The 144,179-nt window shown below is 38.0% G+C and overlaps 3 protein-coding genes across 4 annotated transcripts; all 3 read left to right on the top strand.

The window, feature by feature from the left end:
- The first annotated feature begins 44,560 nt into the window (after positions 1-44,560).
- DNMT3L (DNA methyltransferase 3 like) lies at positions 44,561-98,916 on the top strand. Its single transcript, XM_043993467.1, has 14 exons — positions 44,561-44,633; positions 54,097-54,234; positions 54,978-55,067; positions 55,580-55,624; positions 57,221-57,300; positions 57,416-57,528; positions 60,138-60,312; positions 73,647-73,734; positions 75,272-75,360; positions 88,764-88,839; positions 91,557-91,664; positions 92,135-92,274; positions 94,482-94,567; positions 98,757-98,916. The coding sequence occupies exons 1-14, from the start codon at positions 44,561-44,563 to the stop codon at positions 98,914-98,916; spliced, it is 1,461 nt and encodes a 486-aa protein (XP_043849402.1).
- Positions 98,917-110,537: 11,621 nt separating this feature from the next.
- On the top strand, positions 110,538-138,916 carry LOC122750795 (ICOS ligand-like). 2 transcript variants are annotated; one of them, XM_043997613.1, is made up of 7 exons: positions 110,538-110,713; positions 120,100-120,137; positions 124,716-125,063; positions 127,153-127,431; positions 128,796-128,972; positions 133,742-133,777; positions 135,718-138,916. In XM_043997613.1, exons 1-7 carry the CDS (start codon positions 110,700-110,702, stop codon positions 135,726-135,728), a joined length of 903 nt encoding a protein of 300 aa, XP_043853548.1. In that variant the 5' UTR covers positions 110,538-110,699; the 3' UTR covers positions 135,729-138,916. The 2 variants fall into 2 exon arrangements, with proteins under 2 accessions (XP_043853548.1, XP_043853547.1); XM_043997612.1 differs by having other exon boundaries at positions 128,778-128,972.
- LOC122746061 (coiled-coil domain-containing protein 34-like) lies at positions 131,145-133,179 on the top strand. Its single transcript, XM_043991536.1, has one exon. It carries the CDS (start codon positions 131,145-131,147, stop codon positions 132,315-132,317), a length of 1,173 nt encoding a protein of 390 aa, XP_043847471.1. The 3' UTR covers positions 132,318-133,179.
- Positions 138,917-144,179: the final 5,263 nt, after the last annotated feature.

Genomic DNA, 144,179 nt, shown 5'->3' with positions numbered 1-144,179 from the left:
CTGTAAATCCTCGTTTAGTAGCTTTAATAGACCTAAAATGACCACATGACCTTATCACCCCACAATTAAGCTGAAATTTTGGCTTCTAGAAAAAAAAGTTGGAATCTTTTGTAAAATATGACCAAAACATAAAGAAAAATAATAAATATAATAACTATTACTCTGATATCTGTGGTGATTTTAAAGTGATTGAACTTTTTAGCAACATTATGACATAAAAATATCCAATATTTATTTCTGAATAGGACAACAAAGTCTGAGGATAAAAAATACTGTCCTCCCAAGAAAGAACTGATTTTGTGAAAGCAAAAGAAAAGAGTAATCAGCTACCGCTTAGTTTGGGAAGAAAATATATATCTTATATCCCTTGTACATTAAACATTAATTCATTTTTAATTGTTAGAATTAAAAATAATTTGGTTTAAAATAAAATAAGGGGATAAAAAAAATCTACTATGCTTCAGTTGAAGTAAAAAATGCAGAGGTAATAAACATGGTCTCACACAAAACAAAGGCAAAAATAGACCTAATTAAAAAGAATAAACAGGGAAACTACATTTGCTAAAAAGATACCATAGATAATGAAGTAATATAAATACTGAAAATATACACATCAAAAGGTAGAGCATCCAAATTATTAAAGGAAAAGTTAAATGTTATAAGAGGAAGTAGACAGTAAAACTATACTAGTGGAGAACTTTAATTTACCCGTCAGAACTAGAAATATCTAACTATAAAATAAATAAAATAGAATTAAGGAAATGAATTGAATTTTAGAAAACTTAAATATAATAGATCTATGGAGAAAACCAAAGGGAAATAGGAAGGATTATACCTTTTTATGATCTCTATATTTCCCCTTCACAAAAATTGACCATGTTTTAGGACATTAAAAACCTCATAAACAAATGCAAAAAAGCAGAAATATTAAATGCACCCTTTTGGAACCATAATGTGATAAAAATTACATTCAGTAAAGGGCTTTGGAATCATAGATTAAACATTAATTGGAAACTAAGTCTAATCCTAAAGAATGAGTGTGTCAAATAACAAATCATAAAAACAAATAATAATTTCATTAAAGATAGTGACAACAATAAGACAACATACCAGAATTTGTAGTTTTCAGTCAAAGCAGTACTTGGAGGAAAAATTATATCTCTAAATGATTAAGTCAGTCAAAGATAGAAAGAGTAGCTCAATGAATTCAATATGCAACTAAAAAAGACTAGAAAAAGAACAAAATTTTGAAAATTAAGCACCAAAATAGAAATTCTGAAAGCCAAAGAAAATATAAAATTGGAAGGTAAAAATTGAACTAATGAATAAAACTAGTGTCTGGTTTTATGGGCGAAAACACAACAAAATAGATAAATTATTAGCTAATTTGATTTTTAAAAAATAAATAAATTTGGTACTGGCTAAGGAATAGAGTGGTATACCAATGGAATAAATTAGGTACACAATACACAGTAGTAAATGACCATAATTATCTAGTATTTGATAAACCGAAAGATCCAAGCTTTTCTGGGAAAAGTGAAGAGAAATTTGGCAGAAAAGTAGGCAGGGACCAACTTATCATACCATGTACAAATATAAACTAAAAATGGGTACATAAGTAAGACATAAAAGGTGGTGTCATAAGCATATTGGAGGAGCATGGAAAAATTTACCTATCAAATCTATGGATAATTCAAGAGTTTATCTCCAAACAAATGATACAAAGGATCACAAGAAGATAAATAGATCATTTTGATTTCGCAAAATAAAAAAGGGTAGGGTAGAGACTACAGGAAGGGAGAAAATTTGGAACTAAAAATAAAAAATAAATAATTTGCTGTGAACTCCCTCTTCTACCCTCTTCCTCTTCTCCTATCACTGAGATGCCTTCTGCCACTCATTTCTCCTGTTTCACATGATGAAATGGCCTTACTACTTACTAAAGCTAACTCCTCTATTTGTTCAAGTGATCCCATTCCATCCTATCTCTTCCAACAAATTACCCCCTCTGTCATCCCACTCTCTCACTTTTTAATATCTCTCTGTCTATTGGTTCATTTCTTATTGGCTACAAACATGCCCATGTCTCCCCTATCCTGAAAAAAAACCCTCACTTGATCCTTTTATCCCCACCATCATCCTGTATCTCTTTTGCCCTTCATAACTAAATTTTCTGAAAAAGCCATCTCTAATAGGTGCCTCCACTTTCCTCTCACTCTCTTCTTAACCCCTTACAATCTGGCTTCCAATCTTATCATTGCACTGAAACTGCTCTCTCCATAGTTACTAATGATTTCTTAGTTTCCAAACCCAAAGGTCTTGTATCAATATTTATTCTCCTTGATAACTCTGCAAACTTTGACACTATTGACCATTATTTCCTCCTTGATAAAGTCTTCTCTCTGGGTTTTTAGGAAACCACTCTCTCCTGGTTTTCTTCCTATCTGTCTGATTTCTCCTTTTTCTCCTTTGCTGGATCCTCTTCTAAATCATACTCTCTAAATTAGGTGTCCCTCAGGGTTCTGCCCTGGAGCCCCCCTTTTCTTCTCCCTTTGTGTTCTTTCACTTGGTGATCTTATCAGACCCCTTGGATTTAATTACCATCTTTTTGCTAACAATTCTTTAATCTACTTATCCTGCCCCAACTTCTTCCCTGACCTCCAATCTTACATCTCCACCAGTCTTTTGGATATCTTGAACAACATGAAATTCAACTTATTTTCTTCCCCCCTAAATAACACCCCCAGCCCACCTTCCCTATTATTCCTGGGAGCAACATGCTTCTCCTAGTCCCTTGAGCTTGCAACCCAGGAGTCATCCTGGATTTCTCCTTGTCACTCACCTTCCATATCCAATCTGTTCCCAAGGTCTTCTAATTTCACCATGACAACATTTCTCATATATACCCCCTTTTTCCTCTGACTCTGCCCTCATTCTAGTAAAGGCCCTCATTATGTCATGCCTAGAATAGGTGTGTTGATTAGAATAGACTACTGCTGTGTCTGCTTGCCTCAATTCTCTCCTCACTCCAATCTATCTTCCACTCACCTACTAAAGTGACGTTCCTAAAGCATATCACCACCACCCATATACATAAATGCACACACACACACACACACACACACACACACACACACACACACACACACACACACACACACACACAATCTCAATAAATTCCAGTGGATTCCTATTGCCTTCAGAAGCAAATACAAAATGCTCTGTTTGGCAATTAAAGCCCCTCATAACCTAGCTCCCTCCTACCTTTCCAGTCTTCTTATACATCTTACATGACACTATTTGAACCAGTGGCACTGGCCATGAACAAAACACTCCATCTCTTGGCTCCAGACATTCTCTCTGGCTGTCTCACATACCTGGAATGCTCTTCCTCCTCTGCTCTGACTATTGACCTCCCTGTCTTCCTTCAAGTCCCACTTAAATCCCACTTTCTAACATTTGGAAATGATGAAACAAATTATAGTATATTAATATAATTGAATATCATTGTTCTAGAGGCAATAATGAAATGGGCAGGTTTAGAGCAAACTAAGAACTCTATGAATTGATGCAAAGTGAAATAAGGAGAATAAGAAGTCTAGTTTATACAATAACAATATAAAGAAAAAGAACTTTGAAATATTTTAGACATTTCATCAATGAAAGATTAAACCAAGATTACAAAGAACCAAAGATTAGGTACTCTAACCACATCCTGGCAAAGAGGTAATAGATTTAAAATGAAACATGCATTTTTTTGACATGTCCAATGAAGAAATTTATTTATTTTTACTATGTATACTATGCGTATTTGTTGTGAGGTTCTTTTATTTATTTATCTTGTTGCTGGCAGGGTGGAAGAAAATGAATGCTTTTTATTTACCAAAAAAAAAAGTAAATAGGCTTTTTGACTGGGAAACAAGATTAAATCTCATTTCCACAAAGAAGAGAATGATTTCACCCAAGAAGTTCATTTTTTTCTTAGAAATCTCTGAGGGTATAGGCACTGAGAATCAAAGGATGTGGTTTCTGTCCAGTTTTCTCCAAATGCCTTTAGCTCAGAAGTCTCTCAGTCAATCCGAAGTGATATCTCTCTATCAGTATGCAGCCAAGAGTCCCAGACCCATCTATCCTTCCAGGAATTGCCTATAGCCAGGGTATTACATTCTTTAAGCAATTATAAGCATGAAAAAAATGGAAAATAACAGAAGAAATTCACATGGTAGGAGGAAAAATGTATTTTCCTTATGTTCTTTAGAGATTCCACCACCATTGTTCCTCTCCCTTCACCATCTCAATAGTGTGTTCTTTCTTTTTGTTTTCATATTTTTTAAGACTCAATCTTGCCATCTTTATCGGGATGAAAGTATAGGTGTTACTACCATGGTCCTATTCTCACTATTAATCTTTTTTTATTTGTTTGTTTTGTTTTTTATTTTTGTTTTTTTGTTTTGTTTTGCAGGGCAATGAGGGTTAAGTGACTTTCTCAGGGTCACACAGCTAGTGTCAAGTGTCTGAGGCCAGATTTGAACTCAGGTTCTTCTGAATCCAGGGCCAGTGCTTTATCCACTGTGCCACCTAGCTGCCTCCTCTCACTATTACTCTTTTGTTTTTTGGGGTTTTGGGGGGAATGGTTGTTCTTGTTTTTGTTTTTTGTGGGGCAACAGGGGTTAAGTGACTTGCCCAGGGTCACACAGCTAGTACGTGTCAAGTTTCTGAGGCTGGATTTGAACTCAGGTCCTCCTGAATCCAGGGCCGGGGCTTTATCCACTGTGCCACTAGCTGCCCCCCTCTCACTATTACTCTTGATGAGACCATTGTCCTCCTCTGTTTCAGACCTAAACCAGTTCATCCCTCCTTTGGCTATCTGATGCCTCTTCCCAAAGGCTCACTATACTGATGCCAAATTTAATGCCAACACAGATCAGCATAGCCCACCTGTTCAGAACACCCAAGCCCAAGAGATCTTCCAGCCTTTAGACTCCCCTGAATTTGAGATTATAAAGCTGTGTTATCATCTCTAGCAATAGTATATATTTTTAAAATTTTTGTTTATTTTAAATTTATGGAATAAATTAAACATTTATGTAACAATATAATTTTTTAAAATGATAGCACATGAAACTGTGAATAGTGTACCCATTTAAAGTAAAATATATTACCTTCTCTTCTGAAAATCTTAAACAAACTCTAAACAAAGTGGGGAAAGCCATAGTAGCTAGAGATCATTACACCAAAATTCAAGGCTGTTCTTCAGGAGCTAAAAGGGAGCAACATTTGGGCAGCTAGGTGGCGCAGTGGATAGAGCACCAACCCTGGAGTCAGGAGGACCTGAGTTCAAATTCGGATTCAGAAACTTAACACTTACTAGCTGTGTGACCTTGGGCAAGTCACTTAACCCCAATTGCCTCACTAAAAAAATAAAATAAAATAAGGGGAGCAACATTTAATAAGAAGCTCTAATCATTTCAATGCAGGTCATTTTCCATTAGTTTTCACAAGACTCCCTCAGAAAATGTTTAACAAAGTCAGGTATGCCAACTAGAAGAAAAGAGGAGTAAATCTTCACCCTCTTCTCAAATTCTTCATAGAAGCACATTTTCCTAGGTCCCAAGATATTCACCTTTCCCAAAGAGAACACTTTTAGAAACCAAGATAAACTCTTCAGGCTCCTGGAGTACTTATTGTTTAGTCAATCATTTCTTGTGTGTACTAGACAGCATTCTGGTGTCTTCTTTGAGTCCCTACAGATTCCAGAGCTGCCTGCCTAACTTGCAATAAGAGAATAACTCTGGCCCAGAGACAATTGAATTCATTGTCTCATGGAGTTTCCTTCTGAGGTGCATGATTATGAATCAGCTCCTGCTTAGCACAAGGTATGTAGTAATCATTATTCATATTAGAACACCAAACACTGGGGAAATAATGATCAACTCCGAAGCCATAAACATGATTACAATTTACTGTGCCATCGTAAAGTCATAATGATATGTAATAACACCTTGTATTTATATTACTCCTTTCTCCCAAAGAGCACACAGTGCTTTATGGATATATTACTGTGCTCAGTTTTACCCCTCCTTCCCATTCCAGTGTGTAATTGAGCTTTCTCATCTCTGTAGGCTTAAAAGCTACAGGAAACTCCATCCTCTCCCTTTCTCTCCTCTTCCCATACCCAAACTTCCTGCAGAAACTGAAGTACTCCTCCTCCTCCTCCTCCTCCTTCTCTTCCTTCTTCACCTTCTCCTTTTCCTTCTTCTTCCCCTTCTCCTTCTCTTCTTCCTCTTCCTTCTTTTCCTATTCCTTCTCTTCCTCCTCCTCCTATTATTCACCATCCTCATCATCTTGTCTGCTATTGAAGTTATCCCAAAGATGTTTTCAATGAGCCTATAGAATAGGCAATGTTTTTATCCAGTTCTTTCATTCTATCTATCAGCTTAATAGCCTGCAAAACATGAAACATCCAACAATAATCCCAAGACTATTTCTATGTGATCTCCCTTGGATAAGATGAGAAGAATGAAATAACAACAGCGGCAATTTAAATTAATATAGCTCTTTTAGGGTTTGAAAAGTACTATATGCATAAATGATCTGATCTGGTCTTCACAAACTCTGTGTGAGGTAGACACTGAGGTAGATGCTATTTTAAAAATATTATCTGTGAGAAAATGGGTAGTTGTCTCCTCTTGATGAGGTTATAACAGTCAATCATACTCCTCCTGACCTGTTTGTAGAACAAAGGTCTCAGATCCCCTCCTCCCCCTCTGGCTAACAAAATCACATGGCTCAAGGAGCCCTGGTCTCAATAAGGTCCACTCCAGAGTTGTGTCCATACAAGGAAGAATAAGGGCCACTCCTGAGTTATGCCCATATAAGGAAGAGGGATGGGAATACTGCGTTCTGATTACCTAGTTTTTGCACATATATTGTAACCCTTGAGTAATTGGACTAGTGATGAAAAAGGGAAGGGTCCATTCGCGTATTGGAATAGGGTATAAAACAGGGCCTCCAAGCCCCCTTTCTTTGCACCCACTAGCTGCACACTAGGGTGCCTCCTCATGAGAAGGAAATAAAAGAGCCCTTGTCTCACATCATTGCAGAGTTCTTGAGAATTTTTGAGAAGAGAATTTTTTTTCCCTCACATTATCTTTTACTGATATATTTTGCTTTTACATCACTTACATTTCCTCCTGCATAATTCTCATTTTATCCCACAGAGTGATTCTTTATAATAAAGAATTTATTTTAAAGAGAAATATTTTTAAAAGCTCCACTAAACTGACATCTCAAAAAAGTCTGATGTTATAGGTAGTATTCCATATCAATGATTGCCCACTTCAAAAAAAGTAGAGGGAAGTGTCTTCTCATGAATCTTCTTTGAGGCTGTTTGGTCATTAAAATTTTGCAGCCTTAAGGTTTGACTACTTCTTATCATTATTTCTATTTCCATTGCCATTGTTATTGTGTATTGTGTGTTCCTGACTTCACTTTGCATCAGGATATAATTCTTGCCATGCTTCATTGTATCCATCCTATTCATTATTTCTTATATCACAATGATATTCCACTATATCCACATACCCTAATTTCTTTAGCTATTACCCAATCAATGGATAGCCCCATTGTTTCCAGTTCTTTGCTACCACAAAATAATGCTGCTGTAAATATTTTGGTGTATGTAGGGTTTTCTTTTTTGTCACTGATGTCCTTGGAGTATATACTTAGCAGTGAAATGTCTGGGGGCAAATAGTATTAACATTTTAGTCACTTTATTCCCCTAATTCCAATGTGCTTTCCAGAATGATTTACCAATTCACAGCTCCACCAACAATGCATTAGTGTGTCCATCTTTCCACAACCTCTCCAGCACTGATTATTCCTATGTTTTGTCATCTTTGATAATTTTCTAGGTGTGAATTGAAATTTGGGATTATTTGCATTTCTCTTATTATTGGTGAGTTGGAGCTTTCTTTCATATAGCTGTTAATTGTTTGAAGTTATTGTTTTGAAAATTATTTGTTCATATCCCTTGACCACTTGTCTATTGGGGAAAAGTTTGAGGTCTTTATATATTCCTATTAATTGTTTATATATATTGGATATCAAACCCTTTTAGGGAATGTTTGATATGAAGATTTTTTTCCCTAATTGATCATTTCCCCTCTTATCTCACTGACATTAATTTTGTTTTTGCAAAAGCCTTTTAACTTCATGTTATCAAAATAATCTGTTATCTTTTATAATTACTTCTATCTCTTTTAGTTAGTAATTCACACCCTTCTACCTGTGTCTTTGAAAAGGTATAAGATCTACTTCTCTTTTACTTTTAAATTGTATAATCTTAAATGTTTAAGTCATGTATCTATTTGGAATGTATTGTGGAAAAAAGTATTGAGACATTTGTCTAAACCTAATTTCTGTCACACTCTTTTTCAGTTTCCTCAGAAGTTCATGTCAAATAAGGAATTATTTCCTAGTTAATTTATATTTTGGGGTTTATTGAACACTGGGGTTATTGAGTTCTGTTATTTCTGATTTTTCCTCATTTAGTCTGTTCCATTGGTGGTAAGTCCTATTATTACCCGCCATTTTATAAAGGAGATAATTCAGCCTCAGAGAAGCTGAATGACTTGCCCAGGGTCTTATAGTTAGTATAAATATCATGGACTGTTATAAAGAACTAGAAGGAACCTTAGAGATTTCTAGTTTAAGTTCATTTTGTAGAGGAGAAAAAAGGCCCAAGGGTTAACCAAGTTAACTAGTTCAAGGTCCCCCTGTCCTATATCCTTCAGTCATGTGTCCTTTTGTTGTAACATCTCTTTCCTTTCCAAACCCCAATCCTTGATTGTTTTCTCACCTGCCTTCTCTTTTCCTACATTCATCACCAAAAAGTCAAGTGATACATAATAAAAAAAAAAAAACTTGTGATGGGATTCACCAGAAATTTGTATTGTATGTAATAGAGGTTTGGCTCATGCACAGAGCACTTTACATAGCATCTCTCCATGTGGAAGAGAGTAGAGAGTTAGTTGTTTCCTGGAGAGTCCCAAAGACATGGAACAGAGACTGGCAAGCATTCCTGTATATGGCATAACTGGTTCCAATTGATTAATCACACCTTGGGGAGAAGGTTCTTTGATTTGCTGCTAGGGCACCAAAAACCCTGTCAACTTCAGCCTCTTCCTCTTGACTCCATTGGGTGACTATCATTCACTGATTCTGGTGAGAGATGATTCTATGAGGGGATAACTTTCTCCCTCTTTGAGGTCATATTACCTAATGCAAGGGCCTCAGTCCTTAGACTCTGAATTTGTTCTTTTCTGCCTAAGTGAAGGCAGTAGGAGCTCCACAGATTTGTGAGTTTGCAAGGTCTAGAGGGCTCCAGAACTCCACATAAATGATGATCTCAGTTAGACCCTCATTGTCACATGCCAATCATTTTGCTCTCCCTTAATCAGCACTCTATCTCACTCCCCTAAGTGTCTGTTCCAAACCTTTTCTTCTCTACAGAGAACAAGGGACAGAAAGCTGGGCCTGGAGTCAGGAAGATCTGAATTCAAATCTCCACCTTGGATCCTTACTAATTATATGTTCCTGGGCAAGTCACTTAACTTCTTTCTTCCTCAGTTTCTTTAATTGTAAATTAGGGGGCAGCTAGGTGGCTCAGTGGATAAAGCACCAGCCCTGGATTGAGGAGGACCTAAGTTCAAATCTGGCCTCAGACACTCGATACTTACTAGCTGTGTGACCCTGGGCAAGTCACTTAACTCCCATTGCCCCGCAAAAACAAAAACAAAACAAAAACAAACAAAGAAACAAAAATCAAAAAACTGTAAATTGAGGATAATAGTAGCCCCCTTTGTCCCAGGGAATTATTTTTCAAAATCTTCTTCTGAGAGGGAATTGTTACATAAGAAGCTTCAGCAGAGGAAGAAAACAACATTTATTAAGTGCCTACTATATTCCAGGAACTATACCATATGCTTTACAGGTGCTATCTCATTTGATCTTCATAAACAGCCCTGAGGTAGATGTTATTTTTACCCAAATTTTACAGTTGAGGAAATTGAAAAAAATAGAGGTAAGTGACTTGCCCAGGGTCATGTAAACATTAAAAGCAATGCTTATATATTGAATTAGACTCAATTGAATTTTCTAAAGTCACACAGGTAACACATAGGTGTTAAAGTAGGATTCAAACTCAGGCCTATCTGGTTCCAAATCTAGTGTTATTTCTACTCAACTAAGCTGCACAATTGTGGTGTGCTCATTCAAGAAAAGGAAAAGGAAAAGTATTTTTAATAAAATTCAATAATTACAACTAACATTTATTGAGTGCCTACTATATACAAAAAACAGTTCTAGGTACCAAAGGAGAGATAAATACAACATAGTTCCTGTTCTCAGAGATTATTATAGTTTATTTCAAGTTTATATATATATATATATATATATATATATATGGCTGGGTAATTTAACACTCCTTGGGAAATGTTTTTAATTGATAAATTCTCATTTTAACAACATCTCATAACATGTATCACTAAGCCCTATTCCTAATGTGACTTTCTCCTTTTAAATCCCAAACCATGGAGGAATAAATAGGTGACCTAATGAAAAAGCAGTAGATTAGTTGTGGCCTTGGTAATATTTGTAAAAATCTAGAGGGAAGTACATCTTATTGAATAACACAATGAAAAACTACTAAGGTCAAAGACAATCTTGTTTTACTTATTCCAATTAACCTTTCTGACAGGTCAACAGAGAAAAGAAAAGAAAATCCTTCTTCCAATGTATTCCTAACTATACTTGGTTTGGATCAAAAGTTGGCACATTGCTTTTTTATTGGGGGGTGAAGGGGATGTAGGCCTGTGATTTAATATGTGTAAGGATCTCCTGATAAGGACTCTCCGTCCACCAATGAGCATCTAAAATTGCCCTGAAAATTATACTCTTAAAGATTTGCCTCAGGCACTCAAAGGTTGAATGACTTGTCCAGGATCACACAGGGGGATCATAACAGGGGTGGGGATTTGTGTATTTTTTCAATCTCAGAAATATTGTTTTCCTTCCCTTATGTTTAGAAGGTAGAAGGGAGACACACACATGCAGTTTTAACTTTGTACACTAAGGAAAACTGACCTCAGACCCTCCCCAGTGTGACCTGAGTAACGCTGCCCGTGACAGTTTCATTATAAATACCCAGGAATCATGAGGTTGTCACTTTCCCACTGTCACAGGTAATTAAATTCCAGAAACAAACTATGGGAACTCATTTACTTCATCAACCCAGACTGGTACTGAACTTCTTTCTGTGCCTGCCTGCATCCCTTTAAATTCGGGGCGGGGGAGAACAAACAACATTTTTCCCTTATTCACCCCCAATCACATGCACAAGACTGCATATAGGCAAAGCACCTTTTCTACGTCTCGAATATTCATAGTGCATCCAAAATACCATCCTGATCTTTCTCGAGGATTTTGATCAACTTGAGATCTCTTAAACATTGGGGTTTATCATTAGGATCATAGCATCTATTGAGAAGCTTATGGGGAATTAAAAATAATCTGATCCAACTTCTAATCTTACAGATGTGGAAACCAAAGTCTAGAGAAGTTGCGACTTGCCCAAGTCCAAATAGGTAATAAAATTACTAATTACTCATGTAATCAAATGAATCTGTGATCTCATCTTCTCCCCTTCCCCCAATATCCACTCTTTTTTTTTTACCTCTCTGCTGCATTTGAAATAGTTAAACACCCTCAACTCCCTGGTACTCTTTCCAAGTTTTTGTGACACTGTTCTGTGCTGATTTTCCTCCTTCTTATATAACGGACTACTCCTTCTTAGTTTTCTTTGATGATTTATCACCCAGACCACAGTCCCTAACTGAGCATTCCCCCCCAAGTCTCTGATATAGATAGATATACTATATTACATTAGTATAGTTTACCATAAGTGTGCATGTATATCTATCTATCTATCTATCTAGCATCTATCTATTTATCTGATACTTATCTACCCTGATCTATATATCCAACCCTGATCTCTCTCCTAATTACAAATTGCCTCTTGGATGTTTCAAACTGGAAGTTTTGGAAATATCTCAAATTCAACATGTCCAAAATAGAACTCAATATCTTTCCCTCAAAACCCACCCCCTCTTCCAAACTTCCCTATTTCTCTAGAAGGAACCACCATCCTTCCAGTCTCCTGGTTTTGTAACTTGGGTATTATCCATGACTCCTAACTCTGTTACCCCACATATCCAATCAATTCCCAAATCTTGTCATTTCTATCTCCATAACATCTCTTGCATCTAACCCCTTCTCTACTCATATGGCTATCACCTTTATTAAAGTTTTCATTACCTATTATAAATGCCCAAAATAACTACAAAGGACATATGAAGGAATATGCTATCTACATCTGGAGAAAGACTGATAAACGTATTATAAAGAATAGTTTTACATACATACATTATATATATATATACACACATACACACATATATCTTGTCTAATGGTAGTCATCTCTAGGGTGGGGGAGGGGAGAAAAAAGGAGAAAAAGAAAGTTACATGACAACTTTATTATATATTTAAAGGGAATATCAAGTTGTACATAATGGACTTGCAGTTTCATGCACAATCATCTTTTTTCTATTCTACTATATTATGGAAATGCTTGTTTTATTTATTAAATTCAGAATAAAATAATTTTTAAAAAAAGTTTCCATCACCTCTTGCTTAGATTATTGCAACATCTCCCTGACTCAAATTTCATACCACTCCAATCTGTCCTCCACACTGCGGCCATAGTGGTTTTCCTTAAAAATAGATCTATGTCATTCCCTTAATCAAAAAAATCTAGTGACTATTGTCTCTAGAATCAAAATCAAACTCCTCTATTTAGCTTTTGAAATCCTTTACAACTTTGGCCCAACCAACCTATCTTACCAGCTTTATTGGATATTACCCCACCCCTCCTTCCTCCAGCACTCTGTGATCAAAAACAGTAGTTATCAAAGTGTAGTCTGTCCATCCCTAGAGGTCTCCAAGACCCTTTCAGGTGGTCCACCAGGCCCAAACTATTTTTATAATAATACTAATGTGTTTTTATTTCTAATCCAGTAAATATCAATAGAAATGGCTAATATAAACACAAGCTCTATAATTTTTAAGAGTGTAAAGAGTGTAAATTGAGACTGAAGTTTGAGAACCACTGATGTAGATAAACTAGTCTTCTTTCTGTTCTTCACACACCCCACTCCATCTTTTGTCTCTGTGCCTTTGGCTCTTCTGCCCACCAGGTATGCATTCCTTCATCACTTCTATTTCCCAGATTCCCTCTTTTCCTTCAAGAAACAACACCTTCTAGACGATGCCTTGTTTGATTTCCTTAACTGATAATGCCCCTTCTCTCTCAAGCTACCTTGATTTGAACTATCTTTTAATTGTTTGCCTTTACTTTCTTTATATTTATTCTGTATGTATTTATCTGTTGTTTTTTTAACCTACATTTGGAGTATAAGCTTCTTGAGAGTAGGGTTCATTTAATTCACTTTATTTGTATCCCTAGTACATAACACAGTGCCTGGCACATAGTAGGTGATTAATAACTGTCTATTGATTAAATTATTGATTTCATCAATGTGAGTATCACCTCCAGTGACTACAGATCATTAATATATACTGACTCCCAATGGTCTCTTGTCTATGTCTTTATATAAGTTCAACACAGGGTGACCATTCATCAAGTGTTAGGACTTTCTTCATTACAAGTAGAGCATGCTGGCTATTCTCACTACCTGATCAACCCATCTTTTTTTTTCCAATTATACATATCTCTGATGATACTTTTTACTCAGGTCCTTCTTCTGGGTGATACTCACTTTTGATTCCTCTCCATTGTGTTCATGATAGCCATATATACTACCACATGGATTGAATATCAGAATTAAAATCTGGCACTTTGTTTGGAGGAGAAATTTGTGGTCATTAAAGGATTTGCAATTTCTTGAAAGCAACCCCACCTTCTCTCCTCTTCTTCCTCTTCCTAATAATCAGTTCTTGAGCCAATTAATTATCTAATTGCTATTAAAGTTTGAGATTGCCAATAAATGCCTCTAAGATTTGTTTTAGGCTTCACTGGGAGAAAAGAAGTCAAAACTCTCCAAGTGAATTCTATGGCTTTACTTTTGGAAATGGCAGTAATGCCATATAAGTAGATTATGAGGATGCTTAAATCAAGAACTTCCAGCTAGATTTGAATCATTTTGCTGTTGGAGTACTCTTAGAAACAAGCATATTGTCAGTTTTTCCAAAAGAATGATTGCTTAGGAACTAAATGGTTTCCACAATGTCTCAATTTTAGAAATGATACCTTCTGTCAAAGACCTTTTCTAAGAGTTCTTACAATTGTCCTAAACAAATCAAGATTCTAGGGATTTCAAAAACAGGAAGCATAGGTGGTTTCCTTTAAATGTGTATCTACTAACCCATTCCACCATCCCTTACCTTCTCATAAAAATCAAGTTGGAGGTCCTTACAGCAATACAAACATTGACGGCTGCTGCCACTCTCTCTTCTCTTAGGAGACTTGATACCAACACTACATTTCTGAGGTACTTCAATTCATTTGCCAGACTTCAATAAATGTTACCCTAAATAAGACATTTACTGGTCAGTTGATGCCCATCTGTTTCTGTGAGGTTTGTTTGCTTTTTGTGGGGCAATGAGGGTTAAGTGACTTGCCCAGGGTCACACAGCTAGTAAGTGTCAAGTGTCTGAAGCCAAATTTGAACTCAGGTCCTCCTGAATCCAGGGTTGGTGCTTTATAGATTATGCCACCTAGCTGCCCCTTGTTTTGTTTTTAATGTCTAACTGAATTCCCAAAGAGTATTTAGGAAATATGATCTAATAATGGAGATAATTCCATTCCTTTGGCTGAACTGAGTGAGGGACAGCACAGAGGTATGCCACAGATCAAACAAACCTAATCTGGTAAAATGGTCATTTCTGCATTTCCTTCACATAATGCTACCAATTAAAGTAGGAGTTTCTGGAAAGAAAGCCACAAATTCTAACTCCCTCCACGTCAAAATAAAAGACTCATTGCCTGAAGACATCTATAGCAACCATCTGCCACTGAAGAGACCCTTCTGATAGAGAGACCTTGAACTCCTCCATACTATTCAAAAGGAGGCATCAAATGAAACAAATTCTTACCCCAGTGGTTTTGTCATAAATAACAATTTCTTGGCAACTGACAGCTGGAATGTCAAGGTGAAATGATTAAAAACAGTATGGGGGGTGGCTTGGGAGAATGAAGTGGCAATGGGAGAAAGGTGGAAACTGGGGGGAGAGTACAAAAATCAGAACAGGAAATAAGTGTTACCTATGCAGAAATGATTTCACTCATGACTTTTTTTAATTTAATAGCTAGGCACAGAAGAAATAGTTTAGAATCAGAAACCAATCTATTTTCTACCAGATCATAAATTCCAGGAAATGCCAAGTATTTCGGTTGTAATTGCTCATATGCCTGCATTCATTAACACAGCCCTAGTCATATTACAGAAAACACAGATTAATTGAATGAGCACCAGACGATGTGTCAGGAGATGGGGTTCAAGTTCCAGCTCTGGGCAATTCACTTAAGCTCTTAGTATTCTAATACTTCAAGGTAATGGAGAGATTATTGGTTTTGGTCTCAAGACTACCACTGGCTTAGTTACATGACCTTGGTCAAGTGGATTAATCTCTCTTAGTTTTAGGGTCTCCATCTGTAAAATAGTGATAAAAACTCTTATACTATTTACCTCAAACCTCTGGTGGGAAAATCAAATGAGAAAAAGTATATAAAGACCCTTGTAAATCATGAAGTACCATATAAATGCCATTCATAATAATAATAATAATAATAGTTCATATTCATATAGCATTTTAAGGTTTGCAAAGTACTTTACAAATATTATCTCATATTCTCCTCACAATAACTCTGGGGGTAGGTTTTATGGTTTTATAGATGAAGAAAATAAAGCCAAGAGCAGTTAAGTGACTTGCCTGGGGTCATACCACTAGTAAGTATCTGAGGAGTTCTTCAAACCCAGTTCTTCCTGATGCCAAGACCAATACTCTATCCACTCCACCACTCCTTACTTTCTTTGATACTTTAAGAAGCCATCATTTCATCAATATGAGTCTTCTCTTCATAATGTAGGTTGCCATCCCTAACTGCCTTCATAAATCATTTCTATGGTCTTCTGTGACTAGAAAAATATGTTCACTTTGTGATGAGCCTCTAGGCACCTACTTAGTTTTGTCCTAGTTTTTGGACAACATGGGAAACTAGCTGGTACAGTGGATAGAGTGCTGGGCCTGGAGTTAGGAACACTCATCTTCTTGAGTTCAAATCTGGCCTCAAACACTTACTATCTGTGTGACCCTGGACAAGTCAGTCATTCCTGTTTGCCTCAGTTTCCTCATCTTTAAAATAACGACCAATCACTCCAGTATCTTTGCCAAGAAAATCCCAAATGAGGTCATGAAGAGCGGGACACCACTGAAATGACCTAATAACAATTGAATAACATATTCAGCATCTCACAATGTCCATAGTTAGAGCTCGTCCAGGCCTTGCTACTTAATCATCATTTTGAGCCCCACTTTCCTTATCAAGAGGGGAAATGATATAGTATAGTGGAAAAAGTCCTGGATTTAAAGTCAGAGGACCTAGTTTTGAATGCTGGCCCTGCCACTTACTATCTGGGTGACCATGGGCTATTTGGCTTCTCTGAACCTCAGTTTCCTTTTCTGTAGAAGGAGGGGTTTGGGCTCCATAAATTCTAAAGTTCCTTCCAGCTCTAAATAGATGAGGCTGTGATTCTTGGAATAGATGATCTGAAAGGTCCTTATGTTGCTAAATACCATGAAAATTTGGCAAGAACTGCCTGAGGCTGTGTTCAGCCATCATTGCCTGAGAACTGAGGGTCTCTTCCATGAACCAATGAGATATCTGAATAGCACTTTAGTGTAGAATTATTACCATAATCTGTATAACAAATTAACAGAAAAAATAAGTAGAGAGAAATAGATATGTAGACATATATGTAGGTAAAAACATAAATAGATATGAGAGAGAGAGAGAGAGAGAGAGAGAGAGAGATATGGTTCTACCATCCAAGGTTATTCTGAAGATAAATGAGAGTGTCCATAGAGAATTCTGGGTCACCTGGAAGAAAATCTTATTTTTACCATTGGTATTCTTCTCCCTGAAGTAACGCATGCAAGAGTTAGGTGCCAATCTGCAGTAGAGACTTCGTCTACATTTTGGCCATGAAGCTGATTATCCTCCTCCCAGGTGCTGACAGGGGCTTAAATTACTAACATAAACTCATGTTCTTTCTCAGGAGGTCCCATTTTTAATTTCCAATCCACTGATGCTATCAGACACTTCTAGCAAAGGAGTTAGGAATTAACTGCCTCTTTATCCAAAATAAGCTAAACAAAGCTAAACAAGGCAGGGAATCAATATACTTGGCCTGAAGCACAAGACAGAAGTGAAGCTTCTCATAAACTAGTAAATGGATGGGAATATTTAGAATGAAAACCTGGTCACCTATGGAGGTACCAGCAAAGAGGTCTCTGATGCTCATAACTCTCCTGGGACTATGGAGGAGGTCACTAGAGCAGCAACAACAGAATTCTGACCCTACCAAAATCCACTTTGTCGCCCATCCCTTTCACACCCTCAAAACCCATCATTTCTAATTCTCGTTGGTTTCCAGGAAAATAAATCTACACTGAGCCAAGAGAGTCAAAGTTAGCTTAGCCAGAAATGTTTATCCCTTTTTGACTAATTCTTTGTTTTGTTTTTTTTTTAACGAACCAGGAAAAAAACCAAAAGGCTTTCATTTAACTAAGGAGAAATGACACGTAGGAAAGTAAAATTAGGTTTATCCAGCATTGTTACCCCATGAAACATAGAGGTATTGTTGTATGACTCAAAAGGAGGCAGAATAGGTACCTCTAACCTCTTCTCCTAACCTTCTCCAATTAATTCCCACCAGAAGGTTGGGGCCAGAGGTCATCCTGCTCTCCTCAAAGAGAGGAATTACTGGGTTAGAATTGTCATCAATCTACTCCCTTAAATACTGTTAATGTATGGGGATATAGTTCTCAGTTTCAGGTTAACTTCTGATACCTGTTTCATTAATGGGGGAAAGTAAGACTCCAGCTTTATATCTAAGACTTGACTCTTTTCCCACTAAATACTAATTCCACAATCAACACACATAGCAATTATCAAAGAAACACATTTCTCCAATTAGATGGAAAAAGAAAATTCAGAGAAAGTATGCACTGGAGAATATATATCAGGCAATACAGAATTAAGTAACTCTTCTATTGGGAATGGAATCTCTCAGCTAGACCTAGAAAAAGTCCTAGATCTCATCCAAGGGGGATTCCCCCAAGTTTCTAGTATAACAAATGGGGATAGGGACATGATGGAGACTGCTAAAGCCTCTCACATCAGTTCTTTCCCCCAAGAGTCTTTACTTTAGCAACCTGAAGTGGAGTGAAGATCTTCCATCTCTCAAAGCTGGAAGCCAGAAGAATCTGAAGTCCAAAAAAACTCAGAAACCAGAAGAAAACTGAACAGCTCCCCTCTCTCCCACTCTTGTCACTCTAATGGGTGTAAGACATTGTTCTCTACAAATGAGGAGACAGGCTTTGGGACCCAGGCTACATAAGAAATGGTAGTGCTGTGCTCTCCACAACATGGCACAATATCTTTATGATTTTATCATGTAACAAATGTCTTTCTGTTTAAATTAGTACAAATATTGCAGATGGGGGCAGCAACCTGGTGAAGTGGATCAAGCAATGGTACTGGATTCAGGAGGACCTGAGTTCAAATCTGGCCTCAGGCACTTGATACTTACTAGCTGTGTGACACTGGGCAAGTCACTTGACCCCCATTGCCCCACAAAAAAAAAAAGAAGAAAAGAAAAGAAAAGAGGAAAAAACCCCAAATATTTCAGATGGCAGATGATGAAACATAACCTTTCTTCTCAGTATAAAAATGGGAGTCTACAGGTACCAAAGAGTACATTGACATAATGATTCAGTCAGTTGGTTTTGGTTCACTTATTTTTTGACAAGGATGGGTTTATAGGGCAAGGGAGGAAGTCCAAGAATGTCTATGGAATAAAAACCAAACCACATCAAAAAAAAAAAAAAAAGCAAAAGGCTTCCATATGAGATGAATGGGGTCTAGTTGTAGCAGAGTACAATGGGATTCTAACCATAGGATTTTGTGGGAGATACACTATGGTGCTTTGGGGAATTTTTCTGGATTTGAAATAACAGACCCAGGATTCAGATCTCAAATCTGCCATTTACTTGTGTGACCTTGAACAATGAAATAGCATATACTTATTAAGCACCTAGATTCAGTGCTTGGAATACAAATATTAAAAGTGTGTCCATGTTTTCAAGAAGCTTACTATGTACCTTTCTATGATGCAACTTGCTTAATTTTTTCATCTGTAAAATGAGGGTATTGGATTAAGTAGCTTCTAAAGTCCTTTCTAGCTCGAAATAAATGCTCTTGGAAAATATGTACTCCTTTTGAATTCAACCAAACAGTTTTTTTTTCAGATCCAAAAGACTGACCTCAAAAATTTCTGAGATTCCCTATTTGAGAAGAAAAATAATTAAGTTTTTCCCTAGACACCTAATTAGCATGTTGTTGGTATTTTAAAGGGATTTTTCTCCCCTCTCTATGAAGCTCTAAAGTCTAAAGGAAGACCTCTGAGATAATCACCAGCCTTTTCCTCATCTGACTTCTAGCTCAGGCTGAAATGAGATATTTTGAAGTGTCTGCTGCCCCATGTGGTCGCAGTAACCTATTGCATCCATTTTCCCAGTGAAGTCAGTAATGAATAGAAAGAATGGCAGAGTCCATCATAGAAAGATTAGAACAGAATTCAGCAAATTAACCTATAAGTACAGTTACAGTAGTCTGAGGGGCTAATATTAAAGCTTAATCATTACACAGAGAAGTTGGCAATGCTGCTAATTAGCCATTTTACATTTCATATGAGTTTGACATCACCCCATTGACTATTGGTATAAAGGGCCTCTTTCTCTCTCCCTCCCTCCCTCCCTCTCTTTCTCTCTCTCTCTCTCTCTCTCTCTCTCTCTCTCTCTCTCTCTCTCTCTCTCTCTCTCTCTCTCTCTCTCTCTCTCTCTCTCTCTCTCTCTCTCTCTCCTTTGCATGAAAACAGAAGACAACACAGAGCCATACACTTTCATGACCTTTAGACTTTCCAGAACTCACAAGGTCTTCACCTGGTCACATCTATTAGGAGGTTCATGGCTCAGCAATCTACTCAGAGAAGAACTCACCCCGCCCCAGTCAAAAAAAGGTAGCCCACACATAGATTCAAGCTTATCTTTTCAGAGCATGAGCTCATGACTGAAAGGAGGTGAAGTGAAGGAATAGGGATGGCTGACCCTCTGCCATAGAGCTCTTGAGAAACAGCTTAAAGAAGTCCTCCAAACTTCAAAGCAAAGAAGGAAGAGTGAGAAATGGAGGGGTGGGTTGTTCACTTTTAATATCCACTGGTATAGCAGCCAATGAGGGAATTCTTTGTGTCTCATCTCTCATTGAAAACTATGAGTTACCATTTAGAGAAGTAAACTCACCACAGATTTACATGTGGTCACCAGGAGGGAACACCCCTACACATACTAGGTATGTACTTTTATGTTCCTGTCACACATGTTGTTATGTGTTTTTCATGTGTGTGTGTGTGTGTGTGGTCTTTCTATTCCCCCACACCAATTAGATTATATTCTGTAAAGATAGAATCAATCTATTTTTCCTTTATTTTTCCCTACTCTGGTTACTACAGAACTTTTTGAGGGATGAAAGGAAAAGGAGAACTTTGGTATCTTCAAAAGCAGATTGCAGGATTTGGCCTTACTGACTCCTTGAAATAAATGTAGGCTGCCCAGAAGTGTGGCCCTGAATTAAGATAAACATCTCAGAATCCTTTCCTGTCAACCTATCACTGCCTCTTCATTATAATATTGAGGCTCTCTTTACAGTACTTACCCAGTTCTACATCTCTAGTATGTGCTTATATTTTGTATTCTCCTTCCTTTAAGTAGCAAGCTTTTTGTGCTATGTCAGTGACTTTACTATATACAAGATCATGAAAAAAATAATAAAAAAGCTTTACAGATTCTTAGGAGGGATCAAAGATACAAGGCTGGACTCTAAGCAGCCTAATCCCCCAAAATAATTACTGAAACCAAATTTGGAAATGCCTTGATCAAAGAAACAGCAGAAATGGAAGATTAATTCTCTCAGAAAAAAAAAATATGAAGCCATGTTTAGACATATGATAATAGATTACTAGCTCATAGCTCAGTACCATTCCTAACTTGTTACAGATTCAAGGACGTCCTTAGCTAAGGGGAACCATGAGGAGGAAGGCAGTAAGAGGTAACCTAGCTGCGCTCAATGAGTTGAGTCTCCAGTCCCAGAAGAATCACATCCCAGGATTCTGGAAGAACTAAAGGATATGATTTCTGTGACTTTGTCAATGATTTTTGAAAGACTGTGAAGAAACAAAGAGGTTCCAGAGGACTACAGAAAGGCAAATGACTTGATTTTCAAAAAAAAGAAAAGAGTATGGGTAAAGTATGGGCCAGGGAGCTTGACTCCAATTTCTGGCAAAATTCTGGACTATGTTTTTAAATCATTTTAAAAGCTAGTTAGCTACATCCCAAAAAAAGAGAAAAAGACCTATTTGTATAAAAATATTTATAGCAATTCTTTTTGTGGTGGTTAAGAATTGGAAATCAAAGGAATGCCCATCAATTGGGGAATGGCTAAATAAGCTGTGGTATATGATGGTAATGGAATATTAGTGTGCCATAAGATATGACAAGGAGGATGATTTTAGAAAGGCCCGGAAAGAGTTATATGAACTCATGTATAGAGAAGTGAGCAGAACCAGGAGAACATTGTGCACAGTGACAGGAACATTGTTTGAAGAAGAACTGTGAATAACAACTATTTTAAGCAATACAATCATCCAATATAATCCCAAAGGACTAATGATGCAGCATACTATCCAACTCCAAAAAACAGACTGATATTGACTGAACATATACTGAAGCATGCTATTTTTCACTTTCTTTCATTCAAATTTTATTATACCAAAATGATAATGTAGTAATGTTTTACATACTTGTACATGTATAACCTATATCTGATCGCTTACCAGCTCAGAGAGGGGGGAGGGAGGGAGGGAAGGAGGGATAGAATTTGGAACTCAAAACTTTAAATAAAATGTTTATTATTTTTTTTTAAAAAGACAGTCAACTAGGCACAGTGGTAAATGCCTATAATCCTAGCTACTGGGGACACTAAGGCTGGAGGGTTTCTTGAGCTTGGGAGTTCTGAACTTCAATCAGAAGAATTTAGGCTTCAATCAGGAGTCTGCACTAAGTTGGCATTAATAGAGAAAACCCCTGGAAAGGGAGGGGGCAGCAGTTTGGCCTAAGGGGGGCCCAGGACAGAAACAGCAGGAAAAGATCCTAAAGCAATCAGCAGTGGGATCGGGTCATAAGTAGCACTGTATTTCCAGGCCTCATGGAGAAAGGGAGACTTGGTCTTTTTTTTTTTAATGGTTGCTGAAAGAGACACTTGAGTACAGTTACAACAGGGCTTCACTGAGAACGGGCTCTGTGACCTGTCCATACTGTTTTTAAAAGTAAAATTACTTAACACATAGATCAAAAGATTATTTTGTACTATAGTTATTTCCTTCCCAATAACCCACTTCCCACAGTACCCTACCTTAGAAAGAAGATTCCCCTGCATGATCCACCCAGATATGATCTGTAGTGATACTTTCCAAGGTCATTCTTGTACTTCAGATCTGACACTGCCAATCTCTTCCAAAGCCGGGGACAATCCCGGCTCCAGACACAGCCATAGAGTATATAATCCACAGTCATGCCAGAGCAGCCAGCATTGACCTGTCTGACACAGCAGGGCTTCCTGGTTCTCCTCTTTACTCTCTGAATTAAAGTCATCTCCTCCCGTTAAAAATGCACCATTTTTCCCAGTTTGTAGAGGTAAATCAGTTGGTAGGAAATGGAGGAAGGAAGGAAGGAAAGAAGGAAGGAAGGAAGGAAGGAAAGAAGGAAGAAAGGAAAGAAGGAAGGAAGGAAGGAAGGAAGGAAGGAAGGAAGGAAGGAAGGAAGGAAGGAAGGAAGGAAGGAAGGAAAGAAGGAAGGAAGGAAAGAAGGAAGGAAGGGAGGAAGGAAGGAAGGAAGGAAGGAAGGAAGGAAGGAAGGAAGGAAGGAAGGAAGGAAGGAAGGAAGGAAGGAAGGAAGGAAGGAAGGAAGGAAGGAAGGAAAGAAGGAAGGAAGGAAGGAAGGAAGGAAGGAAGGAAGGAAGGAAGGAAGGAAGGAAGGAAGGAAGGAAAGACCTATAATTTCATCAGAGGTTGGGAAAAGTGAACGTAATAGTCTTCCATGCTGCTAAATCTTGCCATATATTCTGAATTCCTCAATTTCTTTCAGAAGCAACAACATACATTACATTCATATTTCACAAATTACTTACCTGTTTCCTAATCAATGGATACAACCTTCGTTTCTAGTTTTTTTGCTATTACAAATGTCATGATGATTTCCCCACCCTCCCCCAGTACTGTGAATTCAGTGATTAAACTCCCTCTGCAAATGCAAATTTGCAACTGTTGTACAATTTGTACTAGTTGTAGAGTTGCTTGGAGACAATCCACATTCTCCTTGACATCTCTGCAATCTTTGACACTGTTGATCATTCTCTCCTCTTTAATGCTCTCTTCTCTCTGGGTTTTGGGAATACCAGTCTCTTCTGTTTCTATTTCTACCTATCTGACCACTCCTCTCTTCTCTCTGGGTTTTGGGATACCAGTCTTTTCTGTTTCTATTTCTACCTATCTGACCACTCCTCTCTTCTCTCTGGGTTTTGGGATACTAGTCTTTTCTGTTTCTTCTCCTACCAATCTGACCACTCCTTCTCTATCTCTGTTAGATCCTCTTCTAGATCATATACTCTAAACAGAGATGTACCTCAGGGTTCTCAAATCTACCTATCCTTCCCCAACCTATCTGTTGATGTACAATCTTGCATCTCCAACTTCCTTTCAGACATCTCAAACTAGATGTAATGTAGACATCTTAAATTCCCTATGTCCAAAACATAATTCATTCTCCTTCCCCCTGCCTACCTTCTCTATAACTGGAGAGGACAACAGCATCCCCCTCACCCCTCATGCTCACAACCTAATAGTCATCCTGGATTCCTCACCATTTCTCATTCTCTAAGTTCAAGCTGTTGGCAAGGCCTGCCAATTTCACCTTTACAACACATCTCCTCTGATACCAGCACCTTTCTAGTACAAACCCTCATCACCTCATAACTAGAATATTGTAATAGCCTGTTAGTGGGTCTATCTGCCTCAAGTCTCTTCCCCACTCCAACCCACACCCCATTCAGACATTAAAGTGATTTTTCTCCAGTGCAAGTCTGATCACATCACCCCTCTACTCAGTAAACTCTAGTGGCTTTCTATCATGCCCAGGAACAAATATAAAATGCTTTGTTTGGCATTCAAATCCCTTCATAACCTAGCCTCCTACTTTTCCTTATTTCACCTTACTCCCTATACATGTACTCTTTGATCCAATCACATTGGCCCCCTGACTGTCTTACAAAACATTTTTGGCTCTGGGCATTCTCTCTGACTATTCCCCATGCCTAAAATGCTCTCTCTCCTCTGCCTAGACTTGTGACCTCTCTGGTTTCCTTTAAGTCCCAATTAAAATCCTACTTTCTGTAAGAAACCTTCTCCAATCCCTCTTAATTTCAGTGCCTTTTCTCTGTTAATTATTTCATGTCTATCTTGTATATATCTTGCTGTGTATATATTTGTCTTTCCCACTAGACTGTAAGCTCCTCTAAGGTAGGGACTTCTTTTGACTCTTTTTGTATCTCCAGCATTTATGATAGACCAACTGGGAACATGAAGAGGTTAAATGACTTGCCCATGATCATATAATACATGTGTTGAAGATGGAACTTGAATTCAGTTTATCCTTATTCTCAGTCTACCCCTCTATTCACTATATTATGTTCCCTCTTATTGCTATAATATTTTAGTGTATTTGTTGTTGTTCCATGGTTCCAGTCATGTCTGATTCTTTGTGATCCCATGGATCATATCATGACAACATTTCCATGAAATTTTCTTGGTAAAGATACTAGACTAGTTTGCCACTTCCTTCTCCAGTGGATTAAAGCAAGCAGAGATGAAGTGACTTGCCCATGGTTATATAGCTAGTCTCTGAGACCAGATTTGAACTCAGATCTTCCTAACTTCAGACCCGGTGCTCTATCTACTGAACCACCTACCTGCCTTCTAATTTTGATGCACTTGGGGTATTTATTTCTGTCACTGACCTCCTAGGGCAAAGATCCAGTTATATAATCAATGGGTCAAAGGATACAAACATTGCAGTAACCTTGCTAACATAATTCCAAATTGTCTTCCAGAAAGTTAGACTGATTCACTTCTCCACCAAAAATAGATAGTGTGTTTCGACTTGTCATATTCTTCTGGGAAGTCTATGATCCTTAAATTGTCACTATGTATCCTTTGAGAGGACTGTGTTTTACTTAACAGAAATTATGTGTTCTTTTAACATTCTTACCTATTACTTCTCTTCTTCCAGATTGCCCTTTGTTTCTGTATTATTTGCATTCCCAACCAGTCATTCTCTCTTTAATTCTAGGAAAGACTCATCACCATAGATTCAAGTTGTTGGTTTTTTATTCTGCCAATATTTTGCTGAGCAAGCTCATAAATCATTCTTTCAAGATTCTAATTTCTTTCTTGAATAATTTGGGAACATCCTACTAAGCTTTTATACTTTCTTGTTTCTGCTTCATCAAATGTTGATTCATTTCCCTTTGTCTTATAATATTTATTCTGAGAAATTTGGACTGATTTAGTTGTCCTGGGAACTATCTTTCCTGCCATTTTAATATTTTCTCAGTTGGTTATCTGCTTGTACTCAAAATTTTTCACTGTTTTCTTCTTCCTGAGAACTTTAGTATTTTTAGTCTTTTTTTCTGATTCCTTCCTCTTTGATGCAAGTCCCCCCACAAAGGTTGAACCTCAGAACTGTGATAGACCTCTCATTTGAGGAATCAAGCAGTCCTTGATCCAAATGATTTCCTGGGGTAGGGGAGTGAAGTAAAGAACTGGCCCAGATGAATACCAGTCCCCTTTGCTCTAGGCCTGGTACACAAATACATTCTTCTTTTTCAATAATGTGTCCTTAGTAAAAATAGATGAATTTGCTATGGTTCTGTTGGGTAAAAAATCTTAAACATTCATGTGAAAATCTTCTTATTTTCCATGTAATGACTACAGTACATTGAAAAGAGGTGAATCACAAGCTATATGTACTGAACCCTGAGGATTATAGCAAAATCCCATTGTTAAAAAATATACCAAGACACTAAAGCCATTGCTTGATTCCAATAAATTACATAGAGATCTTGAAAGATGTATGACATTGTTCTTAAAGGTAGCATTTTGACATCAAGGGTATGACTCAAATGTCCTAATGTTGCATTGGTCTCAATATAAATTAATGAAAGTTCAGCATCTTGCATTCCTCTAAAGCTAGTCAAGGGATATACAGGCAGAAAGTGCTTCCTTAAAATGGAAACCACTCCACAGAAAAATAGAAAATCTGCTGCCAATCAGGGCATTTTTTTTAACTTCCTAGAGCCTCATTATTATCATCAATGCATCAAATCCAATAAGGTTCCATTAGGGTTTATTTGCCCAAGAGAGAGTTCTTCACTTTCAGGAAATGTTCTACAAAAGGAAATCCTCCCTGCCAATTAAAGGAAAGAGAAAAGTATTAATTGGATCCAAAACACTCAAAGCTGGAACAGTCTAGACCTTTTGTAATATATTGAATTCAACTAAAGAAAACAAGTCTTGATGAAATACACTCTTGCCCATTAAATGGCTTATCTCATAACAAATAGTTTCCCTTTATATCCAGGATAGATGTTCCTCAATTAATCAGGACAAATTGAAAAGGCACTCCAACAAAACAGGAAATGCCCCACATCATCCTTCCTTATAGCACTAGACTTATCCATGGAGTTAATATTCCTTATTTTCAAATGAAATGAAACACTGAGGATCCCAGATTCAGGCTGGTGGTCTGCCGCTAATTCCTCTGTTCTTTAGTTCTCTGATTTCAGTCCACGTGCTGCTGCCCAGGGAGATGATTTTCTTTTTCCTATACCTCTACCTTCTCTGACTAGTTGTTGAGGGTAAGGCAGAGTTAATTCTACCTTTATTCTTACAAAATGGTGTGGATAAGGAAGGGGGAAGGATGTATTGGCAAAGTCGCTGCAACTACAACCCCATAGCACAAAACAATGAGTCTCATTGTGCCATCTTTTCTACTATTAATTCATGAAGTTGTCACCTTATTAGACTTCTTGGTCTCTGGGCCTTCAGAGACAACTGCAATTACCTTAACTCATACATAATTCTTACATGAGGGAGTTTTAAGAATTCACGAGGATTGGAGAAAATGTCTAGCCCTTTATCTTGCTGGTCTCATGACCATGGTCTCTTTCTGTCTCTGTCTCTGTCTGTGTGTTTCTATGTCTTTCTGTCTCTGTCTCTCTGTTTCTTGCTGTCTGTCTCTGTCTCTCTTTATCTCTCTGTCTCTCTCTGTGTCTCTCTGTGTCTCTCTCTCAATTCTCTCTCCCTCTCTTTCCTTTTAATAGTCACAGGATGGAGTGATATATTTTATTAGTTGTGCTTTTCCTGGAACTTGCAGTTGGGGTTTTTTAACCTTTTTTGTGCTTCTGATGCTTGAAGTATGTGCAAATTGAGTAACCGTCTCACATATTGTTTTGTGGGAATGCTTCAAATACCTCTGTTTTATAGAATGTCCTTTTTTCCATTGATGATTAGGTTCAGGTCTGCAGGGTATCTCACCTTAAGTAGTATCTTGAGTGCTCTTTGCAATATGTTATTCAATTTCCTCCTTTAGTTTCTTTCAGGTAGATAATAGCTTTGTATTAGATGAATTTCCTTTCATTTATATGTGAAGGTCTTATTCTTGGTTGCTTATAGAATTTGTTGTTTGTCACTGGAACTGTTCAATTTAAACACTGTGTGTCTTGGTGTTTGTAGCACAGGATTTTTTTTTTGTAGCCTATCTGTGGATTCTTTTGACTGCCTTATGCTTTGTTTTCTGGGTTCACAAGCTCTGAGTTGTTTTCCTGTATTGATTCTTGCATTATAGCTTTCAAGTTTTTTGACTTGTCATGTCCTTCTTGTAGTTCTGTAATACTTAAGTTGTTTTCTTATATTGATCTTCAAGATCCATTGTGTTTTTTGCTTTATAGACATCATGTCAGCAGTGTGCTAGCAAATGTTTAACAAATGGCTCTCTTAAAAAGTATATGCCACACATTTTAAATTTTAATTTATATGATTATCATTTTCTCCATTACTTCCTTAAATCTAGACAATCAACAAAGCAATATAGTAAGCCCTAGTAGTTTTTGCTGGTTTCTGAGATGTAAAGGAGGAAGGAGGGCCTGTGCAGAGAGCTCTGTCTCTTTTTGGTTCCTGACTTCACCATGGTGGAAGAGAGAGAGAGAGAGAGAGAGAGAGAGAGAGAGAGAGAGAGAGAGAGAGAGAGAGAGACTCCAGAGGACTTCACAGGAAAACTGAGGAAAGATAGGATTGCCAGGCTGTAGGAATTCTGTTCTCAATCTTTCTCTTTCTATCTTTCAATAAACCCTTAAAAACCTAAACTCGTTTTATCAGTGATTTTAGTCAGTTGCCCCCAAAACTGGGGGAACAGATTAGGACCCACATTTAGAATTTTAAATTACACAGGAATTAACTTTTCATTTGCTTCAGTATCACCTCCAAATGACTTCTGAGGAACAGAATTAGCACCCAGGTGGAAGCCAGTATCCTTTCCTTCAGAACTGTTGCAGCTCCATATATAGGCTGGTACAATGTTCCAGTTTCTTCTGCTAAGTGCTTCCACAATAGTTGATTTTTTTTAAATTTTTTTTCTTTAATTTTTTTAACAGGGGAATGGGGTTAAGTGACTTGCCCAGGGTCACACGGCTAGTAAGTGCCACACGGCTAGTAAGTGCACAATAGTTGAAGCACACTCCCATCTTCCTATAATTCCACCTCCTCTGCAAGTGGGTAGGCAGCATTCAAGTTTGCTGTGGATGTTCTAGGAGAGACTGCAGTTACAACAGGAACATTTCTGAGTAGATCTCAGAACAGAAGCTCCAGGTAGTGTGCCCTTTCACAGTGTGGGTTATAGTGGGGGTGAAGGAGAAGAGAAGGATTCTGAGTTAGTACATTAGGGATTAGCCACTCATTGCTGTTACTTTATAAGACTGTTACTTTGTTAGGCTTCTTGGTGTTTTGGCCCATAGTTATAATTCTTTTACCTAGCATCTATCTACTCATAGGGTTTTTGTGAGGATGAAATGATAGGATATTTGTACAAAAGCACTTATCACAATGCCTGGTATATATTAGGTACTATATAAATGTTTATTCTTTGTTTACCTCTGGTACACAATTCATTTGGGGGGGGGGCAGGTTGAGAGCTAGTGAACAATGAAAAAAAGTGGAGATATTTGACCACCCGATTGGTCAAATGACCTGGAAGTAAGATTTTTTTCTTATTTTTGTTACCCTTTCTTATTTTGAACAACAAAAAGAACAATATTTATCTAGGAACTGTGCTAAGTGCTAAGTGTTCCTCACAACTCTACTAAGTAGGCAATATTATTACCCACATTTTACAATTTTACAATTGGGGAAACTGAGGCAAGATGTTAAATGATTTTCCCAATGTCATATAGCTAGTAAGTATCTGAGGACAGAATTGAACTCACATCTGTGCCACCTAACCATAAAGGTGCAGTCAGAGTTTTGGCATTGGGGTGATGGCCTCATATAGTCAATTCAGATGTATCAAGGCATGAGGGAAAATAATGCCCAAAAAAACCCTTTGTTCCTTTCACAATTTTTTTTCAGGACTGGTCCGAAGCAAGGGAAGCATAGGATATAAGCTGCTATTTGAGGAGGAAAAATACTTTCCCCTTTTCTTATACCTCCTTCTCACCTTAAACCTTATAATTTTTCAAACAAAGAATAAAGAAAGTAGGAAAAAGAGAAGTGCTATAGTCATAGCCTGACTAAAGCTTGTCTGGGAGTTCGGTTTGGGGACTGGAATGAAATGAGACATTGGTTGGTCACTTATTAACAAAAGGAAATTCACTCAGCCATGGCACATAAAAGATATTTCGTAAAGACACAGAGGACTTTGGCATAGTTTTCTTGCTTCTACCTACCTCACAGGAGTCTTATCCCCAGCATCAGATCAATGTGTGATTTCAGCTCTCAAATCTACCTTCACAAGTGACAACTCAACTATGACTTTATAGGGACTTGCATGAGGAACATGGAGGCTTTGAAGCTGGTAAAGGTCAAAGACAGGGGTGTTATAGAGCCATCTGTAATGGATTATGAGAGCTCATTGTTGAATTGCAAGCCTTTACACCTTGGAAATGAGCAAACACTACAAATCAGGGCTTGATTTATTGGTTTTATTTTTATTTACTAGACTTAAGAAAGTGATGGGGAATATCTTAATTATGCAGATTAAACCTAAAAATGTGGTGCACATAAATTTGAGGCTGGGATGGGGCGAAGGGAAAGCCAGTTGTTAAACATTTTCTGGCCTAACTTGAACACTGTTCTTTCTTATTTCTTTATATATTACACTGCCTCTACCACAGCATTGTTATGAAAACCAAATGATGCTTATTGTCAACTATAAAGTACTATATAAATATGAGCTATGATTACTTTACTTAAGGGTCTGGCAGAAAGAATACTTTTCTTCTTCTAGCCCAGATTCAGGGTCTAATGGATCCTAAAGAATTGCAGAGATGCTAGACACCAGTGACAAGACAAAAATGGGAAGATCTAATTAGATCATTGTTTTTCATCTTGAATCATTGTGTCTTCTGAGCTTCTCACTGATAAATAAATTAAGCCTCCTGAGCACACCCTTTTCCTCCCCACATTTCCCCCACAATCCACACATACAACATACATGGCGGGTTTTGATAGGCTAATAGAGGGGAGATAGAAGAAGTTATCTAGAGATCAGTGACAAAAAGAAAAAAATACTTCTATTGAAAAAAATGGGGCTTCCTTCTGTGAAATGGCTTCTGTTTGCTTCTGTTTGAGTCAGAGTATGCCAGAAATATGCTGACAGAGGCAATGGACCATATTACATCATCCTATCACCAAAATAAGGCAGGGAACCCACTTGAAATAAATCAAACCTTGCTGAGAAGGTCCCAGAAACAAAACAATAGCAGACTAGCAAATATGTGATTTGTTCAAAGAGTCAACCATAGAGTTAGGAAAAAGAGCTACTAAATGGAATACAAAGGACTATGGATTTTATGTGAATCACACTCCTCCTTCCCCTCAACTTTTCCCCAGCATATTCTCTCTGAGATTACTTTCTATCTAGGAAGATACATGATAGATAGATAGATAGATAGATAGATAGATAGATAGATAGATAGATAGATAGATAGATAGATAGATAGATAGAGATGGGAAGAAAGAAGAAAATGTCTAATGCAAGGGCCATTCAGATTGATGCAGAGGGAAAAATTAAATATGATGTAATTTCTTGACAAGGATACTCAAAGCACAAGGTCATTTATAACAAGTACACTGATGTGATTCCCAAAGAAGTTATGAATGCAGATGACCCAGACCTACAAAGACCTGATGAAGAAGTCATTAAAGATATCACAGAAAAAGACATGGTAGCCATAGAGAAATCTTTATCTCAGAAGGTTGCAGCAGGTATGCTAGTTCAAGCTGCAGATAAACCAGCTCTAGTTCAGTCTGCGCAGTACATACCCTTTCAGCAAGGAATAGCTTTCAATTCTGAAGCCAATCAAAAAGTTATTCAGATAGTGGGAATGCAAAAAGATACAATGGGGAAAAAAAGATACAATGGAGTCTCCAAGATTCAAAATTAATAAGAAATAATAAGATATGTATCTATCTACCTATCTATCATCTATGTACATAATTGCTAGCATGTGGTCTCCTACATTAGAATGTGAACTCCTGAAAGGGCCAAACTGTTTTTGTATATTTTTGTATTCCCAGAGCTTATTATCCTACTTGGCATCTTAAATGCCTAATAAATGTTTGTTAATTGACTAACTAGTTTTTTGGCATAATTGCCCTCTAAATATTTGGACAAAGAACATTACCTCCCCACCCACATCTCAAATATTTTCTTCTCCACGCTAAAAAACAAAGTTCCTTGTATGGAAAGACCAATGGGCTCTTTACCATCCCTGTTGCTCTTCTCTGAATGCCCTTCAACTTCTCCATGTCCTTCTTATACTGTGGCAACCAGAATTAAACAAAGTAATCCACCTGCATACAGAATACAGACTATCAATTCATTACTTCTGAAAACTGTGTTCTCTTAAATGAAGCCTAACATCACAATTTTTGTTGTCGTTGTTTGGCTAATGCAGCACACTGCTGGCTCTCACTCAGCTTGCAGTCCACTAATGCCCCCAGATCATTTTCAGATGAATTTCTATTTATGCCTTCCCTATCCTGTATTTGTGAAATTCATTTTGTGAACCTAAGAGCAAGACTTTTATTCATATTTAACTCCGTGTTATGAGTTTTGTCCAATGCTCTTATTTGCCAAGAATAATAATAACATTATTACAGTGCCTACTATGAGACAGGCTAAGTAAGCGCTTCACAAATATTATTTCATCTGATCCCCACAACAACACTGCAAGGTAAGTACTTATTATTATCAGTTGTAGAAACTGAGGCAAACAGAGATTAAGTGATTTGCATTGGGTCACACAGCTAGAAAGTGTCTGAGGCCATATTGGAACTCAGATCTTCTTGACTCCAGGCCCAGTGTTTTATCCATTGTGGTACCTAGCTGCCTTGGGTATCATAATCCCTTTGAAGCTTTTCTTTATCTAATGTGTTAGCTACAACTATTAGTTTTATGTCACCTGAAAGTCCTCTGACAAGAGATATGCAAGGTGTACTGGAAACCTACAGTGCTCTGAGAAGGAATGGTCAAATATCAAAAAGTTCCAGAGAGTGTAAAACCTGCAGCTCTGACCAGGGATGTTGTGGGGGACGGAGCGTGGACTGCAACCTGGCAACACTTTGATCAAGGAAATATCAGGGGCAATACAAGGTCCTCAAGTCACTTTTTGTCACTCCAAGAGTCCCAAAAATCAAAAGCACAACTAAACAGGGAGGAACCAACTCACCTAAAAGTGGAGGAGGGGAAGTATCCTTCCCCTATTACAAAATTCCAAACCAGGAATTGAACTTGGATATATAAATAAATGGAAGAAAATCCTTAACATAATGAAGAATTATTATTGATTGAGCCACCTAAGAGGTAAATGCAGAATAATATTTCTAGTCCCTCATAGAAAACTAATAATATAAAAGTCACATGGACTTTGCTAAGATTTTTTAATATGTCATTGGTAGAAAGTACTCAGAAAAATGCCTTAAGCCTTTCCAAATCATCACAGAGCTTTCCTCAATGGGACAGTGGACAGTTGTATGAAAAGCACCTCTATTGATATGTTGTACACAGATTTTTTTTAATTTGGAAGAAGTTGATCAGACACCACTAATCAATTAATTTTCCCCTAGTCCAGTAGATGAAATCACAAAAGGTAAGATACAGGTAAAAGGGAAAAAAAACAAGGTGTTAGGGTCTTAAATTACAAAGAACTATCTATACCTTGTTAGTCCTTTACTTGAAAAAGTCAAGTGTGATGTTGGCCCTTTGAAAAACAAGGAAAACTCTTTATGAAATGAATTGAAGTAGGAGATAGCTATGAGCAATGTGTTCTATGTCGGTAGAGAAGAGACCCAAATATGGAAGAAGAAACCAACTCTCATTGATTTAAGTCATAAAAGTCTGGAGCTAGAGTCCATGTTATATATAGTTTAAGGCCAGCCAATTGGTAGCCTGGTTAGCTCAATGACCAGTCAAAAGTCCACCACTTCACAGCACAATTAGAAGATCTGAACCAGTTACAGAATGTCTGCATATGCTCTGAATCGGGGAGCAAGGTTTTCTATGATACATCATCATTCATTTTCAAAAGCAAACTCCCCAGCCACTTGAAAACGTGGGCTGTCATCAGGAAGAGCATTCGGTATTTGCCCAGAGGATAGGACTCCATTGCTCAGGGCTGTGTTACCCATAGAATTAGGATAACTTGTCATACTTTATTGATCTTCCACTCAATTTTAATTCTTATTGATAGTTCTTATTATATGGCTATGATGGAAAAGGGGGGAGAGTTTATGCCTCATTAAAACCTTATAGTTTAAATCAATGAATGAGTAAATTGAAGTCCTGGGATATAAGAGGAATTTAGGAAACATCATTCCCTAAGTTGGGCAAGCATAAATAGGATGTTGCTTTTGAACTTGGGAGGAAATTATAAAAAGTCGATTGTGGCTTTAAGAAACATGAAAAAGAATGGCATCTTCATAATAATATGTGAGTTCTCTTTACAGCAACTGAGAGATTGGAATAGATTCAGATTCAGAAAAACTGGTTCCACGATTCAGTGTTAGATGTGGGTGTATATGTATGTACTCTTGTATATGTCTCTATTTCAAATATGTGTGTACCATATGTATCAGGAATTAATTTGGAAGGAAAGTATTCTGTCTTTAGGTTTAGAGTGAAAAGATTTTATAAGGGCTGACCATAGTTTGAATTAAATATTCATTAGTCCTCTAAATTTAACAGTTAAGAAGTAGAGTTTTGAATTATAAGCTCACAGATACCTGATGAGAACAAGATTATACTGCTGACTTTTTAAAACTCAAAAGGTGGGGGCAGCTAGGTGGCACAGTGGATAAAGCACCGGCCCTGGATTCAGGAGTACCTGAGTTCAAATCTGGCTTCAGACACTTGACACTTACTAGCTGTGTGACCCTAGGCAAGTCACTTAACCCCCATTGCCCTGCAAAACAAACAAACAAACAAACAAATAAATAAAAACTCAAAAGGTAGCAATCCCTTCACCTAAAGAGAAAGAACAAATATCAAAGCAAGCAAAAAACTGAGATCTATATTCACAGGACTGTATATTAGCGTTGTGGGGGGATCTAAGATCTCTCCCCTTTAAGCATTGTCTCTTCTTTCACCACAAAGCCAAAGGCAGGATTAAGTCAGCCAAAGAGAATGGCTAAACCAAAAGGGAGAACACCAAGCCTTTGTAAGTGCCCCCAAATTCCTGTTCCACTGCAGCAACCAATCCAAGTGGCTGCTTTCCATTGATGATTAGCAGCCCAGAGACAGTTATTGCATGTCTACATACTCCAGAGTCTCTCCAAGCACTTCTATGGATAATTAAACCATGCAAATGCAATACAGGTTTCCTGAAACCCCTGAAATCACCCTATTCAAAAGCCTAGCTCTGAAGTAGCCAAGTCTTGCAGGTGAAGAAAGAAATATCCAGTATCCTAAAAAGTAGTTTTCCCAGACCAGGATTAGGTAGGATTATGCTGGCTCACAGGAAACATTTGTATGATTTAGGAGAGAGTTGAAACAAATGAAACTGGAAATTGGAACCACAGCAGAGAAAAATCATTGCATGGCAATACTGTGGTGACTGGATCTGCAGACTGACTGAGCAGAGAGGATGGAATCAGCAGCTCAGCCTCCACTTTATGGGAAAAGGAATACAGACTGCTTTTTGCTGGAAGGCCATCCAATTTCTTTTCAAGAACTGCAAGGAAATTCTGGAAATGCCACTCCAAGCCTGTTTGTTTCCAAGTGTGCAATTATGATCTGTCTCCCCCATTTCCCTAAATTATGACTTTATCCTACTTGTTGCTTTCTCTTCACATAAGATCCAGGGTTAATCATGAAAGTTATATAGTGTAACATATTTGTATATTGGTTGAATACAATGGACTTAAAGGGAGATGCTGGTGTCTAGTGAAATTTAAGAAATAATTTTTAAAAATCAGTAAATTCAATAGTGTTCTAATGATCAGATTTCAGTTCCAATCTGGAGGTTTGACAATATCTTTTTAAAATGAGTAATTCTATAAAATTCCCAATAGGCAACATTTAAACTGTATTGAAGATTTTCTTTAGTCCCCTGGTAAAAAAAGCCTGTTGAACCTATTGTGGTAACACAAAGTGTGACTGAAAGAGAGAAAGAAGGGGTCAGATGAGGAAAGGGTAAGAAACCTCTACTAAGATCTCCATATATCGGAGGGGGGGGCAAGGGAGAGAAAGAGAAAAATTGATGAGCAGAAGGAAGGAATCTTCAAAGTCAAATTCCATGGGTGAAGATAGTAATGGTCTGTCATGATTCAGATGTGCCCTTTTCCAAAAGGTAAGAGGGAATAAGGAACAAGTAATGGTTGGTCAACTTTGCCTTCCACAATGACACCTGCTCATTATATACAGAAGAGAAGAGAATATTCAGACTAGGTAAGGGGCAGAGGAATGTATGGGGACTGTCTACATGCATTTATAGGAGAATAGTACCCACAAAGTTGCCAACTCACCCACTTTAGCAGTTCAAACACTGAGGGTTGAGTTATCAAATGAAGGTGTAACTCATGTTTCAGCACTCAAGACTCTGGGCTTATAGGATAGATCTTGGGCCTAATCTTGGGTCCTTAAGTCACATATTTCCTTGCCTCATACCCCTCCAACACACACATAGAATTGCTTCTCATAAATCTCAGAATAAAGTACAAATGTGTTCACATGTTCACATCTCTAAAGACATGAGTAAAAGAGTTTCCTGTTCCCATATGGACACTTAAAGTATCCATGTATATTTGACTAAGGAACAGTCTTTTTTAACCTCACAGAAATTTCAGAAAACACCTAAAGGACTTAAAGTAGATCAAAAGGAATGGATACAATTTTCTCCTTTTTCTGGTGAGTTCCACCTTTCCCAAGTCCCTATATAGTCACCAAGACTATAGTGTGTGTTCATATAGTTTAGACTCCTCTCAAAAGATAAATTAACTTGGAATTTCTAGCAGATAAAAAACCAGAACATTCTAGTGATTCCTACTTTCATTCTAGAGTTATATACAAGCTTTCAATCTTATGAAACTATCCTCAGGATTTAGGTTGAAGAAAAATGAGCTTATATTGCAAAAGAGTCAACCCTCTTAAAGTCCCATAAGACTTGTCATAACCAAGTGGCTTATTGTGACAGTTTTTGCTCCCTCATGTTGTGACCTAGACAGCTAAGACTCCTCTAACTGTGTGGCTTCATGCATAATTTCAACAAAAAGCTAGAAATGTACAGGCCATTTACTTCTGTTGCTCTAAATCTGTATTCTAGAATTGTCTCCCCTCTGGGAGAAAGATACTGCCTGGAAGTTCCCCTTCTTCTTTCTATAACATTGGATTCTGAACCCTGAAGTCCAGAAATTCCTCTCTTGGTCATGGTGGTTTGAGACCACATGCAACTCCCTTGGTGGGGTGACAGACCTTCCCCACTCCAGACCCAGCTCAGCACTTAGCTCTGCTATTCTCTGGGCTATCACCCAAAAAGGAGAGAAGAGCAAAAAACATCCATCTCTGCAACTTAACCCCTTTTATAAGCCCACCACTAAGGGAGAACTGTAACTCATAAGTGTCTGAGCCAGTCAATTCATCTCCTAATTTATGAGATGCAGTACAAGTTCCAGAGTCTCAGTGCCCTGTGAATTTATCAAGTTTTAGTTTTTATCAAGAATTTATCAAGGGGGCTCCCCTAACAAACATGTAGATCATAAGTTACTCCCTTTCCCCTGCTACCACAACTACAAATGGGAGGAGGGAGGTGTCAGAGAACTAAAAACACACATAGGATCATAGATTTAGAGCTGAAATAGACATTGGAATCAATCTAGCCCAATCATCCAACCCCTCACCCATTTTCCAGATAAAGAAATTGAGGCCCATATGGATTCAATGATTTTCCCATGGCCACAAAGTGACAAAGACTAAAGTCCTACAACTCCAAAGCCATTGTTCTTTCCATTGTACCATGCTGTTCTTCCTTTCTCCCCACCCCAGCATTCAAAGGCATCAATAGGGACATGGGATGTCCACTATAAAACTAAAGCAGAATTGTGCTTTGTGACATCCCAATGTGAAGGAAATGTTTTCCAACTCTGATTTGCAAAGATGTCTCACTTAAACCTAATTAAACTCAAAATCTAATAATACTCCATTCAACATACCCTATACCCATCTGTTTCTGAAAGTTTTTTTTTTCTATATTCAGGATCATTCTTTTAAATGAAAATATGAGGCCCATCAGCAATGGCTGACCTAAAATCTATAGTACAGATTATATTTCTGTCTTTCTAATGTTACTATTTGCAAAAAGAAACAGGTTGTCTTGTTTACTGTACACTGATTAAGCTTGGTTTTCCCTCTTAATTAAGCATCCTTAGTGTACTAGTTGCTGCAAAGATGACATGTGATAACACTACTCTCCATCTGCATCTTTACCCTCTAGGAATTTTCTTCCTAATGAAAGGAACTCTCAATAATAATTGCTTTAGCTACACTGGTTTTGATTTTTCTTCTCTCAAATTTTGTGCTATTACCAGGAATTGCTTTCCAAAAAGCAATTGCCAGGTTCTCTCTCTCCTTTTCATCATATTCTTGAATGTGGAGCTGCTCTTGCTGCTATCACCGTATCTGGCTCTCTACCAGTGCCTATAATTTATAAAGCTTTGGCTTGGGAAACATACAACTGATATTATTAAAAAATACCCTGAAGGGTTTGAGGGAAAAAATGTAATCTTTCAATGATCTATGTTGTTAACTGAGTGGAATAAGCCAATGAAAGAAAATGTCAAAATTTTAATGGGTACAACCTGCGATCTCTAAAATTCAACTAAATACAAAGCTAAAATGCAGCACATAACTTTTCATGAATGTGATTGCCCAGGAAACCATAGGATATTTTACACAATGATAGTTTATCAAGTAACCTTCACATGAACTTCTCATAGTTCTTTATCCAACAACATACCCGTCCATGTGCCTGAGTACCAAAGAATTTTTATATTATACTCTGTAATCCAGCCAGGCAATTTCACCTGGAACTTTATGAGGTCCACAATTAAAATAGAGAGTTATTGTACAGTCATTCTGAGTTTTTCAAAACAAGTATTAACTTTGGCAGGTTTCCATCACAAACTTTAGTAGATTTTATGATGATTCACACACAACTCATGAACTCCCCCTCACACCCCATTCCTTTCACCTCCACTCCTGCCTCATCATTCATACAAGCAAAAGTCTCCTTCTTGGAATGTATTTTACAAATATGTACAGCCAGGCTAGAATTTTGCTTAAACCGAATCAGGGTCTGCTCATTCATTTGTGGTGTCTTTTTCCCATTTTATTGACAACTTTTGTTTGTACATCACTTTTATTTCCAGATATATGTCTCTCTTCCCATGCAAAGAACTATCCCCTTGCACCAAAGCATAAAGAAAAGAAAAGCATTTTAGCAAAACTAACCTGCAAATCAACTGAACTTGACAGTATATGCAATATTCCCTACTCATAGTCCCTTTCCTGTACAAACAAGGGAGAAATGCATGTCACATGCATCATTGCCGTGTAATATAAATATAGTTCTACTCAGGTGTGTCATAGACAGATATCTTCTGATCTAGGTCCTGGTCTATTCTATTGGCAATTTCTCCTCCCACTCCATCTGTGCCTGCTGCTTTTATGGGAGTCAGGAAGACTCCATGGCTGAATGCTTGCTCCTTTCCTTGCCTATCTCAAAAAGGAGCATTAGGCTATATATCTCTACCACATGTCAAATATTGGTAGTATAGTGGTATAATACTTTGGGGCTCAGGATCAAGGAGAAAATGAGTAACTTAACTTATTACCAACTTAATTCCTTCCTACCTGTCAGCCAGTCAATAAGCATTTGTTAAGTGTCTAGTATGTATGAAATACAAAAAGAGGCAAGAAAAATAGTCTATGCCCACAATCTAATAGGGGAGAGAAGAAGTAAACAAATATGAACAAATAAGCTATACACAGGACAAATAGGAAATAATGGAGGAAAGGCACAAAAAACTAAGGGCAGTTATGAAAGGTTTCCTGGAGAAGGTGGGATTTTAGTTGAGACTTGAAGAAAGCCAGTTACATAAAAGACATCTTGAAGAGTAAACCTCTTTATAAAAGTAAACAGTAAACAGAAATTGGAGACATACAAATTAGGATAGACAATGGAATACAAGAGTAAATTAGTTCTTTGGCAGGGAGATCTTAGCTCAATCGAATAAAAATTTCACCGGGGTGACTATAATCAGTCTCTAGCATTACAAGCACTGGAAGTCAGGCATATGATGGGGAATCTGGTTTCCCCATGTGTGTGTGATGCCAAGATAAGCTCCAGTCTTCTTGCTTTTCTCAAATGCCTCTCTCAAAGTTTTCAATCTGAAGAAATTCCTTCTCCATTCCAGCAGATATTCAGTATTGTGGCCCACCATTCATTCAACCATTCAGCAATCACATCTCCCTCTTTGTATATACTATAAAGTTCATTGGACCATCTCTCTGGGAAAATGCTCCAGGATTGGGTGGAAAAGAGTTATAAGTACATTTCATCATCCCCTTCTTTGGTGATAAGATTGATCATCATGATTTTTTGAATTATGAATTCTGATATGAAACAAGGATTTGATTTTATTGTTATTTTCACTTATATTGTTAGAGTTATTGAGTGTATTGTTTTCCTAGTTATTTTACTTTGTATCACTTTATATAAGTTTCCTTCATCTTCTTTCATTTTTCATTCTTTGTCTTCTTTCTTCTTATGGAACAGATTTATTCCATTTCCTTTTCATTTGTAACTAAGGACCTTATCTCAGAAAATTAGTTTCTTTCTCTCATATTTGTTTCCAAAGAGCTTTATCACGTTCTTCCCACTAGATAATTTTTTTAATTAGTTAGCTTCTCATAAAGGTTCATTTGTACAAGAAAATATTCAAAAGATAAAATCCAAATTGTAGAAATCAGAATAGGCTGACCATTTTATGTAAGTATCTTCAACGAGGTTTTCCTGTGTGTAGAGTCATGTGGGAGATGGCAAATTTTTAGGGGCACTGAACTAGTTGAATATTACTATTTATCATTTTAAAGTAATTATGCACAGGTACTTATTACAAACAATTAATAGAAAAAGAAAGCATTTTATTATTGTAGCATCAAGGGTTAATTCAGGTGCCACATCCTACCCAAAAACACTCTTGATCCTCTTAAGTTTTAGTGCTTCTCTGATCCCTGAAATGATTTTATATTTATGTAATCTATGTCCCAGGGCCACAATCACTTACAGTAATAAACTTTAGTCTTATAAATGTACTAAAAACCATCCATTTGATTCATGTTGCCCATGTCCAGAATTGACCCTAAAAAAAATCTCAAAACATAATTCAATAGTTAATACGTACATCTCCACATGTGCAGTTAAAACATTATAATTTCCATACAAGCCCTCAAAGCAACATTGTATATATCAAGCATTAAATATTCTTTATTCTACCCTCCAAAGAAAGTATAGCAAAAACAAAAAGAACTCACATAACCCATAAGGAATTAAAACAATTCTTGCTCCAGGAAGCCACATATCCTTATAGGGTTCCGACATCTTCAATACTCATTGTATCAGACTTTTGATAAGTCTGATAAGTATAAGACAGTGACATGGGCAGCCATAAAGGAGACATGCTTTTCCACAAACACTCCAGGAACTATATGAAAAGGGCCTTAACTAGAGCAATGATTTAGTGAGTCAGTCAATAAACATTTATTACACTCCTGCTATGCACCAGACACTGTGCTAAGCACTGGGGATACAAAAAGAGGCAAAAGACAGTCCCTGCCCTTAAGGAGCTCACAATCTAAATGGGGGAGGAGAGTGAAGGGGAAATAACAAGGAAACAAGTAGAGACAAACTAGCCAAATACTGGATAAATAGGAAAAAATAAAAAATCAGGCACCAGACTTAAGAGGTGTTAGGAAAAGTTTCCTGTAGAAGATGGGATTTTAGTTGAGACTTAAAAGAAGTCATGGAAATCAGTAAACAGAGATGAGGAAGGAGAGCATTCCAGACATGGGCCATAGCACGAAAAAATGCCCAGAGCTAAGAGATGAAGTGTCCTGTTTGTGGAACAGCCGGGAGGCGAGTGTGAGGACATGGCAAAGAGTAGAGTATAAAAAGACTGGAGCAATAGGAGGGGCTAGGTTGTCATAAAGAGCTTTGAATGCCAAACAGAGGAGTTTATATTTGATTCAGGAGCCAATGAGGAAGGAAGGGTGTGACATGGTCAGAACAGAATCAAGGGGAAAAGGCAATTCTCATAGGTCACTGACTAGAGAGAATGGGTCTGACTTCACATGTCTTGGAGTACTTGGAACCACAGTAGAAAACAAAGCCAAGTCAGTACCTGGGCACCCTGGCAGAGATGGCCTGAGACTAAAGCCTAATCTAACAACATGTTACAGGATGAAATGAAATACTCATGTGATTGAATAGTTAATAAAAAGGAGGTTCACTTTGCCCTAACAGGGCAAAGATATTTAACAAGGATATAATTACACTTGGCTTCTGGAGAGAAGACCTCCCTTTTCTCCTTATGGAAATGAGTTTGCAATGCAGGGTATAGTCACTCATGTGATCTTTGGGTATCCATCAAGTCCCTAACTCCATATAGATGGGAATTTTCATGCCTTTAGGTAACCAGGAAACTCTATCAAGGGAAGTAGTTCTGGCAGATACTGATCCTATCATATACCATGCCCATGGCCAAGTCCTAAGGATCTCCTGTAGGACCTTCCGCTACTTAAATGCTTTGAGGGGTTTTATTGGACAGTCATCCTGGCATAAACTACACCAAATTGAGGAAGATCTCTGAGGGAAGGACGTTTAAGATTAAGGAGGACTGGGAAAGGCTTTTTGCAGAAGGCAGTACCTTAGCTTAGGTTTAAAGGTAGCCAGAGAAACTTAGAAAGCCAGGAGGTGGAGATGAGGACAGAGAACATTCCGAGCATGGGGAACTGCCAATGAAAGCACTCAGGTGTGGTATCATGTTTGAGGAACAGCAAGGAGGTAAATGTTACTGGATCACATAATACATGAAGATGAGTAAGGCATGAGAAGACAAGTAAAGGGAGGAGGAGAATAGGTTATGAAAGGATTTGGATGTCAAGAAGAAAGAGGATTTTATATTTGATCCTAGAAGGGTGAGGGAATCCACTGGAACATAAAGAACAAAGGAATGCGTAACAGGGATTCTGGGAGAGATGTTCTGAAGGTGAAAATTACAGGACCTGATTATTGATTGAATCTGGGGGCAGGTGAGAGGTATAAAGAGCTGAGGCTGCTACCTACATTATGAATCTGGTTGACTGAGAGGATGGAAGTTAACTTCAACAATCATAGACGAATTTAGAAAGAGAAGAGGTTTGAGGTTATCGATTTCAGTTTTGGACATGTTGGTTTTAAGATGTCTATGAGACATCCAGTTAAAGATATCTAAAAGGAAGGGTTAGACTGTGGGACTGAAGGTCAGGAGATCTAAACAACATCTGCATGAAGATAATTGAAAACATGGGAGCTGGTGAGATCACCAAGTAAAATAGTATAGAGGGAGAAGGAAAAGGGGCACAGGACAGAGGTATGTAGGGGTGTTGTGGTTGTGATCCAATAAGGGCAACAACAAAGGAGTAATCAGCTAAGTGGAATAACGAGGAGGGTAAGCAGGGTCACAAAAACCTAGAGAAAAGAGAGCATGGGGCGAAAAGAGGGTGACCGTGTCAAAGGTCACAAAGGCATGAGGACTGAAAAATGCCATTAAGTTTGGAGATTAAGTTATCTTTAATAACTTTGGAGAGCACCAGTTTCAATTTAAATTTTCAGAAGCCAGACTGCAAAGAGATAAGAAGAGAGTGAGAGGAAAGGAAATGGAAGCACATAGTATTAATGGCCCTTCTCAAGTAATTTAGCCACAAAAGGGAGGAGAGAGAAATGACCAGCTAGAGAGGATTGATAAGTTAAAAGGATCCCCTTTCTTTCCTCTGACACCAGCATCACCCTGCTTCAAGGCTCATCACATCGCAATGAAGTATATCTTGCTGATTCGTCCTCCCTCCTTCAGGTCTCTCCCCTATTCCAGCCCATCTTCCACTCAAATGTCAAAATGATCTCCCCTAAACTTACATCCCTACCATGTCACCCCCTATTCAATAAATTCGGATGAGAGTAGCTCTGTGGCTTCAAGAATCTGTAGATGCACAGTGGTCACCGCCAGCTAAAACTGTCTCTACAGGTAGATGGGACCAAACAAAGTTGAGAGTAACTGACACGGTTTTAACCCCTTCAGTGAATTAGGGGATTGTCTTCTCCAAGCATTTAAAGACTTCCCCTGGTTGAATAGTGGATGAAAACAATTTGTTCCAATGGCCCTGGAGGCAACTGAAGCAGGCACTATGGAATGCTTAGAGCTTGGTCAACAGCAGAGATGCCAAGGTCATCCACTGCAACCTGAGCTATCACCAGTTGTCTTGCTTTTTGTCTTGCCACTGGAGTTTGATGACAGGAAAAGAGAGTGAGGCTGACAACTTTAAGCCAATTCTGCCTCACTTAAATCCAATTTCGTGCAACTCAAGACCATCATCCTTGTGATGTCATTGGTCCTCTTTGAAAACAAAGGACTAACACAACAAACTGCCGTGGCTCCCAATCATTTCCCGAATCAACTATGAACTCCCCCTCCCCTTTTAAACCCCTTCACATTTGGTCTTTTCCTACCTTTCGAGGCTTGTCATGCCTTCCTTCATGCCTTCTTGTATTCTGAGATCCAGTGAATCTAGTCTCCTTGGGGCAGCTAGATGGCCCACAGTGGATAAAGCCCTGGCCTTGGACTCAGGAGGAACCTGAGTTCAATCCAGCCTCAGACACTAGACACAGTTAACTAGCTGTGTGACCCTGGGGAAAGTCACTTAACCCTCATTGTCCCACAAAAAAAAGTGATAAACGTGATGGATGAAATAGTCTTTCTCTGTCTGAGCTCCAGGTTCATGCCTAGGCTTTAGTTTAAGTCTGTCCTCCATAAAATTCACTGAACCAAAGCTTATTCAATCACCAGTAATGTACCAAAAATGTCCAAAATACCACACTGCTCTATTCCTGGTTTTAATTCTTTTAAAAGGGCTTGATTGTTTCTTTCTTCTCTAAGCTCATCTTGTCTTTCTCTCCCTAGTTCCATATTTTCCCCCAAATTCTTTTTTTTTAGAATAAAATAATAGTTTATTGTAGGGCTAGGGAAAGGAAACCACGAGAGAAATCTTTGGACTTCTTCTCTTGGGGAGAAGGCATAGCACAGAGATGTGGCTCTGAGATACCTAGCTCCTCAAATTCTTAAACTTGACAATTCCTTCTCCAATATTTCCAACCCTCCTTGATGGCATAGAACTTGCATCTTCAAGGCAAACACTAGCAAGTTCTTCATTTGACTCAAATATCTTGACCTGATATTGTTTCACTCTTTGCAGTATTTACATCCTAAAAACCCTATATTTATATTGCATCATGCTTATCACAGATATCCTTGGAACCTCCATCAATCAATCAACAGAGATTTTGAGAATAGAGTTTTCTCTACATATTTTCCATGAGTATTTGTATTTTAAAAGTGGACTCAATGTTTTACAGGATTGCATATGTAGAAACTGTAACTGATCACAGGAGGTGGGTGGGGAGGAGAGGAAGGGAAGGAAAGATAGAATTTGGTACTCAAAATTAAAAAAAAACACATGTTAAAAATTGATTTTGCCTGTAATTGGAGAAAAATTAAATATGATATATTAAAATAAAAATAAAAAAAAAACAGTGGAACATGGTAGGTGAATTCATCCTTTCACCTGAAGTAAAGCAGTTCTAATAAAAGCAGCTCAAGGGTGGCTAGGTGGCACAGTGGATAAGCACTGGCCCTGGATTCAGGAGTACACTGAGTTCAAATCCAGCCTCAGACACTTAACACTTACTAGCTGTGTGACCCTGGGCAAGTCACTTAACCCCAATTGCCTCATAAAAAAAAAAAAAAAGCTCACACACTGGAGCTGTCTGTCTTTATAGTGCTACTCCAACTATTTGTAAATTTGACCCTTCCATTTCATTCAACAAATGTAACATAGCAAAGGAGAAATAATAACAATTCACATCCTTAACAAAGGTATTAACCTCAAGTTTCTCTTTTTTGGCTTTTTCCATTTAATGCTAAAAGTTCAACCTATATTTATAGGAAGAAGAGAATGTAAATGGCATACACCACCTAACAAAACTCTTATATACAAGAAAACAAACATATGTACCCCAGCTATAGAAAAAACACTTTGGAGAACAATTATCATTTCTAAGACCTTGAAAATAATGTTGCATATCACACTTCTTTCAGCCCATTCTTCATGAATTCCACTCTTAAATGCGAGGTTTTATTATTCCACCTAGTTTTCTGAAAAGGAAAAGAGGAAAACAAAAACAGGAATCAAATGAAAAGAAAGATGTGAAGGGAAAGTGAACAGCTCCCACCTAAGGGACTGCTGTGTTCACAATATGAAAATAATGCTCACCATCTCTGAACATATTCAAATCAGTGGTTGTGAATTATTTAAGGGAATACATGAACTTGGAAGGGAATATATGCATATATATATATATATATATATATAGGTATGTGTGTGTATAAATAAATAAATATACTATATATATAATATCTCAATATATATATATATAATCTAATATATATATCACTATATATATATATAGTGAATGTAGTCAATAGACATTATTCAGTGAAGGGGTACAAGCTGGCTCTCACCAGTCTGGCAAAAGGATCCATGGCCACAGAGGAAGGTTAGAACTCCTGCTCTGAGTGATCTGTACCAAGATAGGGAGTGGAGAAGAGTCACGAAAAGTTCAAAGTGGAAGATTATATCAAAATTTTTTTATATTTGGCTTTAGAAAATGTTTTATACTAATATTTTAAAAATGGGAGTGTCTGAAATTCTAGGAATTTATGTCAAAACCATTAAGACAGAGTACAGAGGTCTGCCAAGCCAGGTCTCTGAAACTGTCTGGTAACTCTATCCAGTCCTTTATAGTGACTTCTCAGCTCACACTACTAGAAGTAGAGAATGTCAGAGAGGGAAGAGAAATAAAAGTTGATCAAACTCTACAATACCTAAACAAGTATCCTTTTTCAGTTTCACCAAGAAGTAGATAAAGTGATTGACATTCAAATCAGGAGGACCAGAAATCTGCTTACTAGCTAATGTTACCCTTGACAAGTCACTTCAATGTCCTCAAACCTCCGTTTCCTCAATTGTAAAAATAGGGATAATTACAGTATCCATTTCATAGGTTTGTTGTGCAAATCAGCTGAGATAATACAAAATGCTTTGTAAACCTTAAAGGGCTTTATGGATTAATTATTTATTGTTATTATCACCATTATCTTCCACTTGAACTTAGAATATGACAATTAACAAAATTTTAAAATGAGAAAGGACCTCAAAGGCCAAATAGTTCAATTTACACATAAATGGGAATATTTTTCTGCAACATTCTCAATCTAGCACATCAAGATGGAGGGGAATGGTATTGGAATGGTGAGGAGGGGATGAGTTATTTCCTCTTTGGCTGCACTCTCCAATCCTTTACTCCTAGTCTCATTCTTTCCTTAGGGAAAGAAAGAAGTTTTTACTCATCTTTGTCTCTTAAGAGCTTATATTGTTTTCTGTTTCATTGTTTTTCATATCTCTATCTATCTAGGCCACTGTGCCCTCTCAGCTATATTTGAGTAAAAGGAACACAGAAGTCAACCATACAACAATGCAACAGGGGTTAACTAATTTGTTTTGAAACAAGGAAGAGAAAGTAACCTTGTTGTTTTAAGTTTTTCTTTTTAAGTTTCCCTTAATATCTATGCCATGATTATAATAACTTTATATATATATATATATATATGCAACCTATAATATCTAGACTATGGTGTTTAATATCTAAACCATGATTAATTCTTAAAATATTGATTGAATGCTGTGTTGGGGATGGTGGTGATTGAGAGCAACTCCCTGATGAAGAGATTGGAAATTGCTGCCTACCAGAACAAGATTTCTGGCTGGAGCTCATAGTCAAAGGAAGGAAATTTATATTTTAAAATGCCCAGAGCAGAGAGATTACATTCACTGGACTTTCTCTGTCTCTGTCTCTCTGTCTCTGTCTCTCTGTCTCATCCTCTTTCTCTCTCTGTCTCTCTGTCTCTCTCTGTCTCATCCTCTCTCTCTCTGTCTCATCCTCTCTCCCTCTGTCTCTGTCTCTCTGTCTCTCCCTCTCTCTGTCTCTGTCTCTCTCTCTCTCTCCTTCCCTCCTATCTAGATCTAGATCTATAACATTATGTATATGTGTGCATATGTGTGTGTGTATATGTATATGTGTGTGTGTGTGTGTATTTAAAATCAAGCACAGTGTTAGAAACTTTTCAGCAAGATGAGTCAGATAACAATTATTATCCACAACCTTGAGAAAACCACTCCCTTATAAGGGAGTAGTTAAGGGTGGCTAGAAAGTGACACCCCAAGGGAGAAGTAGTCCACATTAAGGTGTGTGCATGGTAGAAGGTGGGGATGGTGGTAACAGTGCCCAACAGCTCTGCCTGACTACTCACTATCCCTTTATGCCAGAAAAAAGTAAGAAAAACACTGTTATATAAAGTTCCCAGATCTTCCAGAGAAATACATCAAAAGGTATCTAGGTCAATCATGTGTCATGAGAACACCTGACATAAGGATTACTACTTCCTTGGATTTGTAGTAGTCAAGTCTAGGGAAAAAGGCAGCTTATGAATTAATTATGAAATCCAATTTGAAATCAGTATTCCTTTTTTAAAATGTGATCTTTTTAAAGATATCATCATGGGTTAGTTAGGTGGCACAGTGGACAATTTACCAGCCCTGGGCCCTGGAGGCCCCAAGCCCAAATCTGGCCCCAGACATAAGACACCCCACCCTGTCTGTCCCACAAAGAACAAAACATAAATACTTTACAGGTATCATCCCTTCATATTCAGTTCAGACCTGTGTCCTCTGTGAATTCCTTACTGAGATAGTTCTTATGAGTTCAAAGTATTATCTTCCCATGTAGGAATATAAACAGTTTGATCTTTTTTTTTTTTTTTTGGTGAGGCAATTGGGGTTAAGTGACTTGCCTAGGGTCACACAGCTAGTAAGTGTCAAGTGTTTAAGGCCGGATTTAAACTCAAGTCCTCCTGAATCCAGGGCCAGTGCTTTATCCACTGAACCACCTAGCTGCCCCCAGTTTGATCTTTTAATATCTCTCATGAAGTCTTTTTCCTGTTTACCTTTTTATGCTTCTCCAGGGTCTTATATTTGAAAGTCAAATTTTCTATTTAGTTCAGGTCTTTTCATCACAAATGCCATAAAGTCCTCTTTCTCATTGAAATTCCATTTTTTCCTCTGAAAGATTATGATTAGTTTTTCTGGGTATGAGATTTTTGGCTGTAGTCCCAGTTCCTTTGCCCTCTGGAATATCATATTCCATGCCCTCTGGACCTTTAATGTAGAAACTACTACATCTTGCTTTATCCTTTGTGGAGCTCTACAGTATTTGAATTCCTTTTTTTCTAACTGCTTGCAATATTTTCTCCTTGACCTAGGAGTTCTGGAATTTAGCTATAATATTCCTGGAGGTTTTCCTTTTGGGATCTCTTTCAGGAGGTGATCAGTGGATTCTTTCAATTCTATTTTAGCTTCTCTTCTAGAATATCAGGGCAATTTTCCCTCACAATCTCTTGGAGGATGGTGTCTGAGCTCTTGTTTTGGTCATGGTTTTCAGATAGTCCAATGATTTTCAAATTATCTCTCCTAGATTTATTTTTCCAGGTCAGCTGTTTTTCCAAGGACATATTTCACATTGCCTTCTATTTTTTCATTCAATTGTATTTGCTTTGCTGTGTCTTGGTTTCTCCTAAAGTCACTAGCTTCCATTTGTTCAATCCTAATTCTTAGGCAATTATTTTCATTAGATAGTTTTTTAATCTCCTTTTCCATTTGGCTTTTCAAACTGTTGACTTTTTTCTCATGACTCTCCTGCATTGCTCTCATTTCTCTTTCCATTCTTTCCTCTCTTTCTCTACATCTTCTTTCTCTCTCTCCTACTTTCTCTTCAAAGTCCCTTTTGAGAGCTTCCATGGCCTGAGACCAGTTCATATTTTTCTTGGAAGCTTTGGATGTTGGAGCTTTGACCCTGTTATTATCTTCTTCTTCTGAGGTTGTATTGTGGTCTACCTTTCCCCCAAAGAAGTTTTCAATGGTCTTCTGCTTTCTCTGCCTACTCATCCTGGCTTACTATTTCTTGGCTTTTAGCTCCTTCTTAAAATGTAGCACTGCTTCCAAGACACATTGTTCATGTCGGCCCAGGGGGTGATTGGGCTTTTTGAGGAGGAATAGATTGGGGGAGGGGGAAGAGGAGAGATGATCTAGGGAGAGGTAGTTCACATGAAGGAAACAAGAAAAAAGCTTATGGAGGAGAAGAGAAGAGGGGGAAGGAATTAGGGAGTGAGTGAACCTTAATATCATCAGAATTGGCTCAAAGAAGGACTAACATATATACTCAAGTAGGTATAGCAATATATTTTTGCCCTGAGGGAGAGGAGGGAGATAAGTGGGGGGAGAGGGGAAGGAGGGAAGGGCAGATTGGGGGAGAGAGCAGTAAAAAGCAAAACACTTTCAAGGAAGGTGAAGATGTTCTGCATTACTGCACAAGTATGACATATTAAATTGTTTGATTTCATAGGGAAGGTTGAGGAGGGAGGGAGGAAGAAAATTTAGAACACAGAATTAGCTCAAAGACCTTAATCTCATCAGAGTGGTCTAATGGAGGGAATAACATTAACACCCAATTGGGAGGAGTAATCTATTTAACCCTACAGGAAAGTAGAAGGGGAAGAGGATAAGGAAGGAAGGGTAAAAAAAAGGGGGAGTGCAGAGCAGGGGAAGGGACAGTAAGAAGTAAAATACTTTTGAGGAGGAATAGGTTAAAAGAAGATAGAAAATAGAGTAAATATCATGGGAATGGAATAGGATGGAGGGAAATAGTTATGATGATTGATTATAATGGCAAAATGTATGGTACCTACCTCGCTGGGCTATTACGAAGAAAATTCTCTGTGAAGTTTAAGGTACTATATACAGGCTATGATGACTAGGATACTATCAGAAAAACCTGGAAAGACCTACATGAACTGAAGCAGAGTGAAATGTACTGTATAAAATGTGATCTTTCCTAAAGGAAGAAGGACAAACCCTGGGGAAATGTAGCAAGGAGACTTTGGTGTGAGCTTTTTTCTTCTGTTGGGAAGCTAATGACACTCGAAGCACAGACTAAGGCTGTGACATAGACCCTAGTTTACATCATGAAATGAAGTGGCACACCACAGAAAGTCAAGCCTGTTGTCAAATAAGCTCACTTGGAAAGAAAATATGTGAGCCCTGTTTAGAGCATGCTGCTGAAATTTGGCAAGAAGGATGAATAATAGGAAAGGGTCATTTCACTCAGTAACACTTCTATGACTTATGCCAAGGATGCTAGGTCCCCTTGTGTTCCCTTGCTGAGATTTCAGAGAACTCAGAGACTTGCCAGTTTTCATCGGGTGGCATCACTTTTCCTTTATGCCAGAAAAACAACAACAATGACAATGATGACAATGACAATGCTCTCTTTAAGAACTTGTACTTCTTCTATACAACAGGCCTTCGAATAATTGAAAACAACTATCATGCCCTCGGCTAAATCTTTTCTTCTCCAGGCCTGAGCCTGAGTCACTGGACTGCTCTGTGCCAGGACTCGACCAAAACATGTGGTTTTGAAAATCATCTATTTAAAAGAGAAAATGGAAGTTGTGGGATCATAGGCTCATATATTTGCATTGTTTAAATCAAGCCCACATGGCTTAACAGGAGATATCAAAAAGATCCTGAGGTGTGGAAGGGTCTAGGAAAGAAAAGGCTTCATTCCCCCATCAAAAAAATTGTGGTAGCTACCGATATTTCTAAAACTAGGATAAATCAATGCCTCCCTTCTACTCACAAGCTAAGACCAGAACAGACAACTCTAGAACTGGATGGGGAAATACCTAGGGAAGGGAAATACCCAGTGGTGTCACCAGGAAGACTCAGGTATAATTATGATCAGGCCATGGAAAAAGTCTTTTACAAGGTACTCCCAGGACATCATTAAACTACATTCTTTCCAAGATTCTTGGACCTTCATTCCCTGAACCTCTAGGTATTTATTGGGAGGGATGGGATTCTACACAGAATCAGAGGCTTTGTTTGTTTTTTTTTCTCATCTCTGAAGTCTCAGGTAAGGGTGGTACTAGTGTTGGGAATTCTCTTGACCTAGAGGAATGGGACCTCTTGGGAGAGGCATAGTCAGTGACTGTGGGTCAAAGATAGGAGGGGAAAGTGAAAGCAAAGAAATGAATAACCTGCTGAGAAAATTGCTCATAGCAACTTCAGCTTTTTAAGATACAGACTTCTATAACTTTTTAGTCCCACTTATAATACACAGCTAATTAGCAGCATTCTGCAGCAACTTAGCATGGATAAGTAGCATCTTTCATAGGAAATGGAAGGATAGAAACTAGGGGAAATCAACCACAGGGTGAATACTTGTTATGCAGCTGACAAGAATTTGTTATTAAAATGAGAAAACGTTCCCAGTGCACAGGCATGATACAAGGGGAAGTGGCCAAATACTTTTATAATTGTGGAAGAAGTCTTTTAAGACAAAGCTGTAGTGTTTCTTATCCAAGGACAACAAATCGTCATTTACAGCAGTGGGTGGGATTGTCTTCTTTGTTTCATTCTTGCATGTTTTGAAAGGTTTATTTCTCATTACTTCCCATATATTGGGCCACCAGGTGGTTGGGGGTATTTCTACATTGTTAGTCCATTAAGATGTTATGAAATTATTAAAGATCATGTTATTCCCCCATACCAATTAGCAAGAAAACTGGACATTTCTAGCCTGGAAGGTTTCAGACATGGAATATTCTAGATAAAGGGAAGGGAGTTAAGAAAAGGGAGATGGTTAGGGTATATAGAGAGCCCCTGGATCGAGAAATTCAGTCTCCGGAAAAAAAAAAAAAAGTACAACACAACCTAATTGTATTTTAGAGTCTCCACCGGTCCCTTGCTGTGGGAATTGTGGGACACAGAAAGTGGGAGAGAAAGAAGGGAGAGAAAAAACTAGGGAAAGAAACAAACAAAGGTGAAAGAAGGAATGGGGTGGGGGAAGGAAGCTGAGAGAAATAAAGAGGTGGGGAAAAAGGAAAAGGGTAGGAAAGAATGGTGTGAGGGAGAAGTAAAGAAAGAGGGCATTGTAAATGAGAGAAAGAGAGAAATTTGCGCAACCAAATTGGCTCCTGTTTCCATTCTATTCTCTCCTTCCACCCACCCCCAACCCCCCCCCCCCCCCGCTAAAATCACTGCATAAACTCCTAAACTAAATCTCGAGCTATAAACTTAAAGTTCCAATTTCTTCCCGACCTGCAGCACACTCCTCAGCAGCCGCCCACACCCCTTTCCACCTAGGTCCGGCACTTGTTTTTAAAACTCGTTTCACCCCATTAAAGCCTTCTCATCTCTCTCCATACCACTCTTTTATCTCACTGTTACAAAGGGTGTCCACTTCCCCTACCAATGTTTTAGGATTGCAGAGAGTTGAAAGAAGCGTCTTTAAAAGCATGGCCCACTCTCTTCTAGAAATTCTGAGTGATGTGTCCCTAGGGGAGTCAGAGGTGGGGGAGCACCAGGAGGAGGAAGAGCAACAGCTTCCCAATGAAATAGGTAAGAAAATTGAAGGGGGTGGGAGGTGCCTCTTGTTTCTGCAACTTTCCATTTCAGAACTGCAAAGGAAACTTGGCTGATTCCCATCTCTGGGCACTTTAGAAAAGGGAGCAGGCAGAAGAGCTGCATGGAATCCTAATTTCTATTCATGCTAATAACACACATTTATGTATCACTGTAAGATTTGCTAAGAGCTTTCTTCACAATGATCCTGATGAGGAAAATGAGGCTCAGAGAATTTAGGGGACTTGCCTCCACGTTGTGGAATGCCCTGAATCCTCCACGTTCGATATAGGAAGGGTGTGTAGATTCTTGTTTGTGACACTATGGAAAGACTTGGGGAAAAGGTGTTCTTACTGACTCTAGGCCTGGTACTCTAGCTATTGTATAAAATATGGCAGTAATAATTCCTATAACACTGGAAGCACTAAGCTTTTTTTCCTCCCTGACAAAGAGTTCAAACTGCTGTCAGCTTCACTGCCTCCTTGTCTCCTACCATCCTTCCCTGGAAGGTAGGAAGGATGGTTAGAACACCATGTCACAAATGGAGAAATGAGATTAACAGAAGAGGTTAAATGATTTGTCCAGTGTATTAATAATGGAAAGAGACCCAAAACCCACACCTTTGACTCACTAGATTTAGAAAAAAGCAGAATTTCTAGGGGAAAAAAAAGAAGTTACCTCGTACTTGTTTCTTAACGTGAATTTGTGTTTTCTGGGTTCATTTCCATTTCTTATCACAGTTGTGGTACTTGAAGAAGAAAGAAGCACAGAGGTGATATCTCTGGACTCTAGTGAACAGTCATTTTGCTCATCACCAAGACCCAGCAAAGGTTTGACTTTGGAATGTTTCTAATAAAGAAAGTCTTTGAAGACCTTTAGTCCCAGGGACTGGGTTGTGCAAATGTCACCAGGCATTTAAAATCTTTGCATTATTAAATTTTTTTTTAAAACAGGAGCAGGATATACAAATGCTTGATATGTGTCAGACTTGAGTATTTAATGCACTGAAACTGTAAAGAGGAAATGGTTGGGGGCAGCTAGGTGGTGTAGTGGATAAAGCACTCGCCCTGGATTCATGAGGACCTGAGTTCAAATGTGACCTCAGACACTTGACACTAACTGTGTGACCTTGGGCAAGTCATTTAACCCTCATTGCCCCGCAAAAGAGGAAATGGTTGAATATGACACTATTTCTCTTTTTTAATATATTGTACATATACATATATATTTATATATTTCATCTTTAGAGACATAAGCAACTTTTAATGTAGATTTCTTTGTAGACTTTAAAGAAACTTAACATGAGGTTGGACAGAGCTCCATTACCTGTGTTTTCTTACAGATCTTATTGCTTATGAAGTCATGGTTAACCAGAGAAATATAGAAGGTAAGTTTTTCCAAATCTTCACTAAGCCTCAGCTATGACAACTCACCATCTACATTCTATATAACATGACAGAATGAGAGCTTCATTTGGAGTAAAAAGACCTGGGTTTAAATCCTGGTTCTGTCACTAGCTGTGTAAGCATATTACTTAACCTTTTTAAGCCTGGATTTCCTCATGTATAAAAAGAGGAGGTTATATTATATCAGGGTTTTTTTTTTTACATACCTTCCAACTCTATGGTCTTATGGTACCTTATTAGATACTATGAAGTTAAGCAAATGCATATAATAGATATAATATAAATTTTATATATGTGTGTGCTTGTATAAAGAAAGATATATCCATCTCTATATCTAGAGGAAGAGATATAAAATAAAGCAGCTAGGTGATGTAATGGATAGAGTGCCAGGCCTAGAGTCAGTAAGACACCTCTTCCTGAGTTCAAATGCAGCCTCATTCATTTTACTAGCTGCGTGATCCTGGACAAGTCACTTAAATCCTATTTACCTCAGTTCTTAATCTATAAAATTAGCTGGAGAAGGAAGTGGCAAACCACTCTAGTATCTTTGCCCCCCCAAAAAACAAACAAACAAATGGACTCACAAAGAGTAACACATACTGGAAATAACTGAATAATAACAACAAATATATTGTGATATATTTTACATAATTTTATTTTTATTTTCAGTTCTAAGGTTTCTCTCTCCTTCCACACCTTCACCCTCATTGAGAAGGCAAGAAATAGCCTTTATAATATGAAGTTATCTAAAATATATTTGAGCATTAGCCATATTTTTTAAATGAAGGAAAATGAAGAAAGGGGAAAAAAAAGTTGCTTTAATCTCCACTCTGAGACCATCAATTCTCTATCTGAAAATGGATAGCATTAGTCCTTTAGAGTCATGGTGGCTCATTGTATTGATCAGAATTACCAAATCTTTCACATTTACTTATCTTTACAATCTTTCTGTTACAGTGTAATATGTTCTGGTTTTGCTCACTTCACTTTGTATCAGTTCATGTAAGACTTTTCAGGATTTTCAAGCTGTATATTTTAACACTATGTTTTGATTACCCAGAGGGAAAGTAAATTTTTCATGAAAACAACACAAAAAAGAGAAAAGAAACAATTTGCTAGGGCACTTTACAAAACGCAGATGTTCTGGGAGACAAGAAAAGAACAGAGAATCATAGGTGATAAAAGCAGGAAGAAAAATTGGAGGCCAACCCCTTCATTTTATAGAGAAGAAAACTGAAGGAAAGAGAGGAAAAAAGTGGAGTCCAACAAGTCACTGGCAGAGCAAGGACTGGAACCTTTAATCAAGTATTCTACCCATTATATCACACTGTTGCACTTTGCATTGCAGGATCAATTGGGTATGTAATTAAAATACTTTGTTACAAACTAAAGCCTTTTTTTTTTCATTTTTAAGTACTGGATATACAAATGTAAACAATTATGGAACAATACTACCAGGTTTTTAACCTCTAAATGCCTTGAGGGTACAGAAATGAATACTATATCCAATAAGGATAGCAGAGGAGTGTCATTGTATGTAAACATTATATTTTAAACACATCAAATGTCTATTTTAGATGTCTGCATATGCTGTGGAAGTCTCCAGATTCATACACAACATCCCTTATTTGATGGAGGAATGTGTATTCCATGTAAGGTAAGCAGACATAACTATGAAAAGGGGAAGTACAAATTTAATAGAGTCGGCATGGATTACATTTACTGAGAAACAAAGCTATTTTCATAACTGACCTGAGTTACTATTTCCCAAGGACAACTTCTTGGAGTCATTCTTCTTATATGATGAAGATGGGTATCAATCTTTTTGTACCATCTGCTGCTCAGGGGAGATACTACTCACATGTGAAAACCCCAATTGTAACAGGTAAGAAGGCACAAGTAACAAAGAAACACTCTAAAAGCATGACGGAGCTTCATTCTTACATTGCTTGAAATGGACCAAGACTGATGTACTTACTTGCTGATATGAGAAAATTGCCCATCTTGTCTAGAAGCTCAACCTGGATAGAATTGTTTCTTTTCTCCTTGCTTCTTTCTGCTCTCCCAGATCTTTTCCTTGGCAGCTCTTAATTTTAATCTCAAACATATAGTGTAACATCATAGAAATAAGAAACTTCCTACATAAATATTTGTGTGCAGCATTCTTATATTTTGACCAAGAAAAAGAAATCTATTTTATGTCTGCCTAGTATAGTGGAAAAAAGTGTTGAATGTGGAGCCTGACACTGGATTTGAATCTTGGTTTTTCTACTATGTGACCTTGGACAAGTCAAATGGCCTCTTTCCTCATCTGTGAGATGGAGATTGGCTAGATGATAGTTATTGTTATTAGATGACCTTTATGATCACTTCCATCTCTAAATCTTTGATCTTATGAGCGATGAGAAGCAAAGGAGTGTCATAGACAACTTAGGAACTCCAAGGTACAATAGAAAATCTCACCATTTCCATTATCTCCCCTGCTCATCCCACACATCACTAAAAGATTAATCTTCCTGAAATTCCTCTTTGATCATGTCATGTCCCTGCTCAAAAGCCCTCAAAGACTCCCCATTGCCCAGGTTTTTTAACCTGGCACTCAGTGCTATCCGCAATCTACCCCCTACCTACCTTTCAAGACGTATTTCCTATTACCCCTTACTTTCTCCTCATTACCCTCTATATTATCCTCTTCTTAGTCCTGTTCTGTTGTAGCAAAACTAATTCACTTATTGTACCTAGAATTTACATTACACTAGACGATGCCCATACTTTTCTTCATTAGATTCTGCAGGTTTTACTCCAACCAGAACACGCAGTACACACAGGGTGTCCCAAAAGCCTTAGCGCAACTTTCTGTTATTAGTTTAAATTGCACTAAGATTTGGGAACATCCAGTATTTATCCAAAGCCAACAGCTGCTTCAAATCCAGCTCAGCTTCCTTCTTCTCTTTAAAGTCTTCCTAGAATGCTTTAGCTCCAAGAGTTCTCTTCATTCTCTTAACTCTCATAGCAAGAGTCTGCATGCTTCATGTGGCAATTAATCATATTGGCTCATGAAGTGTCTCTCACTGTTGCCCTGAATTTTGTTTGCAAATTTGGTTATTTAACCATTCCAGAATTTGGTTTCTTATCTCTCCAGATAGTTTACAGTAGGGACAGGGATGGGATATTATCCCTTGTAGCCCTCCCCAAGCATAGCATCTAGTTCAATATTTATTTATTTTATATGAAATACAAAAGATGATCCCTCATCCCATCCACTGACCTCAATGTTAAAAATAACAGATGCAATATTTATAAATTGGGGTTGCCCAATAAAAATTCAGATTGGGTACAATTCCTTAATGTGTTTCTAGCAAGCAAAAGGACACTAAAGTCTCTTATTGGAAGTTCACAGGTGATTCTGTGCTAAGAAGCCCTTCCAAAAAAAATTGGAACTCACTTTTTTAAATGAATGTCAGAATTGTTTTTATATGTAATTGGCAAAAAAAATAAAATATTAAATTAAAAATTTTAAAGAAAAACAAAGAATAATTTAATTTTAGTTAGAGGAACATCTCTTTGCCAGGCCTCAAATGGAAAGAGACTTCATGTACTTGAGTTACTGACAACTAGATTGGTGTTTTAAAAAATGAAAAGAAACTTGTCTTTCCCCACATCAACCTGGCCTGTCCTAGTTTTTGTTTGTTTTTGTACAAAATCAAAATTCCATTAATGTACAGCTCCCAGTGTGCAAATTCCCTCTGTTGATAATAGATCACTAACATCTCTAACTTAAAGAATTGCCTGGGTCACTGGGAGCTTGTGACTTGCCCAGAAGCAATCAGTATGTGTCAGAGGTCAACCTTGAACTTGATGGTAAGATCAGCCCTCTGTCCATTATTCCACATTGCCTTTCCTATGTGCTAGAGATAAACAGAGACTTTAAACATAAGCAACTTAGCCATGGCACTCTGAGCACTGAGCTGCTAAGTTTATTCTCTGGTCTCACCTCTTATGTCCTTAGAGGCCAAGCTTATATGAGAGTTTCCCTGTCCTGTCCTTTTTTCTCATTGTGCTTTCTCCTTTGAATTTTGCCATTTCTCATTTTAAAATTCTCCCTGAACTCTTTGCCAGACAGGTGATTGAAGAAGTCCAATCAAGAAATTACATATAAATCTTCTAACAAAACAATTGTTTTGTTCTTTTCTTCAGTTCTGTTACCTATAATGTTACCTGTAAATTATTTAGATCTCCCCTCTTTGCCTTCCACAGTTCCACATCCATTTCTGATGCCCCAACTCCAATGTCTTTTTTTTTTAAGTAATTCAAAATTTCTCTCTTTTTTAAAAAAAATAAGCTATTAATGTGCCATTCTGCTTGTGATTTTGTCATGCAGAGAAAAGCAAGGATAAAAAGTCAATCACTCATGGAAGTATTTCTGAGCTGTCGATGGAAGAACCCTACTGAATATCGTTTTTTGGTGTGTTTTTTTTCTTGGTTTGGTTGTAGAAGCTATTGTTTTGAGTGTGTCGATGCCCTTGTAAATCCTGGAAGTTCAGCAAAATTTCAAGCAATGAGTAACTGGAAATGCTTCTTGTGTCTACCCTTGATATCAGAAAATGGGCTACTGAAGAAGAGGAGGAAATGGCGGGAGCACCTAAAGGATTTTTATGATCGAGAGTCTGTAAGCAACATTACAACTTTAAAAATTAATAGAAGGGATATGAATAGAAAGAATTTTGTTAAGATTGATAGACCTGAAATGTGGTTTACTTACTTCTTCCTGCTATTTATATATACTATAACGTTCATTTAGTAAATGTTATATTTTTAGTCTTTTAAATACATTTTTGATCTCTCTTTTCCCTTTCCACCTTCCTCTTTTTTACGCCTTATTAGGGAAGTTCCATTTTATGATGGTATTTTTAATAAAATATAAAAGGAAATTTTTTTTTTTTTGAGGGGCAATTGGGGTTAAGCAACTTGCCCAGGGTCACACAGCTAGTAAGTGTTAAGTATCTGAGGCCAGATTTGAACTCAGGTACTCCTGAATCCAGGGCCGGTGCTCTATCCACTGCGCCATCTAGCTACCCCAAAGGAAATTTTTATAGTAACATTCCTACATTTTTTTCTTTACAATCTTGATGCCTAGGCATTTCCAACAAATGGAAAGAGGCACTTGTTGGAGAAACAGACATTTATCTTCAAATGTTCTTAAATTCCACCAGGTGGAAGCAAAGACTAACACACTGGGCTTTTAAAGGGTGTCATTGTCATTGTGGTTGGCTTGGTCCCTAAAGCAGAATTGAAGAATATTCTCAGAAAATAGATTTTTCCAAGACTTAGAAGGAAAGCCCTTAATATCCCCCTAAATTTACTCTTACATTGATTTGGAGAAGGGATGGAAAGAACTGACAGATGAGAGGATGATGGATGATTAACAGATTCTTTTTTTTTTTTGCAGGCAATAAGGGGTTAAGTGACTTGCCCAGGGTCACACAGATAGTAAGTGTCAACTGTCTGAGGCCGGATTTGAACTCAGGCACTCCTGAATCCAGGGCCGGTGCTTTAACCACTGCGCCATCTAGCTGCCCTGATTAACAGATTCTTAATGCAAAATTGTTAAGAAGTTTTGTCTGACCTTAATTCATTACACTATTTCCATTCATTGGGACTTCTAACTAAAAACAGTATTTTGCAGAATACCTGCTCCAAATCTTTTAAGTCAACATTTTAGAGAAAATTTCAGTTTATGTTTAATTGTGCCTTCCATTGCATTGAAAATCAACTTCAGGGGAAGCTAGTTGGCACAGTGGATAGAGCACTGGTCCTGAATTCAGGAGGACCTAAGTTCAAATCCAGTCTCAGACACTTAACACTAGCTGTGTGACTCTGGGCAAGTCACTTAACCCTAATCGCCTCACCAAAAAAAAAAAAAAAGAAAAGAAAAGAAAGAAAGAAAATCAACTTCATAAGAACAATGAAAGAGATAGATGTAGCTAGACAATATTTCCTCTGAAAAGTATCTAGGAGTTTTAATGGACTGTATAGCCAATATGAATTGAATGTTATTTTTATTTATTTATTCCTTCTTTTGTTTGTTTATTTATTTATGCATATAGCTATTATATCATTGGGGTAGGTAAGTTCAGCGATGGGCAGCTTGGTGATGTAGTAGATAGAGTGTCAGGCCTGAAATCAGGAAGACCTTAGTTCAAATCCAGCTTCAGATATTTACTAGCTACGTGACTGTGGGCAAGTCACTTAACCCTGTTTTCTTAAATTTCCTCATTTGTAAAATGAGCTGGAGAAGGAAATGGCCACTCTAGTATCTTTGTCAAGAAAACCCTAAATGGGGTCAAGCCTGAACAACAACAACTTCAGGTAATGACCATTCTTTTTTATTTTATTTTATTTTTGCAGGGCAGTAAGGGTTAAGTAACTTGCCCAGGGTCACACAGCTAGTAAGTGTCAAGTGTCTGGGGTCAGATTTGAACTCAGGTCCTCCTGAATCCAGGACCAGTGCTTTATCCACTGCACCACCTAGCTGCCCTGGGAATGACCATGCTTTATCAATGCAGAATAGCTCTATCTAGTATTTCAAAGCTTCCTGGAGCCCTTACAATTTGAGTGGCTTACCCTGGGTCAGAAGCAGACTCTGAACCTAAGTCTCTCTGACTCCAAGGTCATGTTGTTCCTCCATAATGGGATGCAGCAGCTAAAAAAATTAATGCAGTCTAAGACTGTATTAAGAGAAGTTCAGTGGCCAGGCCTAGCAAGGTTATAATCCTAATGTGCTTTGGTCCAATCAGATCACATGTGGTAAATTGTGTGAAAAAATGGAGAACATCCAGGGAAGGACACCAAGGATGGCAGGGAGTCTTGAGACCATGCCTATGAAGATTGGCTAAGGGTATTAGACAGGTTTATAAAATCTGGAATAGAAAAGACTTGGATGGGAAACTAGTTGCCTGAGTATTTAAAGGGTTGCTAAGTGGAAAAGGAAGGAAGGAAACTAGAATGTATTAAGTATCTACTATGTGCCATGCTAAGTGTTTTACAAATATTATCTCATTTGATTCTCACAACAGTCCTGAGAGCTAGGTACTATTATTATCCTCACTTTGTAGTAAAATGAGACAGACTTGACCAGGATCACACAGCTCATAAGTGTCTGAAGCTAGATTTGAACTCAGGTCTTCCAGACTCTAGGCTCAGTGCTCTATTCACTGTACCACCCGGTTGCTTTAACTCTGCTTTTCTCAAAGATGAAAATTAGGAACTATGTATGGAAATTTTTCCAGGCTTCAAACCTAAATCTAACCCTTTGAAACTTCCAAACAATTAGAGTTCTAAAAAAAATAATAAAATAAGCTACCTCAGGAAGTAGTAAGTCTCCCTTAGTAGTGTCTCAAGGAAAATGTTATTGAGAATTGTATTTGTAAGGGATGTGTTGGATTATGTGGCTGAAATCCTGAGATTAGTAACATGGTAGGAATCAATCAGACTAAAAAGCGTTAGGAATAGGGACTAGACCTGTAATTTCACTGATATAGATAGTTCACTGGAAAGGATACAGCTCAGTACCTTCTCTGCAACTTATAGATTTAAAGACTAGCCTAGAGATTGGAGAAGTTGAGTGACTTATCCAGGGTTATACAGTCAGTATGAGTCAGAGTCAGAATTGGAACCAGCGTCTTAGTTTCATGACCAGCTCTCTAGTTCTTCACAAATTTCCAATAGTAGCCAATGAATCCTAGAAGAGTCTTTAGCTCTCAATAATTCTTCAGCTGTGGCCAAGTTATCAGTGTTTGTACCTTCTCCAGTTCAGTGCTCACTTCCTGATGAGGCAACATGTAACTCAAACATTTGGTAAAGGCTCTGCAGATCTGGCACTCATTAACTGACAGCTTTGGGCCATTGGTTTCTTACCTGTGTAATACCTTCAGTGGTCTTCCCTCATGCTCTTCCAGCTGTTTCCCAAATAAGATTAGGTCATCTAGTTGTGCCAATACTTCCAAGGACTTCATTTCAAAAAGCAGGGTTCCTTAAAGAGGCAATTGGGGAATCTGTCCAGTGGAATTCTACCAATGCCAGCACATGCTCCAGAGACATTATTATTAGGAGATCAAAACTGTTCCTGAATCCCCATAAGGTCTCTGGAGAATATGCTGGCATTGGAAGAATTCCACTGGACAGATGAAGGCATCTTCTCCTTATCTTCTTCTGCCATGAAGAGCTGATAGTATCCACCATACAGGTCCAACACTGAAAAACCCTTGGCAACCCAGCAAGTAATCCAACACATCTTTTCTTTTGGTGTGGTGGACTGATCCACCTTATTTCTTTTATTCAAAATCCAATAGCTCACACATACCCAGATCTTCCCTCTTCTTTTCTGAGTCTCCACTCTGAGAAAGGTACCCAGATTATAAGACTCTGCGATGATTCCTTCATGGGATTCTTGAGTTGTTCCATCTCTGAGAGAACAGTTTTCTGGGATGGTTCCCCAAAAGGGCGAGTTAATGAAGCAGGTTGTATACGTTTCTCTTTGGATATATCCTACTTATGAAGTATGATTATAACAGTCTCTTCCTCAGATAATCTTTCTACTCCTCAGCCATGAGTTCCCAAAGTTGAACTCTCACAATTTACCCTTAGATCTGAAAGGCCCAATGCTTCTTTGATGCCCTGAGCCAGCACTGTCCTTTATCATTTTGTAAGCTTCCTCAAAAGAAGCATGAGTTGTCAGGGTGTTTAAGTATTACTGCCTGCTGTTACCATGCTTCCAGTTGGTTCTAATCAACACTGAAATTCCAAAGATACTTTCTGCGGTTAGACTTATCAAGGCTGCAGTATTCATCTTCTCTCTTACACCCACTCCTTCCCAAAAGAGAAGAAATCAGTATGACAAAACCCTAAAGTGAGTTCTCTCCTCAGTACACAGAAGCTTACCCCCTGGCATTTACCATAGTTGCATATGTTGCAAGTGCCCTTCATAAAAAGATTGGAATATAACTGCCCCCTTGGAATCCATAGTCTGGTATGACACTGTACTTTATATCTTCAACTTTTACTATTAATGCTCCACAAAATCCTTTGGGTCCAAGTGGAAAGTTCCCATGAAAGTTTGGTAGGTCAAGGATTAAGTGCTTTGAGGTCTGGTGCAGTCCTCATCTGAATCCTATTTCCACTTCTGGATTCCAATCTAATGTCCTTCAGTATCTGCCAAATCAAGCCTGATTTCATCTCTTAAGTGTTCCCAGCATTCATGCTCCTTTTATGTCCATGCCTGGAGCACTCCAAAGGTCAGTCTGTCAGGGGACTTGCTATTGGTTCTTTCCATAAAGCACCAGCCTCCAGTTCCCATTGCAAGCCACCTTTTGCTTCCCTAAGAATGGTTCTATGCATTTCTGTGTCTCCAACAAGCTTGACCTGGCATTTGGTGAGATCTCAATGATTTGAGAAGTCCGTTCTTTGGTTTCTGTGGGTCCATACCTGAGAAAAAGCCAAAGAAAAATGCAGAGCAGCCCTTGCCAGCAGGGACCTTCCACCCACTCTCTCTGTCCTTTATTTTCTATTTTCCTTACCAACTATATCAAGTGGAAGTAAGTGATAGACTGCCCTTGGTGTGCACACATCACTAGTTGCATCTATAACTTTCCTTCCATGTATTAGTCTAGTACGATCCATGCTCCCCATGGATCCTGCCCCTTTGATTACTACTCTATAAAATAGCTCTTCAGCATCACACAGTGAGATGCTTTCCCCCTTCCTGTTGAAGATTATAAAGAGATTTCACATAGCAGCCACATTTACTCTTAGAGCCATGAAGCTTTCTGTCTGGTATCTGCAGACATTTGTGACTATCGTGTTGCATCTTTCTTTTTCTTTTTTCTTTTCAAGGAAATTTGAGGACTTGACTGAGGTCATTTAGATAGTAAATATCTGAGGTCAGAGTTAAACTCAGGTCCTCCTGACTCTAGGGCTGGTGCACTGTGCCACCTAGCTGCCCCTGCATCTTCCAATAAGAAAATAAGGCTCAATTCCCTAAGGCTCTTATCCTTCTCCTTTTCTTTCTAAGATTTCTCTGTATGACTCCTTTATCACCTCCAAGGTATATCCTAGCCAAGAATAAAGGGCTTTCTTTCTTTTTTTCCCATAAAAGTATTTTATTATTTTTCAGTTACATGTAGATATAGTTTGCAACATTTGTTTTTATAAGATGTCTAGTTTCAATTTTTTTTCTCCCTCCCTCCCCTCCCTCTACCCTCTCCAATACAGCAAGCAATCTGATATAGGTTATATATGTACAATCACATTAAACATATTTCTGCATTAGTCATCCTGTGTAAGAAGAATCAGAGCAAAAAGGAAAAACCTCAAAAAAGCAAAACAACAAAAAATAGAGATAGTATGATTCAATCTGCATCTAGATTCCATAGTTTGGTTTTTTTCTGCATTTGGAGAGCATTTTCCATCATGAGTCCTTTGGAACTATCTTGGACCATGGTACTGCTGAGAAGAGTCAAGTCTATCACATTTGATCAACACACAATGTTGTTGATACTGTGTACAATGTTCTCCTGGTTCTGCTCATCTCACTCAGCATCAGTTCATGCAAGTCCTTCCAGGTTTCTCTGAAATCTGCCTGCTCATCATTTCTCATAGCACAATAGTATTCCATTACATTCATATACCACAACTTGTTCAGCCATTCCACAATTGATGGGCAACCCCTCAATTTCCAATTCCTTGCCACCACAAAAAGAGCAGCTATAAATATTTTTGTACATGTGGGTCCTTTTCCCTTTTCCATGATCTCTTTGGGAAAAAGACCTAATAGTGGTATTGCTGGGTCAAAGGGTATGTACAGCTTTATAGCCCTTTGGGCATGATTCCAAATTGCTCTCCAGAAAGGTTGGATCAGTTCACAGCTCCACCAACAACGCATTAGTGTTCCAATTTGTCCACAGCTTCTCCAAAATTTATTATTTTCCTTTTTTTTGTAATTTTAGCCAATCTAATAGGTGTCAGGTGGTACCTCAGAGTCGTTTTAATTTGCATCTCTCTAATCATTAGAGATTTAGGGCATTTTTATATGACAATAGATAGCTTTGATTTCTTCATCAGAAAACTGCCTGTTCATATCCTTTGACCATTTCTTGATTGGGAAATGACTTGGATTCTTATAAATTTGATTTAGTTCCCTATATATTTTAGAAATGAGGCCTTTGTCAGAAATACTGGCTACAAAAATTATTTCCCAGCTTTCTGCCTCCCTTCTAATTTTGGATGTATTGCTTCTGTTTGTACAAAACCTTTTTAATTTAATGTAATCAAAATCATCCATTTTGCATTTCATAATATTCTCTATCTCTTGTTTAGTCATAAACTATTCTCCTTTCCATAAATCTGAGAAGTAAACCATTCCTTCCTCTCCTAATTTACCTATGGTATCACCATTTATGTTTAAATCATGTGCCCATTTTGACTTTATTTTAGTATAAGGTGTAAGATGTTGGTCTATGCCTAGTTTCTGAAGGGCTTTCTTTCTTGATGGCCAGGAGCATTCCTCTGAAAAATTCCCTGGCCTTCTCTACTGAGTACATTGTAACTCTGGGATTGGCTAACAGCCAGCACCCTGCAACTAGAACTTATTATTGTTAGTACTGGCTCTCATTAACTTCCAAAGGAGGTGTCCTTCCCTTTAATAGTATTCTTATATTGTCCGTTCTGCTTTCCCAAGGAAGATGTTAATCTCATTCACCAACTGGGGAGAAGAGGGGGAGAATTGGGGAAGGGAAGGTGGTAGTGGAAGTAGGAGGTAGATATTAATTTTCAAGGATTTTTAAAAAAGGAAAGAGAACAGAGTCTAGAAACTATAGGCCAGTGGGCTTGATTTAGATTGCTGGGGAAAAATCTAGAATGGATCATTAAAGAAATAGTGAATCTCTTTTTAAAAGGGAAGTGGTGATTACAAAGACCCAACTTGTCTTCATCAAGAACATGTCATGCCTGACTAACTTCATTTCCCTTTTCACAGGATTATTAAATCAGCAGAGTAGGAGAATGCTGTGGATATTGTTTACCTGGATATATTTTGATAGATCATCTTATAGAGGTTTTGTGGCGTAGACAGAGAGCATCAGATTGATTTAGATTTAGAACTGATTGGATAGTTAGATGCAGAGTAGTTCATTGTTGATGTGGTAGAACGTTTCTAGTGGAGTACCTCCAAAATCTGTAATTGGCCCCGTGGTGTTTAACACTTTTATCAGTGACTGGGATAAAAGTATAGATGACAGTCTTATAACATCTGCAAATGATGTAGGGCTGGGAGGGATTAAGTGAAGCCATGGATGATAGAGTCAGATTCCAAAGAATACTGACAAGCATTAGGTTGAATTTATCTATGATGAAATTAAAGAGATAAATATATAGTCATGCTTACATACAAAAAATAAACTTAACTATAATATATACATATACATGTTGTTATCATTATTATCATTATTATTATTATTATATTAGGAGACCCTGGGAAGATAGCAGTTGTTCTAAAAATTATCTGGGGATTTTAGTATACCACAATTTCAATATGAGTAAGCATACTGACTCATTAGCAAATATGCTACCTCAGTCTTGGACAACATTGAGAGGGGAATATATTACAGGATTAGAGAGGAGCTGGTCTGACTATAACCTGTGCTTTTCAGACCTCATTTGGGTTATTGTGTTCAGTTATGGACAGCACACTGTAAGAAAGATGCTGGGGGCAGCTTGCTGGTACAATGGATAGAGAACCAGCTGTGGAGTCAGGGGTACCTGAATTTAAATCCAACCTCAGATACTTAGTAACTGTGTGACCCCGGGCAAGTCACTTAACCCTGATTGCCTCAAAAAAAAAAAAAAGACACTGATAGACTGGATAGGAACCAGGGGAAGACAGCCAAGATGGTATAATAATAATGATTGGCATTTATGTAAGTGCCCCAAAAGATGGGGTCACAAAAACCTCAAATAACAATTAATTCTATACAAAATATTATAGCATTTTATCTTTATAATCACCTTGGAGGTAGGTGCTATTATTACTTCCATTTTACAGATGAGTAAACTGGGGCAAATAGGATAAGTGGGTTACGTAGTTTTTAAGTATCTCAGTTGAGGTTTGGACTCAGATCTCCCTAACTCTAGGTCTAGCCTTCTACCCATTATACCACCTAGCCACCTCTACAGGAAAATTTAATGCTAAGATGGGTATAAGGAAGTACAAAATGTGAGGTGTGGAAGTAAATCCATAAATAACTTTGTTGTTAAAACAAAAGTCATCAACAAAAATTAAAAAAAAAAAAACCTGTGGTAGTACAAAATATAGGCTTAATCCTTCGATAAGATTTCTCCATAATTTGAGACCATGCAAAAATGACTGAGAAACACAACAGAAAAGATAACACAACCAAACAGGCAACATAGATAGTTTGTTGGATTTGGGTTAGGTAAGACCCGAGTACAAATCTTGCCTCAAACATTTTCTAGCTTATATGACCTCTTAGGCAAGGCACTTAACCTTTAAAATGTGAGGAATCTACTTGATGACTCATAAGGTTCCCTCCAACTCTAAATCTATAACCCTATGAACTTTGTTCAATAACACAATGTTCATTAATATCAGTGACATTGTCGAGCATAAGGCCCAGATGGAAGAATTCCCCATAGACCATAAGGCTCTCCAGGTATTCCGCTTTGTAGATTATGTTGGTTTGAAATGTGGCACAGCCTCCTAAATGAGATCCATTAGTCATTCAATAGAGTTTGGCCTAACAATTCACACAGGAAATATCAATTGATGCGGTTTTACCTCACTCCCTGCAGATTGACAGATGATCAAAAACAGGAACAGTCACTAGTGAGGGGGTGTGGGAAGACAGACACACTGATGCTCTGCTGGTGAAGCTGCAATATAATCCAAAAATTCTAGATTTCAAGTGTAAGAATTATGCAATAAAAACATGGCTAAGTTGTCTGTACTTTTTGACCCAGCAATTTCACTACTGGGTATATAACCCAAGGAAGTAGAGGTCTAATGTGTACCCCAATATTCATAGCCACATGCTTTGTTGTAACAAAGAACTGAAAAAAAGTGGTCACCTATTGATTGGGAGATGATTTTTTATGGCATATGAATATAAATAAAACAGGCACATGAATACAATAAAATATTTTGCAGTAAGGAATGACAAATTCTAGGAATTCAGAGAAACATGAGAAGATTTATATGAACAAAGATGAGCAAAATATATAGAACCAAGAAAACAATATACACAATGACAGCAACAATGTAAATTGATCCTTAAAAAGTCATCATAGTCTGGGTAATGGGAAAACCAATGAAGATCCTAGAGAAGAGAATAAGAAACGATCTCCCCTTTCATGGCATAATTATTAGAAAAGAATATGGGCATGCATTGTCAGGAAAGGTTTCTATATCAAATGTTTTTGCTTAATTATATTTCTTTGTTAAAAGGAAAGATAAATATGGTAATGACTATAATGTAAAGACAAAAAGTATAAAGAAAATAATCTTCAATAAAAACCAACTGATAGAGAATATTTATAGCTTAGACGATTCAGTTCAATGGACCAAACCATCAAAACATATATCTGGGACATATATTAAAGATGTAAAAATGGGCCTCAAATTGAATAAGAATAGATTGACAATATTTACATTTGGAAAACTCTGTAGCACTTTCAGTGACCTCCCCAAGCTTCTGAGTAAAATAAAATTCTAACTTTGAAACACCAATATTCTTCCACTGATACTGTACAACATCTTAATTGCAGTTTATCTAAAAGATAATAGAAAGACATGTGCTGAGTGAAACTATGTTGTAACATATTTTCATATGTAACATATAATAAATTGTGAAACAATGACATTACAAATCATTCTATAAATGTGTGGTTAGGAGGGCTGGCCAGTCATGTAGTGAGAGAGTTTGCATTGGTATTCACATAATGTTAAAAGTTTTAGAGAAAGGCTTTACCCATATTGAAGATGAGGGTGTATGTGGGTAACTTCTTGCACAGGATAAGAAGGCTTAGATGGATTATGATCTGAAAAAAAATATGGGAGGAGATAAACCTCATTTTACAGATAAGGAAACTGAGGAAGACAGAGGTTGTTTGTTTGTTTGTTTTTTCATTTATCCAGGGTCACAAAGCTAGGAAGTCTGAGGAAGGATTTGAACTCACATCTTTCTGACCCTAATCCAGTGTTTTATCCACGGCGTCTTCTAGCTGTCTATCAGGATTACAGTGAAATTGTCGTTTGAATCAACATCATCCTACTTCACACATTCAACAGCAATATGTATATTCAGAGTCAGGGCCAACCTGGAACTTAATACAGTATATTCAGAAATTGGCCAAGAGGACTAATTATGTTGGCACTAACTGACTGCACATCTATCACATCTGGTTTCAATTAGCATGGGAACACACAAACAAACATAACAAAGAATTGTGTGAGCTGGCTTTAGCTCCTCCCTCAGTTGTCTCTGAAAGCTGTGGAACTTGCTTGCATATCTGGGAGTAGGGTCTAAACTCTCTCGACATAGGATGAAATCAGAACAGGTTGTACCTGGACTACGTGTATAATGTTAACTACTTCCCAAAATTACAACATGTTTCATATTTCCTAAACTTGTTGGATTTATTTCTTAGACAGCATAAATAACATGTCTTACAGATGGCAGCTAGGTGGTGCAATGAATAAGGCTCTTGGCCTAGAGTCAGGAAGATAGGAATTTAAGTCTGGCCTCAGACACTGACTAGTTGTGTGACCCTGGGCAAGTCACTTAACCCTGTTTGCCTCAGTTCCTCATTTGTAAGTGAACTGGAGAAGGAAATTACAAAGCACTCTAGTATCATTGCCAAGAAAACCCCAAAGTGGGTCAGGAAGAGTCAGACACAACTGAACAACATAAAAATTTGGAAATTCCAAACTGGAGTTTCCTTCTGAAGATGTTATTATTTTTTTTCTTTCAGCCATTAAAACCCTGCCACTCTGCCCCTCAATATTTTTTTAAACACAGTAATCATAACTTTTCCTATGTTAGAGTGGATAAAGTGATAGGCCTGGAGTCAGGAAGAACTGAGTTCAAATCTGGCCTCAGACACTTAAACTTGCTGAGGGACCCTGGGCAAGTAACTTGTCTCTTCTCTCTCTGCTTCAGTTTTCCTCAGCATTTCCCAGGGTTGTTGTGAGGATCAAATGAGATAATATTTGTAAAATGCTTAGCACATAGTAGGTACTTAATAAATACTTGTTTCTCCTTCCTCTCCCCTTCACACACATCCCTTCTCCAAACTGGTGTTAGAAATAACTGTAGCACTGGATAGAGCACTGGCCCTAGAAGTCAGGAGGACCTGAGTTCAAATGTGCCCTGAGACACTTGACACTTACTACCTGTATGACCATAGGCAAGTCACAACCCCAATTGCCTTACAAAAAAGAAAAAAAAAGAAAAAGAAATGGCTGTAGAACTAAGATAATAGATCTTGAACTAGAAGGGAACTAAGCTGCCATCTAATCCAACCCTGTCATTTTGTCGAGGAAGATACCAAAGTCCAGGGAGGTAACCATCACAGAGATGAGAGCTCTGGAGGTGGGATTTGAATGGATCCTAGTTCTTCTAGCTCTTGGGGTAAACATTCTTTCTAGTATTTAGCAGCGCTCTGGGGGGAAAAAATGGAACAACCAGCAGGCATTCATCAAACACAAATTTACTATGTGTCAGACCCAGTAATAAGCACTGGGGAATTAAAAACAATAGTAAAATAGTCCCTGCTCTCAAGGAGCTTATATTCTATCAAGGGAGACAGCATAGAGGTGTTTGCAAAATAAATATGACAGTCTTTCCAAGGGAGGGCACAAGCAGCTAGGAAGTCAATCTTTTTTTCTTTGACAATCAGTGTTAAGTTCATAATGTTGAACCTGGAGCTATACGGAGAGAGATTAGGGCTAGATTTAAAGCTCTCAAAGTTAGCCATATAGATATGAGAATTGAACCCACTGAAGTTGATAAAGTCACTAAGTACTAGAAAATAGAAGGGGGAAAATAAGATATCCTGGGACATAGATTTAGGGTATACCCACAGTTAGTGATATGGCATGGATGATGAATCAGAAAAATAAAGAGAGTATAAAGTCAGCTGACTATGACTCAATTCCTCCTTCCACTGCCCCATGAAACGTTTTCCTTACAACTGGGTGAGGGAGACGTATATTCATCAAAGTTTTACAGTTGAGGAAATTGAGACTTAGATGAGTTAAGTGGGACATAACTAGTACATTTTAGAGTGAGGATTCTAATTCTAGATCCTCTGATTCCAAGTCCAGTATTCTTTCCACTATACTTCAGTGAAGTCAAATATGTCCTCATACTCTTCAAGTATTGTGTTATTCTTGATTCTATGTAAAATCTTTGGTGATAAAAGTGAACGACATGCCATGATCCAGAATTACTTTTTAAAAATCTGAAATTACAAAGATAGTATAGGTTTATTATTATGAATTGAAATAAATGGATGTATCAAAAGGAAGGAATTGCATGTTGTTGAGTCATTTCAGTCATGTCTAAACTCTTCATAATCCCATTTAGGGTTTTCTTGGCAAAGACAGTGGAATGGTTTGTTATTTCCTTCTCCAGCTTATTTTACAGATGAGGAACTGAGGCAAATAAAGCTAAGTGACTTTCTCAAGATCACATGACTAGTTAATGAAAGATACTGAATTTGAACTAAGGAAGATGTCTTCCTGACTCCACACCTGGTGCTCCATTCACTGCACCACCTAGCTGGCCAGAATGCATGGGAAGAATTGCCTGGCATGTGATGAAATAGACTGCAAACTTTTGTAAAATTATTTCTCTACTTATTTGTTTATGTTGTTCATTCTTTGTTTTAAAAGAGGACCAATAACAAATGTTTGTTTATATATTAATACAGCAGAGACCTCTGAAAATGTATAAAACTGTGCCTGCATGGAAACGAAAACCAATCCAAGTTCTATCCCTTTTTGGTGATATTGAGGAAGGTAAATGTATTTACAAGCTTATTCAAAGTTGTTATCTGTTTTAAAATAAAAATTAACTTCATGTTCATTCAATAAGCAGATCATGGGTACTGATTATCTCAAAGGGTCTGTGGGAGATGCCAACAAAAAATATTTATTATCTATCTAATAAGTGCTTAACAATGAGCTAGTTACTAAAGGAATAGAAGACATTTCTTGTCCTCACAACACTTAACATTCCACATAGAGAAAAAAGAATACATAGTGTATCAAATTACATGTGTACCAATCCTAAATTACATAGATCAGAACCTACAATAGCTATTGATAGTGTTGTAGGAACAATAATGACTCATTTCTACATTATTTACAATGCCTGTTCTTCACAATAAGCATGAAAAGTAGCACAAGTATTAATATGTCCGTCCATTTTAATGAGGAAACAGAACCTCAGAAAGAGATCATAGGACTATATATTTTGAGCTAGAAAGGATGTCAGAGAATGTATTCCAACGGTTCCAAAAGTGTGGTCCATGGGCCCCTGACTGCTCTGTGGAGGATGGATCAAATAGGGGAGAGACTGACTACAGAGAGAGAAATTAGGGGCCTATTATGATATTCCAGGTGAGGGGTGATAGGAGTCTGGACTGGGGAGGGTTTTGAGTTTAGGTTTGAGTAGACAGAAGGGATGCAGAAATGTTGAGAAGGTGGAATCAATAAGACTTAGTAACTGACTGGATCTAAGGTATAAGAATGAAGGCCAATTCCTGGGTTGTGATCTTTGGTTGTGCCCTTAATAGAAATAAGGAAGTTCAGAGGAGGATTGAGTTTAGTAGAAAAATAATGACTTCTGTTCCGGCTATGTTAATTTTGAGATGCTTCTGAATCATCCCAGTTAATCTAAAACCATAAAGGTAGTATCCAGAGATTTCCAGAAGGCAGTTGGGAGTGTAGAACAAGAGATCAGAGGGCTAAATTTGACTTCCTTGGGGGTATATGTCCAGTAGTAGATTTATTGCATTAAGGGGTATGAAAAATTTTGTCAATTTTCTTCTAGATTTCCAAATAACTATCCAGAAGGGTTGGACCATTTTATAACTTCACCAAGAGCATAGTCACGTGTTTATCTTCCCACATTTCCTCAACACTAATCACTTCTTTTTTTGTCATTGCAGGGTATGAGGTGAAACATTGTAATTATTTTAATTTGTATTTCTCTTGCTACTTGTGATTTGGAACATGTTTTTGAAAAGACTATCATTTTAAATTCTTTAAATAAGTATAATATCCATTGACTACTTATTTCTTGGCTTATATATTTGTGTCATGACTCTGTCAAGCCACAACAAATCATTAAAACCATCAACTAGAGAAGGGAGGGATTATAATCTAGATAGATCAAGGAAATACCAACCACAATTAAATCAAATATTCTTGAAGGACTGAAGTCTATTTGTAGGTCTGTTGTTAGAAATTAGTCATTAGACTTCTCCTTTATTACCTAATGGAATCAAAGTGTGTATTAACACATAATACATTCCTTTTTCCACCCATGCAGAACTAGTCAAATTTGGATTTTTGGAAGACAGCTCTGGTAATGGAAGGTTGAAACATCTGGATGATGTGACAGATGTAGTCCGGAAAGATGTGAGTAAAATAAAGCAGCATGTTGTTTCACTCATTTTAGAAGTCTGAGAGCCCTAAAATTTAATTTCCACAAGAAGCAGAAATTACATACGTATATGAGATGTTGCATAATAAAGGAGGAAACCACTACTTTCTGCTAATGTATATAATGCTTTGTCTGAAGAACATGGATACCAGTTGCCTCATTACTTCCCCTGAAAGTTGAAATTAAATGATGAAACTTTTGTATTACATCTTTTTTAGGTCATCAGAATCATGTGAACATTAAAAGGAAATCTAAAAAAGGAAAAAAAAAAGGAAATCTAAGCTATTCTTTAGATCTCTGATTGCTGCTTCCCTAAATTTCTAAGACCACATATAATAGTATTATAGCATGTTATAAAATATTCATTCATGGGATCATAAGATTTAAAGCTGAAAAGTACTTCCGATCATCTAATCCAATCCCCCTGTGTTATAGAGGTCCAGAGAGACTTGCCCAAGTTTGAAGAGAGCTACTAAACAACGGAGTTAGTGTTTGTTGTCTTTTGTATTTGCCCACAAGCTCCTTAGAAGGAAGAAAGGAAATAAGCATTTATGAATCATATGTACCAGCTACTAGGCAGCTAGGTGGCACAGTAGATTGAGCACTGGCCCTGCATTCAGGAGGACCTGAGTTCAAATTTGACCTCAGATACTAGTTGTGTGACTCTGGGCAAGTCATTTAACCCTGTTGGCCTCAGTTTCCTCATCTGTAAAATGATCTGGAGAAGGAAATAGCAAACCACTCCATTATCTTTGCCAAGATGGGGTCACAAAGAATCATACAACAACAAAAATATGCTGAGCACTGTTTTAACTACTTTTTAAAAAATCATGCCATTTTATCCCCACAACAACACTGGAAGGTAGGTGCTACTATCATGCTCACTTTATAGTTGAAGAAAACAAGGCAAACAAAGGTTAAGTGACTTGCCCAGGGCCACATAGCTAGGAAGTGCCTGAGGTTGAATTTTAATTCAAGGCTTCTCAACTCAGCCCACTGTACCACTCAGCTTCCTTAAGAACAAGTATCCTCCAAAATCTATGATATGCATTTCTTTAATATATACTGAGTAAACAACAAATTTGCATATTAATGTATATTACTGCACACCAGAGACAGTTTAAAGGTCAGCCATCCAAAATGCTATTAGTCATAGTCTTGTATCTGTGGCTCAGACACAGACAATGTGGTTTAACTTATGACTCTACCTCTTACTATATGTGCAACCTTGGCCAAAACACCTCTACCTCTCTCTTTAGTTTCCTCATCTATAAAAAAGGAATTATAATGCCACCTTCACAGGGATATTGGGAAGAAAGTACTAAGACAGCTGGGTGGCACAGCAGATAGAGCTCCGGGCTTGTAGTGAGGAAGATGAGTTCAAATCTGTCCTCAGACATTTATTAATTCTACAACTCTGTTTGGCAAATCACTTAAACCTCTGCCTGCCTCAGTTTGGTCAACTCTAAAATGGGGATAATAAGAGCACTTACCTTGCAGGGTTGTTGTGAGGATCAAATAAGGTATTTGAAAAGTGCTTAGTGCAGGGTCTGGCATATAGTGGATGGTATATATTTATATATTATATATATGTTATTAAATTGTTATTATATATTATATATTTGGCTTATTCCCTTCCCTTACTTTGATTATCATAAAAGACATTAGAAATGTGCCCTATTTTTTTTTTTTAGTAAGGCAATTGGGGTTAAGTGACTTGCTAGTAAGTGTTAAGTGTCTGAAGCCGGATTTGAACTCAGGTACTCCTGAATCCAGGGCTGGTGCTCTATCCACTACGCCATCTAGCTGCCCCAAAATGTGCCCTATTTTTAATAGTAGTAATAGATTATCGACAGTAACTGTTATGCTTTCTTCCAATGGCCTTTTTTGTATAGTTAATGCAAGCATTGTTCTGGATGAAGGGTGGCTTGCCTATCGTTGCATAGGACACAGGTATCAAAGGCAGGTTTTAAACTCATATTTCCTAACTTTTATTCCAGCAATCTCTGTACTACTAAGCCATTGACTGCTTATTATTATTATTTTTTTTTGTGGGGCAATGAGGGTTAAGTGACTTGCCCAGGGTCACACAGCTAGTAAGTGTCAAGTGTCTGAGGCTGGATTTGAATTCAGGTCCTCCTGAATTCAGGGCCAGTGCTTTATCCACTGTGCCACATAGCTGCCCCCAACTGCTTATTATTGCCATCAGGATTGTTATTTTACAAATAGACAGACTGTTTAGATGTGTAAGTTATGATACTGATGTTGAAAGTCATTGATTTATTGATTCATTGATTCAACAAACATTCATTAAGCACTTCCAATGGAACACTACACTAAGCACTAGAAAAAATAGGAAAAAGTAAAAAGAGCCTCTGCCCTCAAGGGATTTATTTTTTTTTTTTTGAGGCAACCAAGGTTGTGACTTCTAGCTAGTAAGTGTCTGAAGCCATACTTTCTCTCAGGTCCTCCTGATTCCAGGGCTGGTGCTTTCTCCACTGCACCACCTAGCTTCAGCAAGGAACTTCTATTCTATGGAACAACATTTGAACCCTCATTTAATACTTTCATTATTCACTATATCAGGTTGCAGAATGAGACCTTATAGAGATGGGTTTAGAGAGGGAGAGAAGAATGGCCTGTGCCCACCATTTCTTCCTTGTGTGTAATTCCTGGTACAGAAATTCCCTCTGCCAAGGTGGATCAACAACACCTCTGTATAAAATACAGTCTTAGAGAATTTCCTGGCAAATGGCAAGGTTAAGTGACTTGTGACTCATAATATAGCTAGTATGTGTCGTTAAACATAAGTATGTAGGTATTGCCTACTTGTTGTGATTTCAAAGGCATTGAAAGTACCATTCTCAGTCCACCCCCGCCCTGCCCCCCCCAAATTACTCCTTCTTACTATAATCCTTGATTTAAACATTGACTTACAAATTAGGAAAGGGATTAGAATATCAGGGAGAATGAAGCAGATGGCTGAGAGGATGCTAAGAGGTAAAAAGATGGAGCAGAAAATAAAGTAGAAAAGTATCAAAGAAAAATTTTTGATGAGGCTTAGCCCTATCCAGAGGGGATATGGTTGGGGGAATGATGTGCTTTGGACATCCAGAGAGCATTCTGGAGATTAAGGACTTGCCATATAGTAGAAGAGAGGCACAGAAAATGACACCAAGTTTTGTAATTTTACAAGGGGGCCACTTGGCAAATAATCCACTAATTTGTGTGACAATTTTCCATTCTTCAAACCCTAGTTATATGCCTATATGTCTTTCATAGAGAAACACTGATATGTGAATCACTGTTCCTCAAATCTGAATAACCATAGGGTCTAACAACCATGATTATGAAATATGTATTATAAGACAAATTATAATAATCGCTTTCATTTTTATAGTGTTTTGACTTTTGGGAAAGTGATTTCATCACAAGAACCTTTTGAAGTAGATATTGCAAGTATAATATCTCCATTTTACAAATTTAAAAAGTGAGATTTAAACAGGGGAAATGACTCGGTAAAGGTGTTGCAAGTAGTAAGTGTCCAAGCTGGAATTCAAACCCAGGCCTAGAGAACTCTTTCTAGTCTATACCATAGTGAATTCTCAGACCATAGACTCCCTAGGTCTCACGGAGCAAAAGAGGGAGGACAGTGGTCAAGGGACAGTACCCTTGCTACCAGCTTGCCAATGTCATATAAACTACCATCTGGAAAAGATCTGTTGGGGAGGAGACTAGTCTTCAGACTACAAACCATTCCCTCAGCTCTGGAAGGAAAAGGATAGTCATTTTTTCCATTACTCCCATCTTACTCTAGTCTTGGGAAACATTACTCCAAGATGGCAAGTTTGGGAGATCCTTAGTCTAAAAATCGCATCCCAACCCAAGGTTCCCTTCTTTTTATTAACTTATCCTTTCTCATTTCATGATAAGATTTCCTAAGATATACTTCCTAGTCACCAATTCAATACGCATACTGAATCCGGTCATTGGAAAATGCTACATAAGTTTTCCGTTTTCAGTTCTGCACCCCTTCCAGGAAGAGTGAGGGAGTGAAAGTTAACTCATGTCAGAAATAGGAAGTGTTTAAACCTCAAGGGAAAGAGAGGTAGAAGTAGGGGAGAGGGCAGGAAATCGTAAATCAAATCACAATCCAAGCTGAGGCTCACAGCTTTAGGGCAGCTAGCCAGCCCTGCTTAGTAGGAACAATACATGTTTTGCTGAGCTGAGTTGAATCACCAACAACACCTAAGGGCTCGGTGAGTGTACACTGTCAGTTGAACCACCATATATACATAGTTTGGGGATTTTAGACGTCAACTCAGGCAGGTTCGAACTTCTCCAGGTAGATATAAACAGTGGGAACAGTGGGAGTGTATGAGGTGACTGAGGAGGACCAAGATTGGGTTGAATAGGTTTGGTACTGGCAGAATGGCCCAACCCAAAAGGTCTGATTCCATGTCATCCTGGAATGCAGTCTCGAGCAGAGTTCCCCAGGGATCTGTGCTTTGACTCTGCTGTTTAATATTTTGATAGATGATTTGGATAAAAGCTCAGATGGAATGCTTATCAAGTTGCACATGTCACAAACCCGGAAGGTATAATTAACACTGGCTGTTAGAGTTAATATCCAGAAAGATCTCAGTAAGCTAGCAAACTACACTGAATCTAGGAAGATGAAATGGAAGTGGGGTTGAATTAAGCTACTAAACTGGAGTTCCAAAAATCAATTTCCCAAATTCAAGATTGAGAAAGTATAGCTAGTTAAGTTTCTTTTAAAAGTTCCTTGGGGGGCAGCTAGGTGGCGCAGTGCATAGAGCACCGGCCCTGGATTCAGGAAGACCCGAGTTCAAATCCGGCCTCAGACACTTTACACACTTACTAGCTGTGTGACCCTAGGCAAGTCACTTAACCCCAATTGCCTCACCAAAAAAAAAAAAAAAAAAAAAAAAAGTTCCTTGGGGGGTTTTTTGGGTGGGGAGGGAGAATTGAGGAGCAGGAAGGAGCAGGATAGCAAATAAAGGAAATGCTTATGAAGTACTTACTATGTGTTAAACACTGGGGATACAAACAGGAAAGCCAGATAGTCCCTCCTCTTAGGGAACTCACATTCGAACGCTTTGGGGAGGTTTGGGCTAAAAGTAAGATCCAAAGGTCCCATGGTTCTTAGGGTGCAGACGCAAAACAAATAATAAATCTTCTTCTTTGTTATCATTTCCACTGATAAAACCATATGAGTAGGGGCAGCTAAGTGGCACAGTGGATAAAGCACCGGCCCTGGATTCAGGAGTACCTGAGTTCAAATCCGGCCTCAGACACTTGACACTTACTAGCTGTGAGACCCTGGGCAAGTCACTTAACCCCCATAGTCCCGCAAAAAAAAGAAAAGAAAAGAAAAAAAAACATATGAGTTTCTGATTTTAAACTATTTCACAGTGCCAAGGACTCTTGGCAAGAACTATCTTTCCTAGGTTTTCAATTTTAGATATGTCTGTAGAACTTAGAGGAGTGAGTTGCCAGGATGCCTCTCCATCAGAGTTGCTTCCCAGGACAGTGGCCATAGACAATGGGTTGGAAGCATTGTTAATACCTAGGGCTCCTGGGTTCAGAGTGAGGCAGAGCTGCAAAAAGTCCACATCCTCACTCTCCCCTCCAGAGTTATCCAAGTCCAGTGGCAAGACATCAGTCAAGATGACTGGTGATGGCCCGGGAAGCCAGTTAATACTGAAGCTGGGATAAAGGCCAATAACTGTTCTACTAAATTTTCTCCCCATAATTTTCTAGTGCCACTCCCCTGTTGATTAAATCCAGTTTATCCTGGATATGGCTTGTTAGTACATATTTGTTGGCTTGTTGTCTCCCCCACAGACTGAAAAAGAAAAACCAAAAGTCAAGGTTCCTACCGTCAATGTGAATACTGTTGGAATAAGGAGATCCCTTATGATGATCTCTCCCTACTTCAAACATAGAGCAATTAGCCCTTCTCTCATTTAGTATCATTGCTTTGTTTTGTTTTCCCCCCTCTCTCTCTAATGAAGTCAGCTTATAGAAGAAGTGCATGAGGATTTGTGCTGTGGGGGAAGATGGAACAGACTGTGAAAACACTGTTTAAGAGAGTCTCCTAACACTGGGTACACCAGCATGTATTATTAAATGTGGTCTTTAATTTTTAATTTAATTTTATATGATTATTCATGGGGGTCCAGGTAGATCAAGTTTGGGGTCTGCTGGTTGCTTGAGTTCATTAAAAGCATCTTCCACCTTTAACATTCAAGGAAAGGAAGGTCTTAGTGAGTCTGTGAGAGGTACTGTCAGAACAGGAAACCTAGAAATTAAAAGATGGTATTGTCTGCAGGGGAATTGAGAGTACCTCGTGGAAAGTACAATGGACTTCGGGTTAGAGGAGCCGATTCAAATCCCAGTTCTGGTGCTTTCTCCTGTGTCACTTTAAGCAGATCCCCGAACCTCACTGTTCCTCTGTCTGCTCATCTGTAACATGAGGGGTTTAAACTAAAGAACCTCTGGTTGCCTTTTTTTTTCTTTTTTTTAGTGAGGCGACTGGGGTTAAGTGACTTGCCCAAGGTTGCACAGCTAGTAAGTGTCAAGTGTCTGAGGCCACATTTGAACTCAGGTCCTCCTGAATCCAGGGCTGGTGCTCTATCCACTATGCCACCTAGCTGCCACCTAGCTGCCCCCTAAACTAAAGAACCTCTGAAGTCACTTGATACTCTAAACTTAAACTCTTCAGATCTTGCAAAACTGTAGAAACACCTCAAGGAATTCATGGACTGGAGGATTTCCTGTAGCATGAATTACATTTTACTGGAATTCATTGATACTGCCCCCCAGCCTGCTATGTACTATAGCAATTCCCTCTCCCAGAAATGGCACTACTCTAACTTAACAAACAGGTGGTATTATCAGAGGTGCTGAAGAAAATTCAGGACAATTTAAAGTATTGGTAAGGTCTCACACCAGAGGAGAATTTCTTTTTACCATACCTTTGATTTCATTAATGTAAGAAACTATGTCTACCAATGTTGATCAGGACCTTCTCTGTAAACTATAAGCTTTAGGCAATTGCCTAGACCACTGAGTGACTTATCCAGGGTCACACAGTCAGTTTGGGTTAGAGGTAAGATTTGAGCCAAGGACATCCCAACTCCAAGGTCAACTCTCTATACACAACTCCATTAATCCTAACCATAATACCATTCCACAATGAGGACCTCATCAAGATGAACCAAATCTCATAGCTCATGAGGTCTTTAAAAAATGACAATTATGAACTCCCTAAAATTGGTATAATAGTAGGAATTGCACAAGATAAATGGCATAATCATTCTTATATCATAACATGTTTAGAAAGTCTCTGGCATTCATCACCATTCTAGATCTCGGTTCCATTCAGTTCATTTCTTTTTATTTTCTAACTTTTTTTTTGGTAGGGCATTGAGGGTGTGGTCAGTTGATGCCCATCTTTTTATGCAAGGTTTGTTTGTTTTTTGTGGGGCAGTGAGGGTTAAGTGACTTGCCTAGGGTCACACAGCTAGTAAGTGTCAAGTGTCTGAGGCCGGACTTGAACTCAGGTCCTCTTGGATCCAGGGCTACTGCTCTATCCACTGTGCCACCCAGCTGTCCCCCATTCAATCCATCTCAACAAATGTTCATTAAGCACCCACTATGTCAGGCACCATGTTTAGTTATGAGAATACAATGACAAAAACAAAAGTGTTTGTTCTCAAAGAGCTTACATTCAACTTGAGGGAAACAACTTGCATGCAGATAAGTAAACATTAAAATATATACATAATAATAGTGGCAATTAGCTGGGTATGGTGAATAGAGTGCTGGGCTTAGAGTCAGGAAGACCTGAGTTCAAATCTCCAGTGTCTTTGCCAAGAAAATCCCAAAAGGGGTCACAAAGGGTCAGATAAAACAAACTAAATACAAAATAAAAATAATAGTTCCCATTTGTGGAATGCTTTAAAAGCTAGGCAAATGATACAATAAAATAAAAAGGGGGCAGCTAGTTGGCACAGTGGATAAAGCATAGGCCCTGGATTCAGGAGGACCTGAGTTCAAGTCTGTCCTCATACTTGACACTTACTAGCTGTGTGACCCTGGGCAAGTCACCTAACCCTCATTGTCTGGCAAAAAATAAATAAATAAAATAAAAGCTATGCAAATATTATCTCATTTTATCTTCACAACAACCCTGAGAAGTAGATGTCATTATTACAAATGAGAAAACTAAGGCAGAAAGAGGTTAAGTGACTTGACCAGGATCACACAGCTGCTAAGTCTCTGGAACTAGATTTGAACTCAGGTTTTCCTGTGTCCTTGGTCAGCATTCTAGCAATTATGCCACATATCTGCCTCTTAAAATATAGAATATATTGGGCGGTGGGAAACAAATAAATTACTATAGAGTAATTGAGTGAGCACTAAAAAAATGAATGACTCAGGAAAGGCTTCTTGTAGGAGGTGACACTTGGTCTGAGCCTTCAAGGGAGGTAGGGGATCCAGAAGGTGAAGATGAGGAGAGAAACCATGCTAGAGACACTAGGCACATCCTGTGCAAAGATACAGAGGTGAGAGATGACATGCCCTATATTTTTGTTGTTGTTCAGTTGTTCTTCAGTCATGTTTGACTCTTTGTGACCCCATTTGGGGTTTTCTTGGCAAAGATACTGGAGTTTGCCGTTTCCTTTTCCAGCTCACTGTACACATGAGGAAACTGAGGCAAACAGGGCTAAGTGACTTGCCCAGGGTCACATAGCCAGTAAGTATCTGAGGCCAGATTTGAACTCAGAAAGATGAGTCTTCTGGACTCCAGGCCTGTTATTCTATCTATTGCTCCACCTACCTATGTCCTATATGGAGAAGAGTAAAACCAGATAATATTCTACTCTAATCTTAGATATAATCTTAGGTGGGGAGTAAATCTAGGTGGTTGCAATTGTTACCCCTGGAGCCAGGTTAATAATTCAGTGGTGCCGCCAATGTGTTCTTCCTTGGATGCACCACACAGATCTCTAAATTCCTGAGCAAGGTGCTCCACTTTGGGATCTGGCCATGGACTCAGTATAGCATACATTTGGTTTAGGAAATACTCCTGAGGGCTCAGAAAGTGCATTTCCCTGAGATTTTCAGAACGTCCAGATTATAGGAGGCAAGCCAATGGACTCCACTAGAAAGAGATGGAGCAAAGAAGTATTTAAGATGGAAAATTCAAAATACCTGTCCCTCCAAGTCCGTAGGAGTTACAGGTTTGGGTATCAGTAGATGTTTGTCAGTCATCTCGATCAGAGTGCCTACAGAAGAATGAAAGTATTTAGTTTTGTTCTGGAAAAATATAAGAATGTCCAGATGTTTCCTTCCCCCATTCAAGGAAATGTTGTAGATTATTGGAATTTAACAGACTCAGAAGATTGAGTAAGGAGATAAGGGAGTACTGGGGTATGGCATGGTTTCAAAGGAGATCTGCAGAAGTAAAAATCAAGTTGGACTGAGGTCAAATCCAGGAATTCCCAAGTGCAGAAGGCTAGATAGGAAGTCATGAATTGAGTGTGAGAGCATTAAGTATTCAAGTATGGAGGTGGATCACATGAGAACATGATCGGGAAAACACTCCCAGGGATCCAACGTCAAGGCATCTTTTTATTGTAACCACAGCCAACTTCAACTGCATCTATGCATCTTGTGACAACCCAAGGAAAAATTATTTAGTAAGTTATGTGCATATTTATTCCCCCTTCCCACTTCCCTGACTTCCTTTACTATACATAGATTCACTTGATACCACTTCTTTCATGTTTTGTTTTGTTTTTGTCTTTGTTTTTTTGCTAGGCAATGAGGGTTAAGTGACTTGCCCAGGGCCACACAGTGGTGGTTTTTTGCTGTTGTTGTTTGCTTTAGGGTTTTTTTGTTTGGTTGGTTTTGGGTTTTTTGTTTTTGTTTTTGTGAGGCAATGGGGGCTAAGTGACTTGCCCAGGGTTACACAGCTAGTAAGTGTGTCTGAGGCCGGATTTGAACTCAGGTCCTCCTGAATCCAGGGCTGGTGCTCTATCCACTGCACCATCTAGCTGCTCCCCCCCCCACACACACACACACAGTGTTTTTTGTTTGTTTGTTTGTTTGTTAGTGAGACAATTGGGGTTAAGTGACTTGCCTAGGTCACACAGCTAGTAAGTGTTAAGTGTCTGAGGCCAGATTTGAACTCAGGTCCTCCTGACTCCAGGGCCATTGCTCTATCCACTGCACACAGTGTTTTTTAAAGGTTATTTTAGGTAGTTGTGAAGCAAATCAACATGAGGTTACAAGGAAGAAGTTATGTGAAACTAATCTTATTTATCAAATAATATAACACGTAAATCATTTTACAATCCTTAAAGCCCTTTATTAAACACTCACTTTTATTATGTTATTGTCATTATAATTTAATTTTTGATGAGGTTACTAGACTAGAATGTTACAGTATAGATATACCATTTGTAGTCTTCAGAAAGTAGTTTCAGGAGAGTTTAAATCAATTTAACATACATTTACTCAGTACCTACCACTTAAGGCATTGCGCTATGTTCTGGTACTACAGGAGACCAAAATGAAACCATTCCTGCTGTCAAAGAGTTTAAATTCTAGTGGGGAGGGATAGAGCACCAGCCCTGGAATCAGGAGTACCTAAGTTCAAATCTGGCCTCAGACACTTAACACTCTCTAGCTGTGTGACCCTGGGCAAGTCACAACTCCAATTGCCTCACTAAAAAAAAATAAATAAATAAAAATTAAAAAAAATTCTAGTAGGGAAAGATATTTACATGTTAGGTGATTTGGGGAGGCTTGGAACATTAACAAATAGGGGGAATCAGGGGTTAATTCATGTAGGAGATGACAGCTCAATTGAACCTTGAAGGAAGATAAATATTCTGAGAGGTAAAGATGAAGATGGAGAGGATTCCAGACAGGGAAGAATGCTTATGTGAAAGAGATGAAAAGTAGAAAACCAAGTTCAGACAACAGCTATGAGGCCAATTTGGCTAGAATGCACAATGTATGGAGACTCCTGCAAAGTAAAGACTGGAAAATTAGTTGAAGCAAGATTATGAAACACGCTAGATAAAGAAGTTGATAGCCCACTAAGCCTGACATCGGGAAAACCTAAGTTCAAATATGACCAAAGATACTTACTATCTGTGTGACCCTGGGCAAGTCACTTAACCTGTTTCCTCAACTGTAAAATGAAGATAATAATTGCACCTACCTCCCAGGATTCTTGTGAGGATCAAATGAAATAAAAATTATAAAGTACTTAGCATAGTACCTAGCACATAGTAAGCCCTATATATGTTAACTATTCATTATTATTAACCTCTGCCTCAGTGTCCTCAATAGGGATAATAATATCTACCTCCCAGAGCTGTTGTGAGGATAAAGTGAAATAATATTTGTAAAAGTATAAAGCACAGTGTTTAACACATAGTGGTAAATACTTAATAAACATATATATTCTGTCCCCCACCATCACCTTAAGTGCTAAGTTAAGACATGTATTAGCAATAGGAAGCTACTCAGGGCTCTTATGAAACATAGTGCCATGATCAGACCTAGGCAGATCCATAAATAAAAATTCAAGTGCCTGAAAAAAAAGGATTTGGAGAAGGACATGGAGGAGGGGTGGGGACAGTTCATTTGGAATGCAGGAATGTCTCAGTATCCCCTTCAGTCATTACAAACCCATATCATTGATGACATTTGAAATACCTTGAGAAAAGTATAAAGTGGGTCCTTAAGTCTGTATTGCCACCCAGCTTATGGTCCCCATAGGTTACTGCCACATTGACAGGGGTCCTGGTTAATCCCCTGGAGATTATGACCCATGTCTCAAAGGTTTGGCTTCTGACCCTCAACCCTCCTGACTCCAAAGAGCATTTGGACAAGTGGTATGATGATGGATGGAGGGAGGTCCCATTTGGAGGGTTGCAACAATATTTACTCTGGAGGTATGGCTAGGCAAGGGACAGGGGGTGACCAAAAAGAAAAGATGTAAGCATTGCAGAACAAAGCCCCAGTTGCCCTGCCTTATTTATGGTTCTTAAGTTTATGTTGACAGTTTCCCAAGTAGAAGATGGAAGAGAGTAACCATTCATATGAAAAACAGCTAAGGGGTTTTAGTTGACCTCAAGTTCATTATGAGTCAATATGATGAGGTTCTTATCCAAATAATGATCAAGGATCTACAACTTCAGTGGTGTGAGTATTGCCTCCTGGGCCACAATCACAACTATCCTATGATTTAATAGCTTGCCTTTGAGAGCTGTGGGTACTAAAATAATTCAACCATCAGCAGTCAGATTTGTGGTGGACCCCCCTCCCACTTATTAGTTAGGTTGGTTCTGGGACCATAGACATACAGCCTGTCTCTAGTCTCCAATTTAAAATCTTTCCAGCTTAGAGGACCCATCAGAGTTTGAGTAGCTGGCATAAGCAAGGGTTACTTCCACATCACAATGAAGCTTCAGCTTCCTGGGTGGAGCCAAGATGGTGGAGGACAGGCAGTGACTACTCAGAGCTCTCCCCCAAATCCCTCCAAATTCCTTCAAATAATGCTACAATGAAGCTTCAAAACAGGGACTTTGGTAGATAAATACAGCCTTACATTACATTAACCAAAGCAGGGTTTCATAGTCAGATAGACAGAAGTCCATCTATGTGCTGTTACAGTCAGACCCAACCTAAATTACCATGTTCATTTCTAGGTGCCTCATTTTAAGAGTGATGATGATAGAAGAGTATGATGGGGAAGTGAAAGGATCTAAAAATCTCTTCCTATGAAGTTGAAGGAAATTGACATGTTTAGACTGGAAAAGAGAAAGCCTAGGGAATACATGATACATGTTTTATGTATATTTTTTTTGAAGGACTTTCATAGCGAAATAGAACTAAACATATTCTGAGTAGTTACAGAAGACAGGAATAGCAGTAGTATGTGGTATTACAGAGAGGTAGAGCTCAGCTCAATATAAAAATAGAATTCTTGAAAATTAAAAATGTCCTACCATGGAAAGCAAAGGCTTTCTCATGAAACATTCAGTGAATGCACTAGAGGCATACAAAGACTGGAAACCACTAGAAAGGGATGCTAGAAATTGGACTTTGATGAATCCTAAATTCTAAAAATCCTAGCTCTAGAATTCTATAATTCAACAATCTATGCTATCTATTTTGTTGTTACTAATATGATGCTATGAGAGAGACAGAGGTCCCATTATTTATCACAAATATGCTATAGATTAATATATACCCTTTTAGAAATCTTAAATCACATGTTAAAATAAAGAAATTATAACAAAATTTCTGAAATGTTTTGTTTAATTAGGTAGAAGAATGGGGACCGTTTGATTTAATATATGGTTCCACTCCTCCAATTGGTCAAATCTCTGAACATCCACCTGGTAAGAGACACTTTGAGACATCAAATGACTATCTCCTGAAATTCTTCTTATAAACATTGTCCCCTACCATTGTTCCTTTTTTTTTTTTACCCATCTATGTTAGAAGATCACTGGGTGTGGTGGCACAGGCCTATTTTCCCAGCTGAGGCTAGTAGATCTCTTGAGTTTAAAGGCTTTGAGTTCCAGTGGGCTCAGCCCACAGGGTATTCCCACTAAGTTTCGCATTAATATAGTGAGTTCCCAGGATGGAACACAAGATTGCCTGATGAGGGGCCAACTAACCCAACACAGAAACAGCAAGCCAAAGCTCTCCTGAGGATGATCAGAACTGGATGTGCCTATTGAGTTCCTAAATTTCTATTTTGGGGGAGTTAGGGAAATCCAGTCCTAAGTAAATAAATAAATAAATCTTTAAAAAGAAGAAAGAAAATTAAATACATGAATAGATCTAAAACTTTTATTATTCTTAACTTTCTTGACAACTTCTTGTTGCTGTTGCTCTTAAGCTCAAGAAAACATTTGAATATAAGGTCTAGGGACTGTCAGAGTCCATTGCTAAGACTAAAAGGAGTTTCACAAGGAAAACTCAGCAAGCCAGATGATGCTGAAAGCAATCAAGAGAAGGCCCCATGGCTAAACTGGAGGCAATGGGAGAACAAGAGTCACCAAAAGAAGTGGGAACAATACTGAGGCAGCCCCAATAGGTATTAGATTGATATGTCCTGATTTGGACCCATCCCCTATAGATTGAGACTAAAACATCCAAAACAGAACTGGGAAGGGGAAGAGATAAGGTCAACTAGGACCATATTCAAGGATCCTCAGGCATGATGGTTTTCAGACCACAAAAGGGGAGGGAGAAGGCAATTGTCTTGGATTTCTGGATATTGATTGATTCTATGCTATAGAATAGCTTGCTTGGCTTGGGGATTTAGAGATGGAGATAGGTGTGCTCACCCCAGGATTAGAGATACTCAGATTTTTATAGATGAGGGAGAGAGACTCAAGTAAGTCTTATTGGTGCCCCACCATGATATTATGAGTAGAGAGCCATTAATCAGCTAGGAAATTGGGTATTTCCAGCTCAAAATATAAGATTCTAGACATGAAGGGTTTCAGAGAAGAGGCAGGGAAGAAATGAAGATTATCAAGCAGAATGAGCTATCCCATATCCATAGGTGAGGTTGGCTAGGGAATATACAGCCTGTTGAAGAAAGACTAGGCCAGAATAAAGAGAGGTTTCGTACCTATTACAATCGGACTATCTAAATAACTTCATAACCAGCATGAAGCTATGTTCTTCCCCTCTCTCAAAAAGATACAAGTAACTAAGAGATGAAAATTCTCATCCCATATCTTTCCCATATTCTCTTCTTCAACATGGTTTAAGAGTGATTTGAGGGACAGCTAGGTGGCGCAGTGGATAGAGCACTGGCCCTGGAATCAGGAGTACCTAAGTTCAAATCCGGCCTCAGACACTTAACACTTACTAGCCGTGTGACCTTGGGCAAGTCACTTAACCCCAATTGCCTCACTAAAAAAAAAAAAAAAAGAGTGATTTGAGTGGAGAATCACCTAGCAGTTAGGGTTTCTTGTACTTCATTTTAAAAAATATTTGATAGTGATATTTTGATATAATTGGTTTCCTTTATGTTTCCTTTGAATTCCTGAGTATTTTATTTTATGCGTTTAAAAGCATTTTTCTGAGAAGGGGTCATAGTCTTCACCAGACTGCCAAAGGAATCCATGATCCAAAAAAAAGTTGAAAATTTCTGATGCAGTGATAGCTGCTCTCCTTGACAATCAACATTTCTATGTTCCTGGTTCTATTCTTCAAGTGGTATAGGAAACTCTCAGGTGGGGAGGGAGAAGATGAAGTGGCAGCAAACAACAAATGTCAGTGAACCCAAACTCTTATAAGCAATCCCATCCAAATGGTATCCTCTCTCAGCCTCTTTCCCTCCCCCAGCTAAAAGTAAATATCTTCTTCATTAAATGCCTTATAGTACTTTCTCTGGTTCTCTCCTTTTCCCTTACTATATGCCATCCTGTATCATTCTGATTTGTGTTAATGAAACACAAATTGGCATGGTCCACAAAGGTGGGGACACTTTTTTATCATTGTATCTCCAGAATCCTAATATGTTGTCTTGTCTATGGTAAGGATTTCATAAAAGTCTGTTAAGTTAAATTGAATTGAATTCTTTTTTACATAACAGGGATAGCCCTTGAAAGTGTGGCAGCAACATTGTACCCAAACAATTAGGGTTGGACAGACTCTTCACTTTCTAGAAACTCTCAGAGAGCATTCCATTATGGTTTTGAAGTGTCTATTTTCTTGCTTTCAGGTCAAAGAATGGGACATGGTAGGAGAAAAGGGAAATATTGCTGAAATGCTCTCTCTCTCCCTGTCTTTCTCTGTCTCTCTGTCTCTGTCTCTGTCTCTCTGTCTCCCTGTCTTTCTCTGTCTCTCTGTCTCTCTCTCTTTGTCTTTCTGTCTCTCTATCTCTCTCTGTCTCTATCTCTCTGTCTCTCTCTCTTTCCCATTTCACTCCACCGAGACCCTGCACTATAATAAAATGGTCCCCAAACTACAAAACAATCCTGTCAGAGGAGAGTAGCAGAGTAAATGCCTTCTATTTTCAGGAAATAATCTGGCTTCATTCCCTGTGGAAAGAGAGTAGTTATGCTTTACCATAACTAAATCATGCCCTTAGTATTTCAGATAAACAAATCCATGAGGAAAATAACATATCATTTCCTTCACTTGGTACAGACAGAAGTGATGAACAATGGATGCAGAATTCTGCACACTGTCAAAAATGGTCAATGTTTTGATTTGTTTTCATTATCTGGGGTTTTTTTCTGTTACAAATGACAGTTCTATGCAAGATGTATTAGGAAATTAAGACGATATAAAGTCATAAAGCATCAATAAATTTTTTTAATAATTCACAATAGACATGAAGTCAACAAAAAAACCAACAACAACAACAAAACAAGTGGGTGCTATTTTCTCTGATACTTCCCTTGAACAGATTTTACCCATTCCTTTTACCATGGAAAGGCTAGATGTGAGGAAAGAAATAAAACAAGAAACTAAGATATAACTAAACTAAAATAAGATCATAAATCTATCCAGTATCAAATAATTCTCTTTTCCATTCTTCTCTGGTATGCCCACCCCCATTTTTAATTCATCATTTATTTTTGGGATCCACTTTGCCACTTTCTCATGATTTCCAAAGAAAGATATGCTAGAATGATCTCATTTGTTTCTTTTCTCTACTCCTAGTATGGTACTTCCTCCAGTATTACCGAGTCTTACAATATGGGAAGCCTAAGATGGACAGTGAAAAGCCATTTTTCTGGATGTTTGTGGATAATTTGGTCCTGACTGAAGATGACAAGGAAATTGCTTCTCGATTCCTTGAGGTATAAAGCTGTTTGTATCTCAAGGTCAACTCACCATAACAAATGGGTTCCTTTTTTCCAAAATCCTCCCAAATCTTTTCCTCACTTAGTAATACAAAGTTTGTCTTTTATTCTAGGAACCTTGCATCCTTAGGTGCTACTACAAGCTAAAGCCCCATTATCTTTTGGGGGGAGGGAGCAGGGCAATGAGGGTTAAGTGACTTCTCCAGGGTCACACGGCTAATCAGTGTCAAGTGTCTGAGGTCAAATTTGAACTCAGGTCCTCCTGAATCTAGGGCCAGTGCTTTATCCACTGTGCCACCTAGCTGCCCCCAGTCCCATTATCTTTAATCTGAAAATGTTGCCAAAATATAATTTCTGGTTCTAGTTGTGGGGTATTGCCCTAGAAGACCATCAACTTAGTTTCTTAATTTGTAAATTTTGCCATAGTCGTAGGTGTTGGTTCTCTAAGGAAGAGGTGGGAATCCTAACCATATGTAGATGTGGAATAGCCTCAAAAATTACTTTTATAAAAACAATGTTATTTTGTTTTTGAAGAGGCAATGTCATGCTGTTTGTCCTCCTCCTGCTGCTGCTCCTCCTGCTCCTTCTCGCTTTCTTTCCCTTTCTCCTCATCCTCCTTTGTCAGGATACTGTTCCTCACCAACTACCTAAAAAGCAATGATTATGGTAAATTTATTTTAAATTTTTGATTCATACTAATTCATGTATGAATCCTTCTCACTGGCTCATGATTCCAATCTATCTCAGTCTCAATTTTCTTTGACGTGAGTTCAAACTATATAATAATTCTTTCAGTCTCAGTGATTTTTCAGTTCAAGTTATGAGTCATAATTGTGTATGAACCTTTTTACTCATTGCTTCTTAGACCTCTTCCTTCCTCTCTCAAGAGCCTTCCTCTATTAAGGTTTAATTTCTTTTTAAACTGTTTATCTTTCTGATTGTAATTTTACTTTGAAGAGAGTAAAAAATCAAATATAACAAGAGGGAAGGAGGAAGAGAATTTGGAGCACAAAGTTTCAAAAATGGATGTTAAAAATTGTTTTCATGTTATTCATTGTTACAGATACTCTACAGGAAATAAGGAATTTGACCCTAATTTATCTCCTAATAAAAGGAAAACTTTTAATATCAACTCTTTTTCATGATTCTAAAAATATAAAGTAAACTATTTTAGTTTTAGGTATTGAGATGCAGACCAGGGTTTATAGCACATGGAGAAGATTCAGGGTGAAGAATTTATGGAAAGATATGAGCAAGAATGGCACAGAATGAGTAGGCATAGATGTGGTACAATCTGCACTAGTGAAGGTATTGTCCACATAGAGAAGTTCAGGATGCATCGTTGTCCCTAAATCTTGATCCAGCATTTGTTCTCTTTTTTAAAATATACTAATATGGGGCAGCTAGGTGGCACAGTGGATAGAGCACTGGCCCTGGATTCAGGAGTACCTGAGTCCAAATCCAGCCTCAGACACTTGACACTTACTAGCTGTGTGACACTGGGCAAGTAACTTAACCCCCATTACCTTGGGGTGGGGGGGGGGGCGGAGGGAATACTAATACCACCAAGACTTACAACAATTATGATGTTTCATACTCTATAAAACATTTAAAGTTAGAAGAAACTGACATAATGCCATCATTTAGATCTAGAATCAGATTTTCCTGTAACATTATCCAAGTCTTATACTTAAAATAATACTGTGACTGATGTTAGGGAGCACAATTTCACAGTACTGAGGACGTAAGGGTTGGCAGAACCATCTGAAATAAAACTAAAAGGAAATAACTTTCGAATATGCTTCTCCTTGTGGAGTTATCTGAGTAAGAAAGGTTTCCAGGGGCAGCTAGGTGGTGCAGTGGATAAAGCACTGACCCCGAAAGAAAGAAGAAAGGAAGGAAGGAAGAAAGGAAAGAGGGAGGAAGGGAGGGAGAGAAAGAGAGAGAGAGAGAGAGAGAGAGAGAGAGAGAGAGAGAGAGAGAGAGAGAGAGAAAGTATCAAATGTAAAAAAAATGTTTTGTTAATTTAGCAATTCTTTTCCATCTAGACAATCTAATAAATATATTTTGAATATCAGAAATGATTCTGCTATTAACTACTCAATACTCACTCAGATTATGATACAGGGTAGAGGGTTGGAGGGGAGATTGCTATTTACCATCCAGCACATACTCACAAATAGTGACATTTTCCATTTGTTAAGAGTGATCCAGTAACCATATATGAGGTGTGTGATGAGATGGTCCAGAATGCAGTCCTTATATGGAGCAACATACCGTCCATGGAAAGGTGATGTAAAACATGTATTTTTATTTATTTTCAAAGTTAGTTTAAGAAATGGATAATGAAATCCCATTTGGTGTTTAGTCAATCAGGAAATCACGAAATCAGGAAAGTGGGGTTTTTTTCATTTATTTAGAATTTTATTTTTTCAATTACATGTAAAAACAATTTTTAATATCCATTTTTGAAACTTTGTACTCCAAATTCTCTTCCTCCCTCCCTCACCCCAGCCTCTTTCTCTTTTTTCTTCACCCATTCTTTTTCTTTATGAAAGATTGGATTGAATTACGGTTGGACTTGGTGGGGAGGGGAACAGTTATAGGTAGAATAGAAAAGATGAAGAAGACAGCTATCCCAACTCTTCCTCAGGGTCCTATGACATATTAACACATTCCATATGATATTTTTCATTGGTTGTAAAGTATTCTAGCTTGGACTACACAACAATCCCACACCTCTATATTGGTGCTAAATAGCCAATGTCCTTTAGGATTACTGTTTTGGGAATTTGGCGGAATGGGGCAGAAGAATGATTGTAAACAAAATATTTTAATTGTTTAATAATTAGGATTACTAGCCCAGGGCATGAAATGTTATTATTTCCCAGAGAAAAAAATGTTGGATGGGAAATTCTCTCTGTCTCTCTCTATTTTTGGCAAAGCAATGAGGGTTAAGTGACTTGTCCAAGGTCACACAACTAGTAAGTGTCAAGTGTCTGAGACCAGATTTGAACTTAGGTCCTCCTGAATCCAGGGCCGGTGTTTTATCCACTGAGCCACCTAGCTGCCCCGAGGGAAATTCTCTTTCTAAGGATTTTTTTTTCTTTAATGCTAAGAGTTTTTCATTTTTTTATAATTGGAGAAGACAACACAAATCATTAAAACTCAGAAAACCATTTTTACTTCTGATAGCAGTCACAGCATGTGAAATATTTTTAAAAGCAGCAAAAGACCAGAGAGGAGCTTCACATTGGCAGTCAATTCCAATTTGAACTTGTCAGAGTGGTTATTATTAAGATGTTCAAGGATAGTGTCCTCACTTGGGACTTTCCATCAAGCTTAAATAGGTAAAACATAGGTGAAGAAGTGTGGAAAGAGTAAAAAGAATGGAAGAAAAGTTGAAAGCTCCAGTGCTATCTTTTTGTCCTTGGCCACATGTTGCCTAGTACAAAATTGCCCATTTAAACAAAATGGTCTGAACTAAAAGTCAGAAGAATGAGCTAAATGAAAACATGGTACCAGGAAGATTATACTCAATTGCATGATTCTTTTTTTTTAAACATATAAAGTATTTTACTTTTTCCGTTACATGTAAAGATAGTTCTCAACTTTTGTTTATACAAGCTTTACAATTTCAGATTTTTCTCCCTCCCTCCCCTCCCTCCCCCCCTCCCCTAGACAGCAGGTAATCTGATATAGGTTATATCTATATATCTACATATATCTACATATATATATAGATATATATCTATACACACACACATATATATATATATATACATAATAACATTAATCCTATTTCTGCATTAGTCCTGTTATAAGAGAAAAAATCAGAGCAATGATGAAAAAACCTCAAAATAGAAAAAAACCCAACAGCACCAAAAAAAAAAAATAGTATGGTTCATTCAGTATCTATACTCCGCAGTTCTTTTTTCTTTTTCCCTTGGATTTGGAGATCCTCTTCTATCATGAGTTCCCTGGAACTCTTCTGTACCATTGCATTGGTGAGAAGAATATAGTCCATCACAGTTGATGATACTGTGTACAATGTTCTTCTGGTTCTGCTCATCTCGCTCATCATCAGCTCACGATTGCATGCTTCTTTAAAGTGAATGACCCTCAATACACTCAAATATACCCCCAAAGGTAATTGTTCGACTTTTATATATTCTATCAAATACTATTGACTTTATATACCTGTCCTAATTTAAAGTATCTCAAAGGTTGGAACTATTTTTAAGTTGATGATAATGTGGGGGAGGAGTTCTGAACCAGTAATTTTATTGTTATTAGAAACTTCCAATAAAGAAATCACCTCTTCCATTATAGGTGAGGACCTACTGTACAACTTAGGGTCTTAAAAGAGTTGTTGGGGCTTCTGAGTGGTTAAAGTTCTTTTCCAGGGTCCTATGGCAAGTATTTGTCAAAAGGGAGTGGGTCTTGCTTCCACAACTTCCTGACTGGGAAGCCAGTTCTCTATTACTCCATGTTTACTTTTATAGACTCCCAAAACAAGAATAAAATTTAGGTGATTATATAAGTTAAAAGGTAAGATACCTCTGAAACATAAACTTACCTTAAATTCTAGAGTTTATACTTACATAGTTATGGAATTATATACCAAGAAATTTCAAAGGACATGCCATATTTTGTTATCTTGCTGAAATTTCATTCTATCTGATGTTTACCCAATAAATGGATGTTCAATTATATCCCGGAACTCTCTAAGTTACACAAAGATTTTCGTTCTTGTGTGATACATGGAGTTCCATAGAATGTTAGATCTAAACTAGACCACTTAACAGAGGAAGAAACTGAAGCAGAGTGAGATGAAACAACACATCCAAGTCTGTATAACAGTTAAATGTCACTAAAACCCTGGACTTCTGACTATAGTTTCAGTACTCTTTCTATTATACCAATTTCATACCAAAGATATTTACTTCATTTATTACTGGGTAAGGATTACCCATAATCTTTTACTTACCCTAGTTTTATTTTTCCCTTTCTGTTTTTGTTTTTTAATGGAACAGGGGATTATCCCATAACTGTTTTCAGGAATTTTCTTATGAAAATTAGGGTAAAAACTTCTTGGGAAGCCTGAGGGTCTGATTCAATGTCAAGCAACAAGTATTTATTAAATGCTTAATGTGTGCCAAGCAATGTGCTAAGTTCTGTGGATGTAAAGGCCAAAAACATAGTCCCTCTTCTTAAGAACATTACGATTTAATGTGGGAGAGAACATTCCAAGAATGATATTAGTTGGTTGTTTGGTTGGTTGGTTGGTTTTTATTCTTTGTTCCTGAAGAGGACCAAAATGGCATTACTATACTGGGGTCAAGGTACAGTATGTCTGACTGTGGATGATCAAAGCAATATAAGCTTGGAAGGCTCTCTTACAGGCCAGGCACAAATGGTCCATATGAATATTTGGAGTGCAGATGTCTCTACATTTGCGCATCATGTTTCTTTTGAGCTACTGCAGTTCTGCTTTGCTCATAAAGCACAGCACCTTCTTTGATGAAGGCGTGCCATGAGAGACAGTCCTGTGCCAGGGTCTTCCATGTCTCACAGTTAATTCCAAAGTTCTTCAAAGAGACCTGGAGAGTAACCTTGTATCACTTCTTCTGAGTGTTGTGGACGAAAAGAGAGCCAAAAACACAGTTCCTTTTCTCAAGGATCTCATTCTAATGTGAGAAAGACCATTCCAACAACGATCTAGAGACTGAATAGAAGGTAACTTCAGGGGCAGCTGGGTGGTGCAGTGGATAAAGCACCGGCCCCAGATTCAGGAGGACCTGAGTTCAAATCCAGCTTCTGATACTTGACCCTTACTAGCTGTGTGACCTTGGGCAAGTCACTTAACCCTCATTGCCCTGCCCCCCCCCCAAAAAAATGAGGAAGGGACAAAGGAAGGGGAGACTACTTCTGAGAAGGTAACTTCAGAGGGAAGGCATGCAGGCCAGTTCCACATGAGGTGAAACCCAAAACTTTCCTGTGACATCACATGTTTCAAGATAATTTCTAGGGTACAGCTATGTGGCACAGTGGATAGAGTACTGACCCTGGATTCAGGAGGACCTGAGTTCAAATCTGGCCTCAGACACTTGACACTTACTAGCTGTGTGACCCTGGGCAAGTCACTTAACCCCCATTGCCCCACCCCCCAAAAAAAAGATAATTTCTAGATGCAAAATATAGAAAACATTCAGATGCTTCCACTATTCAGTTTTTAAAGTTACTACAGAGAATTGGAAGTTATAAATATCCCATCTTAATGTCTTTCAAGTCCTTGGGACATTTTTACCACCACCACCTCTCCTAATTTTTATTCCTATCTCTTCTTCATTCTGTCTCTTCCACACCCCAGTCCTCAGTTCCTTCCTGTTTGGTGGGGGGGGGGGGGGAGACAGGTTGTTTGCTTTAAGGCACTATAATAACATTTCCATTTTGTTTTCTTTTCTTTTCTTTTGTAGCAATAATTCAGCTCTGGCTTCAGACTGGGATTTGTCTCTGCTAGCACAGGACATACAGAGGTTGAATGTTTTTTCTCCATGGCCATCCAGACTTGTGAATAAATGCTTTATCCCTCTGAGAGAATATTTTAAATGCTTTCCCAAAGACCACACTCCTTAATTTCAAGCAAGTCATTTGCCATGATAAAAAAGATTATTCCTTAAAACACATTTCCTAACATTCTGCTCTTTTATATTTTTATGCTTATTTTAACATGTAATTTTTTTGCTTAGTTATTGCTATAATTTGTCACATCTATGTTATATTAAAAAGCCTAAAAGTATGACTTTTCCAATTTCTTTTTTTTTAATTATTTGCTATATGGGGTATATATTGAAAAGCCCCTGAAACTATATTATGTCATAACTTAAACACCTTAACAGATTTATTAAAAGACATTTATTTCATCAATTTTCATGTTCTTTATTTATAACTTCAGCATAGTAAATATCATTATGTATAAGCACTCTATTCACCTTGGGAAAAGCCAGGAAAAGGAATGGTATAATTAACCAAAGAAAGAATAGTGGGTATGAATTTAAAGGATCTACATTAAAATTCTGTCCCAGTGACCTATCACCTGTTTGTTACTGAGCACTTAATCAGTTCATGTCTCTGGGCATCCATTTCTTCATCTATAAAATGAGGTTAGATTAGATGACCTCTAAGGTCACTTCTAGCTCTAAATCTATGAACATAAATCATGGGGTTACACAGAATTGTGGCACAGCACTGGAGTTCAGTGTCTAGTGGAGAATATAAAGCCCCCAACACTTATCTACATATGCTGCTTGGAGCCCCAGGCCTGTGACTATACCATGAAAATATATGTCACTATCTTACTATACCATGACCACAGGGATGGGAGTAGGGGACATGGGGCGGGAGGAGGGGGGGAGGGGGGGAGGGGGAGGCAGAAATATCACTAGAAGGAAGAAGAGTCAGCCATAGCAGTCAAGGGCCAGAGGGTACAAATGCAGGCCTACCTGGATCCACTGCAGAAAAAAAAAAATTGTGGCTGTCTTCATTTACTAGGAACTAGCAAATGAGGCAGCTAGAGGGTTCAGTGCATAGAACACCTAGTCTGGAGTCAGAAGGACCTGAGTTCAAATCCAGCTTCAGATATTTACTAAATTATCCCAGACAAGTCACTTAACCCTGTTTGCCTCAGTTTCCTCATCTATAAAGTGATCTGGAGAAGGAAATGGCAAACCACTCCAGTATCTTTGACAAGAAAACCCCAAATGGCAGCACAGAGTGTTGGACACAACTGAAATGACTGAACAATAAATGGTAAAATTTCCCTTTCGGGGCAGCTAGGTGGCGCAGTGGATAAAGCACCGGCCCTGGATTCAGGAGTTCCTGAGTTCAAATCCGGCCTCAGACACTTGACACTTACTGGCTGTGTGACCCTGGGCAAGTCACTTAACCCCATTGCCCCATAAAAAAAAAAAGTGAAAAAAAAATTTCCCTTTCCCTTGTTGCCTTATACTACTGGGGCAGGGAGGATATGCATCCATTCTAAAGCTTATACCTATTTCCATTTTATATGGGTCTCCATATTTCATCAAGGCTGGAAGTGCAATAGCCACTAATGTGTAGAGTCCATTGCTCATTGGCTTGGGAGTTTTGACCTGTTCCTTAGATAGCCCAGTTGTCCCCCTGTTCTTAGAAGCTCATCATGTTTATGCCAGATTTAGCGCAAGCACTTGATTAGTTTAGCATATTCAGCCTCTTTTTGTATCCCCAGATCTTCACACAATGCTTGGAACATGGTAGGCACTTAATAAATATTGATTGATTGATTGAATCCACTAGTCTCAGCTTTCCTAGGAGAAGGGATTTCAAGTGTGTTTCACTTCAGCTGGCTATGTCTTTCTTTACATTGTTCTTCATAAAAGCTAACATTAAGATAAAACTAAAGTTAACCTAATGTTCTCTCTCTCTCTCTCTCTCTCTCTCTCTCTCTCTCTCTCTCTCTCTCTCTATATATATATATATATATATATACACACACATATATATACATGTACATATATATACCACATACATAAACATATATACATATATACACACATATATATGTATGTGTGTATATTCTTTCCTTCTTTCTATATCTATAGTTTGTTCAAGAGCAGTTGAGGAGGTTATAGTCAAATACCCAGAGAAAAGGAAACTTTCATTTTGAAACACTCGGGTTTCCCCAGATGGAGGCTCAAAAATGAACCAAAAAAGATTTTTTCAATAAATATTGTTCTAACTCCCCCAAATTGGGGAGAAGATTGAACCTCGTGAATCCTGGTCTTCATGAATTCCACTGGGCACCAATGAGCTAACAGTGTTAGGAAGAAGGAGTCTTGATAAAGAGAAGCTTACTTCCCAAACTCCTCTAAAGCAAAGACCTACAGCAACTTTCCTTTCTTCTCACAGACAGGCATGTGACTAAGTAGGGAGTCATGCCTGAAGGAAAGAGTTGGGAAAGAGCAATTCTGCCACATGAATTTTGGGTGCTAGATAGAAGGAGCAGCTATTTCTCCTCTTCAGCCAAACACATCTAACCACCAACCACTGTTAACGAAAGCATATGATTTCATTCAAATTTTACAGCCTGACTCTCATTTACTTTCAGTTAAAAATCACTTCTATTAACCACAACCAGATAAAGTGATTCCAGTATAAATTATGGCCAAACTGAAAAAAATCAAAATTGGGAAACAAAAGCAAGGGGAGGAAATAAATATAGCCAAGTGATATAGCAATTTGATCATCAGACAGATTTCTGATTCCTCTCAGCACATTTCAAAGGAGGAGGAGAAAGTCTACAGAAATAAAAAAGAATCCACATCAGGGGCAACTAGGTGAAGCAGTGGATAGAGCACTGGCTGTGAAGTCAGGAGTACCTGAGTTCAAATCCGGCCTCAGACACTTAACACTTACTAGCTGTGTGACCCTGGTCAAGTCACTTAATCCCAATTGCCTCACTAAAAACAAACAAACAAAAAGAATCCACATCACACCACTTGCAAATATACAAAAGTTTATCAGAATTAAAGAAAAAATATTAAGTGGCATTAAATGACAACCATTTAAAAGCCATTTTTAGTACCAGGAGTAAATTTTGCCGATTTGATTTCCTAATGGCAAATTCTCTCATTTAAAGCCCTTTCCAACCTTTCCCTGCCTTATTATACATTATTCCCCTTCACAAATTCTACCATTGAGCCATACTGTCCTACTTCCTATTCTTTTCATAAAACATCCTGTCTCCCCGACTTGGCTCTAGTTGTCCCCTTTGCCTTAAATGTATTCAATCCTCATCTACACCTCTTAGCATCCCTTGTTCCATCCAGCTCAAGCACTTCTACGGTGCTGGGAATTGAGGGCTCATTTTCACACAGAATAAGGCACTCCAGTGTTTCTGCATTATGGGTAAAATGGGGTTTGTGGACTAGCTGGGAAACTAAAGAACATTAATGTTATTTCTATGTAGGAAGGAAGGAAATAAGCATTTATTAAATGCCTAATGGATGCTTTGTCCTCTGATAAGTGCTTTACAAATATTATCTTCTTCGATCCTCACAACAAAACTCAGAAAAAATGCTATAATTATCTCCATTTTATAGTTGAGGAAACTGAGGCAAACAGAGATTAAGTGTCACACTTCAATTAAGTGATCGAGGTTGTATTTGAGTTCAGGTCATCCTGACTCCAGGTTTAGTGCTCAATGAACATCAAGACTGGAGAGGTAGGAAAGGGGAACTGGTGCTCTTGCCTTACCCTGTACACAATATGTACATAGAAACTAAAGCACAATCCCTACCTGGATGAGCCTGAGATTGTATCTCAGATCTCTAACTTCAGGGCTATGCTGGTAAATGTTGAACAATTGGCTCTCCAAATGATGTAGAATAAGCTTGTAAATTTAATCTGTGCTGTTAACATTTTCTCCATCACTTCTTTGTCTAGAAATTCAACAACACAAGAAATCAAACCCCAATTTGCAGCATTTTCCTATTTCCAAGGTGTCAATTCTTCCTGAAAATTTAACTATCAGTTCTCCAAGCTGGTCCAGGCTGGCTCCAGCACACCCTAGTCTGGCTTTCTCTTCTGCTTTCTTTTTCCTTACCTGATCATGTGACTGTGAAGGACATGATAAAGGCAGTTTTATGAGTCTTGAGAGATTAGAAATGCAGGGTGCTAAATCTGTATGAGTTGCATTGCAGGAAATGCCCTTTCTACATCCACTACAGAGGTCCAGCAAAAAAGAACCAATACTCAAAGGATGAGCCTGGTTTTCCAGAAGACAGAATTGTTTGGACAGTGCAGTGTCCAAGTGAAATATAAAATGCCTAATCAGTTCTGAAAAATGTTTTTTCTTCTATTGATTTGAAGTCTTAATTAACCTCCCAGGATTATGGTTATGACTGCTGCTTGATTTAATTTTTCTGTCAATGGGCACTTGTGTATCTAGTGTACATGAAATGTTTCTTTGTTCAAAGGAAAAAAATAGCTTTCTATACTTGATCCATGTTATTCATCAAGTATCTTTCTACTTCCCGCTTTGGTGATATGTTGCCCTTGAGCAAGACCCCAAGGCTATGGCACTAGGGTGGAGAGAACCAAAAGTATGAGAAAGAGAGCTTGACCCTTCATGACTTGTCTAGGCTCCTCTAGAACTGAGCCAGGTTGTGCATGCAGTGGTCCAGAAATAGAAAGAGCCCCTTAATGGAGATGAAGTGAGTACAGTGCATTATCCTTTCTGGGGCCAGAAGCACCTTGGATTTTTATTGTTACATCTTATAAGAACCACATATTTTTACATCTATAACTCACTAACTTACAAATGTATTCTCTTTTCCCCCCTGAGGTAATTTTAGTTTATTCCTGTACCAGGATGGGAACTTGGCAGGCAGAATCATCTCCCCAGTAACTAGGATGGGACTGTTTTCATACTCTTGAAACAGTAACTGCCTGTAAATTGGAGACCGTATTATACCTTAATTCCACTTTCTTAGCACTGCCTCAATGATCCCTTGGAGAAGGAAGGAGGGTTTGCTCATTCTAATAATCAATTAACCAATCAACAAATTATATTAAGCAATGATTATGTACAAACACTCCATTATAATGTACTAAAAGTATAAGAAGGGGGAAAGTGGTCTCAGTCCTCCACATTATTAATTATATCAAAGCATTCCACCAACCTGTATTGTCTCAAGAATTTTATAATCTAGTAGGAAATAATAATCAAATATCTTCCTCTAGCTTCAAAAATTTTGATTGTGTGTGATTTCTAGACTATGATCCCACTGTGTTATGTGCTGGTCAGACTACATTGAAAATAACATGCCTATTTTTTAAAAAGATTAAACTTTTTATTTGTAGTTTTGAGTTCCAAATTTCATCCCTCCTTCCCTTCTTCCTTCCCCCCTCCCTGAGGTGGTAAGCAATCAGATATAGGTTATAGATTTGAAATTATATATCACATTACCATATTAGTCATTTTGAATTTTAAAAAAGTTGAAAAAAAAAAGAAAATGAAAAATTGCTTGCTTCAGTCTGTGGTCCATCAATATCAGTTCTCTCTTTGGAGGTGGATAGTATGTTTCATCATTAGTCCTTTGGGATTGTCTTGGATCATTGTATTATAATATGCCTTTTATACTAGGGGACCACATTTTAGGATTGATAATGATAAGTGAATTTATGCAGAGGAGGGCAACTAGTATGAAGGAATGGGAAAAATACAAAGATCATTTGAAGGAACTAAGATATATAGTTGGATGAGAAAAGAATTGAGCAAGGGTAGTACTGACTCCAAATACTTGAAAAGTTAACCCTTAGAAACTACAGGGGGTTGATTTATGTTCAATATGAAAGAAAACATCATAGTAATTAGATGTGTCCAAATGTAGAATAGGAGGTAATTGGACTTCGGCAATGATGCATTACTAGGGATCATCTCAGAGGCTGAAGGATCACTTGTTAGAGACATTGTAGAGGGGGTTCACACCTCAAGTCTCAGGGTTGGACTAAATAAATAACCTGTGAAGTCCAGGCAATACTGAGATTCAACATTCAATCAAAATACACAGTCATATACTATTTTCTGTTCTAAACCTCTTATCTCACGATCTTATGAAATGATCACAAACATTATGGTGAAAAAAAAATCCATTTCAGATATTTTCTGCTTTTTTGTAGAGATATATAGTGTTTGTATTGTACAGGATGTCCCAAAAGTCTTAGTAAAGTATAAAGCTTTCAAAAGTTTAATTGATCAGAATAAGTCACCCTCTCTTCCCTCCTAGGCATCACCTCAGAAGGTGGAATTAAACAAAGGCTGTGTCCAATGTATAGATAGTTGCTGTTTCAAGATTCGTTTGTAAGTTAGTGGTTTAGAACTCAGGACACTTCTTGTAGATGTAACAATAAAAACCCAAGCAGCTGCCGGGCCCAGAGGGGATGGTACACTATACCCTCTCCATCTCCACTATCGGGCTTTAAGCTTTAATAAGTTTAAAACTGTACTAAGACTTATGTGACACATTGTATCAGTAAACTATCTCTTTCTCTCTCTCTAAATATATATATATATATATATATATGTACATAAAGTCACATAGAGTGCACAGTGCCTGGCACATAAAGGTGCTATATAAATGTTTATTTCTCTACCCCATTTTGTTCTACCGAATCAAATGCTTTTTTTTTTGTAAACAATATTCACAGTGGGTTAGGGTTATAAGATGGTAAAGATGCTTGTTTCCTTCGAATCGGTTCATCAAGTATACCCTGAGTCATGTGTAATCATAACCTGAGGCTTCTTTCCCTATTTAAAGACTTTATAGAATGTCTTCCCTTGATCACCGCCAGGAAAAAGAGATTGATTTGGCCAGTGAGTGCCTTTTTTAATGCATATCCTGTTCTGACTCAATATTCTATCAAAAAGGAACCCTCTTTGCCATGCAGTGAGCAGACAGGAAATAGCCATAGAATCCATGACCTGCTCTGAAGTTCATCTTGGGGACTCATCGTGCTGTCTCAGAAGTATCAGGCTCTCAGTGGTGGCTTCTCGATTACACTTAGGACTGAAACTTATTTAATATTTTAGCTCATCCCTGACGCTTGAAAAAAGTTATAACTTTGTTATATATTTAAAAGGAATGACAAGTTGTACATAATATTTCTGCAGTTTAATGTGCAGTCTTTTTTATACTATGTTATGGAAATGCTTGTTTTATTCCATAAATTAAAAATAAATTTTTTTTTTTGAAAAAGAGGATCACCATGGGCAAGTCAGAGGCTGGAGACCTACACTCAGTTCAATCAACAAATTTCCCATTTAAACTTCCTTCTGCATGAGTTGGTATATGTTTAATAATTCATTAATATTGTCTTTTTGGTGGTATCACTCACTCCCCTCTCTACAAGCACTCCCCAACTTCCCCCAAAAAAAGAAAAAAAAAGAAAAAGAAAACCCGTCCCTTGTAATAAATAAGTATTGTAATCATTCAAACCAACTTCTCACATTGGTAATGTCTTTTTTTAAGTCCTGTTCTCCACTTTTACTCCTCACCTGTTTGCTAAGAGGTGAAAAAGCTGACTTATTACCAGTCTTCTGAAGTTATAATTGGTCCTGAGTTGTTCATCCTTTTAAGACTACAAATTGAACATGACTTGCAGGACTGCATTGGTAGAGGGAATTTCCTCACCTGGAATTCCCTCCACAGAGAAAATCACAGATCTGGAAAAACTAAACACATTTAGGTAAATGCCATTGTGTTGGGAAAGAGATTTTTGTCATTGGCCATTGATAGTCATTTTCCCCCAGAAGAATAAGCTAACAAATTAGGTTTTATAACAATATCCACTTAGCCTTTGCACCAGAATTCCCTCACCTTTGCTTCACATCTATTGCTACTAATATTGAAATGCTGGGTTTGAATGTGAGAAAATTATTAAGCAGGCTCACTGTGGATGTGTCACTTTTTTTTTCTTTTAAACTTGATGCGTAATTTCATTGGGTAGAAAACTTGTAAAGAGACAACTTTTGTGCAAGCATTTCTGCTGCATACTCTGCAATTTAAAGCTTTAGAAACTAGAGAGAGTTGCCTAAAGGAAACTAGCCTGGGGTTCCACAGCCACTATGGGTCTGAAGGGGACTTGTGGTTAGGCCTTCCTGCCTGAAGCTGGTTGGATTTTCATCTTCTGTTTTATACCTGCCTCTCTTTTTACTACTAATATTTTGTTGAGAAGTCATATGATAAAATCAGGAAAGCTTTAGCCTAGGACAGAGGGAGGCAGGGCTATGTAGAGTGGTGTAATCACCAGAAACAGAGCAGGAAATGGAGCTACAGCTGTGGAGAGAGAGAAACCACCTGGCTAGCCTCAGCACTCCCTAGGGGTTTCTTTCATGTCCATTATAGATAGGTGGTTTACTCTGCTGTCTCAACTCCTCTCCTTCTGCCCACCCCTCACATACACACAAACATACCAAAAGCTATTGAGTAGAACCACACGTGGCTAACTAACCTCGACAGCTGTAAACATTTGCTGTTCCAGACTTCAATTGAATTGGACAGAAATTTGGGGATCAATCATCTCAACCCCTCCCTACTCTGTATTAGCATTGTTGATCACCATAGCCACACACACAAACACACACATCTCCAACAAGAGATGATGAATTACACAGGCTTAGCATTTCCTATAATTTTCATAGGAAGAAGAGCTTTTAGAAATGCTAAAGATCATCATCTAGTTCAACCTCTTTATTTTACATGCAACAGACCCTATAGGCTACTCACCTAATTTTCACTTGCACTCTTGGCTTAAGTCCCCAGAGGGTGACTGCTACCCCAAGTTCTGAGGCAGGGGAGGAAGTGATGCTAATGTTACTTGCTCCTCCTACTACACCTGATTAGCCCTGATGTGCTTCCCATTAACAATGAGTCAGGGGCAGCTAGGTGGTGAAGTGGATAGAGTACTGGCCCTGGATTCAGGAGGACCTGAGTTCAAATCCGGATTCAGACCCTTGACACTTACTAGTTGTGTGACCCTGGGCAAGCCACTTAACCCCAATTGCCTCACCAAAAAAAACCCACAAAAAAAAAAACCCAATGAGTCAGTAGATGCAATTGTTGTTGCTTAATCCATTAAGCAGTGTCTGACCCTTCATGAACCCATGTAGGTGTTTCTTGGCAAAGATACTGGAGTAGTTTGCCATTTCCTGAGGCAAACAAGGTTAAGTGACTTACCCAGGGTCATACAGCTACTAAGTGTCTGAGGCTGGATTTGAACTCATGTACTCCTGACTCCAGGGCCAGTACTTTGTAGATGCAATTAGTTCTTAGCAAAGGCACTTACTGAGATATCATAGTGCTTTTTTTAAAAAGCAGTTTTCATTTCCTTTATAATCTGGGGCACACTATCCCGAAAATATTTACACCATCTATAGAAAGAGGAAGTACATATTTAGGGTACAGTGGTAGTAAAGCATACATGTGGGGAACATATCTGGTCAAGGTTATTCACTAATCTAGTATTAAAGGACCAAAAAGTTTTTTCTCTCCAGCGAAAATCCTCACAAATTCCTTCCTATGTGCAACATCTCAGCTGGGTGAGTTCTTTAGCTGGGCTTCCTGGGTCTGCTCCTCTTTACACCTTGACTCTTCATCTCCAGGGCTAGCTTTTTCATGAGTCTACAGCTGGCTCCCTTCCCTGCTTGCAGAAGTCGTGCCTCCTGTTCCTGGAAGCAACTCCCTTCCTCAAGTGACTGTCTCTGAATCCATGTCAGTTGAAAGTGTTTTTCTTTGGTTCCTGCTGGATACGGTGTTCCCTAGAACTACTTCAAAGCAATATAGCTGAAGGAGGGAGAAGAGTGAGAAATCCTCTCCTCCACTACTATCCCCAAGGGCAAGTCTGTCTTTCTTTCTCTGTCTCTGTCTCTTTCTGTCTGTCTGTCTGTCTGTCTCTCTGGCCAGGTTCTACTTTGACTATTGATGAGCTAGCAACTCAGCTTTTTTTTTTTTTTTTTTTTAGTGAGGCAATTGTAGTTAAGTGACTTGCCCAGGGTCACACAGCTAGTAAGTGTTAAGTGTCTGAGGCCAGATTTGAACTCAGGTACTCCTGATTCCAGGGCCAGTGCGCTATCTACTGTGCCACCTAGCTGCCCCCACAACTCAGCTTTTTTAATGGTCCTTAGAGAAAAGGTTGATTTTCCACTGCCCACTGACAGACTTCCTTTAAATTGGCATAGAAAAGTATTGACACTTCATAAAATATCGTATTAGTAGTACGTCATTCAATCTGTTATTTACACTTTGTTTTCTGTTATTATATCAGCTATGGTGCCAAGGAGGAAGATGACGAAATCCTTTTTTGCTCTTTCTTCCCTCCACTTAAATTTGCTGTGCTGAGCAAATCAAATGGGTGTGCTTTTCTACAAATTCCTGAAAAATCCACGTGGCACAATTCTTGATCCAAAAATAAACATTCTTCCATTAGCTTAGAGGTCTATCACCATTAGTATACAGGGGACTTAGACTCATCCCCAAATACTGGTTGTACATTTTAATTAATGGCATTCATGCAATTCTCATAGGTTATAACTTATCTTGATGCTTGCAAAGCCTTCCCCAACCCAAAGATCCAAAAGAAAGAAAAAGAAAATCCAGCTTCCCTCCTCAGGGGAAATGCCTGGTCCAACAGTTTCCAGACTTGCCAGCTGAGAAATCCATGTCCTGTATTGAAAATTCCTCTGAGTCTTGACAACAGTAGCTTGAGATCCCAACTCACCCTCCCTCACCAAGTCAAGCAAGGATACCTTAAAAAAGAGTAAATTATTAAAGGCCCCAAAGAAACATAGGGCTTCCTAACAGAGAATGATTACATACCTCCTCCCCATACACAGATGAAATTAAAGCCTAGACTCTTCTCAGCAGTGCAATGATCCAAGACAATTCCAAAGAACTTATGATGAAAAATGTTCTCCACATACAGAAAAAAAGAACTGTGGGTTCTGAATACAGATTGAACCATACTGTTTCTACTTCTTTGTTGTTGTTTTTTTTTTCCTTTTTGAGTTTTTTCCCTTCTGTTCTGATTCTTCTTTCACAGCATGACTAATGCAGAAATTTAAAAAAAAAAAGGAAGGAAGGAATGGAGAAATTAAAGCCTAGAGAGGTGAAAGAAAGTACTTTTTTTTTTAGGATCACATAGGTTATATATAGGAAAGCCAGGATTTGAACCCTGATTTTCTGATTCGACCACAGGGCCTCACAGACACTGCAGACCTGCTGCAGAATACCAGGTGTGGAGAACTAGAGACCATTTACCTGGGTTGGAAGGGTGGGGGTGGCTCCAAGACTTTGAGTCCGTTGTCCAGAGCACAACAGCCCAACCCGCACAAGGATGTATAGACCAGGAAGACTTTCATTACCTTCCACTTCCTTTGACCATTTTCATTCCTGCCTTTGAAAACTATTGTCTCTGAACAGACCCAGTTTCTCTTGCCTTCTGAAAAGGATAATCCATTAGAGATTGCTTGGGGTTGGTCTATGGGCTAAACCGGGGTTAAGCACACGAGTGGGCTGTTTGGCCTGGGAACGGACGAGGGAGCATAAGAGACCGTGCCCCTACGGGTAGGGGACGAGTAGGGACTGGTAGAGGCGGGGGCGGGCTGTGGGCAGGGCTTGGAATGGTGGGAGGAGGAAACTGCGGGCTTGGTCCCTCAGACCAAGCAAATGACTGTGCGGTTGGGGGCAGGACCGACAGTTGGGTGATTGCAGCATAAGCAGTAGGAGTCCTGGCCCGGGTTGCGGAAGATCTCTGAGCTCAGATTCTTCTGCTCTCCAATCCACTCTGCGGAGTCACTAGAACATCTCTCGTGCGCTCACATCATGCCCCTGAAAAGGTGAGGAGAAGGGAGTCGGGAGGTGGGACTAGGGCGGACGGGGAAAGAGAAGAGTCACTAGATCCCCTCGCTGAATCAGGATTCTCGATGCCTGCTATAACCACCCACCCTCCCACCTACACAGCCCTACCCGGGTTCCTCCTGGGAGTTGGAAGCCGCCCGGGTCCTTCGGGAGGGAAAAGGGCGAAGAAAGCGGAGGCACCAGAGGTTATAGATGCCCAGGCCCCCCGAACGACCCCAAGGGGGAAGTGGCTGAAAGTGACTGGATCACTAGCTATACAAAACTACATCAAAATTTGGCGTGCAGGCCGGTCAGCCGGCCTGTGGGTAGGTGGAATGGCAGTTTGAGAGAACCAAAAGCAAATACACAGAAGAAGGAAAGTATGTGAGATTATATGTGGAAATTACTGAATATCATGCTAAGCAGAAGTGGAGAACCAAGGAAGTTTTTTGAGCAAGGGAGTGCTTTAATCAGAGGTATGCTTTATAAAGTTTAATAAGGCAGCCCTATTTAGGATGAATTGAAGAGGAAAGAAACCACAGATAGGATTCTTATTAAGAGACTATGGGCGGGGGGAGGGGGGGGCTAGGTGGCGCGGTGGATAAAGCACTGGCCTTGGATTCAGGAGGACCTGAGTTCAAATCCAGCTTCAGACACTTGACAATTACTAGCTGTGTGACCCTGGGCAAGTCACTTAACCCCAATTGCCTCACCAAAAAAAAAAAAAGAGACTATTAAGGGGGCAGGTAGGTGGCAGCTAGGTGGCGCCATGGGTAAAGCACTGGCTTTGGATTCAGGAGGACCAGAGTTCAAATCTAGCCTCAGACGCTTGACACTAGCTGTGTGAACCTGGGCAAGTCGCTTAACCCTCTTTGCCCCACCAGAGAGAGACAGAGACAGAGACAGAGAGACAGAGAGAGAAATAACTAAAAAGAATGTTAAAAATATTTTTTACATGTAAATGGGGAAAAAAATTTAAGAGACTACTGAAGTAGACCAGCCAAGAGATAAATAAAAGCCTAAACTAGATTGATAATTATGAGGCCAGAAAGGAAGAAAGGACAAGAGAAATATTGCTAAAGTATAGACTCCATAGGTATAGGTGAATTATAGGAAGGGATGGAAGAAAGAAAGGGAATGGAATTAAAGTTGGGAATTTTTTTTTTTTTTTACAAAATCATTGATGACTGAGATTATGGTAGTGTTCTTACAGAAAACAAAGAAGCCAAGAGGAAGATAAGTTGAGGTAACAAAAGGAGTTCAATTTGGAACACTGAAGTTGAGGTATAGGTGGAAATCCATATGGGGATCAGGAGTAGCAGATAACTTTAATTATTTTAACAACTAGCATATCTCTTTATAATATATGTAAACACATACTGTCATGAACAGGGCTAACCTTATATATAAAAGGTTCCCTATGAACATTATGTTATGAATTATGTAAATTTCACCAAACATGCAAATGCCACTCAAATACAGCTTAATTTTTTCCTGTACTACTTGAAATTCCACAGACTTTTGATTAAAGATTAAAACTGGAAGGAACTTTAGAGATCATTGAGTTGAGTCCATCCCCCATTTTACTGAAGGACAACTTGCCTAAGGTCATCTTTCCCCTTTCTGACCTGCAAAAACCTATTTATTTTTCTCCCAGGACCCTGTGACTCCCCCATATACCTGTTTGGTCTTTCTTTCTTTCTTTCTTTTTCTTTTTGTGGGGCAATGGTGGTGAAGTGACTTGCTCAGTGTCACACAGCTAGTAAGTGTCAAGTGTTTGAGGCTGGATTTGAACTCAGGTACTCCTGAATCCAGGGCTGGTGCTTTATCCACTGCGCCACCTAGCTGCCCCCCAGTTTCCCCCCAGTTTGTTTTTCATATTTAAATGTTGTAGGATTAGAACCAAAATTTTCTGGCTCCAAATCTAGAACTCTTTCCACTGTTCCTTTTAATTTTCACTGCTTCTTCTTTTCATGTAAAGGAGACCTTACCTCACATTTTAGTGTGAATTATAATCCAGTTGTTTTTCCCTTAATATCATATGAAGGAGTGGGAGTTTTGACAGGGGAAGTGAAAAAGGTCATACTGAATTCAAGTATGAGGAACTGGAGATGGAGGGTAGAGGAAGAAGAAAGGGGGAGGGAAGTTTTGGAGATGCCAGAGGGTGGATAGTAACTGGTGTTTGAGGGGTAAGGAAGGGGAGGAAAAGGGGATATCTGGAAGGGACATTAAGCAAGGGGAAGACATGAAAGATAAATGACATTTACTTCACAATATTTCTTGAGGACTGTCCAAGGTAGTAATATTGCAATTCTGCATTCCATACATATGATGGCTCTACTTGACACTACTGGTTGAGATCCTGTCTCCGTTAAATGTTATATACAAATAACAGGTTTCCAAAGGCATCCCCCCAAAAAGAGGAAAAGACCTATTTGTACAAAAGTATTTCTATCATCTCTTTTTATGGTAGCTAAGAATTAAAAATCAACGGAATGCCCATCAATTTTGAAATGACTAAACAAGCTGTAGTATATGATTGTGATGGATTATTGTTCTATAATAAATGACAAGCATGACAACTTCAGAGGGGCCTGGAAAGACTTATATGAACTATTGTATAGTGAAGTGAGCAAAACCAGGAGAACATTGTGCACAGTGACATATTGTTTGAAGAACTGTGAATGACTTAACTGCTCTCAGCAATACAATGATCCAAGACAATCCCAAAGGACTAATGATGAAGCATACTATTCACCTCCAAAGAAAGGACTGCTGTTGATTGAACATAGACTGAAGCATGCTATTTTTCACTTTCTTTCATTTTTTCTTTTATTTGAATTTTCTCATAGAAGAGGACTAATATGGTAATGTTTTACATAATCATACATGTATAACCTATATCTGATTGCTTACCACCTCAGAGATGGGGGAAGAGAGGGAGGAAAAGAGGGATAGAATTTGGAACTCAAAACTTTAAATAAAAATATTTGTTTTTAAAAATGATGGGTTGCCAGAATCACACAACAGAATTGCACAGAAGGAGATATAACTAGAGAAGGAAATGAACCAGTCATATATCAGGAATTGATGGATAACTAATGGACAGCATGTATCCTCCATTGGTACCCATGCAATATCAAAAGGTTAGTATATGTCCCACCCCAAAATAAAACATTGGACATATCCTCTGTGGAGTAGAACATAGGAGGATTTGGGTAAGAGTTACACAAGATTGGAATGGGTTATAATTGTTTCAGATGGATCAAAAATCTATAGATTTGTTGCAATATGCAGCGCTAATGGGAATATTTATGCTAATTAGATTAAAAGTACATTGAAGTGTACCTTTGGTGAATGTATTTTATGAACAATAAGAACAAAAGGACAAAGAACATGACTTTCAAAAAATTTCATGAAAAGCGTACTTTTTCTTAAATTCATGATGGTCCTGGTAACCTTATATGTGTGGCACCTAGCAAGTTTTATCATACCCCCAATATTAAATCCAATAGTTAAAGCCTTGGCAGGGAACATGATTTACCTAAAGTCATTCAAGTAAGTAGTAGTGTAGGTAACAAACCAAGGATTTAAATCTTAATCCTTTGACTCCAAATACAGGATCCTTTATACTGCATGTCATTGAAGATTTTAACTTTTATTTAAAAGTCTATTCAAAATATGTTTTTTTTTTCTTTTGAGGCAATCAGGGCTAAATGACTTGCCCAGCATCACATAGCTATTAAGAGTCTGAGGCTGGATTTGAACTCAGGTCCTCCTGACTCCAGGGCTGGTGCTCTATACAATTATTATGTAGCTTCCCTCAAAATATTTTACATAGGAAATGTGCAAGGAGAGGCTAGATGGCACAGTGGATAAAGCACCAGCCCTGGATTCAGGAGGACCTGAGTTCAAATATGACCTCAGACACTTGACACTTACTAGCTGTGTGACCCTGGGCAAGTCATTTAGCCCTCATTGCCCCACTAAAAAATAGGAAATATGTCCCCAAAAGCCTCAATACTATCTTTGGTTTTTTTTTTTGTTTTTTTGTTTTTTGTTTTTTTTTAGTGAGGCAATTGGGGTTAAGTGACTTGCCCAGGGTCACACAGGTAGTAAGTGTTAAGTGTCTGAGGCTAGATTTGAACTCAGGGACTCCTGACTCCAGGGTCAGTGCTCTATCCACTGCGCCACCTAGCTGCCCCCCAATACTATCTTAAAGATAGCTTTTTCTGACATACCAGAATTGACTGAGAATATTAGATTAGTACTCCCTAGCTTTTCTTTTTTATATCACTTTAAAATTCTGAAGTATGTGGTGAAACAGACACAAAAATGTAGCAAGTTCTGTGACTTAAAGGTATACAAGTTCAAAGCAGAGGGACTCTGAAGAGCTGTGACAATCTGGTGTAGATTGGCAAGCAAGCCAGAAAGCAGCAGCTTAGCTGAGCTCCAGTGGGTGTCACCAAGTTCTCTTGCCAATTTAGCAAATATTATATCACCAGATCCAATAAACTTCACCCACAAAGACTGTGGATACTGATAGAGGGACACAGAAAGGGAAGAGAATCTTGGGGACCTAACAGTAGGCTGTAATGGTAGAAGTAAGGCACTAGGAGAAAATGAAATTTAAAAGGCCATTTCTTGGGGGAGAAAGACAATGTCTGTCATATGTGAAGAGTCTAAGGGAGCTGAGGGTTTAGCTTTTATTCTTCTAAGAAAGATAGGTACTGAGAGAATTAGCTGTCATCTGGGAGAGGATTATAAAAGTTAGTTGTTTTCTTGTGAGCGAATCTCAAGCTACATTTTACAAAGAGAATTCCTGAAACATTGGAGTTACCATTCACTCTTATGGAATAGTTGTATCTAGAGTTGAGGAGTCAGTGACAGTACTGAATGGCAAGGGCTGAATATCCATTTCATGTCTCTTTTCCCCATCTTTTGAAGAAGACAAGGTTGACTCTATGAACTTTATTCACAATGATATCCTGTAAATATTAATTGATGACTATTTTTATTTACTACTATAATAAATTATATGAGTTATAACATTAATAGTCTTTAAAGGTGAAAGACCCAGGGAGTATAAAACAGATAAAGGAGGGGGAGAGGGAGAAAGAGAGAGATGAAAGTGGGGAAAATAGTTTTCTCTGTTCTATTTATATACTGGAGTGGAGGCTCAGAGCTAATGGACTAATTAATGAGAGATTGTGTGTATCTATTCATTTATGAGGTGATATCAGATTGAGAAACCCAGGGCTAATAAATAATACATTATGAACATACATAAAAATGTGCTAAAATATTAATTAAGTCAACTGGGTCCTCACTGCAGCAAAACAATCCTACTCTTCCTTAATTGATTTTCTGTCCCATTCATCACAGCAGCTTTTGTGTTCATCTATCCTCAAATTTCCCATGGCCTCTTTCCCCCCTTCCTCCTCAGTTGAAGATGTGCACATATTTCACACAAACACACACACACACACACACACACACACACTTAACTGTCCAACAGAAGGCTGCATATTTGATCCTAGAGATAATAGGGAGTCACTACAGTTTATTGAATAGTATAAGAGTGATATTCAGACCCACGTTTTAGGAAAATCACTTTGGTAGCTATGTGAATGGTGGATTAAAGTCAAGAGAGATGTGAGGCAAGGATATCAATTGGCCACCATTAGACACAAATAGGTATGTGCTCTGTGTGTGTGTGTGTGTGTGTGTGTGTGTGTGTGTGTGTTTTCTATATATACTTCTATTTATCAGTTCTTTCTCCGATGGCAATAGCATCTTTCTTCATATAGTTAATTTGTAATATAATTAATTTGATGAAAACTCCCTCTTCTCCCCCTCTCATCTCACAACCCTCTGAAAAAATCTTCCACTGTCTTTCTTCACTTAGATGACCTTCTACTTTCCAAGGCCCTTTCATCATCCTTGAGCCATTCCCCTGACATCTCCTACAGAAGGTTGTCCCCAGTGTCATATTCACATTGTCTCTAATCTTCTGTCTTTTCCTTATCTACTGTCTCCTTTCCTGCTGCCTATAAGCATGACCAGATCTCACTCATTCTCAAAAACCCCTCACTGGATCCTACTTTCCCCTCTGGCTATTATCCTCTACCTTTTCCCCTTATCAGCTAAACTCCTTGGGAAGAAGCCATTTACAAATTGGTAACTCCACTTCCTCTCCTCCTGCTCTCTTCTACATCCTCTGTAATCTCTCTTCTGGTCCCATGATGCCACAGGAACTATATTCTCCAAATGATCTCTTACTTTCCAGATTTAATGACCCATTCTCAGTTCTCATCCTTCTTGACTTCTTGCAGTTTTTTATACCGTTGGGCATTAACTCTTCCTTCTGGGTTTTCCTGACAAGGCTTTCTCTTTGTCCTCCTCCTACCTGTCTGTTCCTTCTCAGTCTCCTTTGTGGGATCTTCATGCAGGGCATACTGACCAAGTGTAAGTGTCCTCCCGACAGTCTGCCTTGGGCCTTTTCTCTCTATACTGTCTCTCTTGGTGAGTTCATTAGTGCTCAGGGGTTGATCTATCATTACCATACAAATGTCTCCCTGATCTATAGCCAGTCCTTATTCTCCAGAGGTCCAGTCCCTCATCCGTGCCTATGAGACATATAGCTAAAACAGAATTCATTATTTTTCCCTAAAACATTTCCATTTTCCAAACTTTGCTATTACTGTTCAGGGTACCACCATCTTCCCAGTTACCTAGGTTCATAACCTTAGGGTCATCTTCATCTCCCATCTCTCCCCACTCATATATCAAATTAGTCATCAACTCTTACCATTTATCCCTTTATAACATCTCTTCTATACATACCCTTCTCTCCACTCACACAGCCCCAAATCTAGCTCAGGACCTCACTACCTCTCTCTTAAACCATTACAGTGGCCTACTAATTGATATGCCTGCCTCATTTCTCTCACGATTTCAATCCACCATTCACATAGCTGCCAAAGTGGTTTTCCTAAAATGTAGATCTGAATGTCACTCCTATAGTTACTCAATAAATTACAGAGGCTCCCTATTATCTCTAGGATCAAATATCCAGCCCTTTGTTGGACAGTTAAATCTTTGCTTAGCCTGACCCTTTCCACATTTCCAGTCTTCTAATACTCTACTTCCCCTAACCCCCAATTATTTTTAAATTTACTTAATTTTTAATTTATAAAATAAAACAAGCATTTCTATAACATAGTATAGTAAAAAAAAAGATGATTACACATGAAACTGCAAATCTACTATGTACAACTTGCTATATTCCTTTTAAATATAAACCAGTTGTCATATAAATTTCTTTTTGTCCCTTTTTTCTTCCCTCTTCCCTTCTCCTGTCCTAGAGATAGCCACCAATGAACACAAATAGGTATATGTATGTATACATACTTAGATAAATATATATGTGTATATATAGAGAGATAGACATATATATAAATAATTCTATACATTTATTTATCCGTTCTTTCTCTGGATATAGATAATGTCTTTTTCATATGTCCTTTATAGTTATTTTGGTTATTTATAATACTCAAAATAACTTACTCAAAATCATTCTTAAAACAATACTGTTATTACTGTATATAATGTTCTCTTGGTTCTGCTCATTTCACTCTTTAATTCATGCAAGTCTTTCCATGTTTTTCCCTATCACCAATTCTATGACCCAGCCATACTAACCCACTTGATGTTTCTTGAAGATGAGATTTAATCCTCTGTCTTTGTGCCCTGTTCCTTAAGCCTGAAATGTTTTCTTTCCTCATCTCTGCTTCCTAGAATCTTTGGCTTCCTTCAGCTCATGTCACCTTCTTTATGACACATTAACAAATTCCCCCAGGTGCTACAGCTTTTCTCATTTAAGGTTACTTTCCATTTGCCTATATGTATTTTGTATATATGTGATTCTTTACATGTTTTCTCCTCCATCCAAATGTAAACTCCTTGAGGGTAGGAACTGTTTTTGTCTTTATTTGTAACTTAGCACTGTGCCTGTCACAGATTAAGCATTTAATAAGTGCTTGTGGGTTGGTTGAACTTAATTCATCACTTCACTTTTCTGGGCTTCAGTTTCTTCATTTGTAAAATGAGGGAACTGTATTACAATATATCTAAAGAACCATATGGACCTGACATTCTATGATTCAAATAAAGCTAAGAAATAATATTAGAGTTCTTCCTGTGCTATTCAAGGAATGGTAAAGATAAAAAAAAATTTCCAGAGCATGATATTTAGCCAGGGATCTCCATGATTTGTAGGAATTATATTCCTAGGATTAATTTTTAATATGTAACCTTTTTATTTAATTTCAAAAGACCAAAATAAGGAGGTACCCTAATAAGTTCCAGAAGTTCAGTGTAATATATATCTAAGCATTATTTCAATGCTCTTTCATTTCTTCTCAAATTACAGCATATGTAATAATCTATTTATGAGCTGTGTCCCGCAAGTAGAATGTAAACTTCCTAAGGGCAAGAACTGGTGCAGATTTAGTTATTGAATGCCCCACAAATACTGTGCAGAGTAGGCACTTAAAGCTTAGTCATTTGGGTTGGACTTATTAATACAATTTTTTTTTTGTGAGGGGCAATTGGGGTTAAGTGACTTGCCCCTGGTCACACAGCTAGTAAGTGTTCAGTGTCTGAGGCTGAATTTGAACTCAGGTTCTCCTGAATCCAGGACCGGTGCTCTACCACTGCACCACCTAGCTGCCCCAATACAATATATTTAATACTGTTTTGTTATCAGAATTACATTCAGAGTAACCTGACAGGTGGCCACTTCATATTTGATTTTTTAAATCCAAGTTGCCTTATGACCAAGTGCCTCCAAGTTTTCTGCTATCTGCTCCTCTAAAACAGAAACTAAGACACTACTTTCTGTTCTACCACACTCCCTCTCCATTTCTTCTCAATAGGATACTTAGTTGTTTCCTTGACAGAGAAATAACCTGGAAATATGTGAGTTTGGTGACTAGCAGAAAATGAAATTGCCTGTTTTTATCTCTATATAATGTAAATACACACACCTACAATGTAGGTTTTTATGGTTCTTGGTTTCCTTCTAATATGATATAGTTATTGATGATAACGAAAGCTAGCATTTACACATGCTTTAGGCACTTTAAGATTTGCAAAGTGCTTTATGAATATTATCTCATTTGATCCTCACACCACGCCTGGGAGGTAGTTGCCACTATTATCCCTATATTACAGATGAGGAAACTGAGGCAGACAGTTCAGGGTCACATAGCTAGTAAGTATCTGAGGCTGGATTTGAATTCAAGCCTTCCTGATTTTAAGTCCAGAGGTCTATCTAGTATACCACTAATGTTTCTCTTATTTGTTCTTTATTTTATTATAGTATTGGAATCTTCTTACTCCTTGGTTGGCTGAGAGCTGGTAAGTCTATAACATTTTCACTGGGATCTATAGACACATAGTGATAAAAAAAAAAAACATTACCCAGATCTTCACACTTTTCAATAGTAAAATCTAAAACCATTTCATTTAAGCTAAATAGCCCCTACTCTACCTTTTCTATCTTTCCATGCAAAAAAATAAAATAAAAGTCACAATTGCAGCCTAGGCTCAGCTATTTCCTAAAGGCAAAAACACTCATGCTTTCTTAGATTTTGTAATTCTTACATAGATAGAACCCATCTCTACCACAGCAAATATGCCCCTCCCAATCCATTTATTCATTTGAAGCCTCATTCTGAAATTCTGAATCATTGACCTATAGCTTCTCTTGCTGCCTTTGCCATGGCTACATGTTCTGTTCCAGGCCTGATCAGCCTGCTTGTTTTTAACAACCAGTAGTTTCCAAAAAGTGCTAAAAAAAAATAGCCCCTTAATAGTCAAAGCCAACTTTATATCATTCTCTTCTTGGATAATAAGGGAGGGTTATAAAAGTCCTGTTTCTTTGTAGTCCAGTTCAATTAACCTACAGTTGTTACATTTACATCATTTTAAACTTCTGTGCCAAGCAAACAGGAAAAAAATTACCCATAACCTATATGATAATACTTGATATTTCATGACTCATTACTATCATATTATTGTGTCCCTAAGAAATTACATATATTAAATGTGTGATCTTAGAAGTTTTGCTGCAATCTTGTATGATTTTGTCCTGATGATTTTGTTTTGGGACCAAAATGTTTTCCAGTGAAACAGATCTCCAGTTTTGTAATAATTAATGTAATTGATTTTGTAATTAGGGATAAAGAAAGGTTCAATATGGAAAAAAAATGTTAGTTTCAGAGAAATTTTTCAGAACATTCCAACTCCACAAATTGAGTCACACCACACTGTAGTTATAGGTCTTTACTCAGGAAGTGACTTAATGAATATAGGTGGGATCACATGTATTCTGAGTCAATAGCTTCCTTTGGTTTATCCTAATCATTTCTTTTTGTAAGATTAAATTCATTTAAATCAAATTCAGTATATGATCATGGGCAATTGACCACAAGGAGGGGGAAACTTCTAACCGAGAATTTTAAAATATTTTCCATTTTCTTTTTTTTTTTTTTTTTTGGTAGCTGAAGTAACAATTGACCCACTGTTCTTGGACACAGAGTCAAGTAATGTTGCTGAGTAATATTTAAAAGATTTGTTACACATCTATGCAGTTTTTCACTGCATAGTAATGTACACATAAGACCCTATTAATTTTTTTCCCTATAGAACTATATACTGAGCTCCATATAGGTCTAACCCAAAGCCCAGGGTGGACTGTCTCTATGCTTATTATGAAATAGGTAGTGGTAGTTCTAGCTACACTGTTCTGTGCCCTCTTCCCACCGCAATGGTGTTCCATCTACCCTACCTTCTCGTACTCAGTATTTTCCAAATCTTCCCTGTAAAAACTGGTTCATAAATCCTTCTTTCACACTGTTATAAATTATTGAGAACCACTTGAAGTAACATCCCTCAGCAAAGTCTTGAGCTAAAAAAAGTAAATCTGGGGCAGCTAGGTAGTGTAGTGGATAGGGCACCAGCCCTGGATTCAGGAGGACCTGAGTTCAAATCCAGATTCAGACACTTGACACTTACTAGCTGTGTGGCCCTGGGCAAGTCACTTAACCCCAACTGTCTCACCAAAAAAATAAAATAAAATAAAATTAAAAATTTTAAAAATTTAAAAAGTAAATCTGTTAGACCTCAGGTGGCAGCTAAAAGAGGATATGATGAATTATGGTACCTTCCCAGGATCCCTGACATACAAAAAAATAAAAATAGGAGTGATCTAGCCTCACCCTTTAAAGACCAATGAAACATGTATCTCCATGTAAAATTTTCCAGCAGAACTTCTTAACTCCTCAGGAGTAAAAGGCATTTCATTTTATCAATAAAATAATACATGGGCAACTATGTGGTTCAGTGGATAGAGCACTGGCCCTGGAGTCAAGGACCTGAGTTCAAATCTCACCTCAGACACTTACTAGCTGTATGACCCTGGGCAAGTCACTTAACTCCAATTGCCTTAAATATCCAAGGCCATCTCTAGTCATCCAGATATATATCTTGCCAATGGCCCCAGATGGCTCTGGAGGAGAGAGTGAGGTTGGTGGCTTCACACAGCCCTCCCTCACTTAAATCCAATTTACTGCAAGTCATGACATGATCCCAATGTCATGGTCCTCTTTGAGAACAAAGAACACAACAACAAAATAATACATACCTTCCCCTCCTCATGGTGTCACTGTGATAGAACTATCAAGCATAGTATAGAAAAAGATGCAATTCCACTGGTGACTTTTTTTTTGCGGGGCAATGAGGGTTAAGTGACTTGCCCAGGGTCACACAGCTGCTTAGTGTCAAGTGTCTGAGGCCGGATTTGAACTCAGGTCCTCCTAAAACCAGGGCCAGTGCTCTATCCACTGCACCACCTAGCTGCCCCCGACTTCTTTTTTTTTTTATATTTTTTTTCCTTTGGGGGGGGGCAGTGAGGGTTAAGTGACTTTCCCAGGGTCACACAGCTAGTAAGTGTCAAGTGTCTTCAAGGCCAGTGCTTTATCCACTGCACCATCTAGCTGCACCCCCACACACACACTGGTGACTTCTTAAAGAGTCACATAAATGAAGCAAGTAGTAGACCTAGATGAGATTTTCCATTTTGTCCTTGCTGTATACTCTGAGGAGACCTATGAAATATAGAAAGAATCACTCTCATAGAGGTGAGATATTGAAAAAAAACAATTATAGGCCTTTTTTATATGTTTCCTGATAGCTCTTAATTAGCTCCTTGCATGAGAACCCCAAGAAGATATATTATAGATTAGTTGATGGATTTAGAAGTGAGAAAATAAACTCAGGAGACAGTGAAGGAAACCGAAAACCTTGTAGAAATGGGCTCTTTCCTAGACTATATTAATATATTTTGAACAATATTCTATCCATGAGTTATTTCAGAAGCCAAAAAATATTGTATATTATTATTCTGTATGAAAATGGGCAACATTAGAAAGCTATTGGATCAAATGAGAAGATATACAAAACAGTACAATGACACATAGTAGGCACTTCAGAAATGCTTATTTTCCCTTCTCCATTGTACTTTTAAATATTATTTGCACAGTCTTTTCAATGCCAGCATTTTTTTTTTAATTTTTAACATGTAAAGAAATAGTTACTGTCATGATTTCTAAATCTGGCCTGGTTTATGAAATATTTCTAATTTTCTCAAGGCACAAAAAGGAGAAATTTTACAAAGTTAAAGTTAAGGCACACACACACATAGGAACAAAAATCATGCTTTTACAATGGTAACCCAGTATTTGCTTAGGTTCCTTATTAAGAGGAGGTTGAGAATCTTTCTAATTCTTTAAGTCTTATGCAACAAAGTTCATCATATTTTGCCCCCAGAGAGATCCTTCTGAGGCTTACTCTTATGTATGCTAAACAAGGTTGACTAGTACGAGACCACAAAATACTACAATGTCAGTGAGTGAACCCAGAGGAATTGGAAATTACTAGGGTGTTAATGTAGTTGATTAAACACATGTATTCATAATTCATTGCAATGGAGAACACAATAAGCACCAAGTTGAGCATAAGTGATCGCTAGGTCTACTATCATTTGTTTTTACAAATAAAAATTTATCCCCTCCACCCCTTTGCAGTGTCATGAAGAACAGATAGTCCTTTATATTTGAACAATCCTTTGTTGTTGTTCAGTCATTTTTTAGTCTTGTCTAACTCTTCATGACCTCATTTGGGGCTTTCTTAGAAAAGATACTGGAGTGGTTTGCCACTTCCTTCTCCAACTCATTTTATAGATGAGGAAACTGAGGCAAACAGGGTTAAGTGATTTGCCCAGGATCATACAGCTAGTAAGTATCTGAGCTTGGATTTGAACTCATGAAGATTTCTTCCTGATCCTAAGCCCAGTGCTCTATCTACTGTGCCACCCAGCTACCCGCATAATCCTTTGCCTCTCTTCAAACTTGTCAGTTCTTGACATTTAAAGTCTATATCCCTCTCGTGGCTAGTGGAAATAATGTTGGGCAAGAAGTCAGGTCTCTACCTCTTCCACTGGTTAGCTTTATGACCTTGATCATAGGAATTCAACTCCCTGGAGCTCTTCAAAATTAGGAGAGGGAGAGATTAGGCCAGATTGATCCCTAAGGCCCCTTCCAGATCCAACTTTATATTGAACAATTCTACTCCCTTTCTCATTCCCTCAACATTTTCCTTGGTGATATTAACTTAGAAAGTGTTTTTCTGAGATTGTTAAATTATCTAGTGCTTCTATGTAAATAAGTTGATAACTCTTATTTGATTATAAAAGCTATTGTTACTTAGGGAAAGGAGGATATAAGCATCCTGTCTTCCATTAAGTATAAATGTATTGTGGTCACAGACATTATTTGTAAAATCATATTTGCAAATACATTTACAAAGGAGATAAACAACTTAAAGGGCTAAGAGAAAAATTTCATAAATTAATTTCACACTCTTTTGTCTTTGCAGCTATAATGGAAGAAGTACACGGTATAGTAGGCGGTGATGTTGACCTAAGCTGCATTAGTCCTGAGGAAAAACATTTTAATTTAGATAAAATACTTGTTTATTGGCAAACAAAACATCCACCATTAGTATCTCTAAAGGCATATATTCCTGGAGATGATACTTCCCAATATGTTAATGCTAAGTATCAGAACAGGACATCACTGAGTCTTGAAAAAATGGAAAGAGGCGATTTTACTCTGCATTTGTCTAACATCACCACAGGAGATGAACAGGAGTATGAATGCCATGTCCTAGACAAATCTAATACTGAGCGTCTTTTCGCATCTACGGTCCATCTCCATGTAGCAGGTAAGGATTCTGGAAAAAGAGAAATTTGATTCTTATCTATTGTAATGCTTTGGGAAACTATTTTAATCCTATATGGATCCATACTTTTATTTAAAGAATAGGGAAGCAATGAGACCCAATGGATAGTACTTTTTGACTGTAGTCAGAAAGATTCAAGTTCATATTTCACTTCTGACACTTATTAGTTGTGTAACTGTGGGCAAGTCTCTTTTGGTGGAAGGAGTCCCCCCACACACAAGAAATCAAAGATCCTTTCCTTTATTATGTAATGCATTATTAATATATTTAAACTCTTAGTAGATTTTGTGAGTGATTATACCACCCCCCAAAAAAGTCATCAACTGGTAGTCAACTTTCTAGCAATGAACTATCACTACTATCTACTGTTTCCCTAGTCTCCCATCCAGAGGAAAAATTTAATTTCTACAAATGTCCAGGATTTCATTTAACTTGGCAGAAAAGAGATTGCTTGAAAAAATGTTGGAAATAGACCCAAATATATTATTAATTTTTTTCCAGTTTAATTTTTCTTTTCCCTAGACTATCTCTAATAGATCAAGTGTTACAGGAAAAACCAGAACCTTGTTATTCTTTTCCATCCACTCAATTAGAATTCATAGAATCATAGATTTTGTAGTAGGAATCACAACAGAGGTCATCTAAATCTAATCCCCTCATTTTATAGAGGAGAAAAATGAGACCCATAAAGACTAAATAGCTTACTCATGATCATCAAGTCAGTCTGTCAATAAACATTTATTAAGCACCTACTATGTGGTAACACTGTGGTAAATACTGAGGATACAAAAAGAAGCAAAAGACAGTGCCTGCCCTCAAAAAATTCATAATTTAACAGGCAAACACATGTGTAAAAATAAGCTATATATGTAGGAAATAATTAAGAAAGGGAAAGCACTAGAATTAAAACAAGTTAGGAAAGTATTTGTGTAGAATATATATATATGTATATATATATACACATATATATTATATTATATTGTATTGTATTGTATTGTATTGTATTGTATTGTATTGTATTGTATTGTATTATATTATATTATATTATATTATATTATATTATATTATATTATATTATATTATATTATATTATATTATATTATATTATATTATATTATATTATAGCTGGAACTTAATGAAAGCCAGTATGTGATAATAAGGAGAAAAATCATTCCAGGCATGATACAATAAAAAGCTGTGATTATGTCCAACAAGCAATGCTTAACACACACACATACACACACACACACACACACACATCAACCCTCCGCATTTTTCTCTTAGTATTTATTAATACTATTTAGAAACAAAGATTATTTGTATCAATTTATTTTGCCTCTTGCTCTTTTACTGAAACTATTAAAAATCTGTTTCTTTGCTGATTCTCTGAAATTTTCTAAGTAGACCATTATATCATTTGCAGAAGGGGACGATCTTGTCTCTTCTTTACCATTTTCCTTCATAGTTAGATATGTGATCAATTTTCAATATTAGATGAGGAAATCAGTAAACATGAAGGATGTCACTGAAAAAATACCTTCATTAAAGAAACACTTCTGTAGTATTTAGTGCCTAGGGAAAGCACAAGGTTCTGGGAGAGAGAGGAGTCTCCTCTTGCTCGGCACTTCCAGATTTTCTTTCAGGCTTACCAGTACCCTGAATGAAGGTTACTCTCTTCTTTGTTCAGTCATTTCACTTGTATCCCACTCTCTATATCCCCATTTGGGGTTTTCTTGGCAGAGATATTGGAGCTCATTTTACAGATGAGGAAACTCAGACAAATAGGGTTAAATGACTTGCCCAGGGTCACATAGTAAGTATCTAAAGCTGTATTTGAAGTTAGGAAGATGAGTGTTCCTGACTCCAGGCCCAGCACATTGCCACCTAACTACCCTTTTGTGCTGACATCTCATCCCTAGGTCATAATTAGTGTTACCCATAGCCCAACAACCTGGGAAGCTTCCCTTCCTTGCAACAATATTTAGCACACACACAAAATCAACCTGCTCTCTATTAATTTTTAGAAACTTTGGTTGAATCTCTAATGTGATTATTTTTGTTCCTTTTCTAGCAAACTATAGTGTTCCAAAAGTAACTGAGGAGACCAACAATGAGGAAGTGACTTTTACCTGCACTTCCTACAATGGCTTTCCAAAGCCAAAGGTTTACTGGGTAAACAAAACAGATAATAGTTTACTTAATCAAAGCCTACAAAATGATACCTTCACCACCAATGAGAAAGGCTTATTCAATGTCTCCAGTGTGCTGAAGATTGCATGGACTCCTAATATTAGTATTGAATGCTGTATAGAAAATGTGAACCTACAGCAAAACTTAACAGTTCAGTCAAGTAAGTTATTCGTTGGTCAAATGGGAAAGGTGTTCATTTGTTTTTCACTAATCAAACTGCACCCCAAAAATAATAGAGGAAAAGTATTTGAGTATAAGCAGAATGAACTCTTGGAACAAAGGAAAAGTAATTTTGGAGCAAAGGAAAACTTGGCATCTGTAGGTGGTGGTTTCCCCTCACTGGCAGCCTTCAAGTGAGGGATGGAAGGTGGATGGGGAGTAAGGATCTATTAAACACTGTGCCAGATTGGGGAAGTTAGGTGGTTCAGTAGATAGAGCATTGGCCCTGGAGTTGGGAGGACCTGAGTTCAAATCTCACCTCAGACGCTTACTAGCTATGTGACCCTGGGCAAGTTACTTAACCCCAATTGCCTTAAACATCCGGGGCCATCTCCAGTTTTCTTGATGTATATCTTGCCACTGGAACCAGGTGGCTCTGGAGGAGTGAGGTTGGTGGCTTCACACAGCCCTCCCTCACTTAAATCCAATTCACTGCAAATCATGACATGACCCCAGTGCCATGCTCCTTTTTGAGAATGAAGGACAAACAACAATGTGCCAGGTACTGTGCTAAGCACTTTTACAAATATTACCTTATTTGATCTTCACAACAACTCTGTGAGGTAGGTGCTATTATGATCTTCATTTACCTTTGAGGACACTGAGGCAGACAGAGATTATATAACTTGTCCAGGGCCACACAGCTAGTAAATGTACCTCAAAGCTTTACCCTGGGCCCTCTTCTCTGTACCCTATCATTTAACTACTTCAGAAGCCTACAAATTAGTATCCATTTCTCCATTGTTTCGTATGTATTTTAAAATTTTATTTTAGGCATGTTCATTTCCTTTCCTACAAATAAAATGTAAGTTCCTTGAGGCTAGGGAGATTTTGAGCTCTAGTCTAGATTTATTGCTGTCCAAGAATATCTTTCATTTGCAACTTTGTCACTATAAAATTAAGTGTGCCATACAACATTGTTTCGCCTACAGTTATATTTTCAGGGACTTGGCTAATGTGTTAGGTGAGGGATTGCTGTACATTTATAAATGGAGGTCAACCTTGTTTTCTGTGTTCCACTTTTCCTATGGTATGCACCTTTGTATGTATACCTCAGATCTTAATGTTTTGTGCCTTCTAGACTAAAATACCCCATCTCAAATTGTAAGCAATGATAAGAAAATTTGGAAATGAAGAAAGCAGTGAAATCTAGAAAGTTAGTTTTCTTAGAGTAGAACAAGCTTTCAGATACTTATAATTTTCAAAAGTAAAGGTTAATGATGATAATGAAATACTTTTAAATAAAGATGACTAATAAACATTTCCCTCTTCACTTCTAAATCTCAGGCTTTGTCCCTTCTCCAGATGGACAAATAGACCGTTGGACAATCACCACCACCCCAAATTCATCTACACCACCTGAGAAAACACCAAATATTGCCTTCTTTGTTACATCTGGTATTATACTTGTGATTCTTCTGGGGGTTGCAATTTGGAGTAAAAGGCTGTGTACAAGGAGACATCACTATGGAGATTACACAGGTGATTTTTTTAAAAAAAAAGCTCTTCTTTTTAATGCTTTAAGTTTTCTTCACAAGAGTCAAACAGGTTATAAAATATTCACTCCATATTTATTTCTTTAAAAAATAAAACTGAATTTCATATTCATGAACAGTAACAGTTTGTCAATACAGATAACATTGTATGTGTGTTTTGTTTTTAAGAAAGTTGAGGTGCTGTTTGTAATCTAAACATCTCTTAAATTGCTTCCTTTATTCCAACAAGTCATCCCCATCAAAATCACATACTATAGCTCAGTACCCTAGAGATGGACATCCAGAATTGTAATTTCTAGATGGAGTTGAGAAGTAATATGAATTTATAAAACAGAACATAATGGAATCCATTTCAGAATAACAAAATGACTGAATACATCACATATCTAAAAAATTACACCCCTATCAAAAGCAGGTTAATAATAATAATAGGCGTACCATACAGAAGAAACTTGGGAATCTTTATTTGTAAGAACACAAAATACAGATTTCTATATAATTTTACCTTGATTAAGCAAGTCCAGCTTTAGGTAGCTTATAGTGTTGGGGAAAATCAATTATACAGTTTGAGTTACAATGGTCAATAGCATTTATCACCTCCTAACATTTTTTAAAAAGCCAAGAAGCAGAGTTCTAAGAAAATGGAAGCTCTGTTTGACCTTTGGGGAAAGGGGTGTGATTCTAGCTTGCCTAATTGCAAGGAAAGGAATTATCTATTGTGAACTTTGGGAGTGAATAGGACTAATTATTCTAGGTTTTTTGAGGTGATAGTAACATTCATGCTTACTACTTGTATTTTATCATTTGTCCTGTGAGGAAAGGGAGAAGGTATTAAAAACCAAGCGATTACATATTAAGACAAATAGAATAACCAACAGTGCAACATGTCTCTTGGAGTCTTCTCGATTGTGAATGTGAACCTAGAATTGTGGAATGACTCAAGAAGGAAAATTCCAAATGACAGGGGAAATATTCTGGAGCAGTCAGCTAGCATTTATTAAGTACCTACTATGTGTCAGGTATTGTACTAAACACTGGGGATATGAGGAAAAGCAAAAGAAAGTGCCTGCTCTCAAGAATCTCAGAGTCTAATGGAGGAAAAGAGCAGAAGATACATACCATTCTCATCTGAGACCACAAGGGAGCTTGACACACATAGCAAGAATCAGGATGGAATAGACTAGACCTCTGTGGAATTTTAGTTAAGGTTTAGGTTGAAAAACAAATGCCATTCAGTCTAGAACTAAAGATATTTCTTTTACATGAACTTCCAAATACCTTAGCCTCATATTATTTCTAAGTTTGTTGTTCTAAATATTTTACTTGCCCTTGCAATGGCTTTGATTCCTTATAAATAACCCCTAGAAATATTTTTCCCCTGTGGCCTGCCATGTGTGGAGACAATGGTAGAAAGTAAAGAAGAAAGGAGCTTGGGCCAATTGCCAGGGTATGGTGGTAACACCAGAACAAGGGGGCGGGTGATAAAGAATTTAGAATGGCAAATCTCTGAACCCAAGAGGGAAGAAACTAGCTGAGAGCCAACAAGGTCCAGGAAGCACTTACATTGAATTTCAGTGATCAGAGATGTCTAGGGAGACAGCAAACCTAAAAGCCATAGGGACTATGAAAAAGCCCAGAATTGGCTACAAGTGGAAGACTCTTAGCACTTCCAGTTCAGCTAAGCCTAAGGCCCAGGGCTGGCTCTTTTTAAAGGCTTCAGAGACTCTACAGAGAATGAAGAAAAGTTCTTAAATGTATTCTTGTGACTTTGGGATGAAATACAATGTTGTTTTCCCCAAAGATTAAAAGTTTATTTCTACCTTTAGTTCATATCTATGAAACAGGGACTTTCCTCTTCTTCCGTGATGAATTCTGAGTATTCCAACAATTATTTTCAAATTCTACAGACTCTTCCATAATAGTGATTGATAATAGTTAACAGTATATTATATGTACACTCCATTTATACATAGAATTATTTGTAATTAAAAATTTATAATTTTTAAGCATCCATTCCCTTAAAATTAGCGATTTCTTTTTCATATTAAGAATGAAATAGCAGAACTTGGCGGCGGTGGCGGCCTCGGCCTCCGCGGCGGGTTTCGCTCGACCGCCCCTCCCTCGCCCCGGGCCCGGGCCCGGCGGTGCCGCCGCGGCCATGGAGAGTGAGGAGGGCGCGCAGCAGCCGCCGCGCAGGCGGGGAGAGGCCCCAGGCGGTTCCGGCTCGGACCCGCCGTCGTCTGCGCGGCCCGGCTCGAGCTCGGCGTCCGCCTCGCTGCTGTCCCGGCTGCACAGCCTGCAGGGCGACAGCGACGAGGCCGACGAGCTGCGGCAGCGCCGGGGGCGGCGGCGGCGGCGACACCGGCACCGGCCCGAGCCCGCCGACCGGGCCCGGGCCGAGGCCGGCGGCGAAGCGCTGCCGGAGCCGGTGAGGCCGCAGACCCGGCCCACCAGGGCCGAGGAGAAGGCGCCACCGCCTCCCGAGGAGGAAGAGGAGGAGAGCGAGGAGAGGGCAGACCGGAGGGGGAGGGCCTCGTCCCCGGAAGCTGGGGAGACCTCGGGGAGCGCCAGAATTAAAGAAGGAGAAAATTCAGAAAAAGAACATCAGTGGCTTGTATTAGAGGCGAATCTGACACCATGGGAAGAGTGGTTCGTTTGCAAAGAAAAAGAACAACGTGCTCGTCTACAAAACAGAGCCTTGGAGGAACTAAGTCTACAACAAGAAAAAAGAAAAGAAGAGGAAGAGCGTGAAAAAAGAAAAAAATATGCTGAGGAAAAACACAAGGAATGGCTTCAGAAAAAGAATGAACAGGAAAGAAAAGAAAGGGAACGGAAGCTTAATAAAGAAATGGAAGAAAAAGCAGCAAAGGACATAGAGAAAGAGCATTTGCAAGAAAAAGCTAAAGAAAAATATCAAGAATGGTTAAGGAAAAAAATAGCTGAAGAACATGAGAGAAAAAAAAAGGAAAAGGAAAAAGAAAAGCAGCGGCTTGCTGAACAACAGGAAAAAAAAGAAATCTCTGAAAAGAAGTTCAAGGAATGGCTACAAAATGTGAAAAACAAACCTCGTCTCATTCCAAGGAGCTATTGTTATGTCAATGGGAAACTGACAGGTTTCTACAATGGAACTGCCTGCCCACCGCCAAGCTTTTATAATCCAATCCCATGGAAGCCTATTCACATTCCCCCACCCAAGGAATCAAAGACTGTTATTACTGTGAAGAAGAGCAAAAGACCTGTGTCCAGTCAGCCTTACAGGTCCTCATCTTTGGTCTTTCATAAAAACAAGGGCAATCTTTGCCTTGGAACTCTGTGCAGAATACAAAGATAGTATATGTACCAAATAGCCTAAATGCTGAAATACCCACTTTTTAAAAAAAACCTAGAACTATTTTTGTTACTCAGTATTAGCACAATATTTTGTGTGATGATTTACCAGTTATCATTTTTGTATTTGTCAGTAGGAACCTTCAAGTTAATTAAGGGAGATATTTGCACATTTTTATTATTTTTGTAAATGTTTCAAGGTTGTGTGTTTGTAAAATTAGCATCTATGCAATTAAGAAATATATTTGTCATTAACTTGTCTATAACTGTTCTGTAACACCAATAAAATCAAAGATTGTTCCTGTGTTCTTCCACAATGTATATTCTTAGGATTATGTATAGCAATGTAATTAGAATAATAAATCTTGTAATAAATCATTTTAAACTGATTATTCCAGATAACCCTTAGAAGAATCTTTATAGGATGCCATTTTATGGGAATCAGAAAATAGGATTGGTGATTTTACTATTTCCTGCAAAAATTTTTTTTTGAAAAAGCAGACCACCAACCAGCATTTAGTATAATTATGAAAACAGAAAGATAAGAATCCTGAGTTTTGTGAAAAGAGAGAACTCACAGTAGTGAGGGAAGAGTTATTTAGCTTTAGATCCCAGATACTACTTTGGAAAAAACAGTCAGTTGATGGTAATTTATATTTAAACTCTGCTGAAATAATGTTTGTTTCCTAAAATGATGTTGTTTTAAAAAAATTACTCCCCCAAAATCTGTGTCCCAGAATCATGCATTTTTACTGTTTAAAAGGAAGTAAATACAGATCTTTTTTGCAAAGTCTGATATCACTGATCTTATTGATAAATAAATTGAAACCAATGGTAGTACCAAAGGGTCATTAAAAGAAAACACCCACAGTTTTATTAAAATTTAAAAAAAAAAAAAGAATGAAATAGCAAATTCACCTCTGGAGAAAGAACTGATGGAATCTGAATGCAGATCACATTTTCTTGGTTTGCTTGTTGTTAGGTTTTGTTTTTTGTGGGGTTTTTTTGGTCTGTGTTTTCTTTTGCAGTGCAGCTAATATGGAAATATGTTTTACATGACTGCACATATGTATAATCTATAGCAAATTGTCTTCTCAAGGGGGAAGGTGTAAGGGGGTAGAGAATTTGGAGCTCAAATTTTTTTAATGAATGTTAAAAATTGTTTTTACATGTAATTGGAAATTTTAAAATTTAAATAATGAAGTGGCAATCATTATTGGCAAAATAACATTTGAATTTTTAACTCATTGCCATTCTTGGCAATGGTTGGAGAGAAATGGCAAATGAGGGGAAAGTGATCCCAAATCCCAAACATGACATTGATGTACAAAAAGAGTGTTGGCTGTAATGGAAGAAGGAAGTTTTCTATGCATCTTTAGTCTATCTCTATTCTTCTGATATTTCTAAATATAATTTCTGTTTTAACAGGTCCCGAGGGAAATAGACAGATGGCAGAAACTACTGGTAAGAAAATAAGAAACTAAATAGAAACTAGTGTTACTTAGAAAAGTTATTTGTACATTCATTATAAACCATTGCAACAAGACATTTTTTTGGGGGGGGGGGGGCAATGAGGGTTAAGTGACTTGCCTAGAGTCACACAGCTAGTAAGTGAGGCTGGATTTGAACTCAGGTCCTGCTGAATCCAGATCCAGGGCCGGTGCTTTATCTACTGAACCATGTAGCTGCCCCAACAAAGGCATTTTTCAACTTGGAAAATGACTACAGCCTTTGGCTTAACACTGAATGCTGTGGAGATACCCCTTTGAAAGGAAAAATTCCTTTTCAGAAATGTGAAAACCTTCAAGTTAAAAATTAGCTTAATTTAGAATTAAATGAAGTTTAACTATCAATAAAGACCTGAAGAGAAATTATTTTAAGCACTATGGGCTTGATGAAATTCTTTTTTCCCCAGAAGGAATCCTGCATTGGTTCTACCCTTATTCATATCACAAGACAGTAGCAGGACCAATGGAGGCACCACATAAAATATCATTTTCTTTTGGGTGTTGCCTCCAAAGACCTTCCTTCCTGAAAAGAGATTACTGAGACTCTGTAAAGTAGGAATGCCTGATTTTAAAATAATCTAGAACAAAGAAATGGGCTGCTGGGAAGGAGGACTCAAAATCCAGAGCCCCGTGATGAGGGGCACAATGAGGGGAACAATCGTCCCTTCATTCTGCAGAGTAATAGAGAAATGATTGAACTGGAGAATTATATACATTAGATCATGGTTGTAAGGAAAGTGATGTGTACATTTTTAAAGCACCACATAAATATGAATTATTACAAATGCCTTCTCTTTCACAGTTGTAGAAAGGAACTTTCTCCTACATAGAAGAAAGTAAGCTATTGATACCAAGGGATGACACTACCTTCAGCCAGGTAACCCTGGCTGTCAATGCAATTACCAGAATCTTGTATCTTCCCCCACTTCTACAACTGCAAGAGCCAAGGGAGTCAGTCTCAGACAAGGAGAGTTGCTTCCTAAGTTGTGAACCTGAATCCACTCTCCCATAATTACAGTGTGAAAAACACTGATTTGATGTAATTGAAATAATACTGATTAAGTGGCAGCTAGGTGGTGCAGTGGATAAAGCACTGGCCTTGGATTCAGGAGGACCTGAATTCAAATCTGGCCTCAGACACTTGACACTTAACTAGCTGTGTGACCCTGGGCAAGTCACTTAACCCTCATTGGCCCGCAAAAAAAAAAAAAAAGAAAAGAAAAGAAAAGAAAAAAAAGAAAGAATACTGATTACAATACTTAAGGCACATTGTGGGTTACAATTGTTTTAATTTCAGTGAGAAAATTATTTTACTGAGAAAATTCATTTCTAATTTTAAAAAATCCACAAATTACTAAGAAGAAGTTGGAGGTACAGGATGAATATAAAAACCCAAAGAGCAAGTGACCCCCATACTGATTATTTTAAAAGACCAAATGTTTGGCTGCCTTGCAATATGTGCTTTGTTTTCAAAGGCTCTTCATTTGGGATTTGCTTATTAGTGGCCACAGGAGTTTCACGTGTAAGGGTATAATCCATATTGGTTGATTCCTTTTCCTTCTAAAGGCAGACACAAAAACCCTCTATGGTACAGTGTATAATACTAGGATTATTCAGGAAGATGTATCTGAATCCTGCCTCAGAAACTTAACTACCCATGTGATTCGAGTCAAGTTATTCATTTGCTCATATGTAAAATGGAGTTAATAATAGACTCTATTTTTCATGATTGTTATGAGGCTCAAATGAGATAACATGGGTAATATGCTACATAAATACTCACGTCTAAGTATACATTCTATGTTTATAAATATATCTATATCTACCTTATTTTTATTTAAATGAGAGTCTCTATGTATTTCACCTTTTCCCCTTTCCTTTTCTATTCTGATCAAGACTACATTTGAAGGTGAAGCCATCTCCATGGAAAACCAGACACCTGACTGTAAACTACCACGTGACAAAGGCAATTTTGATTAGGAGCTGCTTGACCAAACCTTCTTCTGCTATGGAGGTGAAATGACTTTCTTTCAAATGGGAAGAAAGGGAAGTGGCTGCCTTCTACCTTTCCAATCACCTCCCAAGCAAGATTAATAACCATTTGGAACCCACAACATTGGGAATGTATCCTTTAGGAACTGGAATATTATTGTACTACTGGAGTGTCATGGTGGCCACTCTTGAAAAGTACTGACTGCACTGATCCCAGGCAGAAGGAGAAAGCAGCTAACTCAAGAATATTTTGGAGGCTTAACAGCATTCAACAGTAGAAAAACTCAAGAAGGATTTTCCCCTTTCTAACTGTTAACTAATGACCATGGTAGAGAAGAGGGGTGGTACTGACTGAAGAGCAAAGGCCAGTCTTTGATGGTTTTTTTTAATTCTTTCCTTTCATCCCTCTATTCCGTAAGTGCCTGTCTTCTCACTGGGAGCCCAGACTGCATCTGCTTCAGCTCCAAGAATAACAAAAATATGCAAAACTTGGAATTAAGGCATTTTCGTATGGAGTTTCTGAAATGGGAAAAAGTGACATAAAGGGCAAGGATGTGTAGTTTTAAAAGAATGTGATTGCACTGTACACTTTCAAGGACTGTATAAGAGAGGAGCATACACTGTGTGACCTTGGGAGACAGCTACCCTACTGTGGAAGTGATTCCTTATCTTCTACTCCTTTAGCAACGCCCAATCTCTACACCATACTCTTTGAAGATGCAATAGAGTATAAAATATTGTGAATGCATCTAATCTGCAAGAGAAACTGAGACTGGCAGATTCATCTTTTGAACTGGGCAGGGGGGGAGGGGAGGAAGGGGCTTCTGAGCTACAGTAGGCTAAGTCAGTTGAGGTCCACACTGAGTCCTACAACAATATAGTGAACCCCCAATAACAAGGAGCCACCAGACTGGCTAACAAATGGCAAACAAGCTCAAGGTGGAAATGGAACATATCTAAGCTGGTCAATAGGGCTACATTGAATGGGAATGCGTCTGTGAATAACCCCTGTACTTCCAGTCTGGTGAGTTAGGGAGATCCAAGGGAGAAAACGCAGTGCTTGGGTATAGCAGGGTTTTTTTTGTTTCGTTTTCATTCCCAAGCAGCCAACTTCAATAAAGTCACTTAGCACTATCATCCTAAAAGACTCATTCTTGAGGAAAATATAAAACATAAACAGATAGGACAGAAAAAAAGAGGGTCCAAAAAAAAGAAAAAAGAGGACCATCAGTGGAAATTGGTTTTGTCACATGATTAAAAAGTAAAAGTTCATTTTCTTTCTTCGTTTAAGAGAGATTGAAAAGCTCATCTTTTCTACAACCTTATATGAATACCTTTTTTAGGAAGGCATCCAAATCTTGTTGGTGAAATATGTATAACAACTGTGGCACCTGAGAGGGAGTTTCTCAGCTTTGGAAAAATTGCAAAGGGGACCAAGTTCCTTTCATAGTTGCCTATGTCCCTCTATTTCCCTCCTCCCACCTGCCCAATGTCCAATATAACTTTAAGCAATATGAAATGTCCCAGTGGCCATCCCACCAAGGTCTTCCCTTCACTGAAGTGAACCATATTTCAGAATTATCTGTTCTCCAATCTAATAATCTCCTTCCTTGAGTACCAACTGAATTCAGTGGCAGAAAGTAATTTTATTAAAGTAATTCAAACTGATATGTGAATGATTTCTAGGCTTAACTCTACCAGGGGATAGTTATCACTTTAAAAGATGGTTTGTTGATTTAAATGAAACCCTAATCAGTAGTCTATATTGAGGATATATATGGAGGGGTCATCCTGTGACCTCTTTGCTTTCTCACCTCAGAAATGAAAAGTAAACAGTGTTGAATGAGCAGTCATTTTCACTTTTATAACTCTGAATCAATCAGTAAGTTATCAGTCAAAGCTTTCCAAACGTGCTGTCAGCAGATTTCACAAGTTGCTGTTTTATTTCTTACAGAATGCCACACCTCTTCCCAACCACTTTCTGTGCCCATTTATTCGCATTGTGAAACAGCATGAAAAAGATGAATTCCAAAGAGCCTTTCATATTTGTCCATTTAGAACTCATAGCTCCAAGGGCTGAGATTGAGTTACTGGTCTTTCTGTATTGTGGAGTTCCATATCTTGTGTAATTGGTAGCCCTATTGAAAAGTAGAGACCCGCCAACCAGCTACACTCATATTAGTGTCTTCCACAGGCTCAAAAAGCCATGCCCCTCATTGAAAGGTGTTGGAAAAGATGCCAATTGACACCTTGAGGTACTTTTGGTCTGTGTCAGACTTCTATTCTGCCTTCTATAGAAGGTTATTACACTTTTCTGAAATTTTTGAAGCTTCTATATGTGGTTCCTGCTCTTCTCTAGCCTGAAATGTTTAGATGTTTTAAATATTTGTCTTTATACCATTACAGGGTTGGGGGAGGGAAGTTGGAAGGAGATCTCAATCCCATCTGTCTGTATTTATCCCATTTGGGGAATTAATGTTTCAAAAATTCACAATGTAAAACTGCTTCATCGTAGATAATTTGTCTGGAATTATAAAATTTTAAATTTTATCTTTAAAATGTGTCCTGTCTCGGGGGGAATAACATGTTTATTGCCTATGCTCACATTGACTGGAAAAGAGAAGGTGCTTACATCATACAGATACAGATGTATATATTTTCATTTCATATAATAAGTAAGTTGGTCATTGTGTTAATATTTTCTGATTGAAGAGGAGGGCCAAATAAAGAAGAAAAATAGCTACTGAACCACTTCCCAAACTGAGTCTTTGACAAAAAATACAGTTAGTTTTAGGGATCTCTCCTACTCTCAAAGAAATGGTGGGTGGCAGACCATACATCAGTTTTCATTAATTAGTGAACCTTGGGAAGAGAATGCTGAAGAGTTATTTATGAGCATTATTCAAATGTATGATAGCTTATAACATGGAAGATAGTGACTTCTTTTTCCATATTTCCACCAGAGATATCATCAGATTAAATGGGCCTGTATTATTAAGGATAATACTCATAAAGCATTAAGAATTATTTATTAATAACAACAAGCATTTATTAAAGGCTTACTATGTGTTTGGCACTGTGCTAAGTCCTCAGTATACAAAAAGAGGAAAAGAAACCAGTCCTTTTCATCAAATGAGAGATTATAGAGTCAGCCAAGAAAGGAAGGTTGAAAAGGAAAGACAATCATGACCTTGGGCAAGTCACATAACCTCTATGAGTGAGTGTCCTCTACAAAATGAGGGAATTTTACTAAATGATCCCCCAGGTTCCTTCTAGGTCTAACACCCTAAGTCTATACCATTGCCATCATTAATTCAATCTACAATGCACTCACGCTTTCCACTTGGAGGCTTAAGTACTGTTAAGTACTATTGTCATACATTTTATGATTCAGCCAAACTGACCCAGATTTCATCTCCTCCCTCCATGCCTTTTCTAGGCTATCTCCCATGGCTAGAATGCTCTCTTTCTTGTCTTTCTTACTTGTAATACCTAATTCCTTTTAAGACTAAGTTCAAGAATGTCCTTTCCCAATGTCAGCTCCCTACACTCCAGTTTATTTGTATTTCCTTTGCATATAATTTGCGTATACTTATCTATATAGTGTACTCCTCTGGCAGGGTGTAAGTTCACTGAAATTGTAAGGATTGTTTCATTTTTGTTCTTCAAACATAGCACATTGACTGACACACAAAAGACATTTAATAAATGCTTGTTAAATTGAAGTGAATTGGTCTGGTTTTATAGGTGACAAGCAAACTTCAAAGTCTGCATGATAATTTTTCAAGTATTTTGTATAAGGGATTCTTCTTCAATGATAGGTTGTATTAATCTGCTCTAATATACCTTCCACTCTGATGTTATATGATTCTTCCATGGCCATCCCTGCTAGCAGAAATCCTACTCTATGGAGGATGCAGGACAGGCTGTGACTCTCCCGCACTCCCAACAAATCTGTCCACATACCTTCAAAAATCATGCCATAAGACAACTCCTAGAGCAGCATAACCCACAAAAGAACAGAGACTATTTTCCAGCCAAAAATGACTTAATTAGGCAACTGGAATCATCTGATGTTCTGGGTGAGAGAGGAACTCAGCACGTGGAGCAGATCCAGCCCCAGGTGGGCTGTGCCCAGAGCCTCAGAATCTTCAACAGTTTCTTCTGAAATTTCACTCACAGACTGGTGAGGGGGTCCAGGGGTTGGCCAGGGGGAAATAGCTTCTGTCTCTGCTGGAGCTAAGGTGGATGGCCCATATTTTGTATCAGTAAGCAGACTCCAGTGGCAGTGGCCCAGTGTTGGAGGGACACAGGCACACCAAGCTTCTGACCATAGAAAATCAGATTTCAATCAGACTTCTGTTTCCAGGTTAAAGAGAAAGCAGACTGTGGTTACTTACTAGCCAGGCAGGCTTGGGTCAGTGCATCCTGGAAACAGTGCTACATATTAAGAAAGATTTAAAAGCCAAGAAATAGGCAGTCAAGATGAGCAGGCAGAGAAAGCAGCAGACCATTGAAAGCTTCTTTGGTGGCAAGATAGATCAAAATACAACCTCAGAAGAAGATAATAAAAAAGTCAAAACTCCTACATCGGAAGCTTCCAAGAAAAATATGAATCAGTCTCAGGCTATGGGAGCACTCAGAAAGGACTTTGAAGATAAAGTGAGAGAGATCAAGGGAAAAATTAGAGAGATAGAGGAAAAAATGGAAAGAGAAATAAGAGTGATGCAGGAGGGTCATGAAAAAAAAAGTCAACAGCTTGAAAAGCCAAATTGGCCAAATGGAAAAGGAGGTACATAAACTCTCTAAAGAAAATCATTGCTTAAGAATTAGGATAGAGCAAATAGAAGCTAGTGACTTTATGAGAACACAATAAAAGAGGGCAATATGAAATATCTCCTTTGAAAAAACAGCTGACCTGGAAAATAGATCCAGGAGAGATCATTTGAAAATCATTGGTCTACCTGAAAACCATGATCACAATAAGAACTTAGACATCATCTTCCAAGAAATTGTTAGGGAAAATTGCCCTGATATTCTAGAAGCAGAAGGTAAAATAGAAATTGAAAGAATCCACCAATCACCTCCAGAAAGCAATCCCAAAAGGAAAACTTCTAGGAATATTATAGCCAAATTCCAGAGATCCCAGGTCAAGGAGAAAATATTACAAGCTGCTAGAAAAAAAGGAATTCAAATACTGTGGAGCTACAGTCAGGATAACACAAAATGTAGCAGCTTCTATATTAAAGGACTGGAGGGCATGGAATATGATATTCCAGAGAGCAAAGGAAATGGAATTACAACCAGAAATCACCTATCCAGCAAAACTTAATATAATTTATCAGGGGGGGAAATGGGACTACAATGAAAAAGAGGACTTTCAGGCATTCATGATGAAAAGACCTGAACTGAATAGAAAATTTGACTTTCAAATACAAGATCCTGGAGAAGCATAAAAAGGTAAACAGGGGGGAAATCATTAGGGATATTAAAAGGTTAAACTGTTTACATTCCTACATGGGAAGATAATGCTTCCAACTCATGAGAATTTTCTCAATATTAGGGCAACTGAAAGGAATATACTTAGACAGAGGGCACAGACGTGAATTGAATATGAAGGGATGATATCTGTGAAGCATTTATTTTTTGTTTATCCTTATTTTTTGTGGGGCAGGCAGAGTGGGGTGGCTTATGTCTGAGGCTGGATTTGGACTTGGGGCCTCCTGGGTCCAGGGCTGGTGCTTTGTCCACTGTGTCACCTAGCTGACCCATGATGACAGCTTTAAAATAAAGTTAAGGGGTAAGAGGAATATACTGGAAGAAAGGGAAAGGGAGAGGTGGAAGGTGGTAAAGTAGCTCACATAAAAGAAACAAGAAAAAGCTTATGGAGTGGAGGGGAAGATGGGGAAGGAGCAGGGGAATTAGTGAGCCTTTCTCTCATCAGAATTGGCTCAAAGAGGGAATAACATACACACTCAAGTGGGTATAGTAATATATTTTGCCCTGAAGGAAAATGGGAGGGGAAGGAGATAAGGGGAGGCGAGGCAAAGGAAGGGAGGACAGATTGAGGGAGGGGGCAATAAAAAGCAAAATACTTTTGAGGACGGATATGGTGAAAGAAGATAGAAAATAGAGTAAATATCAAGAGGAGGGAATAGGATGGAGGGTAATACAGTTAGCAATAGTAACTGTGAAAGAAATGATGAGCAGGATGCTATCAGAAGGATGTATGAAAAATGAAAACTATCAACAGAGAAAGAACTGATGGATCTGAATACAGATTGAAGAATAATTTTATTTGTTAGATCCTCTTTCTAAAGTTATTTTGTCTATTTTCTTTCACAACCTGACTAATGTGAAGATGTTTTGCATGACTGCACATGTATGACATATTGAATTGCTTGATTTCTTAGGGAGGGTTGAGGAGGGAAGGAGGAAGAAAATTTGGAACGCAAAGTTTAAAAAAAACTGTGAAAAAAATTGATTTTTTTTACATGTAACTTGGGAAAATTCTAAATAAAATAAATTCAGAAATCCTACTCTATGAATAGCCATTTAACAATTGAAGGTAACTCTCCTACATATATATACCCCACCATTGCTTCATGGTGTCCTTCAAATTGCTTCATACAGCACCTGTTTAACTTGTAGTTTTCTAACCTAAAAGCAACACACCTTTGTTTAGTTCATTGCTAACTAATCCTAAGTGATTTCTCTAAACAGAAATTAGGGCTGTATTATTTGGTTTTGTACAGCTAGGTCCCAGTTATTTCAAATAAGGAGTCCATTGAAGAAGTTGCATGTATTCAAATTTGTACTGCTCAAAATTCTAATTTTGTTAACTATGGCAATTGCTTCCAGCCCAATGGAAATATGCAGTGCAAACTTGAATGCTGTGATCACTTTGTAGAGGATTCATTGTTTGCACTAAATGAGACCTATTTAAGCATTTCACCTACTTTTTTCTGGTACCTAATGACCAGAGAGAACTAAGAGCTGGCCATACTTGACTTTGATGCAGTCTCAACCAATCTAGTCACATGAAACTACCCTGTAAAAGACCAGCATCAACATGATTGATTTTTTTTAAAATATATTTTATCTAGTTAATTGATTATTTTTACAGTCAATTTCAGTCATGTCTGACAGTATCCAAAACATTCTTCTCCTGTAGCCCTACCTCACCTCTCAACAAATAGGAGGGAAGTATCTTGTTCCATTATCTGTTCTCCTGGACCAAGATGGTCCATTGCAATTAATCCAAGTTTGGCTACCTTATAATGTTGTTTTCATTTACTTTATTGTTCTCCTGGCTTACTTTACTCCAATTCAGCTAAAACAAGACTTTCCAGACTTTTCTGAATCCTTTTTGTTCCTTGTTTCTTATGATGTAATAGAACTTAATCACATTCACATACCATATGTTCAACCATTGCCCAGTCAAGGGTACCCATTTTGCTCACTATTTTTGTACTGTTAAAAAATGCTGCTATAAGTATGTTGATATGCAAATTTTCCTCTTAAAAAAATCTCTTTGGTTTATATTCCAGTAGTGGGATTATGGGGTCAAAGAGTACAGGTTGGTATCTTTAACATAAATCAAAATTATATTCTTAAATGAATTGGACCAGTTCATAGCTCCATCGACAATGTATTCATGAGCCTGTCTTTCCATAGCCCCTCCAATACAAATAATTTCTGTCTTTTATCTTCTTGGCTAATTTGTTGTCTGAGAAGTGAAACATAACAGTTGTTTTTATTTACAATCCTTTTTTTAGCACTTTGGACCATTTTTTCATATGGTTCTTGACAATCAGTATATCTTTCTAGCCTTTGACCATTGATGTATTAGGTCAAACCTTTCTGTTGAAAATCAGACTTTTTCAGAGATAGTTAATGCAAAAACTATATTTTAATATAATCTGTGCCTCAACATCTTTGGCTTTTAAATAATCATTTCCAACATAAAATGTTTTCTTCTCAAAGCTCTCCTTTTTTAATATTCTTTCAAAAATTGTTATATAGGATGTTCCAAAAGTCCTATACATTAATAGTAAAAAATTGCACTAACCATTTTGGCATACCTTGTATAGGATCACTGATTCAGCGATGGAATCAGCTTTACAATCTAGTCCAATTCCCCCATTTTATAGATTATAGGAGACAAAGTTTCAGTTGGGTTTTGATATCTTATTATCACTTTTTAACAATTTCTAAACTCACTTTAAAGAAGAGATTCCGTGGGTTCAGCAGTAGCAGCCAAAAAAGGGTAGGTGGGTGGGGAGGGAGAAAGGCTTATTCCTCCTCAAATGTTAAGCAGAGGGATTTCAGAGTTCCTTAAGATAATACATATAGAGCTACAGTGA

Source organism: Dromiciops gliroides, chromosome 3 (assembly GCF_019393635.1).
Source record: "Dromiciops gliroides isolate mDroGli1 chromosome 3, mDroGli1.pri, whole genome shotgun sequence".
NCBI lineage: Eukaryota > Metazoa > Chordata > Mammalia > Microbiotheria > Microbiotheriidae > Dromiciops > Dromiciops gliroides.
Note: the sequence above shows the minus strand (reverse complement) of the source record. Positions and strands in the feature narration are given on the sequence as shown.

What these genes read in the sequence shown, in the direction of transcription:
- LOC122746061 (XM_043991536.1), top strand. Translation starts at nt 131,145, where the DNA reads ATGGAGAGTGAGGAGGGCGCGCAGCAGCCGCCGCGCAGGCGGGGAGAG.
- LOC122750795 (XM_043997612.1), top strand. An exon ending in AAACTTAACAGTTCAGTCAA is followed by an intron (nt 127,432 to 128,777) that starts GTAAGTTATTCG and finishes TCTAAATCTCAG; the next exon opens with GCTTTGTCCCTTCTCCAGAT. An exon ending in TCACTATGGAGATTACACAG is followed by an intron (nt 128,973 to 133,741) that starts GTGATTTTTTTA and finishes CTGTTTTAACAG; the next exon opens with GTCCCGAGGGAAATAGACAG.
- DNMT3L (XM_043993467.1), top strand. Translation starts at nt 44,561, where the DNA reads ATGAGAGTAGCTCTGTGGCTTCAAGAATCTGTAGATGCACAGTGGTCA. An exon ending in CAGATGTAGTCCGGAAAGAT is followed by an intron (nt 75,361 to 88,763) that starts GTGAGTAAAATA and finishes TTGTTTAATTAG; the next exon opens with GTAGAAGAATGGGGACCGTT. An exon ending in TCTGCACACTGTCAAAAATG is followed by an intron (nt 91,665 to 92,134) that starts GTCAATGTTTTG and finishes CTCTACTCCTAG; the next exon opens with TATGGTACTTCCTCCAGTAT.